General features: G+C 39.5%; 2 protein-coding genes across 4 annotated transcripts; one reads left to right on the forward strand and one right to left on the reverse strand.

Annotated features, from left to right (window-relative positions):
- Positions 1–10294: 10294 nt before the first annotated feature.
- Positions 10295–27136, reverse strand: LOC113167726 (LHFPL tetraspan subfamily member 4 protein-like). 2 transcript variants are annotated; one of them, XM_026368546.1, is made up of 5 exons: positions 25886–27136; positions 13011–13247; positions 11315–11331; positions 10498–10530; positions 10344–10397 (listed from the first exon to the last, which is right to left on the reverse strand). In XM_026368546.1, exons 1-5 carry the CDS (start codon positions 26292–26294, stop codon positions 10344–10346), a joined length of 750 nt encoding a protein of 249 aa, XP_026224331.1. In that variant the 5' UTR covers positions 26295–27136. The 2 variants fall into 2 exon arrangements, with proteins under 2 accessions (XP_026224330.1, XP_026224331.1); XM_026368545.1 differs by lacking the exon at positions 10498–10530 and having other exon boundaries at positions 10295–10397.
- A 9197-nt stretch (positions 27137–36333) lies between these two features.
- On the forward strand, positions 36334–97454 carry LOC113167819 (copine-9-like). Of its 2 annotated transcripts, XM_026368690.1 has the most exons (20): positions 36334–36722; positions 38334–38374; positions 51555–51601; positions 55353–55456; positions 56763–56802; positions 58129–58208; positions 73660–73723; positions 75691–75794; positions 76566–76670; positions 81396–81437; positions 81722–81797; positions 82975–83028; positions 83282–83343; positions 83818–83864; positions 84921–85102; positions 86116–86243; positions 88851–88953; positions 89387–89444; positions 92545–92618; positions 95262–97454. In XM_026368690.1, exons 1-20 carry the CDS (start codon positions 36643–36645, stop codon positions 95442–95444), a joined length of 1674 nt encoding a protein of 557 aa, XP_026224475.1. In that variant the 5' UTR covers positions 36334–36642; the 3' UTR covers positions 95445–97454. The 2 variants fall into 2 exon arrangements, with proteins under 2 accessions (XP_026224475.1, XP_026224476.1); XM_026368691.1 differs by lacking the exons at positions 36334–36722; positions 38334–38374; positions 51555–51601; positions 55353–55456; positions 56763–56802 and adding an exon at positions 57264–57270 and having other exon boundaries at positions 58132–58208.
- The last annotated feature ends 6412 nt before the right edge of the window (positions 97455–103866 follow it).

Here is a 103866-nt window from a genome sequence, read left to right on the forward strand (position 1 = left end):
GGATATTACTAGCTATAGTATCATTAGCAACAACACTAAGAGGAAGGTGTAACAGTATAAAACAGTCAAGTACAACACATTAAGATATCCACAAATGATGGCAAATGAATACAGCTGAAAAATGCATCAAGCATCAAATTCTGACTTGTCCTCATTAAAGGTTATTACAGTGAAATCTCCAATATTCTGTAAATAATTCAATACTGGAAAACCCGTCTCCCAGTCTGTCATCCTATCCAGCTGTAGGCCCGACACTTCACCAGTGGGTTTTCTTTATAAATGACCTTATAACTGCACTCAGTCCTGACCCGATGGCATTTCTTGGGCCACGATGTGGGTTTCATTGGCCTGAGAGGGGAGGAAAAATTCACCAGGCTATGAGAATCATCCACAGCTTTAAATAAGTGCCATTAATTAATATGATGTAACGTTGATCTACGTACGGAAAGCAGTAGAAACCAGAGTCATGACAGAAACACTTGTCACAGCCTCTCCAGAAAGAATCTCCTGGTTTGTAGTACTTGTCTTTGTATGAACAGATACCTGTGGGAGGAATGAGCACCATAGTAACATATCCATGCAACCATATTTTCAAGCTTTCCTCTTCAACCTACAGCTTTAACCGTACTGGGTGAAAAAGTCTTTTACAGGTTACAGCAAAACTTTGCAGAGGCTATAAATGTCTGTCCTTCCAGCAGAATACAGAAAGCCCTGCTTCAAGAGGTCAGGCACATTAGTGGCTAAATCTAGCATCCACATTGAGTTCTGCTCCCATTCCTGCAGGTGCTGGGAGCTGCCACATGGGGCACGTCTGTCACCTTGAGGAAGGGATCAATGGGAACACATTGATCTGGTGTGAAGAGCCCTGTGGGGCTGAATACGAGGTCAGGATATAGAGGACATAGTCTATATGGTTACTAGTTGGGGTTGGTTTAATGGCTAGAGGTACCATAAGTCACAGTACAAAAGTTAGTTTAAACTCTCAATGTCAAATTAGAAACCAAATTCTTATTACAAACTGAATTCTGCAGAGAACCAGAAGTATATCTTACCTTTTATGTGGTATATGGAGGCTTCTGAGCATCCACTGCGCAACAGAAGGACGAGGGACAAGCAGAAAGCAAACACCAGTGGCAGAGAGCATCCATGAAAGTTGCTTATCGAATGCAGCATTTTGAAAAATACAAAAAAAAAGAGAGACAGAGCAATTTATGAGCTCTTCCAACCTGTGCTCCAATCCTTGATAAACTTGACTACAGCTCCCAGTTTGAAATTTGTTGCTTTCCCTGAACTAAGTCTTATGTGACTGTCCAGTACAAACCGGTAAAGACCTTGCGATGTCCCAGTAGACAGTGGCAAACATTTATACTCTCACATCTCATCTGAGCAGAGCAGAAAAAAAGCGTGTCCACATGTTTAGTTCCCAGATTTCTTCATCATCCAACTTTTTTTTCGGCGTGAGGTGTGTTTGGACCTTGGCTGTGTACCCATGCATGCCTAAATATTACCTTTGGCCTTCACTTGCTGTGTGTGGGTGCTCTAACAGGACTGTTGATTGTTACAGCGACCAGAGGTTTTTTTTCCATCTTTAATCTGCTAGTTTGCCTTCTACCCTTATTTTAACACTTTCCTTTACTGACACTTCTTTCCTTCAACCGCTTTGCTTTAGGTGCTGACTATTGAACCTTAAACTTGTTTCTATGAGTGCTGACACCAACAAAATATATAATAACTCTTTGTGCTGACATTGTCCCTTGTGTGAAGGAAATTGGTTCAAGCCAAATAATCATAAAACTGCATTCCAAAACATCAAAAATGCATGAGAAACACTTCAACATAACCTTTGAAGATACAGGGATTTTCTAGTAGCTCGGTGTCTGTTTCCTTCCTGGTCTTTGCAATTCCATGTGATATTCAGTCAGAGCAAAGATATGATCAGAGGATTATGTTTTACATGACACAGTGCGTATTTTAACCTGGTTTACATTACACGTATATACCACATATAAGAAAATGGTAGTATGTTTGTCTCACTCTCACACACACAGGCTGATTTTACTCAATGTGTGACTGCCCGTAGGACATTTGTGGTCAGCTTCTTCCTTCCTGACAGCTTATGGCCAGTAACCGGTGGACACACCACGCTCTGACAAAAGAGAAAACAAACTGGGACTGGAAGGAACCTGTGGTGGCTAATGGCTTCAGCTAGAAACCACCACTGCCACGTTAACGCTGTAGTCACACTGGATCGCTTTTGGGGTGTTCAGTGGTCCGGTGTTTAGAGGTAGCTCACACAACAAGAGGCTCATGTGGTTTGAACTGAAGCAGTACTGCTGGACTCTTTATTGTGTGTGACTTGGTTCTCAGGTGGTCCAGTTTTCTCCCAGAGCGAACACACGCTAGACACTGAAATGTTGTGATTAATCTCCAACGGCAACCTTTGGTGCTTTTTTGTCATGGAGGATCGGACATGGTGTGGTTGATGGGCATGCTTATGTCCTGTCACAAACCTGCAATTAACGAAAACCTTTTGATTAACTTTAACCGCAATCCTTTCCTAGGCTTAACCAAGTGTTTTACTTCCTAACCCTAACCAATCTTCAACCATAATTTATCTGCCATAGCCACAATATTTCTGTAATCCCAAGACCAAAGGATAAATATTGTAGAAAAGAAGACTCTTAAAATATGTTGGTACTGTGCAGTGTCACAGTTCTGTCTTTTACTTTCAATTCAGTTCAGTTATCTCAGTAACAGTGTCAAAAAACTCACAGAAGTTCGTCATAAAATCAGACACAGTGTGTTTAAAAGTGAGGTGAGGCTTACTGACAAAAAGTTCTAAATAGCTGTGGACATCCTTCAAATACACATCTGGGCCCAAAGCCCCTCCTAAACACAGTTACATCTTTCTGTCACCATTATTCACAACCTATAGGCGCCATACTTATCTGACCCAAGGCACCGTCCAAGGAGCTGTCACCATCATTTTACAAGCTGTAGGTGTCGCACTGTATATGACCTGGGGCCCTGACACTATTATTTTTATGTCCTTTTAGGACCCGAACCTTATCTGGACAGTTTACACACTTCTGTAACATTTAATACACTTCTTATATCTTATATTCTTGTGTATCTATCTGCCATGGGACAGACTTGATTGAATATTCTTGGATTAAGGCACATTTTCCACTTTTTAATAACTGGATATTCAGGGTTTTGAATGGGATAAAATCATACATTAAAGGCTTGGGCAGCTTCACAAGTCAAGTTAGTTTTCTAGAACAGGATAGCCTCTGTCACAGCGTGGCTCAACACTTATCTCTTTTCCTACTTTTGGATCCATTTACTAACATCACAGCCTTGAGGTTCACAATGAAGTTTGATGTTTTAATATTGATGGTCTCGACCCCCCAGCTGCAATTTGTGTTTAGTGACTTTACTTCAACCTAAAATGTTAAAATTGTTAGCATTACTATATTGAACCAGAAGCGTAATGATACTAGCATTTAGACATTTAGCTATTAGCATTACATTATTTCTTATGATTTCTTCTTTAAATATGAGTTTAATTATTTAAACCATTATTATAAATCATACATAGCCTGATCATACAAATAAATCATACAATGACCTGACAGTATACCGCAATCCTTAGACATTTGATTCATATAGTCTTTTTTCTGAACCTGGGAGTCCAAAGAGTTCTAGCACCCAAAACTACTAGTACTAGTCTTACTACTACTATTACTACTACTACTACTACTACTACTACTACTGCTACTACTACTACTAATAATAATAATAATGATAATAATAATATTTAGCTAGATCTAGTTGATAATAGTAGCATCACATCATTACAGTACAGTTTTTTTTTTTTTTTTTTACAGCAGTGCATGAACCTATTTTTTGTAGTGATCTCTGAATGGCTTGTGAAATATAACAATAAGGGTATATTTTATATTTTTTGTTCCTAAATGTTATGATCAATGTGTGTACATTGTTAATTACCTTTCATGTGCTAAAACTTATCTTCCGCAGAGGACTTACAACAAACTCTTACATCTATATGCAGAGTGCATTAAAAGTTAGATGTCTTGATAAATGACAGACAATGTGGTAGGTCAGAGTCAACAGAATCCACATGAGTGAGGCCGTCTGCGGTAGGTTGGACATAAACACATGAAGGATATCCAGAGTGTGGTAACAGTGTGTGGCAGGTTACAGTAAGATCTCTGCAGAAAAGGACCACACATACACATAACATAATAAATCATCAAACTTTCTTTTTCTTGCTATAACCTATAGTAAACTTCCTTTGTTGTGCTGGAAACCTTTCGATGACGCCTCTATGATTGCATAACTCTAATCTGTGCTTTTTAACAAAAGTTTAACATGCTAAACCAAGGTGTTGAACACATAAACATGTTAGCATGTAAATAACTTACACAAACAAATGAGTGTGTTTTCTAGACAACTGCGATTAGTACCAGGCAGTGCAGTGTGTGTGTGTGTGTGTGTGTGTGTGTCTGTGTGTGTGTGTGTCTGAAACCAGTGACAAAATGCAATCAAATCATGCAAAATTAAAGTATTTGTTCAGATTAATGAAAGCATTTTAGGTGAAGCTACAGTAGCAACATTAGCAATGGCAGATCGCGTTTATGCCATGTCCCATTGCAAGCGTGCACAATACCAAGATTCTAGAAATCACTCACATGCATGAAAAACAACCATTACAAATGCTTTCTATTAGACCTATGCTTTTTCTGCTATCACATGTTCAAATATCTGCAGTAAAAAATGCTTTATTAGCTTGTTTCTTGCACTTCAATTGTGAAACAACAACATTATATCATTTGGAATCACATACATTATGTACAGCTCTGATTCTAACTGGTTTGTTCCCACTAAAGAGAATAACTTGCTTTAATATCAGCTCCAAATCCAAATGGCATTAAAACACTCTGGTTTTCTAAAAGTAGTACTTTGTACTGTGGTGGAGCCAGGCTTGTGGTGTCAAACAGTCTCATCCTGCTTCCACAAAAGGAAACAACACAGACCTCATTAAATAACTCTACTAGGTGACCGCTGTGCTAGTGCTGAACGCAGACCACACAGAGGACGAAGCCACTGATGAATTGCAGGCACTTAGTGTAATAAGCGGTGGATTCCGAGTCACAGGCGGGCTTTGGCGATGCCACCCTCTTAGTGCGCATCTGTGTGCAGTGGCCCTGTGTGATATTTTTGGCTGTGTGACTCACCCTCAACGCTACAGCAGAAATGGATGCTCTGGATTGGCTCTTAATTATATAAATAGTCGTGTTTCAACCCCAACTTTGTGCATAATGATGCTACATCAAGTCCTCTTTTATCAAAGAAAATAATATGGTGTGTGTAAATTATATATTCCAGGACAGTGTTTATTGCTTTTCTTTAAAGCCACAGTGTCATTGATTGAGTCAGGATAATGTTTTTGAATGTAAAATATCTTTATTCGATCTTCTCAAAATGTGTTTCAATAACAGAAATTGTCATCATGGTGAGTTGGAATACTATTCACAAATAGGAATTAATTAGACAGTATAATTTTCAAATCAAAATCAGCATGTCATCATAATTCATGAAAAGCTTCTCTCAGACTCTGTCCACTTGTCCACGATCAAGCAATTTTATAAATAGACTTTTATACATTTTTGGATGTTGAGATTTCAACGAGCAGTCATCCATTAGTGAATCAAAATTGAATCTGAGATGTGACAGAACAACAATCATCATACATCATACCAAAATACATAGAAAGTAATTCATAACAGAAAGGAAAGATTCTGCAGTTAACACATAAAACAAAGATCGCATCAGAAGTACTTGACAAATATCAGTATATCATTCTTTTGTTGTACCAAACAAAAACTGATTATTTCTCTTTTTTCATGTGAACACATGATGGTGGTATTTTGGCAACATCTGCATTTCAGGAGTTAACAGAAAGTCAACTATTATCATAACATAAGTCACTGGACATTATTCACCATTGCCCCCGACCCCTCCCACCCCCCAACATTATGTCTTTATACATGATATTGCATGATAAAAACTGTGATGAAATCATTGATTTTCTCAATGACATTTACATAGTCAACAAACATCTCGTTTGCTGCTAAAGATTGGAAATGACTTCTCATTGACTCTGTGTCCTTTCTGTAGCTTCTCATTCTTTTTCCACATCTTTACACGATCGAGGTGAATTCAGCTTGGAGTCCAATCACAAACTCAACCTAAAAGAAAGCAGCTGCTGTTTGCTTCTAAGTATCAAAAGATTTCCCCAAATCAGTTTAAAGAAATGACAAAAAAAAAAAAAACTGTTTATAAGTATAGTTTAGTTTTGGGGTTTGACTTTAAACTGAATTGACCTCAAATCTGCAGTAAAACCCATGTAGCTTCAGAGCTCAGTCAGAGTATGTAGTCTTTAGTAGAAAAAACTACAGTGTCACTACTTGTTTTGCTGGTTCTGCACCACATCTGAATTAAATCAAGAGTTCTTAGAGGCACCTGGAGTGGTACAAATATGTGCTCATCAGGGTTAAGGTATTGTCAGTTCCTTTTTAAGGTATTTTTCAGTTCATCGTCAAGTCCTCAGGAACAGAGTACCCGGAGAGGAGACCAGACCAGTGATCACACAGGTAATGATGATTGGAAGCCTGACATGACTGCTTAGGCCTCAGGGCTGTTTCCTCTGTTATTTTGTAGTAAAATATGTCCTGGGCCCATGAAAGAATTCCCAAATAAAAGATGCACGCTATAGGAGATGCCTAAAGCACAATATACACTGGATGAGAGACATTACCACCTGCGTTAGACATAAAAAAAAAAATCACCATGCTGATGTCTCAACAAGTGCATTGCTTTTCTCAAATAATCATGTATATATCAAAAGCAAAAACAAATGTCTTGCAATATCAAATGGACGAGGTCTGTAAATAAGGTTTTGTCACATTTTTTTCAAATTCTTGCACAGTTACTTTAAAGTGAAAGAAACCTTCTCTTGAATAAGGGCCAGACACTCAGTTTTTAAGACGGTTGAGTATTGATGTAGGCCGAGGTCTGTGCAGAGACTGCATGGACAGCTTCATTAGATTCAACATTAGGGCTGCTTTCATATTGTCTTAAAGGCCCAGCTTGGAACTTCTGAAACTTTACTATCAGGGGATGTTGTGATCGATGTGTTGTTTCAACAATGAGAACATCTTGTGTGTGTTTGTGCATAATTTCCATAATGAGCCTTTAATACAGTACTGTGTACACAGCTTCCTGAGAGTTAGCTAGCTACCATTCAAAAAACACACTCCACATCTAGCTATCTGCTCATTTTATGTATATAGTGTAGGGATGCACCAATAACCTGTCCAGGAAACATAATCGACCCAACATCAGGCAGATATTAGTCACCTTATATCAACCCACTGTTCATGTGCAACATATAAAATTGCCTCACTTTTTTTGTTTGGGTTTTTTTATATTCTAAAGTTGTAACAGCTAAGTTGTTTTGTGAAAGTCGAATATATTGAAGCAGTGAACGTGTTGTTAGTGCATCCCAAACAGAGTTTAACATGAATTAGTCAAATAAAATGCAGTGTAATTAATCCATCGCTGGACTTTTCTTTGTGATGTTACCTTTTAGACAAGCTGCTGTCTGTCGCCACCTCACAGAATATGCATCATTTTGTGTGGTTGAATAACTCAATGAAATGGCTTTGATTATTTCTTAAGGTTTACAGTAAGATCCTATTGTCTTCACAAATGAAGCAACTAACTGTGTGCTTTTATTACACAGTTAATTTTATTCCTGCAATTACCAAGGTTTGGTGCATTAGGAGGTTCAGTTACAGTCAGCCTGAAGTGCTGCTGTGAGAGGGATACGAGCCCCATGGTGCTCCAAATTACAGCAGCTTGTCGCATGTTTGTACTTCAGGCAATGCCGCTGATATCAATCAGTGTCACTGCAGACTTATCAAGAGACTACAGCCTACCGAGGTCATAGCTGTGCCCATGGGTTCAATGGTGAGTCACAGACTTCACACTGGCAGCGTCATTAATCTGAGTAGAGAATCCCCTTGCAGGTATCTTCATATATTTGAAGCAATTCAAAGTAACACACATTCATGTGATTAGCAACAGGATACTACAAGTTCCTGGTTATCACACAAGTTCTTAAAGTTACCCAAGTCGAGCCAATCACTTCTGGGTTGTCTTCTTTGCAAGTCCTGTAGAAATCACAACTGTTACGTTGCAGGTGTATCAATAATGACTGTCATTAGCAGAAATTCATGTCAGTGGTCATGTCGTAACAACCAGCGACATTTGTGGTCGTTGCCTTGAGTGCTACATTTAAGGTAAGATGCGGTCGGACCAACAAAAATCTGGGCGGTATTGGTGGCACGTCATAATTAGAATGCTACATAAATAAAAGTTTTGTTTTAGATTTGAGCCCAAGATCAGGATAGAAGCTACCACTGAGGACAGTGAGGTCACATCATCTGCATTTCCTCTGGGAGTTTGGAGGTTTTAGCAACCTGAGGGGTTAGACACAATTATTTATATAACTCTGGTGGGTTTCAGCACCACTACACTCAACGAGACTCATGCAAGCTTCATTGGTGCAGTGTGATTTAATTTGTTTTCTTATAGTATGCATGAAATTCACAAGACCTGCTGGGCCATGGATTGGTACCAGATTTGGGCCTTGGGAGGACCTGGACTCAGTGCTTTCAAAATCCAGGTTAGTCCATAATGAGGTGAAAAGGTTTGTATAATTAAATGGGGGGGGTACAAAGTCACAGTGTATTCTGCTGAATCAAGTTGTAGTGATAACATTTTGAGTACGCTTTAGTAGATTTTTGTCTTGATATTTTTTGGGGGGGTGGGTGTTATTTGCTGTGATCCCACTTATGATTCCTATGAATACTACAAGCAGAGAGAGGCATATAAGTGACATCACCTTAAGACAATGCAGCACTTGGGGCTTCCCTCTGAGAGAAGGCCGACTCATGCAGCCGTATTCACACAGTCTTAAGACATTTGTAGAGTAAACCGATCACTGTATGCTGGAACCATAAACTGGAGTAAACTGCACACTGGAGAGAGGGTATTACAAAGTAGTGAAATCAAAAAAAGCATTATTTCTAAGTCTGACTTAGGCAGCCACGTTTCAGTTAAGCTATTTAAAATGTTTCTTACATACTGTAGGGATGAAAAACTACAGTAAGGGGCTTGTTTTGAGGCCATGTTGATGCAGGGGAAATGTCTTTTTTTCTGTGTGAACAAGTTGTGATCATACACAATCACTTTAATTCACGGTGCTCTGCATTTCTGTGGAATATCCACTGAAGATATCCATTTTTATTCCCATCTGTCTAATTCCAACTAATCAGCAGTGAGGAGTCATATGAACACAATGGATTCGCACATTACTCCAATGCTCTTCCAGCACGAGGAACACTGAAACCAAGGGTAGAAATACTATATTCGAATGCACTAGAGTCAGATGAGGTTTTGTTGTCGGCTGTTTTTGTCAGCAGTAATGTTATTTACATAGTTCAGTATGTACAATAGAGAATCTCCCAGAGATGTTAGTTTCTGTAAAGCTGCAATGGGGTACTCCTTTAAATGTCTCATATTTTAAAGTCCTTAGATGAAGAGCCATACGAGTCCCTGTTGTGTGTTTTGAATGTTTAATAATGGACTTACTGCTGTATTGCAAGTCTTGACTCTATCACCGTTTGAGGAGAATCTGTAATCTGCTTTCTGAAGCTATGGATGTACACAACACACAAACTCAAAGTCAGTAAACAGTGAGATCTGTAAATAAATCATTGTAAAATACTTGATGGGCAATATGGTTCTTCATCTCAAGGATTGAATTTATAACACAAACCAAGACTTCAGATAGAGTAAATCTTTTTTTTTTCATCATAAAGGTATTCATTGAGAAAGTTGAGTGTTAAATGCACTGTACAACCTTGTATAATTTTTTTTTTCAAAATATAGTTTATCCCAGTGTGTTTTTTTTTTTTTGTTTGTTTGTTTTTTTATCTTACAGAATCCTGTACACTTGGTGTCTGCATTGACATTGGGTGATATCCTGATCATTGGGGAGAAAAATAGAAGAGGTTAGAGGGGAAGAAGGGAAGAAAGGAAAAAGAGGTGGATGGAAGAGAAGAGAAGAGAAGAGAAGAGAAGAGAAGAGAAGAGAAGAGAAGAGAAGAGAAGAGAAGAGAAGAGAAGAGAAGAGAAGAGAAGAGAAGAGAAGAGAAGAGAAGAGAAGTTGTCCAGTGCCATTGTTGCCCTCAGTGAAGACGTTGCACTCCATACCGTGGCTCTCTTCTGTCCCGAACCTCAATCTGAAGAAAACGACACATGAAGAGACATGAGTCATAGAAAATACACTCTATGAATAAACATTTAAGTAAGATTCAGTGGAGAAATCCACCAATTTTATGCTGAAAAAAGCTGTAAAGGGTTACCTATATGACTCTGGGCGACTTTATCAAATCCAATAAACTAACTGGAGAGTTTAGAAATGTCTGCATTCAATAGGCAGTGAAGGTCTAATGAAAAGCTGCTGTGGTGTTGCATTGTGGGACGTATACAAACTGACATACTAGATGCTAAAGGTCATCTCAGCCACTATTGCATCGCTGTTGACCTTTTTTTTCTGTGTTTCTTTCAATGTCCCCAAATGTATAGAAATAAGAAACTGCTTTAGTTGAGCAGTGGTTCCTAAAGCTGCACTGACTGCAGCACCCCACCACCAAGGAAGCCGTAAGATATGCAAATGCAAATGAAACTGAAAGTAATGGTCATACTGTACAAGCTGCTCTTACACATTCTGAGATAGCTACGGTAAACATCAGCCTAAAATAAAATGTAAAAATATCTAACGCTTGTCAGGAGGTGTTTGCTTTAAATGAAAAAAAAAAAAAGAAAGAAAAGAAAATAGTATATTAGCATATAATTTGCATGCTATACTTTATTAATTAATTAATATAGTTTACATTAAATACCTATTGTACAGCAACATAAAACAGATGACGTTTGGAACTGGTATTATGGGGGTGCTAAAACCTTAGGAACATTTGGGAACCATTGTGCTAAATGACTCCTTTCAGGTGTGGTTGTTCCTGTATTGCCTCTCTATATCACTGTAAGCTAATGAGGTAATGTAACTGAACCTAGTATTTCATTTTACAGTGTTACATGTGTTCTGTATTCCTGAAATATAATGCACAAGAAAGGTACAATGCAAAGGTCAACTTACCCTTGACACAGCAAAATCTGCAAGGACAGAACAGAACAAAAGTGTTGGCACATACACAGTGAGGGAAGAGCAGGGAAATTGTGCATATTTGTGCAAAACATGAATACGCTTATGTAAGTACTAGTTAAGCACTTCTGTTATCACTAACGGATGAAAAAACACATTTTCAACATAGTTTGTTGCCCATGTTCAGCTTATTCTCCTCATTTTTATTTCTATATTTTCACTTCTAATGTTTCAGGGCAGTAAAACTGGTTAAACTACAGTGTTTTTGTTGTTGTTGACCTAATAGTGATGCAGCATGTGCCCTTACAAAGTTTGGTTTGTTCACCTTACAAATGTTTCCAAGCAACAGTGCATAGGTTGATTTGCTCCATCATTAAAGACGCTTTGGCTACAGGGACATTTATTTCTATGACAGGAAATGTGAGTAAAAGAAAAGAAACTTCCCACAGCTGATGGAGAATTAGATGCATTAACTGTATAAAATCACTGAGACTGTCACGAAGGTTAATCAGATAAGAACAGAAAGACAAGCCCACGCTCTGGAATATCTCCAGTTACCATGGAAACCATCGTGGAGATAGACCGTCGGAGAACCGAGACATCTTATGTCACTGTTCTCCCTCTTTCGGTCTCTTCCTCTCACTACTCTTCTCTGTTTTACTCTATCTGTCTATGTATCGCTCACGCTCTCACTCGCCACTCTGTCTCGTGCTATAGCTCTCTCGTCTTTCTGCTTCGCCTTTTTTTTATTTCTGTGCTGCTGTTTATTGGGTTCACAGAGTCAAAACAAACACGTACTCTTCATGTAAAGAGACTTTCTATTGTTTAGCATTGTGTTTTCTAGTCGTGCCCCTCCATCGCCTCCTTTTGCTGTTCCTTTCCTCCTCTTCCTCTCTTTTTCATACAGCTGAAACAATGCGATTCAAGTGTCCTGATGCAACATCATGCAAACTGTCAGAAACCCTCTGGAGGACTCTCCCACTCTTGAATACAGCACTGAAAGCAATTTGGCTGGAGTTACTGAGGTAAGGTTGGAGAGTAGTCATGTAGTCACATTGAGAGGCACTGAATTATGGTGTTAAGCTGTTTTGTTGTTTGTTTGTTTGATTTTTAATATGGTAATGTTTATGGTAATGTGGTTTGAAAAGCTTAACATTTTTCATTTAGGTTGGATAAAATCGGCCAACTGTTATAGTGCAAAACTCATTATGTTTTAAGTGATCAGATTTTAATCTATTCTTTCAATTTCATCATACATTCATAAAAACAAACCGAAAAATCAATCCAAGTTAATTAAACTCATTTGCATGTTTAATCACGGCTTTGAAAGTGTAACTCGGCTCTGTCGAGCAGTCTGCACGGCTGTAGATTGAGTTAGGTCCTATTTAGCAGCCAGAGGCAGCGTTTTGCAATTGTTTTCAATGAGAGCAAAGCCTTTTGATTGTAGCTTTTGCTGAAATCCTCCCATTTATCTGCTCTATGCACCTGCAGAGTAGTAACAAAACATTAAGAGGATAAGATGGATCATCCAATCCGATAATCAGATGATCTTTTTCTCTTCTTGAGTAAAACGATAAATGTCTTTAGCCTTTAGCAGATTGAACCAGTGAACTTCTGGACACAATCCCACTTCTCCTCTGTGTTTGTTTAAACACAGAGGAGAATTGTATTTAATTTTTTCTTTATTTACCTTTATTGTCTGTCTGAAGATCATCAAGATAGAAATCTGTCTGTCGGTTGCCCAGGACGAAGGCCAGGAAGGAGAGGATGAGGGCATCTAGGATGCCCATGATGGCCAGCATATAGGCCCAGCGTACAGAGCAATCACCCAGGGAATACTTCCCCGTCTGCTCCCCGCACATGTCCCGAATCACCTCGGCGTCCCATCCGTCGGGAAATATCATGCAACCCAGCACCAGGCAGACTCCTGTAGGAGGACAAAAAGGATGACAGAAGCAGGGTTGTTGTGAGAATTGGGAAGGTCTGACAAAGAAAGCTCTAAAGATCTAAAACAACATGGGGAAGAGATGAGGAGGAAGAGAATGTCTTTTAATAGTGATGATGTAGTAAGATGTGTTTATCTGTGTCTCTTATTGGAAGGACTGAATGGAAACCATCTTCTGCTAGGCTAGTAAACCAAATCTCTAAACACACCATTCAGATGTAATAATACTAAACCATTTTAAAGTGAATATTACCAGTATTGTGCATCTACCATCTGTGGTTTTGTGTTTCAGTGCATATGCAATATGCATCTTTTACAGCCAGTTATTTAATCAGTCATGCTATGCACATCTGTGTGTGCCTGCACACATTCCACATGTGTGTTTTTTGTGTGTTTGAGCTTATGAACCTTGTGTGTCCAGTCTACTTCTCCTTTGTTTCTGGTCTAAATGATTTAAAGTGACTATTTCAGTTTACATAAGAGATTCTATTCCAGTTACTACAGTTCCACATGCTGTCCAACAAAATGCAGAAATGTAGAGATTGAGATTGATGTAATTGTAGTACAGTCAAATTAATGTTTGTTGTTGCAGTGTGTGATTTCCTTCATACAGAAAACACTGAGTCACGTTTCAAGCAGGCTTTACCTATTTTCCTTTAAAATACAAGCAACACTCACAAGACAACTCCTGGCTTCATCCATGAAAAATAGCAAAATGTTGTTTAGCCTCACATAGCCCCACTTTTTGATTAATGCTCCTACTTTCATTAATCAAAAAGTAGTTTTATATTTGCAGCTTTAAACCTTCATAATGTTAGCAAAGTTTAGACATCTGTAAACATTGTAGAAAGGAGCGCAGTATATGCATACATGCCGTGTGCACGTCCACACGGTGCAAAGTCCTGAAGAGAAATGCGCACATGCAATTTTGACAATTCAACAAACATGGAAATCTATACTTCACACCTCTGCCTGTCAAAGGGAGCATCACCAGGGAGCTGATTGTGCCATATTCCTTGCTCACCAGCACTGTTTAAATAGCACTCAGCTTGTGCCTGAGGGGCTGTAAGTAAAGCAGTGAGCTCCACGGGGAGATTGGGAACATACATGGCAGGCGTCACACTGAATCTTCATTCCAGACCAGACATGTCATTTCCACAGGCAACATCACTTGTGATAGACATGAAAAATCCCACAGATTAGGCCAAGTCTGGGATTATCATGCTTTAGTTCGATAAATGTTATAAATAACATCCAGAAATCAATTGGTGGGCAATTGTGAATATTGGTGCTGTGTGTGTCTCACTGGATGCTAGGGAGCATTCGAATACAGTAACTGCTGTGTGAGGCGCGCAGAAACAGAGGATAATAATGTTGACCTTTCAGAAAATTCTGCTGGGCTGCTGCTAAACGTATGAAGCCAAACCCTTCATCAAAGCCTCTAAGGTCAACAAGAACAGCAAATCTGGAATCTAAGTTGGTGAGCCTGTGTCTGTCATTATCTTTTATTATCCTTGCATTAAGTAAATCATGGGAGTTTGTATGGTTGAACAATCTTAGTGGGGATACACAGTCTGGTAACATACAATCCAAGTGGGTGGGAGAGGATGAAACCTTTTGTAAGCGTCATACTGTGAGGATGTGGCTATTTCCTGGAACCAGTACATACTGGTGCGGATTCTAACTACTGAACAAGAGAATGATTTTTAGTAATAAAAAGAAGTTATGTTTTTTTCTTTTGCCAGCACTAACAGGACAAGCCGTGTGTGGGTTTGAAGTCTGAGACTAATTTTGCCTTGTGCAGCCAGCTGCCGTGTGTGGTTAGTGAGCAGCTAATAATAAAATGATTATATCCAGTGTAATGTAATGCAATACTATATGCAAATGTAAGTGGAGCAATTTGACTGGCTGTAACATCTCTCTGTGATTATTAAAAAAAAAAAGTGCTTTAATTGGACAGGCTAAAGTAAAAAAAGACCCCGTGCTTCACCTACAGAACTAGGCATCCATCATGAGAAAATGGTGGGTGGTGAACTCATGGCAACAGATGAGGGAGGATATGAGATTAGTCATCTCCTCTCTGAGTAGAGCAGAACACCATGCAAATATGAGGAGTATTATTTCAAGCTGAGACGTGGAGCATTTGGAAATGTGACCGCTCTTCTGACAAAATGATTGCAGGCGTAATGAGAGAATGTAATGAGAAACAATATAATAATGATAATACAGTAAGTAATGAGAGAGTAAAGGAGCAGTGGAAGTCATCATCATGGGAAATCATCATGTTATTAGCTTCTTTTATTACTTTTGTACAAGATATTAACATAGAGAGAGATGATAAAATCATTAACGTAGTAATGATCGTCAGGTAACATGTTTTATGGATTTTCAATGAATGTTTCCCCATCTGGCATGAAACTCATCCAGAGTTATTGAGTGTGTGCTTTCTGAAAACACTGACGCAGAGCCACTCAAAGGATCCTGATGGGCCAAATACTTCAGCCTCATGGTGGCTCATTAACCAATAACTTTCCATTGCAATAAATGTTATAAAGTCTCTTTTATTTTTTTTTTTAACAAAATAAGAGTGTGGTAGAACAAACACCAATTTTGTTCACCACCTCAAAGTACATAAGTACTCTGGTGTGTTTTGCAATGAGCTATTAAAGTCACATTTTCTGAATTAAATCAAGATTCGGTTTGAAACGTAATCTTACTATGAAGCAAACTACAGTTAATTACAACTGAGGTTTCATTTCCGCAGCTCCTGTCATTGGTTTGGTGGGTTATTAGACTATAATACTCACAAAATGGCGCCACGTTGCTAAAAACGTGTTTGATGGGACAACAAGTAAGAAGTAATTGGCATTTAGAGGGGTGGTAGACCTGACGGAAGGTTAACAGTAGTTTTCCCTTAAGGCTGTAGAATCAGCTTTTCTGGATGTAAGTGAGCATGCACACCTTTTCACAACATGTCCACCTCCTGGCTGGATGGTGCTTTCATGAACGCGCGCACCTGAAGGCCTCTTGCTTCACCAGGTGCTAGACTGTACCATGTGGGGAAATGGGTGGGAGGAAACAATGGGTTTTCTTTATATAGTTTGTTTTCCTATCAGCTCTAGTAAATCGGAACTAGCTTAAACTACATGTTGTAGTTGTTGCACATTTTGTTTCATATAATTAGTCATATTAAATGTGACTAATATTTTCATTCCTTTTGATTGTCTGTTTGAGCTCACCTGTTGTATGCACTATAGTTTGTCCAGGCAGCATTCAAACCTTTGTGTTTGAATCATTTGGTCTTTGGTTTGAGTCCTGGGATCTTTTTGCTGGTGAGTTTCTTTAATTTTTATTTGTCCTTATAACATTTTGCTCTGTATGTTGAGTAGAAGAAACTGCAGAATGTGGAGCTCGGAAACAACATACTTAACTTTATGCTCAGTTTTAGTTCTTCAACCCCATAAAACTGCTTGTGCACATCCTGAACAAACCTGGCTGTGTAGTTTATAAGCAATCTACCAAATCTTAACATACATATGTTTATTTAGGAGGTTACCTCTTGACTGGAGGTTGATCCACAGGTCAGCTGTGCCTCGAGAATTTCTTTGCTAATTCAAATCATGTTGATTTCAAAGGTTAGCTTTCATTGTGTAGTTAGTTGACTTTGTTTCCTCTCTATTTGCCTCTCTGATCATTACATGGAGCTGTAAGTCGATGTACTGTACCCATAAGTGATGTTATTACTGTAATGGATTCAGTCTTCAGTTCAATATTAGGTTCAGTTGTTTATCTCAAACTACTACATTCAGTTCAGTATGAAACTGGGCCCAAAACGAGCACGAGTTAATGGCAACTTATAAAGCTACCACATGATTTTTGAACTCTTACTAAACTTTAACCAGGATGTAATCATGGGGTTTTTTTTTTTTTGGTTTGGTTTTTTAAACACTGTTAGCCATATGTACTTGTACTGTAAACCCCCACTTGGCCACTTTGACAGCTCTATGAAACCACATTTCTTCCAAATAGAGTATGATTAACATGTTTGTGTAATGCATAGCAGTATGACTGTAGCGCCGTCTGATGTGATCTCTGTGCCCTCGTTATCTATCTACTATCTGCCCTTCTTCATCTTAAACTCAAGTGTTTAAGTGAGTGCCAGTGGACTAAAAATAACCCCCACCTTCCTACAACCCAAGTAAAGCCCTTTGAAGTTGCTGGGGGTTTTTCCTCTTCCTTCCTTTTCCTCCCAATCGCTCTCTCGACACTGCATTTTGAACTCGGAGGGGTGGAACTTCAAAGGTGCCAAGCAGAGAGGTCAAACAGAGAGGGAAGATGGGAGGGAGAGAAGAGAGGTGGAAAACGAGTCGTATAAAGAAGAGAGGACGGCTACTGCTGCTCCACTCCATTATGTCATTTCTCTCATCTCGGTTCATCACTTCTTGTCATTTCTTTTCATCACAGCATTCACAGTTGGTCAGCTGTTAGAAACAAGGCATCAAAGCATATCAAACTAATGAAAACACTTGGAAATATGTTGGCAGGCCATGTTTGTGATCTAGCTAGTTAAAATAACTATGAACCAATTTATGGTGCCCTAAAGATATTTATAGACTGATTGCTCAACAGTTTTGTCAGACTTTCTTATCTACATGTCCACACAGATCCTTTTTTTTCCATTCCAGACAAACAGCCCAAAATGATTATATAAGAGCGCTAAAAATATCATCAGTGTGCTATATATAAGTGTTCGTGTGAAGTATTTTTGATGGGAGCAGCTTCAAGCTGCAGAGTATTCCTCATGAGCAGCTTTACTCTTTGCTGTGTACACAGCCATGACGCCATCAAACACAGTCAGGTGCTCCGAGTTACATTATGTAGCAGAGTCTTCACTTCAGATTTCTGCACACTAGTACATAGAAGCACATGCTTACTCCTAAACGCATCACTGTCTCTATCTAGGATGCAATATCATGCCTCTACACACAGTGGAATCTAATGCTGTCCTAGTGCTGTTTCTTAAAGATCCAAATCCTCTGTTGGCACCAGTAAGAAATGCTTTATACTATTCAACTGTAATAAAGTTAAGACCTGCATTACAAATGTTTTACAAGTGAAAAAACAAAACAAATTCAAAATCCAATAGTCAAACTAGACTCGGAGTGGAAAAGTGGGCTGTATTTAGAGTCGAACTATGGCCTTCCTATGAAACCAGCCTTGTGGAGCTGAACTTCTGCTATTTACAGCTCAGAGTGGAAAGGTGTGAACATGATTGCATTAACAGATCAGTGTTCACTGTGTAATGTAATAAAGGTCTGCCCTTCCCTCTGCTACTGTGTGTAAGCTTTGTGTGCTCCATCTATCTAATGGACAGCTGCCTTGCTGATATAGAGTTTGTATTTGCGTTGGGATCGAGCGTGAGCACTATATTTTGCAGACAGGACACTTTACAAGATGCTGCTTCCACCGGGGTTCACTGGCGCTCTTAGCATCGTCTTACCTTCTGCTTTACAGTACCTACTATAAATTGATTTTTGGAATATAAGCTTGAGGATCATACATTTTACAATCTTGCCTAAAATGTTTACTGTGGTATGTTTAGAAAACCATCTTTATTTCTCCATTTATCTTTTTTCACCCCACTCCTGTGTCTCGCATCAACTGAGATGAAAGTTACTGTCACTGAAACTACTCTTTAATAAATCTCCACATGCTAGAAATGCATTTTGAGACCACGGCACTGATTAAACAGAACGCTGCTTTACATGAGCACTGATAACAGCCTATAAACCCACTAAATGTAAAAATAAAAATAATTTAAATGACCTTATCAAAGCAGCTTAAATTAAGAAGTGAACAACTGACAGTTTTATCCAGCACATGCTTGAACTGATGAAACCCTATAAGCTTCAAATCGTCGGTGAAGCCTATAATTTAAAGCATGATGTACTAACAGAACGTTTCATTTTGAAAAGGGGCTATAGATGTTATTCAGTAAAGATTACGCGTCACACATTTTTCCTCTGACTTCTACAGCTTCTCAACAAGCTTTAGGGGCTTTCTCTCTCTCCCTTCTGCTGTCTTTCTCTCACACTGTGACAATGCTGAGAAGGGTCAAAGGAATCCATTATTCAGCTGTCAGGATATTTTTAGAAACACCCTGGTGACTTTGGAATTATTTATTAAGCGCCTGATAATTAAAACATGTACGTTTGGTTGGGGAAAGCCAGCCAGAAATCAGAGTGAGGGAGAGAGAGGCAGGGATATCCCTCGGGGAAACTCCTCTCTCTCTCTCTATACTTCTAAATTTAACTCAACCACTGCAGCATCTATTTAGCTCCTGCTGGAAATGCATGCACATGGGCACATTTATCTACATCTGTACAATGATGCTACCGTACAAATGAAGCTGTACACATGCGCGCCCGCACACAAGCACCTACACGCGGTCGCAGCACATTTACTTGTGCAGCAAAAGCCAGCGTGGCTCCGGAGAAGAGGGAGAGAGAAGCTTCTTGTTAATTCAACTCACATCACCAAGTACACATTCACATGCTCATGTGAACAAACACGTGTGTGTATGTATCTATACACACTTGGTCACAGGCTCACACATACTGTAGGAGCTGGAGATTATCACTGAAAACACATGCTCATTCATTTACTGTGTTTTCATTCAGTCTCCATCCAGCCTCTCCGTCCTGAAAGCGCACACCTCCTGTTGCTCTACAGATTCTACAGCATAGCTGCTTTACAACATATGTTTCACACTATGAACAACGATGGACGACATGTGAAATCACCACTTCTGTCTCTGTGTGGATGTTAAGGACGGAGAGCTGGAGCGCCCTCACCTCAGAGTGGTTAGAAAGCATGACACATAACTGCAACACCCCCAGTCTGGTTCTGGCTGGTGACCTTTATTGTATGTTGAACCCTCTCTCTTCCCATTTTTCCTGTTTGCTTGTCCTCATCTCACTGTTTAAAACAGATTCAGTGCAATTAAAAGAGTGGACAGCTAATTTTTTTTTAAGCTCGGAGAAAGATGCTGGATTTTATTACTGGGAAAACAGATGGAAGTTTAATTAAGTACATGTAGGACAGGCTCCTAAAATCCAAACTTAATAATTGAAGTTTCATTTAATAGTAAAAGGAAAGAGTTCAGGGTGCAACATTTTTAAACACTTTAGCTGAGCAAACATTTCTTACTGCATACGCAGTGTGGCTGTGTTGCTAATAATGGGTCACATGGGTGTGAATATTAATATTAAACATACTGTCAATTTGATAAGTATATTTTCTTTTATGTCTTCTGTTATTCACAAACTAACTGTAATATTGTTGTATTTCTAGTGAAATGTGCTTCTGCTCTTCCTCGGTTGGACAAGATGATGATGATGATGATGATATGCTTGAGGGGACACCAAATTGGTGAGTAATGCTAAGTAATAATGCAATGATCACAACAGCTCAGTATGATACACACTTTACTTGAGGGAATACTAAATAGTAACTACCATGTACATAATAGGGGGATTACTATGTGTCATTTAGCAGGTGATTCACAGATATTTAGGAAGGTGTTGCTATGCAGACATGCAGCTACTAATCATTAAATATTTCATTGACACAATGTATAGTAGGTGTCAGCTCATTTTCTGCTAAACTGATTTTACTCATGGTTAATCTGGGACTTTTTTTTATCAGTTAATCATTAATTAGCAATTAGCTTTGTTCACCTGTTTTAAATTTTGACCCTTTAAATTGTGAAGCCATTTATAGAAACAATTATAAAAAACAAAGACTATTTGGTAAAATTCACAAAAATGCTGGTATCAGCAATAATAACTGCACATCAATTCCATCGTTTGAATGCTCTAGTCCTCTAATTGCACCTTTGTCTTTTTCTTCTTTTGAGCTATTACGCCATCATATACTAATACTGAACAGTCGCTGACAGGTTGCTCCTCCCAGTACAGCTCGTCCCCTGAGCCAGGGTCCATGTTCTGTTTAGTTCTGGTTAATATTGAAACAGACAGGGTCAGACGTGACGAAAGGATGGAGGCATGAGCTGATGGAGGAAAGAATTGAGAGAGGGAGGGAGTCATTGAGCTGAAATGGCCAGTGGCCTACTGAGCTTTCCTATGGTAACTCATTTTTGCTCCAGGGATCGAAGAAAATGAGAAGAACTGAAGAAAGAGGAGATACAGTAAAAGATGGGGGAAGGGGAGCAACATGAAGAAACGAATCAGGCTAGTCAGTCGCTGTAGGAAGGAAAAAAAATCAAATCTTGCCCGAATTTCCTCGACACTCTGTGCATTAAATGAATCTTTGTTCACAAAAGGTGAATTAAAACTAACCCCCCCCCTGGTTTTCCCAGGAGCACTTTCCACTGAATTAATTTAAAGCCAAGCAAAGGTGTGAACAGTGCAGCTCTTCACGGACCTTTTGGGAAATCTAGCCCTCCTCTTGTTCTTTTCATGTGAGGAAAATGCCGCTTAGTTTAGATTCTAAGTGTAAAATGACCCCATTATTCACTTTCCCATTGAGGTGTGATATAACTGGGGGATGATGGGAGGAAAGTCACCTACTGGCAGGCAGCTGTTAATAGTCCAGACCTAACCCACTTTTAGCCTGGTTTTGTTTACTCTGCTGCCCTTATTATTTAAATATTTCTGAACATCATTTCACATTTTCTACTTTACACCTGTTTATGGTACTGTTGACCTACTCAGTATTACACAACATTGCTGCTTTATCCCTTTACTATACTACTACTACTATATCTAGTATCTTCATGCTGTTAAAGATGCTAGCTATGTCCCATAATGGATGTTGTGTCCATAACATAACATAACTGTACATAACTATTATAAAGTCTAATGTAAATAATTTATTGAAAATGTATTGTTCATTATGCAGTCGTGCTTCTTAATACATGTTTCTGCTTTGGTACTACATGGCTTTGTAATCAATATAGAAACTAGAGGTACATTTTGGTGGCACTTTCTAGTTCTAGTTGCAGACCATTTCTTGGCTTGTTTGTTTCCCTGATATCACACACTTTTGTCAGCAGCTCTAGCTGCTAAACCTTTACCCAGGTCATTATTGTTACATTTTGGTCTATTGGTAAATACAGTCAGTCTTTGTTGGCAGGAGTTACGAGTGGCACCTTATAGTCCTTTTGAAGTGCATTAACCTTCAGTCAGTTCAGTATACATAGAAGCCAACTTTGGCCCATTTTCAGCCAATAGATGCCAAGACACACTGTGGCACTCTGCGCTGCCAAGAGGCCTGTATCCCACTGTTTTGGCCTACGTACTTTTTTCTTTCCTTGCATCTTTTATTCAACCCTAATACTTCCCATGACTTTATTACAGTCATTATTTTTGATGATGAAGCATGATTGTTGCAGTATCTCCTCATTTGCAATACCCACTTACCCAGAATTACATGGAAGATTGCCGTCCTGTGAGGAAATTAAAATTTTGCCATATTTTCAGCTGACATTAGGGCGAGTAGGTGATAACACAGTTGTGATTTGGTGCACATTTTTCTTTTACTGTGTTCCTGTGACACACACTAGTTGACCATTGTGATCAGGGCCCAAACCGTTCCCTAATTGACACTTTTCATCCATTTGGGCTAAATCTAGGCCACCAGCAGTTCAAATTGGCCCTTACTGTATTTACTGTGGTACACTCTGTCACTGTGCAGTGCCAGGAGACCTGCTGTTACACCCAGCATTGCAGAGTGTATGATCAAATGATTATCTCCAAGGTGGCGAACGCCATTAGGCTGTCTGCCAAGCCTATTAGACAAAGTACCTCTGCCACAAATCATACTCAACCACTGCAAGGACAGTAAAACCTTCTGATGTTTTACAAACTTTGACGTATACAAATAAGAGGGAACACAGGTTTATATTTAGTTTGAATAAGAAGTGATTTCTATATATAGTTTTTACATTTACCACTGAGCAAATATGGCACTCCAAAAATATCCAGCAGATGAATAAATGCTGAAATTTTACTTGCAAACAAAACACATTAATTGTTCTACTTTTAAACTCCCATTGCTGCAAATTACATTTGCTCAAGTGCTATACTTAAGTACGTTTTAAGAACTTGTACTTAAGTATTTCCACCCTCTTATTTACTAAATTCCGCACTTAACAAATTCAGAAGTATTTAATGTAACCCCGTTCTAACTCCTCTGCTCACTTCTGCCAGTTACTTTAAAAGTTTGCATAAAACGTGTCATAAAAATAAATTTGTGAAGAGTAAACCAGTACTTTCTATCCTATTTGGCAATGATTTTTACTTTAGATGCTACTTTACATTTGATACTGTACACTTACTAATTTCAAATTGAGCTCAGTGTTTTGTTTTCTTTGTCTCCTAATATATTCTACCATCAACTAAATATGGTATCTTTGGGTTTTTCACTGTTGGTTGAAGGTTGAAGACAGTTTAGCATCACTTCTGTTGAATAAACTGTATTTTTGCTAAAAATGCACTACTACAATGGAGCATAGTATTTGAAGGTGATTTCTTTGTTAATAATAATTAATGAAATTAATCCTTAATTAAATATAACATTTATGATCCCAGCAATTCCTCGGTCCTTTTGAACTAATTGCTTACAAGATCCCATTTCTAATAGGCAAGGTAAGTCTGAACACACCTTTCCTAATGTTTCACTGGATGAATGGTTTTATAAATGTAAATTCCATTTAGTCATGAAGATTTGGAAGTAAAAATCTGTTCCTCTGCTCTTCTGTCTGATTCATGCTGATGGTGGAGCACCAAACCTTTTCAACACACTCGACAGAACAGGACAGAGTGGGCAGATGAGGATGAGGAAAAGAACAATACAGAAGGAAAAAAGTGCTGATCGCTCTCTCTTTCCGCTGCTGTCTCTCTTCCTTCCTCCCTCCCTCTCATTCAGTATGCTGACTGTTTCTGTACAGAAAACTGACTCCCACGCTATTCTGCTTGGCCTATTTATCACATTGATCAGCTTATAAAGAAGTCGGATATACACAGGAGGCTCGCTAGAAATGTGCGCATGAGAGATCGTGATTCTTTGCTCTTTCTGAGAGATGCTCAGGTTAGGACTCTCTGATGTGGTCATTTCACTCAGCTGGCCTTGTGACAGCTAATAATATATTAAACTGATATTTTAACCCCTTTCCTGCACCACAGTATTATTTTCTTGCATATCAGCAAAAAATTGAAGGTAGCAGAATAAACACAATGATGCTGTTCGGTGGATTATTCAGAAGACATTTTAAAATGTCAGCACTTGATGATGCCTTTTACTTCTCACAGAAAATAATGTCCAAATCAGTCACTAATCACAATAAATCTTAGTTTCACCCTGCAGGGGAACATCATGTTTGAAGATGGTGTTTAATCAGATGCAGCCTGCTGATACTATTCAAATGCTTGTGTTAATTACAAGCCACAATTGTACAGTTGGTGCAGTTACTGTGTCACAAAATGTCATATTTCCAGTACCCTATCATCTAAATGGTCTTATCTCTGGCACCTGCTTAAATGTAAACCCCACCATTTGTACAGTACATGTTAGAGGCCACCCTATCACCAGTACTGAAGCCATTCAGTCTGTGTCCGTGAAGGTAGCACTACTGCTGTGTTTATGGAGAAGCCACCATTTGTCCCCAGTCACTTGTACAAACTGTAATCTACCCACAAGAGCATGAGACAAAACGTCACGTTCCTGAAAACTGTAATCTAATCAACCTGGAATCATCCCTCAAAATAACAATATAGTCCTCAGTGGCAGGAATTCGTAATCTCCGCTGCACCGTACATCACATCACACTGCATCTTACACTATAAGCTGAAATGGATGAATGAATGACATTTGCATCTGATCAGCATAAATCTGTGCTGCTTTCTTCACCGATGCAGTGGCGTATCTGGAGAATATCAATGTTAGCAGGGGAGCTCCGGCTCTGTTATTGCTTTCAGTGCATTTCAGCAGCGTGAATAGTCTCTAAAAGGTACTGCCTCAGTCCGGATGTTGCAGGAATGGGGGAATATGTACATCACTCCTAGTTAACTGTAATACATGGACTACATTAGACTACAGTATATTGATTTCAGTGGGTTAAGACAATGAAACTGCTGCGTACATGCTTTTCACCTTATTTTTATTCCCATGATTCTGATTCTGATCATATTTCTGTAAGAGCGTGAGCCAGTGAACTGTACTGGCCTCAGAAATTCGTGGGAATTTACAGTTGTACAGGTTTATATGGACAGAATGGCATTGTTATTTAAGATAGGATGTATTGTCTTTGCTCACAGATGATATTTAGGGTTAGGTGCAGTTAAATGTAAAGGTGTGTACATTGCATGAATGCAATCATTACAAGGCTTGATCAAAACAAAAAATGCATTCATTAGGATGCGATTCTTAGCATATAATGGTTATACAGCAACACCAACACTGATGCCTGTGTAAATACAACTGGTCAATAGAGTGTTGGGGTGAGTTATACCTAATTACCAACGGATGTTTGATGAATTTCTACCACCAAATGGACAGAATATGTCCTAAGCTATAGATGACATTTTAATGATGCCTACCGCACAGCAGCTGCATCCAGGCGCAGGTCTTGTAAACGGTGGACGTGTTGCAGAAGAAGAAGAGCGCCATGCAGGCGATGCAGCTGAGGATCAGCACCATGGACAGCAGCACGAACACCGAGGCCGCCTTGAAGGCTCCGGACGGGATGGAGCTGAAGTCGGAGAAGCTGCCCACGCAGGTGAGCTCCCGGCTGGACGACGGCCCGGTGCCCACGCAGTAGTGGAAGAGGCCGAAGTAGCCGGCCTGCGGCGTGTTGACGCTGTCGCCGATCCAGTAGGGCTGGATAAACACCACCACGTTGACGATGGCGAAGCAGATGGTGAAGATGGCCCACAGCACCCCGATGGCCCGGGAGTTGCGCATATAATTGTCATGGTAGATCTTGGAGGCTTCTTGGGAAGGCAACATGTTTGGTCGTGTTTTTTTATTTATTTTTTCCTTATATCTTTCTTTCCACCCACGTCCTGTTCCTCTTTATAGTACTACAAGAAAAAACTGTAATCTTTAAAAATTCCCAGGCAGCTCAACACCCTCACTTATTTCTCTGAATCAACCCTCTCTTGCGCTGATGTTCTCCCGGCTTTGGCTGTTTCTTATGTGGCGTTTAAAGGCTATTAAATGGGCCTACATAACCACTCGATAAAAATGTAACCTGCAGATGTGTGTGTGATCTTACGAGGCTGAACATCGCAAACAATAAATGATGGACAAATGCTACATTGAAGCAATACAAAATCATGACCTAGCTATACCACTAATGAATAATTTACCAAGCCCAGTGATTCAACATTGCTGTCTAAGTCTCGTTTCCTTGGGGCTACACCATGAATGATGAAAAAAAATCCGTCAAAATGGGATTTTCTTTATTTCACAGTCGTCGGGTGGAGGGGGGTTAAAGCTGTTTTCCATCCTCATCCATCAGTACACTGTTATCTGCTGGATGTCCTTTATTACCATCCGCGAGATGAGATGCGTCTTGTTTGCCAGTAGCGCCAGCAGTGGACCCCCCCAATTTTACCTTCCGAGGCATCCGGGGGTGCTCCCCTTCCTCTTCTCGCCTTCAGTGTCCACGCAGCATGAAGAAATCAAACGGTGAAATACAAAAAAAACATCGAGAACGGGTTTCAACACTTGCCCACTGTCAAATTTCAACAGTCCTCTCTCGTAAATCCGACATCCTCCACCGCCTCGACTCCATTATCATCATGGTTTTGTCGTAGCCTTCATCCAGTGTCTCTGCTCCCTCACTCACTCACTCCAGCTCGCTCTCCTCCCGTTTCCCTGCGCGCCCCCCGGAAGATGCTGATGTTGTGCTGATGACAGCGATGGAGCGCGTTCACGCACACGGGCGCAGCCAGCAGCAGTAGTGTAGTAAAAAATACAGCATAGTAGAGAAGTATAGCAGCAGTAGTAGTAGAGTAGAATAGAAGTAGTATCACAGTGCCAGTATAGTAGTAGTAGAAAGTAGTCAGTAGTAGAAGAGTATCAGCGTAGTAGAAGTAGTCAGCAGTAGTAGTAGAGAGTAGAAGTACAGTGTAGTAGAAGTATCAGCGTAGAGTAGAAGTATCAGCAGTAGTAGAAGTATCAGCAGTAGTAGTAAAGTAGAGTAACAGGTTATCAGCAGTAGTAGTAGAAGTAGTAGTAAAGTAATTCAACGTATAAACTAGCAGTAGTAGAAGTATCAGCAGTAGTAGTAGAAGTAGAAGTAGTAGTAGTAGAAGTAGCAGCAGTAGTAGAAGTATCAGCAGTAGTAGAAGTATCAGCAGTAGTAGTAGTAGTAGAAGTAGAAGTATCAGTAGTAGTAGTAGAAGTAGTAGTAGAAGTATCAGCAGTAGTAGAAGTATCAGCAGTAGTAGAAGTATCAGCAGTAGTAGTAGAAGTAGAAGTATCAGTAGTAGTAGTAGAAGTAGCAGCAGTAGTAGTAGAAGTATCAGCAGTAGTAGTAGAAGTAGCAGCAGTAGTAGTAGAAGTAGCAGCAGTAGTAGAAGTATCAGCAGTAGTAGTAGAAGTAGCAGCAGTAGTAGTAGAAGTAGCAGCAGTAGTAGTAGTATCAGCAGTAGTAGTAGAAGTAGCAGTAGTATCAACAGTAGTATCAGCAGTAGTAGTAGAAGTATCAGCAGTAGTAGTAGTATCAGCAGTAGTAGTAGAAGTAGCAGTAGTATCAACAGTAGTAGTAGAAGTAGAAGTAGAAGTAGAAGTAGCAGTAGCAGTAGAAGTAGAAGTAGAAGTAGTATCAACAGTAGCAGTAGTATCAGCAGTAGTAGTAGAAGTAGTAGTAGCAGCAGTAGTAGTAGAAGTAGCAGTAGTATCAGCAGTAGTAGTAGAAGTAGCAGTAGTAGTAGTAGCAGCAGTAGCAGTAGTAGTAGTAGCAGCAGTAGTAGTAGAAGTAGCAGTAGTATCAGCAGTAGTAGTAGAAGTAGCAGTAGTATCAGTAGTAGTAGAAGTAGCAGTAGTATCAGCAGTAGTAGTAGAAGTAGTATCAGCAGTAGTATCAGCAGTAGTAGTAGAAGTAGCAGTAGTATCAGCAGCAGTAGAAGTAGCAGTAGTATCACCGCGCAGCAGCAGCAGCAGTAGTAGTAGTATCAGCAGTAGCAGTAGTAGTAGAAGTAGCAGTAGTATCAGCAGCAGTAGTAGAAGTAGTATTAGCAGCAGCAGCAGCAGTAGTAGTAGTATCAGCAGTAGTCTCAGCAGTAGCGGTAGTAGTAGAAGTAGCAGTAGTATCAGCAGTAGCAGTATTAGCATTAGTATTAGTATTAGTAGTAGTGGGGCAAATCTCCACCTCTGTTGACTTTGAATGTGAAATTATACCAACAAATATCTCCTCAAATATATATATTTCTATGTCGACAGGCAAATGTTCAATAACCACACATCTGAACATTAGTAGAAGACATATTGAAATATTTAGTGAACGGTACAATGAAACCACCTACACTGTTTCATCAGCATCCTTCTAATTAAAGAAGAATATTCTAGATCAGTGTTGTATTACATTATAATATTGTAATATTACTTATGCAGTAATTTGTATGGAGTATTTACGTGTTACAGTTGTTGGGGACGAAGCTACTACAGTAATGTTACACTGTCTTTAAGATACAGCATTGTAGTTTTATCTTAAATGTAATTTTAAGAATCATTAGGTAGCATAAAACTGTAGCACTCGGGTTAGGTACCCAAATGAAAACAACAGTAAATGTACTTCTATTCCACTATTGATTCTGTGAACCACATCAAAAGCAGTAATATTTTCTATTTGGTACCATTTTTGACCGTACTGTCCTACTGAAAGTCCAGAGCCATGTTAATATCAACATGCTAGCTCATGATGAAAATGCTAACATGGCTCGTATCATGCAGTTCTAGACATTGTTTTTTCTTTTAGAGTGTTAGCATGCTAATGTTTGCTATTCAGCATCACCTGTGCTAATAAACACATAGCTGATGGGAATATCATCACCAACTAGAGCTCCGTCCTTCAAGAACCATAGAGTCAGTGGTTCGATTCTCGGCTCCTCCTCACCACATGTCAAAGACACTGAACCTCAAGTTGCTCCTGTATAAGTTGTTTTAGCTGAAACTGCCTGCAAAACACAAGTAATGCACCTTTAATAGTTTAGTATTTAGACATAACTCAAAGATTCAAGTATTTTGATCCACTCAGTGCAATAGAGAAAAAAGTTATACTTATATGTAAGTTAACAAAAGTTATTAGAATTCATTCTGAAGGTGATATAAATCACTATCTATTCAATAGTTGAGACATTTCACCACATATTTCATCCCATGGTGTCTGGAGCAGATGTCAAGGAATCAAGCCGTTAGGATTTTGTTGTAGACGTTGATTTTCCACTACCACTTGTCATGTTAGATGAAGTCTTAGATTCACCAAATTAATTTGAATTTATCATTTTGAGAAATGCATTAAACAGTTACTGAAATATATTGTGGACCAGAATCATGGCCTAACAAACCCTCGCAACGATCACTGACATCTGTAGAGTCGAGCTGCTAGCATGGCAGAAGCTAATCAATTCTTCTCCTTTTAGCTTTGAACATGCAGACTGTAGTGATCATTATGCAAGATGTAATAGTTGAACACTTAACACAATATCTCCACATAAAAAGCATAAAATTACTGCTCTACAGCAGAGTGCATTACAGCACTCACTTCCTGTGTGTTCTCTATTCAAGACTCTTGTTTTCTTCAGGGCCAGATGTTGCCTTAACTATTGAAGCCTTCATTGTCTATCCATTAAAAGCTCTGTTACTCACTCTGGGGAGAAGAGCATCTGCCCTCAAGCTAGCATATTCATGGAAAACTAGGCCAAGACTGTGGTCTGTGAGAGAGTGTATGTTTTAGTGGAGGAAAAGACAGAAAAGACTGTTGCATATGATGATCACTAGACCTGAATTAGGTCTTCAAGAAGGATGGATTTGAGTTTGACTATAAAAATGGGCACCAGATGAACAAAAGTGCATTCTTCAATGTTTCCAGATGCTTCATAATTCATAAATACATCAGATTATTAATGCCCTCTGTTCAGTCTTTCCGTCATATGCTCTGGCTGTGCACTGTATGCACAAAACACACATAGCACATCTGGATGCTGTCTAAACAAACGTGTATTTTTGCCCTCTGCCTCCACAGTACTCAGACTTTCTTTCTTCATCCCAAGGCCTCCTGTCATCTGTTAGCAGCAGCAGGGGAGTTGAAAAGCTGCATCTGTGTGTGTGTGTGTGTGTGTGTGTATTTCATATGTGCATGTGTGTGGGGATTTGTATGTGCCAGTGTTGCGTCTGACAATGTGTGTATGTGCGCTAAAATTGGCAGAGTGAGAGCAGAAGGTGCAGTGGAGCTGCTGAAGTGAGGACATGTCAGTGGGAGAAAATAGACTTGTACACAGCGAGTGGACGCCTCTTAAGGGAATGAGAGGTGTTTTCAGAGAGACAGACAGAGAGAGAGAGAGAGAGAAAGATGGAGGTTTTCTGAATATGGTGTGTAAATGTCTGCATGACTGCATGCATGTGTGCATGTGTGTTGAAATAGTCAGAGGCAGGAAGTGCTCGCTGATTTGGGAATAGCATGAACTCAGTCTTGAGTGTGTCATGTGATATTTGTGTCACATTTTACATTTACATATTGAACATTTTAGACCTTGTAGTACATGTGCTGAACACAGTATTTGGAGGCTTGTTTGCGCCTCAGGAGACAGATGTTATCGTGCACTTGTCTGAGGGTTCCATCTGTTGGAAAAAGAGTGAACTGCAATTGTCTCATGTGAACTTTTCATGTTGTTGAGTCTGTAATGAAAATCGCACATAACTGTCTCTCATCTCTAAATACCTTCTAGCTCTCTCTTAACTGTGATTCTTTATGAAGACATACATCCTTTCGAATTTTCGAAAACACCAGAATTATGCAAATGGGATTGAGTTTTAAACTATCAGTTTATTTAAGAAGTGTAAATTTTTGTGGATGTATTTGAATTAAGTTAAGTTTTAAATATTTTCAAGCTAATTCAATTCAGTTCAATAATTAACATTAGTTGTTCTGACTTGACATCATAATTCATTTAACTCATAATTTAACCAAAAATGAGTTTTAATTTCAATTAAATTATATGCTAATTAATTAATAATTAGCATATTAGTAGACTACCCAACATGCATTTGTCAAGTTAATGCTCTCAAAATATTGTTCTTTTTAGTTCTTTAAAGAAAATTCTAAGGCAGCCTTTGTTTTTTTTAATTTTACAGTGTGGTAATGAAGGAACACTGTAACTTACTGATCTGTTTTAAAGTTTGGGAACAACATAGCCATATTTATTCAATACACAGAAAATATTTGTCAGAAAAACTGACTGATGGCTTTTGATATTTATGGGATTTGTTGAAAGCAGGTATAATAATTAAAATAACACCAGACTTTAGTGTCTTAATGTCCACTGTCCATGATGCTGCAAAAGATGATTAAATGTATCTTAAAGGAACTTGAACCATGTTGGTAAATGTCCTAAAAAACAAAACACAAATGAAACAAGCAATTTAGGGAATCACTTTTCTAATGCTTGTGTTAAAGAAAATGACGTGCTTGGAAAATAAAAGCCTGAAATAAATATTATCATAGTTTTATTTGCATTTGCACGGCAACTTTAGTAAATAGAAAATACAAGTTTTAAATAAAACTATTATTTTGAAGCAGTTGCTGTAATATCAACCAGGCTTGTGGGGAAAGTATTCATTCCTTAGTTATTACATTCAGAAATCTACCACACTGAAGGCTTACAAAGCTATTTCTACGATATATGGGACTCCATAGATCCACAGTGAGACATTGTCTACAAAGGTAAAAGACTTGGAACAAAGTCAATCCTCCTGGAAGCAGAGGACATTCCAGAAAGAGTCTAAGAGCATGGCGACAGGTCATCTAGGCACTAAAGATTCAAGGAAAACATTCATGGAACTGCAAAAATCTTAGTTTGAAAATTTTAAACAGTTAAGGTGCACGTGAATAATCTAAATATTATGATAAAATATGAGTTCAAACTGGTTTTTATACAGAACAAAGTTGCAGTGTTGCAGACTGAACACTAGAGGAGGGCATTTCATCAGACCTGGTACAGCTGTGGTAAAGACTGTCCTTCATTTCAGAGAACTTTCCACTGGTGTCCTCGCCATACAGTTAAGATTTTGTAAAGTTGTATGGGCACAATGTTCACAACCCTGTCTGACTTAAAAGAAAAAATCTGAATTTGGTAATTCTGCTCCAAAGCACATTTTCTATAAGGTTTGTGAGAGTGTGTGGATGTTTTGATTCTGTTTCGTGTCTGAATGAAGAATGGTATCATCATTAGAAACTGAGTCAGTCGTGAATAAATTACCTCATGCATAGATGCACTGAGATGGCTGTCCCACAGCTTTAAGATTTCTCTGTTTATACTTCAGATGTTTTTTGGATGTCCAGTGTGTGTCTTATAGTTGTCTCTTCTGTATCACAGGCTGTATGTCAGCTTGTGCTGACTATGGGGCATTAAGACACCACAAGCCCTGCAAATCAAATATGCTGTCACATCATCAAAAGCCTTTCAAAGTGTGATTTGAGCTGCAAATTGGAAATAGTCATATTTGCCAAGACGAGCAAACAAATACAAAATCAAAGTAGAGGCCAACTCATTAATTTACTCTTAGATATAATTCTTTTTTTCCTGTTACATTTTAGAGCCACTAGCTCTTCACAGACATACATATACTGTAAGACGGGTTCTTTCATGGCTATAATCAGCCTGTGTTCGTATGTCATCATATCCTAATCAGAAAGAACCCAACAGAAATCAAGCAAGCTGCTTTTTTCAGGAGCTCTGTATGCAGATAGATGCAGTCTGCTATAAAGAATTGAAATTAAAATATCTCAGAAGCTACATGTCAGGATTTTAAATCGATTCACTATAAAGATATGTTGTCAAAATAGTTGGCTAATATGTGCTCTACTTGGCTATATGTGCTCTGTTTACAGTAGTGCAGCTCTTTCCTCACATGACTGACATAGTAATCACTTTCCTGTAAAGCTTTTTGCAGACTGAAGCTACAGGTGCATGTGTGCAGCATGTGTGACACAAACTTCAGGCTGATGGTTTAAATAATAATATGTACATTTCATAAAATAATATGAAATGTACTGAGTAACAGCACTGAATCGTTTCTTCACAGCTCTCACAATGCTTCTGTCATTAGCTTTTGTTACCATCAATGGCTGCTCCTTCTCTGTATGTTGCTCAGCATACTAGTGGGTTCTGCCTTTTGTCATGACATCCCCTAATTGTTATATTGGCTGTGCCCAATATGTATGCAATAAATCTATTTTTTCCCCTCATTCCTCAGATTCAAAAAAAAAAGTTTTTGCCTTAGACAGGCCCCATCTTTTCTTATTACTCATAGACATTACTCATTACTTCTGTCTGAGAACCGTTTCAGAGCACAGTGACCCCAGATTGGTCGGTCAAGGTAATAAAGGATGGAAATGCAGGAGGAAAAAATACCCACGAAGACAAGATTTTGCTGTTGACATTCAAGCTTGAGGCTTTCACTGTTTGTCAACTTCTTTGCTCTGCAGTGAAATGGAAACTAAGCAAGATTTCTCCTCCTCGGATAATTGGCTGCCACTCCACATGCACAAACGCTACGAAGCACTGTGCACTTCATCATCCAATCACATGTGCTCCTAATAGAAATCAACCAACAGATGAGACACTAGAAACTGGGTAAATAATTTCTCTTTCTCTTACATTTCTCTTTCATTTTGCCTTTTCTTTCCCCTCGTCTCACGTTTTCTTCATCTTTGCCGTCCTTTGTTTCTGCCTCACTACCCATTTCTCTTGCTGCTGTTTTCTTTATCCCATAAATTTCAATTTCTGCCTGATCAGCTGCAAAATTGAGTGGATCTGCCCACAGACACACACACACTCACACACAGGCACATAGCTACCAACGGCATCTATTTGTCATTACTGGTGTGCGAGAAGACCGAAGGAGAACTCATACAGTCACACTCACTGTTCATTACCGCTGAACCATAGATGGGTCTTTTTTGTTTCAACCTGTATGTACTATGCGTAGGTCGCCATGGTCGCTTCAGTTTATTCCTCTCAAACCTTTTTTTTACCAGTTTCCTTCAATCCCCTTTAATCTCAGATAAAACATGAACGCTTCCTTTGTTTGTACGACTTGTCCTTGCCACATATTTCCGCACTCCTCTTTCATTTGTCATATTTCTGAAAACCTTTTTTAGTATTGTTTTCCAAAAATACAACATTTCAAAAGCAGCTATTTTTTGCAGAAGCTCTGAAATGTTATTCGGGTCATGAGGTCCCAGTGGGAGGCTTTAAAGATTGTGTCATGATGCTCTCGGGAGAGCTGATTAATAGAAAATTACTGAGTAGTCCTTCCAGATTTAGAAGCGCAGACATCTCATTAGAAGATGACAGCTTGTTTCTCCTGTTAGGCTAATTGACCGTGGGTGTGCCAGCCCGACTGTTTGATTACCTGCTCCAGTGAATATATGCAGTATATGATGTAACCGTCCCTTTTATTCAAGGTGAGCAATAACGAGAGTCTGGGCTTGAGTGTAAGGAGCAGGAAGAGGAGGCGGATGGGGGAGGGGAAGCCCAAGTTAAGATGGGATACTGTTCCTTGCTCAGGGTTTCCACAGGTGAACAGTCTCTGAGAGGCTTTAAGTGTTTTTGTTTCCACATGTGCAATAAGTCAGATTGTTGTTCTCAGGTTCACATGTTAATTACAACTGGAAACTTGGTGCCCCGTGGTTCATTGCCATGGCTGGATTAAAGCAGCACAGGGCCCGCAGGTAAAAAAATAATAATAAGTGGAAAAAAAAACACTGTTAGGCCTCTATTGACCCTCAGCACCACCTTCCATCCTTTATTTATTGGATATGTCACTTTCAAGTTCTCATAGTGTACAGTGCACACAGCAGATTATACTCTACATTGCTGCTTCATTGTGTGTCGAGAGACCAGCCAGCGTTGAAATCATCAAGCCAACAAACTGCCAGACAATAAAACTGAATTGGGTCAATTCAGAAAACCTGGTTGTTATGCCATGAGAATACGGTGACCTATGACACGTTAAATCAGTGTTTTCTACACTTTAGTGCGAGGGGATGGTAGCTGTGTTGAGGTTGAGAAATCGTGATGCATGTTGTTCACTGTTCTGTTAACCTTAATGTCTTTCTATGCACTCCTGTACACACAGCAGCAGAATAATAATAATAATATTAATAATAACAATAATACAACACTACGTGTAGATGGTTGCATCTGATCCACAGGTTGATGAGAATAATCCCTCACGTTACCTTCTATTATAAGCCTCACATTTATTTTTGTTATGTCATTACTTGGTGACTTCTTGCTGTTCTAGTTTGAGCACTACATGTATAATAAAATTCCCTCTGCGTTTCCTATAATATAGACCTCATATCTGCTTCTCTTTAGAAAAAAAAAGGAGGATATGTAATAAGGAAAAGCAGAGGGAAATCTAATAACATTTGTATTTAGTCCTCAAACTAAAACCATATGAGGGAAGTTGGAAATTGGTTTTTATGTTCATTTCCTTCAGGCTTTTTATTCAATTGGGTTTTAAGTGGCACCAGTGTATATATGTAATAAAGTCGTTGCACAACATTTAAATGCATATTTTTTTGATTAACGACTTGATTTAATCTTCTTTGGTGCAGCAGAGGAGGAAAATCCACCTACATTCTGACAAAGACCGAGAAACTTTACCTCGGGGGATGGGAGAGTTTGGAACCACTGTTTTCTAATGTGTTAATAGTAACAGGAGACCACATGTAAGTGAATAAAGGACACGCAGACAGGCGGGGAGAGGGAGGGAGACACCGACACAGCACCGTGTTGTTGCCGGTGCCTCCGGTTGGCTGCGCTCTCCTCCTCCGCGGCGCCGGACAGACATGGGGAGCGCACCGTGAACGCGTGAAGGATGGATGAACTTTAAATCTGCCTCCCAACTTTCACCGCCTGGCACTCTGTCTCTGGGTCTGTCTCTCCCCTTCTCTGTCTCCTTCCACCCTCCGCTGCTCTCTGCTCCCCAAACGAAGAACCAGAGGAAGATTTCGATTATGGATTTACTGCCATCACGATCCTGTCTCGAATGATCTGTAGGTTTTGTTTTGTTTTTATTCTTCTTTCTTTGCGGATTTTCATCAGCATCTTGAGTCGAGATGATGGCATCAATAGGGGAATTCGATCCTCTCAACACAAGAGTCCCTGCAACTAAAATTGAAGTTACCGTGTCGTGCAGGTAAGGTCTAACTCTCAGATCACGGAGATACTGGCTATTCCACTTGGAAGCCAAATAAAAAGTCCTGTAACCTGCGTCATGTCAAATATTTCAGACTGACAAGCAAATAAAATCAAATTCATTACGTTGATTTGTGGGGCAAATGTGAATTTTGGTATTTTTAAGTAGCAATCTAATGCATTTATCTAGTTATCTTTCCATCTATGACACACACATGCAGGCAAGAAGGCGAATTAGGTGCAGGTGCTACAGTATCAGCAGACCCCTCAATGTGTTTCCCTCAATGTGTCTGACCTTTTACATTCTCATGCCCTTTGCTCTCAGTTAATGGTTAATGGTTAATATCATCAGCTTGCATCACACAGGGATCAGCTAGAATATTATTCCTGATACTCAGGCGCGGTGGTTGACTGTCGATGTGCACCAGGTTGTGCTGTGTGCAGCTGCATTACTGTTACACACATGACATTTAAGCACTGCCAGAATAATCCTCTGATATGCAGTAAATCATTTAAATGAAAAAATAGTAACTAAAATAAAACAGCACTTTGTGCACATTCTTATACTGAAAGGTTGGCAGCTCTGCTTCCTGACTGACTAAACAGCAAAACTCAGTCAGACTGTCAGCCTGCCTTTCTGGTGGTGTGCTGACTGTCTTTCCAATCCACTCCTGAATAATGAATGGCTGTTGCTCATGTACAGTCCCTCCTGAGATCAGACAGACTTGAGGTGACGAGACGTCCGACTTAGACAGGCCAGGAAGTAGAAGAAAACTAATATTTAAAGTGGATTGTATTATTGGATGGTTTCCAGTCTTTGTGTGAAGCAAAGCTAACTGGCCTCTCTGTAGCTTTAAGTATAGTGATATTCAACATCTGATCTAACTCTCAGTATTCACATAAATTGGTTTCCCAATGTACAGTATGTCAGAAGCATGGATCTTTCAACGTTTGTTCACATGCTGATGTTTAAAACCAGGAAAATGAGCAAACACCTTTCAGCACCCTTTAGCAGAAGAATGAGAAAATTATCTTACTGATAAACCATGCACACATTGGAAGAGACAATGTACTGGATATAAACATAACGAAAAATATATCTTTGAGTGGACGTGGTTTTTAAGAGAGCTGAATATGTCTCTCCCACTCTTTCTTTGAATCTTTGAATTTCTCACCTCCATAGACCTCCATTTAAAAAGAGATATTTATAAAACTGCTGACAGGACACCTCAGACTTCAAACAAAGTTAGCTAGCACCCTTTCCATTGAATTATTATTAAATTAGTTGATTTATTAATTTTTCATCCACAGGATTATTCGATGGCTCTTAAATTATCGTTTCATAGAAAAGAAAAACATGGTACAGACATATAGGCTAATGTTAAGTCCTGGATTCACAAAATTATCAAAAACTGCTGACGCCAACAGAAGTATAGAAAAGAATCAGCTTTATCCTTTAACAAACTTATTCAATCAATATTTCATCATAACACATTACCCCCACCACTGCTAATCAACTACAGTACCATACAGGATTTATTGTCTTATCACAGCATTGCCAAAAATGACTATTACATGATCGCCTTATTTTTTGTTGTTGTTGTTTCCACAGGAGTCTATTGGATGTGGATACATTCTCCAAGTCAGATCCTGGTATGTTTGTTGTCTCTGAATATGCAGTGAAATGCTGGTAATAATAAAACTTTGTTTGTCATATTTAAGCTTATTTCAACATTTCACCGTGGATCAGCTACATTGATTTTATTTTATTTTGCAATGCTTTATGATGGTGAATACATTCTGTTGCTTTGTTCTTTATTTGTGCATTTTCTAAAATATATCAGTATTAGTATTGTGCTTTCTCACACCAACAAAAGCAGTAAGTAAAGGTGTTCTACTCTCCTCTAGCCTTTGCACTGGTAAATAATCCTGAAGAAGGTCAGAGCTATCAATGGTTCACTACTCAGCTGATAAAATACAAGAGTGGAAAGGGAGACTGAAGAACAAGGATGAGACAAAGGCTAGGAAAGTCAAGGTTGAAGAAAGGTCAGGGTGTGAGACTGGCTGGGTTTCATTATGGGCTGTAGAAAAATGACAGGGGATAGAATTAAAGGGGAAGGAAGATGTCAGAGCTGAAAGACAATGGTAGGGTTTAAAAAAAAAAGTTTGTCTGGTGTATAAGAAATTAGTGCTGTGTATAATACTAAATGGAATGCAGTAATCAAATAATAAAATGTCCATATTTAGCCTAAAACGTAAAACGTTAAATGAAGATGTCTTCTCTCGTTGAATACTTCTGCCTTCTCATCATCCAATCTAATCTTGGAGTTTATTATTCCGCTAATATCAAGACCACTTTTCATAAAATGCCGCCTCAATCAAATAAAATCAAATTGTTCATTGGTATCTAAAGCATAAAACATAGAACACAATTATAAAAAGTTAAAGTGCACAAATTTCAGTAAGTAATGGGTGAAAAGTGTTCACTCCCCCCCCCCAAGTAGCTCAGAGAGCAGATTTAGTCATTAGCTCCAGTGATTCTGTCAGAGCCTGGGTATTAGACAGTGTAATGTACTGGAAGGTGCTGGATAGCTCGGTGCAGACATTTTAAAGGAAGACGGCTTAAACTGTTTCTGGTTATATGGCTGTTAAATGAACATTTGTTAACATTTATCAGGCTCAGTAATCGGTGGTTTGGTGATCAGTTTGAAAGGCTTTTTTTTTTCGTAGGAAATCCTGTGTTGACATAGTTTGTTATAAGTGATGCTTTGTCCTGATACACTGGAGGTCTTTAGGGGCCCACTTGGTTCGGAGTTCGGCTAGTTGTCAGCTTCTGAGGATGTGGTGTGTTCCCACTGTTGGGCTGTAACATTGCTGTTTTCCATCCTGGCTGCTTGTTAATTAATTGTTAGCATGACAGTGCTAGTGGTGTTGTTCCAACCGGGTCGACTGTTGGATCGGATTTCAATATATTTAAGTCTATTCGGGTTGGGTCTGACTGTTCTGAGGTCCTTGTTGGTCTCTAGTTTTAAAAATTGAATTTATTCTTGTTGGTTTTGTATGATATAAAATATACACAGAATTCATGCTTGTGTTAGTGTGTCTCCTTTTATTCTGTGTTGCAATTTCAGGGTTTGGGACTCTTGATGTTAAATTCTCACTACCTGCAGAGCTAACAGTGTTAGTGTTATCATTGTCACTAGCTGTTGGTTCCCAGTGAGAATTTGTTGTGCAATGTTAGCTGGCTAGAGCAGACATGCTATGACAGCACTGTCTCCTAATAATTATTATATTTATATAAAACTAAACTGCTGTGGCAAATATATTTAATGTAGAAAACATATTTGCAACTAGATTATGTTTTATATCATCATAATGAGGATTTGGTGTCAATTTACATTAATGCCAATGACATTGGGACTGCACATATTAGTAAAATGTTTAAACACATGTTTTTCTATGTGGTCTTTGATAAATGCAGCACTCAATTAATTCAAAAAATGTGTTCCCTTAGAATATAATCTAAAAATAATTAACTAGTTGCAGCTAGTTATTAAGGACGGAGTACACAAATTTAACATTAAACAGTGTTTTGAGTAGTTTTCAAGCGAGAGTGGTTTCATTAAGTGTTCATAGTTAAGCTGTCACAACAATTAGGCTACAGGAATTAGTCTATTTCTAAATATCATTGTTAAAGTTATATTTTGAAAGCTTAACTCTTGCATAGTGAAAAAGTTTTGAATTAGTGAAAAACAAAACATGCAGGGCAAAAGGATGTTAGTTATATAATGTTCTAGTTAAGCGAAACATTGACATGTTAGGAAAAATAGATGGGAAATAAACATAGTGCAGGCTATAGCCCGTAGATGTTAACTAAACCTATTTAACTACAGCTACGTTTAAATTGTTAATAACATAAAAATAAGTTTTAGCTTCACTGATGTTTAGAAGTGCTGTCACATAACACAGCCGTCAGAGCAAGAAGCGTTTCAGACAAGCCAGTACAAAAATGCCAAAACTTGTTTTAGTTGGAAACGTGACAAGACTGAACACATTTGTCTTTTTAAAAAGACTGGAGAAAGGCAAAGATCTGTGTAGAGATATTTTAAGGAGGGACATCTTCTCTGCACCTGGTAATCCAAGATGCTTGTTTCAAAGTTTTAGGCGATTATCTCTTTTGCCCTCTTGACACTAAAGCTTTCTGCCATTCCCAATACGTGCAGTAGCTTCTAAATGAAGAAGCAATGTGGTACTTTTGAGAGCTTTCTCAGACAAATGTTATCCCAAATCTACCAGATGGTCTGGCTTTAAATGAGTTACACAAATCACAGCTGCAGAGCACAGCTGTCTAACTCCCCACCCAGGCTGATCTTGAGGCTCTGGTGTGACTGGTCGCAGATGCCAGGGCAGCCTGAGGAATTACTGGGCTCCAACCAGTAGAGACAGAGGGAGACGTGGTGCATTAGTTTTTCCTTCAATCCAAGAGACATAAACAGATGAACAGTGCTCTGTGCTGTTTGTTGGTATGTGCAGTAGAGCTGAAAGATGCCATTAGGAGAGACACTATTAGCAATTCAAGTTATGAAATGCAGATTACATATAGAACAGGAAAAGTGGAGAGTCATCATTTGATGTGGATCTGTATCTGAAGAGTGGAACAACGGTACATCTTAATGTGCAGTAGCACTGATTGGGTGTGCAATATTAAAATGATATTAACCTGTGTCCATTCTTATATCATTATTATTATTCTAAACCCTCTTGGTGACCTCCTGACAATTATGCTTTTATGCTCTGATCTCTGATACTCTACACAATTTTATAAAATGTGTGCTTTTGCACCCCTTTGTGAACTGCTACCATCTGACCTGAGTGGCTCCAATAAATGCTTAATAACTTTATATAACACAGCCTACTAGACCTTAAATCAAAAACTGAAATGTATTTAATGCATTATAAGAAGGAGCAGGAGGTATATACTTTTTGTTCCCATCACCCACAATAGCTTCTTCAAAATTGGAAGTAGAACAAACCATTGTGCAGCATTTTCACATCCAACTCATCGATCTGCATGGCATTTTATCATCTGACTGATCTGAAACAACATGCCCCCCACCAGCATTAGTCCTTTCTTCTGTCATCGCTAACTCCCACTAATCCAACCATCTATCATGTATTAAAAATAAAGATGTAACCATCTAATCATCTATTATGTTCAAAAATATCCCCTGCATGCCAATCAAATCTACCTGGGGCAAATCACTGTCACAGTATCGTAAGCTGGAATGACTGACAGACTTAACAACCTCTTATCTAGAAAAAAAGTGTGTTTGCCATTGTACATGTTCTGGAAATTGCAGCAATTAAACTCCATCAAATGCCTAACATCTTTATCTGATCTAGCATTTCTAAACACAGCAGCAGTGTCACTTAAATCGATAACTTTCATATTTGTAACAGTAGAAAAGAATACATCGCTCATCAAAGTGTGTTTGGTGTAGGTATCTTAAAATACCACGACCTCTTAAACCATCACTTGACTGATATTGTTTACACTCAGCTACTTCCTGATGGGAGCGTCCAGCCTTTCTGACTATCAAGTCTCAGTGGTGTATGATAGGAAGGAAGTAATTAACCGTGTGGGTGCCATACAAGAGAGAGGGGATTGACCCACTCAATCAATCAACAGTCTTTTTCCACTCATGTAAATTATTTAATCAAATTATACACACTTAATCAGAGCTGCGTGTAGGCCAGGACCGTTGATTGTGTCAATGCTGAATATAGTAAGTTTCCAGGACACAGAAAGCTAAAATACACAATATACTGTCAGGGGGAAGAGAGTTAATTTGATTCATCAAGACCATTACGTTTTAATCACTTTAAAATCATTTGGAACTGATACTGTGGGTATGATTAAGATTATTAGAATTTCATGTCCTTATAGTTTGTAAAGGGGGAAAAGGTAGGATAATGGAAAGGCTGAGTAAATGAGTAATAGCAGGACATGCAGCATCAAAACATGTTAAAATAACTTCAAAAAGAACTTTTGAAGTCAGAGACAACCATTGGTAGATCAAGAGAGGACAAGCAAAAATTAATCATAAAATTATAATTGAATACAACTGATTTCACAACTGAGCAACATAAAAAACTAAAAGCTGCTTCTTTGTGCTTGGTTCTGATTTTGGGAACACTAAGTAGGCGTGGCACAGATAACTTCAGGGATGTGGCTGTGGCTTTATGACCTGTTAAAGGTATTCTGCCCTGCTCTGCTTGCGATTTTCCTGTTATTGTTCTGCCTGTGATGTCATTGTAGATCATGCTTTATCAGTGAAAGTAAAAACAGGTATGTGTCATAAGTAATGTACCAGGTGTTTCTGCTTCACTTACTTTTGCTTCTTTCCTCCTTTTCGACTGAGGGTGTAAGAAAATCTGGAGACGTCACTTTCGGTCTTTTTTGAAATAAGTTTCTTTGTACTAATGAAACCAAGATTAACTTATACCAGAATGATGGGAAGAGAAAGCTCTGGAGAAGAAAAGAATCGGCTCATGATCCACAGCCTACCACATCATCTGTCAAACATAGTGGAGGCAGTTTTATAGCACGGGCATGCATGGCTGCCAGTGGAATGGGTTTGCTGGTGTTTACTGATGACCTGACGGCTGATAAAAGGATGATGAGGATCAGAATGAATTCTGAAGTGTCTGAAGTGCTCTGCTCAGATTCAGCCAAATGCTGCAAAACCAATAAGATGCTGCTTCCTACTGCAGATGGATAATGACCCAAAACATATAAAGCTACCCAAGAGTTTTTCAAAGCAAATAAGTGGGATATTCTTCACTGGCCAAACTCAGACAGCTGATCCCAACTAAAGTAGAGCAGCTTTTCACTTACTATAGAAAAGACTGAAGGCAGAAAGACCCACAAACAAGTAGCAGCTGAAGGCAGCTGCAATAATGGCCTGGCAAAGCATCTTGTCAGCATTTGGTCATCAAAGCTTGATCATTGACAAATCTATACAGTGACCATGTCCTTCTTCCACATGGGACACTCAGAGTCTTGGTCTTATGTTCTCCTCTTTACAGGGTTCTCAGTCTTTGCCTACAGTTTTGAGTGTGTGTGCTTCTGCTGCCTGTGTTTGTATCACAGCTTTGTACAGTACAAGTAGAAGTATTTGCCAAGATACCAAAGCAATACCCTTATGCACTTCTCCTTATCTAATTTATTGATGACTCAGAGTTTGTCCTTGAGGATGTTGTATCATGCTGACTGGTGATTGTGTAAATTCAATTTCAGTTTCTCTTACTTTACCATCAAATTACCTGATGGCTCTCCGTATCCGCCCACACATAGGTGATGTGTTTTCATGTGAAGTGAAGAACTGGGAAGCCGGCTTGCAAAGGGTGATTTATTATTTAGACTGCAGCTTTAATGTTTTGGCTCACTCTTACTGTTTTCATTATTTCCATTTGCAAGAGACAGCAAACTGAACTCCTTTGTTCACTTTATGAAAATGTAGAGAAGATGAAACAGTATGTGTAGCTGCTCAACAACAAATAAGTGGAAATAATCATGCATAAACAAGGGTCCCATTTACTTGCATGGCACACTTGCAGTCCACCTGGACCCTCATGGACTTGTGCATGTGCTTAAATTTACATCCCTTATAACTTTGCAGACACATATAATGGCAAATGCTGAGTATTTGTTGTTTGACTGAGCAAAATGAGAACTGAAAAGCTAAAACACTCTCAAGATTGTCAATATAAAGAGAACATACCTTCACCTTCACCAGGTGCTAGTTGTCAAACACACACTCAGCGCTTTCAGTGCCTGATGTGTTGTCTCTTTCATTGTCCTCTATGTCATTTCTGTCTGATGGTGTTGAATAAATGATCAGTTGGGCTGATTAAGAGCAGGATTGGTGCTTTCTCCAGTGGTAGACATCACCTTGCAGCTAATTTCTTGAGCCCCAGCTGAATTTCTCTCTTGCCTCTGGAAAGTTTTTGAAGGTCTTGGTTTGCTGTGAGTGATTCCTGTATTTCTGTGCACTCACAACATATATTACAGAGTAAGCAACAGCAGGTGATATGAGGACTTTTTTATTTGCCGTGGGTAATGCTTCTCATGCAACATAGATCCGCCTTACCAACTCATATGCTGCCTGAAAGACTGAAGCTTTGATTTAAAGCTGAAAGAAAGGCTTTCAGCTCTTTGAATATTGCTAGATTGACTGGGCACATTTACTTTAGTGTTTTTTATCAAAGGACCTCAGAATTATTACCATGTCTGATTAGTAGACAGACAAAGTTACGCGTTAACATAGTGGAAAATCTAGCAACCACAGAGGCAGATGTCCAGTCTTAACAGGAGCTGAGGAAAACATTACCACAGCTAAAAAGAAGGTAAATAGCAATTTTACATTTCCCAGGTGGAGAGAAACACAGCTCTAATTACTGCATCTATAAACAGGGTAACTGAAATAAAAAAGGTACCAGTGCACCATTGATTATACTGTAATGTGTCCTTTAGTACATTGAATTTTCAATATTCAGTGGTCAGTGTTTTGTTTTTCCATCACATACCTTGGCAGAGAGCCTGTTTCTACATATTCTTGAATCGATCTTGGGAACGCTGTTGGACTTGTTTCAACTTGACTATCAGAAGCCCTGACATCAACATGTAGTACTTTAATCGACTGAATCAATCAATCATAGTTAATTTTACACTGATATTTTGTTTTACAAGGACTGAAGTTATGTAAGCTCCTCTGGAAAGTATTCATGCATGCTGTGTACCAATTTGTGCTGTCAGTCAGTGTTTTGGAGTAGGTGTCACTGTTTTTTAAAATGATGGATGTTTTATTTTGAAAAAAAAAAAAAAACCTTTAAAACATGATGCAGTGCATTACTATTAGTCCAAGCTTGTGCTGAGCCTGTGCACAGTCTGATTCTGTCCTGTCTTGAATAGATGTTAAAAAATAGAATATGTTAAAATGTGACCTCAACCACATCAGCGTTGCCCTTGGAGAGACGCAAACGGCTCTCATGCATTTCCCCGAGCTGGTAAAATTCCTCTTCATTTGAACTGCAGCAGCTAGGAAGAAATTACATCCCTGAAGACATTATGGGCTGGAAGAACAAAAAGGGAAAGATCATTTGGTGAAAGACAAACATCTGTACGATACATTATTTTGGCTTGAGATAAAAATAATGGAATTCATGAGATATTTTTCCTCTTTCCCAAAAGCTATGACAGTGCTGCTTTCTTTTTTTTGGCACAGAATTTTTGCCACTGAAGTGACCCTTCCGCTCTTCAAAAAGTGTAATTTCCAACTCCAATCGCTATTGAAATTGGATATTAAATTGATATGATTTTTGTTCTGAAGTACTAACCAAACGACTGATAACACTGGATCATTAAAAACTTTTAAGAGAGGCCCCTATAACATTAGATGCAATTTTTTATTTTCTTCATGTTTTTGCTGTTCAGCTCCTGAAGCTACACATAACATTTATCTGGCCCTTTTATTCCTATCCACCACCATCTAAACTGCTATCAGGCTCCCATATGAAACATCCCACTTCTCTTATGTAACATCATTTGCTGTTGGAGTACTGTCAGTTTTCATCCACATGCATGGGTGTTTCACTCCTTTAAAAGCTGTAGGCGAGACGGCCTCCCTGCTCCCTCTAGTCCTGGAGCATTTAAAAGTAAATACAATTGTGTATTGAATCAATTAGGATTATTCTTTGCAGTCTCTCATTGCGAAGTAAGTGAGTCATGTTTATTAAATTATTCACTATGCGATGCTTCCTGTGCATTCATTTTGTTATCTTGCTTGAGGATTCTGACTCATCAGCAGGTAGGAGTTAATGTTTTGTTATTGCACAGCAGGTGTGATTTTGAGAGTTTGTTCCTTGACCTGTTTAAAAATCTGTTTTCATGTCTGCTGTGGTTCTGAAATGACTCATCTGGAAGATGACACTGATAAACGGTAGGATTAAGGTTGTTTTTTGTTTTTTTTATTACACAGAATCAAGAGTGTATGATGATAGATTTAGTGACCGTAGGAATATGTAAAGCAGAATTAAAGTTCCACTTCCATAGATAGGTCAGTTATAAATAAATATAGACTCAGTGGTGAAGCAATAAAAAGCAAGGCCTGAATTCTACCATATAGATAAAGGTCACTGGTCTCTAATTACCCATGGGGATTCCTAGTGAGATCTGAGGTGAGCGTGTTCAGGCAGTTCAGACATTAACAGCCCATCCCACACCCACTGCACTTTATAATCACATTCACTAAAAAAAACATTTATAAAAAAAAAAGCTAAACTTTAAGGTAAACTGTGACGTGATGGTAAAATGTTGCAGTTACAGCTTCATTTTTAGTTTCTATTATGAGCATGAATGTGCAGGTTTTAAGTAAAGTTGCATCGAGGAGACTGAAACATGATTCCATGTGAGCACAGTACTAGTTGTATAATCTATCTTTAAGATTAAATTTACTGTGCTCGTGGGAAATTCCAGTGACAGAGAGATGAAGTTCGTAGTTTGACAGACAAAATTGAAATGAATGCCCAAATCAGTGCCACTTTTCATGTGGGCTTTGTATGATTAGTCATGAGCATATGTAAAAGAACATGACACGATTATTAAACACTTCAGGAACATTTTTTATCATTTCTATTTCTGTAGACATTTCAATGTTTTTGAAAGACAGTTGTAATGTGACTCCATTGCATGAAATTATCCTCATTACCTCTATACATTGATGACTCCAACAGCCCTGGAAACCAGCAATTTGCATAAACGCAGCTTGTTTTTGGTTGATTTCATACTGCGTGACTTGAATGGATCTGCATATTATCAGAGGTGCAGTAAGAATGAAAGTTAGATTTATTATTGCCCCAAATTGTAGGTTGTGACAGATCCAAATCATTGCTGTTGCAAAGTTTCATCTTCCCTATTAATAAAAAGCGTGAAGTTGTCATGACCTTGGTTTCTGTGGAGGCAGCACGCATTCTTCTTGTTGATGGAGCTATTGCTTCCCACACAGACAATAATCCATTTTGGTCTAAACAGTATCTTTTAATGAGCTCAGTGTCATTAAGTGTTAGAAACTTCTCTTCTCCCACAGAATCACGATCTCCTGCCAATTCCTAACCAGCTAGGACACCTAGAGCCCTCCTACATTTAGCTATAGATGGGAATGACTTCCTTAATTAGGAATGATGGTAACTAACTCTACTAGTCATGATTTCCTACTCTGAGATAGAACTCAATCTTAGGAAACTCAGAATCTACAGAACAACATGTCTGTTGGTGACTGGGTGCACTTTACTATTGTAGCGTACCTTTCTGACTGAATTTTTACAGAAACCCTGCCTACTGCTGCGGAGCTTCTTATATCGGCTGCCAGCTGTGCCGCCTTGACATAACTACTCCACTGAGGTTCAAGAATGTGTCTCCCGGGGTTCTGGGCTCTCTTGTCTTATCCTTCTCTTGTCTGCAGATCGATAGATTAGTGGGGATGTGTGCCGGCCCGGCTTCACCTAAATTGCTGTGTAAGAGGTGTATTTGAGAGATTTCTTACAGCCAAGCCCTTTAAACCTTCTCCAGATGAAATCTGTCACTGCATCACTCAGATTTTTATATTGCTTCTGTTTGCCAAAGTATCACTTATCCATCGAATCTCCTAACCGCCCCTCTCTTTTTTATCTTTTTACCAATTCCATTGTTCTTCATCCACCTTTTCTCTCTGTTTGTTCTCTTTAATGCTACCTCCAGCTCTGTCAGTACTCTCTTTTGATCTAACCCCCACATCTGCCTGCCTCATGTTTCTGCCACCAGACCACCTCTCTGTTTCACCTCACAGTGAGCACTTTGAGTCCTGAGCCTGTGAGTAAGCCCGTGGTATCCTGTCTGTCTGCCTACTTATGTTTTTCTGCAGTTCAAATTCAGGAGGGAGGCAGCAAGAAATCCCCATTTGAAAAAAAAACCCTTCACACAGGTGACTGATGCTGTCAACCCACTCTGAATAAACTGGATGAGTCTGAAAGTGCACGCTGCCATTTTCAGTTATGTTCAATAAACTCGTGGGACAGAAATTTACAAACTAAAAGAATTTAATTGGGTCTTTGTGAGCATGCATGTGTCAGTCTGACATTGAATGTTTAATTAACATTAATTAACGGCGTGTTAAAATCTTGATCTTGCTGTGATCTGCATTCATGGAGAAGGCCGACACTGGAAAAACTGGAGCTTGTACTAAAGTTTATCTGAAATGTTTCACTCCTTTCTGTCAAAGTTGGAGCTTTATTAACTGTCCAGTGTACGTGAACTTCAATGTTTGATATTTGTCTGGAAGTAAGTTAGCTGTTGATACACTACTATGATCTGGACACAACAATGACCGTTTCATCTTCAAAGAAATGACAGCTACAGGAGAAAGAGCTGAGAAGGGCCACAGAGGGTAATAGTTCTTCAGAAACCTGGTTTCAAAGCAGCAGACAAGACTGTTACATATATTTATTTCCATTTTAGTACGTGTCCGTATCTTTGGAGTTGGAAGTATATTATTTTAAACCCATATCAATTTGTGGACAACAGGTGCACGTTTAACATAAACTGAACATTATTCTTCCATATATATACGGCACAGTCTTCACCACAGTCTAACACCACAAACCTGAGTTCGACCTTCAGAGTTTTTGTGTTTAGGCAAAAAAATTACTTTGAAGTTTATAAAAAAGATCATGGTTAATTGTATGTTATAGTGTTAATGGTTTCTCAGTTATACTTTAGAAAGATGTTGTCTATAGACATTTGTGCATGTGGGCAAAAAAATATTTATCCTATTGTTGGGTGTACCAACAATGGCTTTGGGACCTTTTTTACTGAGTTACTGTTCTTCAAAATGTCTGTGTATTGTCTATACTTTTCTGCTGGAAGCCACCCTTTAGCTGTTCCACTGCAGCACTCTCTTCACTGTATATTGCTAAGCTGCGGATTCGTGTGAAAACGTAATGTGATTTATGTTCAATTCTGATTCATTCATGTTCAGAGTCACCTGGGTACTCATGCTGCAGCCAGTCTATGGCCAGGAGTAGGGTTCACAGTGACAATGAATTGCCTTGTGATTTGGTAGCGCTGCGGGTGACCAGATGGGCTCTTCCTTTCTCAGTCACTTTCCATAAAGCAGGCAATCAGTCAGGTTCTTCGGACATGGCCGACACTGATATAACCTCGATGTGGATTAGACTAAGCCCACTGTCGAGCTGAGGTACTTGCACTCTGCAGCCTTGCAGAAGCAACAAGGTCCTGTGCAGTCTCTCTCTTGAAGATCATTATTTTAGTTGTTGAAGCAGAGCATCGGTGTATGACTTTGATTAAAACTGATTTCATTCCTTGTGTGTATTTGCTGTATTTCCTGTTTTCTTAATGGAATTTAACTGGAGTCTAACATGGTCACAGACTGATAAACTGGTAACAATAAGACTGACAAAACCCATCTATAAAACACTGTTTCATTTCTGTATGATCAGCAATCTAGCAAAGAAATGATTGTTCTTAGCTAAACACAGTAAAAGGGTGTGAATGTAAGTGTAAAAGGGCTCTGCCTGCTGTCCGTTCTCTGTTATCGCCTCTCTGTTAATTTCTCATTAGAAGTGAAAATGTGGTTTTTATTGTCTGCCGGTCCAGACGTTCTGAAGTTCATTAGAGCTAATGTCCAAACTTCAAGAGGCAAACAGGGGCTGATGGTACCCAGCCAATTAACACAGCCCAAAAGAACATTTACTGAGGGTTGTTTGTTTATGCATGCAGGTATGTATTTCTGATCCTAGCACGATATATTTGTGGCTTATAGTTTGTTGAAACCTAAAACTTAACTGAACTTCAAGCAAGATTTCTGATCCGAAGACAAATGTAATGTTTGGTGAACAACACAGTCGTATTATCTAAACTGTCTAAACTGAAAATTAGGCATAATGACCTACTCACTAAGACTACGTTCAGCTGTTAACCGCTTTATAAAAGCTGTTACTGCTTATTATCAAGAGAATCTGACAGCACATATGAAAATGTTGACCTGCAGGTGGAGCTAGATGTCATTCTCATGACACTGAGTGGCTGTCCCACATTTGATGACAACCCATCCAGTAGTTGTTGAGCCAAACATGTCAACATCGGAGCATCACCATGATTCACTCTCGTGGGACCATGACTGTTCAGAATTCCACCAATTTGAGACATTTCAGTCTGGATCAAAGCAGTGGTCCAGCTGACAGACTGACAGTACAGTTCATAACCTTATGCTGCATGCCTGACCAAATAACAAGTACTCCATGTTGTTTTCTGGAGCACTTTGCTGAAACAAATTCTTCTGCTGGTTTTCTCGGGGGGACAGTTAACCATGAGGACCAGACAGATAGAGTACACAGCAATTCAGCATTTTTGTAATTATAAAAAATGACTGTTAGTTCTGCAGGCATATGTTATATAGGCACCTTTAGCTGTACTTGTGTTTAGATGAATGGTTTAATTATCATGTTCATTATTTTCAATATGCCAAAAATTCCTAAATCTTTTAATCTGATATTGTTTTTGTAAATGTTTCTGTTTTTGTTGAGGGATTATTGAAATTGCCTCTAGCTGAGCCAGATCTTCTGAAAAAAGGGATGTAGGTCACACTGATTTTCTTGAGTGTTTTATTATCAATCTGCTGCTGCAGGTGCTGAGACATAAAAACCACCAGGCTAATAAAAAAATAATATCTTGCTTTTTTTTTTTCCATGCTTCCCGTTTGGCTTCTTCTCCTTCCAGTGGTCGTGTTGTATATTCAAGCTGTGGGAACCAAAGAGTGGAGGGAGGTGAGTTAAGAAACTTTTCATTCTCCAGTAAAAATATCCAATATTTCAGTCTACTCACTACAGAAGAATGCTATATGGTGAGTATTAACTTTAAGATACCTTTCCTTGAGGGCTAAGAGAGGAGGCTATTAAGATGAAGTCCAGAGGCAACTCGGTGCAAACCCCTGAGAACGTTGTTGTAGAAAATTGAAAGTGTCAACCTCTTCACTTGCTCACACAAGTGTAACCAATGTCTAAAATTGACTATGATTGGAGAAAATAACTCAATTTAACTGGCACCAGGTGATGAATTAACAATAGAGGTTAAAGAATAAATGCATAAAAAGGATCTCATTATAACAGATTTCTTTGGTTAGATAAAGGGAATTCACATCAGGACTCAGTGCCTGGAGAAAAAGAAGGTGTTCAGTTTGATTAAATATTCCATTCATTACTGCTCCTTTGAATTCCTTCCCTTTTTCTTTTTTCAGCAGGTCTCACATTTTCCTTCATCTAATTTCCATATGCCATTCTGTCTTTAGTTAGTCTATTTACCCTTTTGGAAAATTCAAAGTCAACACTGATGTGTCAGTGAGAGCTTTGCCCGTCGCTGATCACCTCACTTCAAGACACCTCACACCTTTTTGTGCCATGTGACAAAGCTTAATCAAAAAACGCGGCATGAATAGCGCTGCAATCAGCAGAGTAAACATCTTGCTGTCAGCCGCGCACATATCGACACCATGAGCTGATAATTGCGCATGAATGGAAACCTGACAAATCCTTTGTTTGCTGTTGATATCATGTTTTTCATTATGACAATACTTGATATGTAATTTGTAAGGGCAATCAGTCTGTGCAAGGAGAATTTGTTATATCATATCATCATAACCTCCAGGTTCTTTGTGATGTGGAAACCAGATGTTCCCCTCTAGTCCATATTTCATCTTCCATTTCTTTTTTAGTAGTTTACATAACGTCAGTGTTATCTGCTTCTTGTTTTCCCATTTATTGTTCTGTCTGCAGCAGGCTGTGCACCAAATTGTTTTCTGATCAGAAGTCATTCCATTTTTCCCGGCCAATATCATCCTCCACTTACTGTCTGCCACAAATCATCTGTGGTGACCCGTGGAGCACTACACACAACTCTGTCTATGCTCTGAAAGCAGAGTAAAGACCGGGTCACAGCAGCGTTTGTGGTGACATCGATTTATTTTATTGCACTTGGTGTAATGAGAGCATTTGCTTGTAGAACTTTTGTGAACTCAATTACAATAGCATCAGTCTAAACAACCAGCAGGAGCAAACCATCTTAACAGTGCTGACCCCTCTCCCCACACCTTGATCTGACAGCGGCGCTGATCAGATCATTTCCAGGTCATCCTGTTTGCATTAAAGGACGTAATTTCTTAACCAGCTTCCTATTCTGAATAAGAGGGGTATACACAAACACATGATTTTCTACTAGGGTTAAGGCATTATCAAAGGAAAAACAAGTTTCACCACTGTTGGTGCTTTGCGATGACTCTTTGTGAACATCCAGGGTGAGTCTCACAAAGCAGGAGTGGGTTGAAAGCTCGGCTGACCTTTAGTGGGCACAGCCAATAAGTTTCAGAGTCATACATATTTATGTAAGTACTCTGCTGACCCGTTTGGAATATGCTGTGTGAAACCCCTGTTTAAGGCGCATTCACACCTATACATACAGTAGTAGCTAATAGTAGCTGGCTTTGGTGAATCTGTAATTCTGGGGGTGTATTGTGTTGAGTGTGTAATTTATAGACTCTTCTCCATCTGAGCCATTATTTTTATATTGTATGTGCACCAACAATGTCTCCAAATTGTTTCACTGTTTTTTTCCAGTTTCAAACTTATAACTTATGTTACGTAATTCATGTTTATTGGATGAATTAAAACTTGACAGTCAGCTTTTCTTTAAGTTTGTTTAAAATCCCTTCCCGTAGCACACTAAATATCTTTGATCTCCACTGGCCTTGATGTGACTCAGCTATAGTTCACACTACAACAGAGGATGTTTGCATAAAGTTGGGCATCGAGCATTGTAGCTGGGTTCTTCTTGAGTCTGTCAAGCTACCTGTACGTGGGGGCAACATGACTACAAACCCAGATCTCACTGACGATGACTGGCAGATGTTGCTGGTCCAGCTTTTTTAATCCATATGTGTGAACATCCTGTTACAACTATCAGGTGAATACATCTGTAGAAGAGTTTTGATTATTGAGTTCTTCTCGCTGATCTGAAGTGAGCAGGGTGCACTGGATGGAAAAATGTCATTAAGATTAAATAAATTAAAATACATGTATATTGACATTCATGCAGTCATGATAAAGCCGATTAACTTTTACACTCCTATAACCTTTACATTTACATGTTTCTAGAAAAAAAAAAAGTTTTCTCTGCCTTTGGGCTATATTCAAATTGGAATTATTTGTGCCATTAGTTATCAGCTGCTTGAATTATTCTAAGCATGTATACATATTAATCTGGGAGTCCACTACCAAGGTCACAGAATGCTACTTCAGGGTCTGTTTACTCCTTTTCTGTGCTCTGGGAAAAACACAGCTATCCCATTAAATCGCTATTAAAGAAGTCAACACACACCTAGGCAACAATTCTCTGCAAAACCTTTACAATAGTACACATACTACAAATCTAATAATTGTACAGTATCTGTATAATTTACCCAAACTCTATTAAATCAGTCCCAACAGACGATAGCACAGTGCACACACACAGGAAACTGGAAGCACACATCTTTTGTTAACCACTGTTATTATTCAACTGTCACTTTGAGCGGCTTCTTCGGCGACCCACTGCATTTCTGAATAAATAAATGTTCCTTCTCAAAGGTTTACTGAAGAACAGTAGCTGAAGGAGAAGCATGTGAGATAGTTGGAAGACATAAATTATATCTGTAATGTGACTGTTTTATGGCACAAAAGGAAGCTGTGCTGTACATGTTTGAAATGAATAACTGTCCTTCCAGATACTCTCGGATTATTTAACATAGGCTACCAAAAAAATCCCCAGAAACAAAGCAATTCCATAAGCTTCTGCTACAATGCCCCAGCACCAATTAGCCAATAACGTGTGAGTGAACCAAAGACCTCCAACCCTGGAAATAGAAACACTACAGGGAAATCTCAAGGGATTTTCCCTTATGGTTGATACGACAGGTAGGTACTGAGGTCCGATACACTCCCCTGCGAGGCTTTGGTAATGGATAGGCTGGGGACACTGTTGATAGCGTGGATTATGTGCGCTGGGCACTAAAGACACGAGTCGAGGTATTGCGGCTGCAGTGAGGCAGCGCCAAGATCAATAGCTCATTACACGGAGCTGTTGGCCCAGGCCACGAAGGCGAGGCTGGCAGTCCACCGGGGGATTACTGGTGTGATTGTCAGGGAGATGGAGAGACAGCATGGCCCAGGAGGGAGGCTGGGACTGGGACCTAGTGGGTTTGCAAGGAGGTGTGCTGGCTCTAATGTAGCAGTCTGATTTCTCTAGGGACAAAGGATTTAGCACATAACACAATGAAGCTTAGTGTGACACAGTGTGGTCTTATTATTGAAAGAGGTTTTGTATTTAGGAATTCCAAACCTGTGTCAAATGTTAGAGTAATGGGTTCCCTCACATTCACATTAATTTTATCCACTCCTTTCTCATGTGTACTTTCTCAATTAGAGCTTAATAACAAATCTTGACACTTAGATAAATGCTACCGATTATCACCCTTTTCTATTTTTCTAGTTTGGCAGGACGGAGGTGATCGATAACACTCGGAATCCAGATTTCGTCAGGAAGTTTGTCCTGGATTTCTTTTTTGAAGAGAAACAAAATCTAAGGTTTGATGTGTAAGTAGCCAACCAAACATAATGCCTTTTATTACACTGAAATAATTTATTTTTCTGTAGAACTGAGATCGGTGAAGTTTTTTCTTTTTTTCATCAGAGTAAGAAGCCAGTCATTGGTAGAATTAGATGATGGGATGTCCAATCATGGACACATATTTTCTTTTTAAAAAGGACCATTTATGAAGCCCACTTGTTAACCCCACTAATTTAAAGCTGCATCCTAGTACCTACTCAGCTATCCTGTGCCTCCGTGGCTAAGTTTGTGCATATTTCCAGCCTCAATTCCTCTCTCCTCCACTGCAAGGCCACTTTATGTTTTCATTTCCCAGAAAGGAACCTTTTTGTAAAGCAACCCAGACAAATTAACAGCACGTTCCAGTCGCCTTTGTTTCTTTTGTCGTCTTTACTTCTCTTTATTTCTGTCCTATTTCTGTCTCATCAACCTTTCTATGAGACACAGTGTATCAGTCCTCGATGCTTTCTGACTTGTCATCTCATACACAGGATCCTTCTCCACCCTAATGTGACAGTCCTTTCTTTTCCTGTATTTCCTTGTTCATCTGTTCCTTTCGAGTCCTCACCATTATACTTTGACCATTTCAACTGTAGCCTTGCCAGTGTCTAGCTAGCTAAATACCAGCATATAAATAGGAAAAGAGAAGTGGTTACCTCCCACCACCTTCAGCTCTTGAGTCAAGCTAATGCATCCTGGACCAGGATGTGAGAATGTCTGTACGTCAGCTGAAACTCTGTATATGTTGGGTGATGCTACAGGACAATAATATATATATGTATATATATATATATGTATTATATATATATATATGATATATATATTATATATATATATATATATAGATATATATATATATATATATATATATAGATATATAATATATATATATATAATGTATATATATATATTTAATATATGTATATATAGATATATCTATATTATATATAGATATATGTATATATGTATATATAGATACTGTATGTATAGGTAAATATATATCTGTATATGTATATTATAGATGTATGTATATCTATTAACTATATATCGTAAATATATTCTCTCTATCTCTTGTAGTTCTCTGTCCTCTGTATCTATATCTCTATATCTCTATGTCTCTCTCTCTCTGTCTTCGCTCGCTATCTATTCTCTATCTCTATTATATCTCTGTATCTCTGTCTGTGTGTGTGTGTGTGTGTGTGTGTGTGTGTCTGTGTGTTTGGTGTGTGTGAACTGGACAAAAGTGCTTCACTGCAATCTTGTAGGTTCTTCCAATCTTATTGTTTCTTTCAGGTATAATGTTGACTCCCGGAGCTGTAATATTTCCAAACACGTAAGTACAGAACCCAGAGATGATTATTAACAGCCTTCCAATCTATTACATTATATTCAGAATTACCCGTAACAGCTTAGAGCAGATGAGTGCAGTCTCTGATTAGGATTCAGCATGAATAAAGTCATTTTAGTATACTGTTAATGTGTCTTTTTTTTGGTCTTCCCAACCAAATTTATCACATGGGAGAGCAGAAGGTGAGTGTTTACACACAGATTGTGTTGTCCTCCTGAGTCCTGGTATTACAATATGCTTCATTCATTTCACTTTTTAGTTTCCAGTATATTTCAGTGTCTCCCAGAAGAGTCTTTTGTGTTGCTTATGTTTCATTTGCTTTAATGTGATTGTATCTTTCTCCCATTCTTCTTATGCCATTTCATCAAGGACAAACACTAGAGCTCCTTCCTGGAAAGCTTCCCCTGTTGTGTTGTTCCTCATTTGTCACTCTGCATTTTATCACTCGCTCAGGTAAAGCAACTTTCAGAACTCCACTTCAAAGGAAAACGCAGCTGTTGTTGTTTGAGACGATTCACTACAGCAGATTGTGCATGTCAGGACATTCACATTAGCTACACACATCTTCAGTTTGGGAGACTCGCACCTACACCTGCTCACGCCCACCCACGACGTTAATCAACATGTGGGGCTCTGCCCTTGATACCAGGAAAGAATTTTGTTGTGTTTTTGCTTTTATTTAAGTCACCATATGTTTTTTGTGTAGTGTGTGCGTTGTTTGTCTGCTGTTCACTGAAAATGCTGATTGAAGGAAATCATTGCACAGTGGACCTGAATAATACAGCCCACTAGGGCTAACTGAGTTTGACCTAGTCAGGTTAATGCATTCTTATATGAAAGGTGAAATTAACCCCTAAATCTAATACTTAATTTAAAATGCTGTTTCAATAAAATGAAATTAAACTTTAATGGAATTCTAATATGTGCAGTTTCTATGTTGCTGTCCTTAATGATATTTAGAGGGGTTTGTAATTGCAATGCAGCCCGTTATATTTGGAGTTACCACTGTTTATTAGAGCACAGGAGGTCTTGATATGTGTAGATTAATTACTTATTGATGATGTATTTTAATGGGTTGGCCTTCCCTGCTAACTTATAAACTCGTGTGAAATCAAATAAATGGTAATTTGTCACCACTGAGCACACTCTGGTGGCTTGGAAATTCATAAAATTGAGAATTGCACCATGCCTGCATCAAGCAAGTCATTGTTATTGCATCTGCAGGTTGTATTTATGGTACTTTTCTGTTAGTTATAGTGTGTATCTTGATCCTCTCATGCAATTAATTTTCTCTGTTCTATTTCCCCCCCAAAGGATTTTCTGGGACAGACCTTCTGTACCCTTGGAGAAATTATCGGCTCCAGAGGAGGACGACTAGAGAAGACCCTCTCGTAAGTCTTAGCATCTTTTCTAGTGTATCAGTGAGAAATGGCTGATTTTCTTTGCACAGGTGTTGAATTATATTCTTAATAGAAGTGATGCACATAAATAATGTCTGAATGAGTCCCGCTAGGTCTCTTATTCCATATTTATTCAAGGCTGCTGTGGAAAACAACTTCACATGAGCCATCTCTCACTAATGCAATGTGTATAGACTCAGTTTAAATAGCATCATCTATTATGTTGTTTGATCAGCGTGTTAGAGGCCAGATCAGTCTGTGGCATCACTGCATACTGAGTTTTTGTGGCTGAAGTGGTATTGAGTTTTTGTTATATTACACCAAAGCAACTGGAGCCTGCAACTGCATTTTGTTGTGAAAGAAATCTAAAATTGGATATTCATAGGTAGAATCATGATCTGCTGCTTTGTATATGGACAATGGAAATCAATGGGGGGGGGGGGGGGGGGGGGGGGGGGGGGGGTTCAAACAAGATTGGACAATAAGGGGCAATCTTTGCAAGCACAAAGCCCTATTTTTATTCCATATTTGCAGAGTCGGATAACAAATTTTGAGGGAATGCTGGGAGAGAGAGCGATGTAGGGTCAGAGAGATCATCAGCCAGATTTGAACCCATTTTATTTCAAGGGCAAGGCATGCTCCTTCGTCTGCCTATACACCGTAGAGCTCATCATAAAGGGTCCAGGCAACATATCTAAATAACTCTAAACAGTAAGACAGTGAAGACAGTTCTTCATAGTAACTTGTCCTTGTCGGCATTTATCAGACACTGTTAACTGAACAAGAGTAACTCCAGCATAGAAGCACTTTAGCGTACATGAGAAAAAGCTCAACATGATTTGTGTGGTGGCTTTTCTCTTTATTTTGTACCTACGTTAGTGTAGCAAATGGAAGCAAATGGAAATGTGAAATCATTGCTGACCCTTGTTCTGAACTTTTTTACTAAAGTGAAAATGTAAACTGATTTGTATGTGATTAAATTCTCTGAACACTGACGCTTTTCCAGGTGGTGGTGAGACAAACGCCACCACGTGGTCAACATCATCTCTAATCTATCTGAATAACCACTTAAGCGGAACTGAATATAGTACTTTGTGTCCTGTTCTCTGCTGCAAATAACCAATATTTTCATACTCATTCATGTTTTGTTCCTTTTCCTGATTACTGAGCAAAATGTCTACCAGTTCCCCTGAACCAGAAATTCAATTTACATTTAAATAAAACAGAGTAGATATATTCTGCAGCTGATTGGGAAAAACTGTTCAGCTAACTGACTCAAGATGGTTTATTTTTTATCACAATAGTTACCAGACAATTCACTAAACCCCAGTGGCTAAATAGTTTTGGCACATACCAAATAATTTACAGTCCATTCCCAGATGAGACTTTTCAGAGTGGTCGATGTTCAAATACCTCATTTAATTGCCGTTTTTGCTAAAATCCAGAAGAGTTGTGATAAATGTCAACCTGCTGGTGGTGCTAGAGGAAAAGTCTAAGGATTGCTGTTGCTGTTATTTCAATTCGAACTAAAATTGCGTTATTACTATGTTATCACATGGTTGAGCCAGAATTGAAAACCATCTTCTTAATAACCAACCAATCAAGCTGCCACAAGATGCAACATGGGGATGAATCAAAACCATGGCATCACAAGTTAACAATAAAACTCAAATTACCTGTAATACATCATTTATTTATGTTTCCACCACAATTTCCAAATGATGTTGATTCTTATTCATACTCCAAAATGTTTTGTTGGCATTGCTCATTTGAACTAAAGAGACTAAACTGCTCTGCATGTTAACAAATACTAGTATAAGTAAAGTCCAGTCTGTCAATAGCAAGTATATGAATCACTGACTTCAGTAGAACTTGGTGATGATCCCAGTCAGCTAGGGGCCAGTTTATGGCCCCTGCAGCTGTCCCCTGCCAGAAGCAGTATTGACATGTTTTAGAAAGCTTATCATTCTCAGACAGGCCAAACAATCGGCCAGCTACGGTCCACTTTCATCCCAAATGCCACTGTGCTGGGCAACAAAGGGACCGAGCAGACACAGAAAGGAAAATGGAGAGACAGAGGCTATAAAGTGTTTTCTATTTTGTCAGCTGATGTAAAGTGAATGCGATGCCACACACACATACACAAAAACCCAAAAATAGACATTGTGTGACATAAAAACTGGTTCATTTGGAGGGACTTTAAAGCCATAATTGCTGAACATCTCAGTTTCTTTTTTAAGACTGTAGTATGTTTTTATCTCTGCAAACTCACTCACAGTGAGGTGAAATGTATTTAGTGGTGGTACCATTAAAGACATTTGCTGATCTGTGGTTCCCACATTTTTTTTGTTTTGTTTTTTGTTTTTTAAATTAAATGGGTTTTTAAAGACATGGGCAATTACTCACAGTCATCACAAACCTGTCATAGGTTCCATGTGATAAATCATCTCTTTACTCCATCCATTAATGGAATTCACCTTGAGGAGAGTAAATGAGAAAAGTGACATAAGTGAAAGGTTACATACAATAAGGGGAGATTTTTGTAATGACTCATTCTGTGATTAATGGAGGACAATGGAGCTGAAACACATTGGCAAGGTGGATTCTGCAGTGCTGTTCACACAAATTCGCACAATCTATCCATCAAATGAAGGTATGACTGTAGGAAAACACTTCATTCATGTTGGAATTTCTTGTCAATAATTTGAATTGGAAAATATCTAACAGGATATGCAAACTTAAAAATAAATTCACCAGTGCAGAAAAAGTTCTTTTGGCTTAACTGTGACTTGCAGATTTGCACAAGGAGCTGACATTAAATATTACTGATTGCACATTCCCTATTCACTCTTGTTGTTGTGTGTCACCATTTGTCTGGACATTGTGCTGTATGTGTTGTTGCAATCCTCATGTACTGACATAAGGATCGTACCAGAACCAAGACATACTTGTTGATAGATATTTAATGATTGCTGAGCCAGAGGTGACAGAGGTATTAGACAAAAGTGAACATAGAGGGGTTTGAGTGCTCATTCATTGCTTGTGGTTGTTATCAAGTTTCTTACCCTGACTTCTTCATAACAATCTACAATAACTTTAAAGAAAATGGGTATTTATAGTGCAGCTATTGGCTGTCACGACAGTCAAGTGCAGCCAGACACATAATTATATCTGAGTAGTCTCAGCGCAGTCATCATTCAGGGTTATCTGGCCCTAATTTGTGGATTTTTTTCTACAAGTCTGCTTTCACCATCTAGATGACTGCAACTACAGTCATCTGGATGGTGCAATCAGAAATAGGTTTATGTTGGGAATGTAATTACATTTTCTGTTAACATAATAAGATAAGATAAACCTTTATTTGTCCCTCAGTGGGGACATTTGCAGTGTTACAGCAGCAGAAAAGATGACATTACTCATAAATAGGACAATGCAAAAGAACTATATCCATACAGTTATGTGCATTAACCTAAACCCTAAGAAAAAAACAGGCCGGAAACAAAAAGTATTAATAGACTGTTCACCATCAGACAATCAAGTTGTACTATTTTCCAATGATATTGCATCATTTACAGTAATAGTAATAGTGACAATGTGTACTGTGATATAAAGCTTAACAGCAACAGGAAGAAAAGACCTGCGATATCTGTCCTTCAGACATTTAGGTTGGATCAGTCTGTCACTGAAGGAGCTACTCAGAGATGTCACTGTGCAATAGAGGAGGTGAGACCGGTTCTCCAGCAAGGATGATAGCTTGGCTCCCATCCTTTTTTCTCCCACCTCCTGCACTGTGTCCAAGGGCATTCCCAGCACTGAGCTGGCCTTCCCAGATCAGCTTGTTCAGTCTCTTCCTATCTGGAGTAGAGATGCTCCTGCACCACCAGCTCTTTGGTTTTCCCTGCATTGATCTGGAGGCGGTTTTCTGTACTCTCTGTCATTGTCATCTGTGATCAGGCCGACAATGGCAGAGTCATCAGAGCTCCCTGAGCGGCTCCTGTGTCGCAGATCACCATGTCAGACTCTCACATCATGGTCAGAATTATGGTTAGAGTTGGACCGCTGCGCAAAGTTTTCTCCAGCACATCCCAAAGTTTCTGAATGGGGTTAAGGTCTGGACTCTGTGGTGGCCAATCCATGTGTGAAAATGATGTGTCATGCTCCCTGAACCACTCTTTTACAGTACAATTGAATCCTAGCATTGTGATCTTGGAATATGCCTGGGCCATCAGAGAAGAAAAATCCATTGATGGAATAACCTGGTCATTCAGTATATTCAGGTTAGCTGACCTCAGTCTCTCAAATGATTTTAACCAAAACATTATCTTTCTCTAACACTAACGTAAAACTAGCCTCATACAGGAGTCTGAACTCAAACTCAGGTCTACAGTCCTGTACACCCATCCACCCCAACCACCCCCTTGCAACTTGCTTCCATTAGTAAATATAGCACTTTATTCATTCAACAAATACCTAACATCACAATATAGTTATGTTCACTACAAAAACTTAATCGTGGTTGCACCTTAGTTGCATAGGAACAGAATCTTTTAGGGTTCTCAGTAGACAGAGGAGGCCAGCCTGTTCAGTTTACCGACATAAATATGCTCACTTTAGCACACATTTGTCAGACAAGTGGCCATGATACGTCCACTTAATAGTGTATTGAGTGACAATTCCCACGCCACAGAGCCACAAATACCACAGCAGACAGTATCACATTTTCACTGCAGTGCAGTCAACAACATGGCGGCCAAAACTAAGTATTTTCTGACTTAATAATGTTGGTGAAAAACCTGTAACTGTCGAGACAAGTAAAAATATAGTCATGTAATCACTTTCTATGAACTCATCACTGTATGGAACATGTTATTTGGTAATTGTTTAAAGTGCAACTTTAAAACTAGACCTCCACTTAGACTAAACAAAGAAACCCTAATAATGTGACATGTAAACAAAATGTTTTTCTATCATCTTTTTGTCTCAGTTTTATCTCTGCCATGCATACAGAAATCCTAAAATACCTGAGACGAAAATACCTGGTGGCCTCATTTCCGTTTTAAAGACAACTGTTTTCGATATAAAAAAAAAAAAATAACAGCCCAAACAAACAAAGCAATACAGCAGAGATGTGTAACTGTCATTTTATTCCCCGATGGTTCTTAGATAGACCTCGTGTCCAAGGCTTTGTCACGAAAAATACCTACTTTCCCTTTACCCATCCTCTCCAGCACATCCTGAGCAGTTTGGCTCTTGACAGCCTGCAAGATTGAGCAAGAAACAAAATGAAAGGGACCAAAAGGAACAACTATAAGAGCAGTGTTACGGGAAAAGGATGAAAATGAAAAGGAGAATGAAACAATAAGAGACCAACAGAGCGCAATCAATATTCCTTCCATATGGTCAGTGTCTCTCTCATGGCTGCCCACAGGGAATAGACAGCTGTCTGGAGCTTCTGATATATCAGACAGAACAAAGCCCAAGGGGAGAAACAAGGGAGGATGAGGGGAATGAAGGGAGAGTGGGAGGTAAAAGTGAAGATGGAGAGTTAGTGTGTATGTGAAAGGTGACAGACAAGTCAGCAGACTTTAGTGGGACTTGGTGATCCCAGTCAGGGGGGGAAATTTGGTTAAAAGATTTGGTGCAATAGACGACAAAAATGCATACAGGGAACTTTGCTGAGAAAAATAGGGAGAAACAGAAAGAGATTTGTGTTTACTTCCCAAAGTGTAGACTCCTCTCCTCTGTGTCACACACACAGAACATAAAAAAGCATAAAAAGACAAACATAGATCCTGTATATATTTAAAAAAAACTTCTACATGGGTTATTGATTAGTTTTTCCTGCATTTGCTGTCATCAAACACACACACACACACACACACACACACTCAAAGAGTCTAAACATATATGGTTCTGGTAGCCTCCTCTTCTTGGTGGGTGTACGTTTTTATAGGTCAACAGTTTTAGTAACAGGCTTCATGCTGCGTGGCGAACTAAACACTCCTTTCCACTTACCTGTGAGTTGCTATGGTAACTGAGGGAGGCTATTAGCCGAGGCGGTAAAAGTATAACAATGATCCAAAATACACCCTTTTGAAAAAATAAATGGGGAACTCAACGGGATGAATTATATGGACACCCATAAAGTACCACCACATACCAGAGGTAATTATAAAGTGGAATTGATTTTTGTCTTGAGAAATTTAACTCCTATTACACACACACACACACGTCTAAAGTATGTATTTATGCAGTACTGAGAAACTTCAAAACATTAGCACATCATTACCACTTACTGTTGACAAGTGAGGAAAAAACAGACAAATCACCCATTTGTAAAAATAATCTGAAAAACCGAGGCAGATCTATTAAAAGTCCCACACACTGCCAGTTGCTCCGATGTAGATTGATGAGGTGGATAGTGGACTAAATAAGCTGTCTGCAGGGGTGGTCGTGTTGCTGGGTTTATGATGACATACCGCCCTGTGTCACGAAATTATACCCGTCTGGATTTTGCACCAAGATATTGGTCAGTCTGTCAGAGCACGGTGTCAGAGGGCAGGGTGTATAATTGGGGGCAGTTGGTGGGATACCTTCTACTGTGTGGCTGATGTCACAAAAAGCCACTACACACATACAGTAGCACAAACTTTTGACAAAATATAAATTGTCAGCTACACAAAATAACATATTTTCTGCTCCATGAGAGGTTGCAAACAGTGGCAGATTGCAGGTAGTATTATGTTACTGTTGCTGAGCTGCTGGTGGTAGAGGAGGCATCTGCAGATGTTGTCTTATTCTGTTGCAACACAGACGGGCAGGAACACAGTGTTAGAAAGTGACTGCTGTAATTAGTCATGATTTCCTAGATTGTCTTTGGTTACTCAAAAGAATTTACCGATGCAATTATCAACGTTTGAGCAATGTGGTGACATATTTCCTTAAATATGTCTAGGTGTGTCAGGCTATTGTGGAGAATATGTTGCAAATAATTGACAGTTTTGGATTTGGCTAGTGGCATAACATAGATATAGCAGTGTGCCAGTAGGTTGGTCCACAACTTTAATACAGACTCAAATATTTTAGCAAGTGTTGGATGAAATGTTCCTCGTGCAGAAACCATAATGACTTTAGTGACCTTTTTTTTTACTTTTCCTGCACTACTAGCCTCTAGTCACTATACTAGTCACTATTTTGCTTTTGCTTTTAATATTGTAGACACATAAGATACATGATCCCCTCAGATTAGCCCCCTAACTTTTCATCCAGCACCCACATCAGGTAAAATCTTTTAATTGGAAAACCTTCCTTTAGGCCTGGAGGCTTTCCTGCCTCCAAGGAAATGAGTCACGCTGCTGAGGAACCACATGATTAGGTATACTCCAACCAGTGGAAACGTGTAAAACACCTCTCCAATGTATTAATTAATAACCATGGCTGTATTTTTTCATGCTGTCTGAAACTCCAGATGAATGCAGTTTGAGGCTGACCAGTAAATTAAGAATACTACTCTGTTGTCATCATATTTTACTGACACAGGCTGCAGAGGATGCCCACACCTTGTGGTCATCATCACTCATGTCTTAGACAACAGCTGGTCTTCAGTCTGACCAAATCCCCAAATCAGTAATTAACCATTCACTTTGTTTTTATACATATTTGGACAAAATATATAACACATCATAAGAATGTGTTTTGTTTTGTGCATACCCTAGCTTTAAGTGTTTAAGGGCTGGTGTCAAATTAATGAATGGAGAGTTACAGTATTGTGTGCAGGTGTTTTTTTTGCAGAAAATCAATCCCCAGAGACACCAAACACAGTTTCAAGCACTTCTCCACACTTTAGTATCCTGGTGGTGTCTATGGATATCACAAACAAGAGTGGAGACCCGGGACCCCACCTGTCAAAACCTCCACTAAATGCTTAAATTAATGCATAGAACGTGAAAACTGGATTGTTTTTAATGGCAACCTCTGCACTCACACTCTTAAAGCACTTCTTGGAGAATACCTTAGGGAACAGAGTGGCACAGTTTTCCACATCCATCAACCACATGTGGAAGCGAAGTAGCAAATTCCATCAAGTTCCCTTGATTATCTGTGAGAGGCTAATACGCTTGTCCAAGGGAGGAAGCTAATGAGCTTGGGAGATTCAAAAGCGCTCAGCTACACTACAGGGGAAAGTTGAAAAAGGCTCAACTGTATCTTCTGACATGCAAGCGACAGCTAGGTGAGAGCCAATCGACATCTTGATTGCAGCAGAAACCAAAGCACTGAGTTATTTACTGCTACATTCAACTGCACAAACAAAACCGAACAGAAACCTGACAGATGCAGTCTGTGGTTTTTCAAAGGGTTACCTGGACATAAAAATGAAGAATGATATAGAGTATAAAAAAAAAATTCCACTGTTCTTGAACTGTCCAGTCTGTCCACAAGATACAACCCAAGAACTACATATTGATTAAATGTTTAATCTTTGTTACAGTGGTAAATGACAGAAGGACACTTTTCCCAGTGAACACAAGCCCCATCACAGTTATCCTGATCAATACGACCCTTGATAACTAGGGTTATGTGTCAAAATCAACAATCACAATCAGACCTATACTTTACAGTGCTAGGGGAAAAACCAGTGAAAGACTTGAAAGCTTTCACTACACCCGGTGACATTTGACTTTTTAATAACACATCTTTTTAACCTAGTAAATTACAGCTCTCTATTTACTGAACAATTACGTAGCAATTGTTTGTTGAAACTAAAAAAACAGTATTTAGTGTAAAACAATTTTTGAAAATGTAATATAAATATCAGGTCATTTGCCCCAAATTGAAGTTATATTACAAACATTTAGTACGAAAACAGTTTGACATTTGAATGAAATCACCATAAGGTATTATGATATATTTCCAAACTAAAATTCCAGTCTGAAAAATAGGACCCCAACAGTTCATTCCTCTGTTTTATGATGTATCTGTCTCTCCCTCACATAAACACACATACACACACATCAGTGTTGCCGTTGTCTGTAGTCTGTGTCCTGCAGAGCCGTCACCTACCATCTGGTGTGGCGGTTCAGTGTCTCATCTGGCCTGCTCTGTTATGACAGGCATGAAGACAAAATACTTGTGCTGCTGCTGGTTTCCTTCTGTGAGGAGTATGAACCAAAAATGTAATATGTGACATTTAATCTTGCCCCTGTTGCAAATGCTGAAAAAGTGTCATTGTCTTAGTTCAAATCAAATTGCTGAACGTCCATGGTGCATTTTTTAACTTGACCACCCTGAACCAGTGATTATTGCTGTATATTTAAATCTGTAAAGAATAAGCAACACTTTCTTTGTATTGATTTCCCATTGGGTTATAGCAAATGAATTGGCACACATTCACAACTGTGTATCCTCTAACAAAAATGTGTCTTTATCTTGTAAACCAAAGTTATGTTTGCAACTGGCTCTATTTGAGCAAATGGAAATGAGCTGCAAGCTAGTTTCTGTGACAGATGCAGGCAACACCACTTGTTGAAACAAGATGATTTGCAGATAATATGCAAAATACTCAAAATGCAACATCCTTTAAGCATCTTTTTTTGGAAAGTGAAACTCCAAGTACTTCACCAGAACTTAAAAGTTACACTCGGATAAACTTTTAGTGCTGACTACGTCTAATTGACACACTATAAAATCACTTACAGATACTTTCTAGAACATAAACAAGCAAATGGTATTATTCCCTGTTGGTCACAGGAAAACAAAACTCAGCTGTTGTCAATCTATAATTGCACAGTCAGTCCCTCGATATCACATGAAACCATGTTTTTTAAAAAGATATCATTTTCAGACCAATACATTAATCTAATTATACAGTGTGTGACATTTAGTGTGCATGTGGCAAATACTGTAAATTAAACCTGCAGTAATTAAGGCCCCACATCTACGTCTCCTGTGTGGAGCTGTTGGGGGCGGTGTCCAACAGGCCCTTTGTCCAACCATTGGCTTTGTCTAGTAATTTCTGTACCTTTCAGAAAGCATTACTCTGATATTCATACTGACCTCACATGATGCCTGGCCAACTGTGCAGAGGTGACAGAGGAGGTAAGACTTGTGCCTCCCCCACCAACTCTCTTTTTTCTTCCTTCTTGTAACACAATAATAATTTTAGGCACTTTAATTGTGAGCAGCCAAGTGCAGCACTTTTACCTGCAGAGATTGGATATATTAGCTTTTATTACTATTTTATATAATATACTTTCTCTGTCCTCTTTATCGCAGCTGGCTTTAGACCTAGTCCTGAAACCATTAACCAAGGCCAACAGGCCTTCTTATAACTGTTGTTTATCTCTTCCTAAAGAAAATAACTCCAACTATATTTAGTTTCTAACTCTGTCAGTTGTTTGTTGCTGTCTTGGAAGAGTACATTAAGTTTTTAGAACTAACTTTCGACATAAACGACGAGCTGAAACTTGCTAGAAAGCCCAATAAAGCTGCAGGTTTAGATTATATACCATCTGTGTTCATGACTATAAAAGAACTTTTCACTTTAGCATAAAGTAGGAACTGAAGTATGAAGTAACCTTATCACATGACAGTTTAGATTCATACAAATGTCCATTGGAACTTAACAAGCTTTAGCGTGTGTGGTCCATCAGTTAATTTTAAAAAGCTTCTGACAGGGTGTAAATCACAGCATCATAAATGTCTTCCATAGATGCAGTGAAGACGTTTGTCTCAGCAGATATATTGTGACAGGCAGAGGGTAACACGGTGTTTGTAATGTATTGGTGATGTCACATTTAGCTTAATTTGATGTTTTCCCCTTTGGCTTTTCTGTCATATTTCATTCAGTTTTCTAGTGTATGGTCATGTTCAAACATGTTACACAGCTCTGATTATTGAATAGAGAGCCATGTGCAACAGCAACAGTGTGCTGACAGTCACTGAAGACGTTGTTAACATTAAAGGATATGAATTAATTATCTTAGCACTTGTTTTATGAGGAAGGACAAACTGGAAGGTTGATGGGTTAGTAACACTGAATGTAAACATGTATGCTCCATTGGGAACTTTTAAGGTCTTGGACTCTGTTGGGATATGGTGTTTATACGTTCTCACAGGCGGTTTAATTTGTTGAGTGCCCTTGATACAGCTATCAACAAACAATTAGCCCATGTAACCTGATTTGGGAGTAACCACAGAGAAAAAGAATATTGCACTGACTGAATAAAAAACACTAGAAATTAGTTTAGTGGTTAAAGGATAAGCAGAGGAGGATCATGAAGTAAACACATTAAAAGAAGAAGCTAAAGATGTGCATTAGTAAAACTGGCAGCAGCAGGATTAATTAAAGGTGTATTCCTTAAAGCTGCAATAACCAGACATATTGTGTCTCTGTTTTTTTTACTGTACCTAGCATACAGTGAATATGTTTTACTCTATACTGAACTGAAGGGACAAGGAGCATATTTGTGACAATAGTCTAGAAATTTGTTTTGTAGTATAATACAAATAGTAGCAGCAGGTGAAGTTTACAATAGATTGCTGTGGTTCAGGAAAACATTTCTATAAATAAACTCCAACTGGTGGAGAATGCTGGTGCCCAAATAAGTGACACCAAGAGATATGAACACAGCCATGTGCTAACCAATTAACATAATTGATTTTGATATTTGTCTGATTAATTAAGAAGCACCAAATGGCGTCGCTTCAAAATATAAAGGATCATTGATTTACTAACTCAATTTGTGACTGTGTGTCACTAATGTACAGTGGATGGAGTGCTGCTGTTTATTCCAAAGTGTGACCAGGCCTTTCAACTCTTGAATGACTTTGGAACACTCTGCCTGCAGAGAGAGAGCAGATTAATTCATGCTGAATTCCTTATTAACAAAACGAAAGCTTATAATGATGCAAAGTGTGTGACTTCCCATCCTAATTACCAAACTGGCATTTTCAAATTTACATTTAATTATTTGGCGGCTTTCATCCAAAGCAACTTACAAGTGAACAAGGTACAAGGTAAAAGCAGGGTAAGTGTAAAGAGTCCTTCGAACCCCCGTTTCCCACACTGCGATGTTTGTTTGATGTTTGATAATGTACCTATTTCATATCTATTTCATAAATAATTTATAAACCATTGGGGAGATTCACATAAAGAAAAAAGAAAGAGGAATTAGAAAAAAGGCCAATACACCCACACATGGCATTGTGTGAACTTTTGAAATGACAGCTATGACCTCAAGGTTAACCAGTGATCTGTCAAGAGACGGCACTTTATGTCATTTCATTAATAGCAGATGGCAGCTGATGAAATATAGCTCACAGCTGCCTCACCTTCAGTAGGCACTGTGTAAGACTTTTACAGAATTGCAAACCGATACTTATATAATATAAGGTGGCTATTGTTTCTTGGGTTTCATATTCAATTCAAGCTTACAGCAAAAGAAACACCGAGCTATAACAAGTCTCTGTGGCCTCAAATGCATCTCATGATGAGAAACAGAACATGGTAAATAAGTCTAATCACTAGCCGAGAAACAGCATGTCATTATCATTCTGTAATCGGTGAGCAGTCGAGGCTCGGACAGATACTCCAGAGGCAGTGTATCCGGTGGTCTAGCTGGAGGGTGTGCAGTTGGACACACTGTGTAGATAAATTCATAAATAATTTTCTAACTTTAGCTGCCTGTTACAGCTGGCAGGCAGTGTGAGCAAAAGTAGCCAGCGACTTTAAAAGTATGTCATAGAAGGCTGTGGATTTATCAGATGAGGCGAGAGTGGCTTACACAAGCTCTCATTGGATTTTACTTTATTTTCATCATTCTTTCATTCCTCTCGGCCTCCTCTCTCCTCTGTGTACTAAGCTCAGTTTTCATTACATGGTCACTTTGTTTTGCCTTATTTCTCATATTCTGTCAGTTGTCTCGCTCCTTCTTCTCCTTTTTCTTCTTCTATATAATATGAAAGCTAAATAAGTCTATGTCAGCGGCCTCTGATGGGGCAATTATTTTTCATCATGACACTGAACTGGGATGTAGCTGAAATATTCAGGGTCAGTGGACAGCTGCTCTGCCTCCTGGCTTTGCCTTAGGCCCCTTGTTTCCCAAACGTTGGATTTGGAGAGCACTGAAGCACAAGTACAGCAGATGAAAATGTAAAATAAATAAATAAATAAATAAAACACTCCCCCAAAAGTCACACAAATGGAAGATGTAAAAGAGAATAATTAGGTTTCAATGAAAATTGTACAATATGAGAATTTATTTAATTGAGATTTATAAAAGTATTGAAACGGAGATGTGAGGCCAGTTCCTTTATTTTTGCTGTAGATCAAAAACATTTGGGTTTTCATCAACGGGGTTGCCCGTTCACACTGCATTTATAGTTAAGAGGTGTAACCAACACGAAAGGAGCTGCCAGGCAGGAGGGCAAGAGGACGGCCAAGGAGGAGATACATGGATGTGTTAACAGAGGACATGAGGTTGGCTGGTGTGAGGGTAGAAGATGCCCATGATAGAGTTAGGTGGAAAAGGATGATTCGCTGTGGCCACACCTGATGGGAAAAACCGAAAGAGAAGATGAAGGTGTAATCAACATGAAAACCAGAGAGCTGTCTATGGCTGTAAAACCACAAAGGAGTTCATTAGGTGCAAGAATTGGAAGGTATTAGACTGGACAAGTCTCCAACTTTAAATAGATAGAAAATAATAGAGCATTTTAACTGCTAAAGAGGAGACTGGAGGGAGTAACCACCCAAAACCAACAACAATTGAAAGAGGCTGCAGTGAAAGTCAGAAGAAGTTGTGTATCAGATCCAGATGTAAACATGTGGATAAAAGCTGAAATGTTGATTTTTTTTGTCTCATATTCAACACAGCAAAAGTAACTGGCTTGAGACAAAAGTGCTTGACTGAACGTTTTGCTGCTGTGCTAGTGGTTTGAGTTCACAAGAAGAGTGTCACAGATGTTGAAATAAACCTTCAGTGGCAAGAAGAAGTTTTTTTGCAATAATTTGTCATAAAATGTGATTTAATCTAAGTCAAGAGTATTAACAAATATAATGTGCCTAAAATAACAAAAAAGTATTTTTATGTCTTTATTGAGAACAACCATAAAAACCTCATATTGCTAGCTGACGCAGAAAGTATTAAGATTTCTTTCAATTTAATTAATTGTTTGTTTACTAATTTAGGTGGTGGGTCGTTCTCTCTCTACTCTATTGGTTGTTTTCTGATTGGTGTTTTAATGTTCTAATGGAGATCCATCGGATAAATTATTGTGACATGTCAAGTTTAATCAAAATGTCTTTGACGATTGTATACAAGCCAACATCACTCATGTATCAGACTGTCTTTACCTAGATGACTTTGTCTCGTCTTCTTTTTTCATCATTATGTGTCATTTCTTCTTTTTCTCTTTCAACCCCCTCCTCCTCCTTCATCTTTTCTAACCACATCTTGTGATTCAGGGAAGTATAATGACACAGCAGTCAAGCTAAGCCCTTTTGTGCCCTGACTAGCTCCAAGTTACCTCCTATTTTTCGTCTCTCACTGCCAATCTTTTTCTTTTCTGTGACTGTCTTCTGTGGACACTCACTTTATAATTATTTTTTTCATTTTCTCCCTCTTTTGTCATCCATTCGTCTTTCAGTACAATCAGTTTAAATGACACAGAAACAAAGTGAAGAAAAATCAAGCTTTACAAGCTGTGACCTTGAATACTTGGTAGAAAAGACTGGAGGTGTGTTGGAAGGGATGCACCCAGCTGACTTAAGTCTGTGACAACACAGCTGAATAAATTTTAAATGTAAAACTACATTCCTGCTAACGGTTTAGTGCTTGTCATTCAGAACATATAGATCATAACTAATCACATTTCCAACAAGATTGGACATGTGTGCTTGCACAGTTTAGTTACAACTGGAACGATAGAGGACGTCTGAAGTTAAAAGAGAAATGAAATTGTATGAAATCTGATCACGCTATGGTCAGTATGTGTTCTTACCCAGGTAAAGGTGAGTGAATTTATAAAATAGATATTGATCTGGTGGTTTTGTTAAAACAGAAGGATGCACTGAAAACTTTATAAACACAGTGAGGTGCAGTGTGTCCTAAATGGGCTTTAAATCCAAAGGAATGTGTTGCTTCATTCAGATGCATGTGATTTTGTTTCCTTAAGTCAAATGGAAAATGAATGCTGAGAATAAGATGCACACTGTTAAACTCAAGAGGAACTCATTTTGTGAAATTACATGCACGTTAGAAAGTCAGTGCAGGTGTCTTACTCTTGTAAATATGACAACATCTGCATTGTGGCTGCTTCCTGTCACAGTAACTGCTTACAGCCACAAATCGCATCTGCTTGGAAACTGTATTATTTATGTTATGCTGCAATTACAATTTCTCAATCTTTCTCTATGTCTTTTTCTTTCTCCATTCGTTCCCAGTGGGATTCCAGGGAAAAAGTGTGGGATCATTATCTTAACTGCAGAGGAGCTGAGTAACTGCAGGGTCAGTACACACACACACACACACACACACACACACACACACACACACTAACCTGAGGGTTGTTGGAATATCATCCTATTGTTTGCATTTGCATTAATACTGGTGATGTGGCAATATTTCAAAAACTGATCATGATGTGTAACAAATACAGACATGGACAAAATTGTTGGTACTTTTCCATAAAAAGGAAAATCCGCAAAGGTCACTGAAATGACTTGAAACTGTCACAAGTAATAATTAAGAAAAAGATACCAAGAAATGAACTCATAGAAATTAGACATTGCTTTTGAGTTGAAAATAAACTAACTACTGAAACTGGCATGGACAAAAATAATAGTACCCCTAGAAAAGACCATAGGAACATGTTAAACTAAAGTGTGTCCTGTAATTAGCATCATAGATGTCTTCAAACTTGTAATCAGTCAGGCTGTCTATTTAAAAGTTGAAAAGTGGTCACTGTGCTTTTTATTATCATGGTTTGTACCACACTGAACATGGACCACAGAAAACTAAAGAGAGAGTTGTCTCAGTAGATTAGAAATAAAACATATAGACAAGTATGTTAAAGGGAAAGGCTGTAGGACCAACTTCAAGCAACCTGATGTTCCTACAGCTGCACATATTATTCAGACAGAGGAGGACTCCACTGTTGAAAACAAATAATAAAAAACACGAAAGAACAATCAATTAATATTGATAAGCCACAATGTTTCTGGGAGGAGAAGATGAGACATTACTGGAACTTTTTGGAAGGTCACATCAGCTGTCTTTACATTTAGTCATTTGGCAGATGCTTTTATCCAAAGCGACTTACAAGTGAGATGCAAGGTACAAGCGTAAGAAGGTCTTGCTTAACGACTTCTACTCAAGGTAGGGTCACTATCCAGCTCTATGCTTACAGATCCAAAAATGAAGCACAGGTCAACAGGTGGAGAGTTACAGACATTGCATGATTGCAGTAATTACTTTAACAGAACCATCGTTTTTGTCCAGACCAGTTTGTTTTTTTAAAACAACTGTTGAACCACAACTTAACGGAGGGGTACCTTCAATGTTGTCCATGTCTGTACAAGAGTCCAATCACTTAATCAGTTCTCACCGCTGATAAACACTTGATGTTGTCTTACTCAGAAATTAACTGTCACACGGTCTCCAGCTATGAACTATGAGCTGTAAAGTGATTTTTTTATTTTGCCATTCCCCTGACACAATAATATATTAATATCAACCAGGCAGTCAGATACTAACTGAGTTTTCTTCCGTGTGAGTGTGTGTCTGTGTGTGTGTGTGCGCGCTCTAGAGACCATTATGTGAACAGGCTTATCTTTGTTGTGTTTACCATCATTACTCTGGGAGGTTTCGCTCCCGACAAGATTCAAATGCTCTTCAAAAATTTTGATAAGAGTGTGAGTGTGTGAGTGAGTCTGTCGACGACAAACTTTTCCATGGTTTCCCATGCGGCCTTCCTGAGGCAAAAGGCCTCATTATCTATGTACAGTATCTATCTGTCTATCCGTCTATCTAGGCCCATGTATCTCAGTATGGTAGTGGAATAACACAACTCCTCATTAACTGCTGTAACCACACATACATATGTATGAAGCCATTCCCTCTGCTTCTCGGACTACATTACAGACATCCCATAATAAAATCAGTTTCTCCCACTAGTAAAGTGTGTAATTGAAATGAAACGGTGGATTGCAATCACAGCAATGTATGCATCCGTTATTAAACCATTCTGACTGCTGGTATTTGGGGTTACAATCCACATTTGCATCACCATTATGCATTCATTTTTACCCTGCAAATCACTCTACATTCACACTCAGTCTCTTTTTCAAATTTGTTGTGCCCATGTCCCACAAAGACCTGCGAGAAATTAGTTCCTGAAGAAAAACAAGTAGCTTCAGAACAATTAAATTGATATGGGACTCAAACTCTACTTCTTCTCTCGTCTTCTCTCTCAGGATATTGCTACCATGCAGTTATGTGCCAACAAACTGGATAAGAAAGACTTTTTCGGCAAGTCCGACCCCTTCCTGGTTTTCTACCGGAGTAACGAGGATGGAACGTGAGCATTCAGGAGGGGCTTAGTGTCACATTTTGTTATAATATTACTGTACATTTGTCAGTATATAAAGTGTTAATATCAGCTACACCTTTACTAGCTGCTGTTTGTGTTCCCCACCAAGTCACTATATTACCAGAAATCTGTGTTTTTACTCAAGTAATTTAAATATTTCCTGTGCAGAGAATCTTTTCCTTATTCTCAGAGTCCTGAATGCTGTTTAGTAAACAGGAGGACTCCTGTAATGTTCTCAACAGATCCTAAAGAATATTAAAGCAACCAGGATGCACATGAGCACAGAGTTGCAAATATATGTTTTGTTCTCATTCAATTTTAAACACATAAAATCAAATCAGCACAATAATGTAATCAGAATTTAAGGGGTATGAATGCCTTGCAAAGCATATTATCCATATATATTAATGCAAATAACACATCTTTTAGCTGCATCTGGTTCTAACATGTTTCCTATTTAAACCCATTTTTTTATATTTTTTCAAATTGAAGCTAATCTGAATTTTTTAAATGATTGCTTCCTTCCACCGCGCTGCCTCGGAGAGATGTTTATAGCAGTAAACTTCTATCTGCAATTCTGTTACTGTATGTCCCCCCCAGATGTACTTGAGGCAAATATAAAAAAAGACACAACAACCTGCAGAACAGTTTGTTGAAATGCAGATGAAGCTGCAGAGAATTCCCAAGTCATGTGGACTTATCATCACAAGTACAATGTGAGCAGTAGGAATGTGCTTATGTCTTTTATTTTGCTGGCAGGTTTACCATCTGCCATAAGACCGAGGTAATTAAGAACACCCTGAACCCAGTATGGCAGCCATTCACCATCCCTGTTAGAGCTCTCTGCAATGGGGACTATGACAGGTGAGGAAACATTCTGCACAAATCAGTTTGTATTCCAATGGAGACTGAATAAAATATCATCCAGAGCTATTTAATTGCTATTTACATCGTGACCAAACCCATAGGCGAAACAGTAAAAACAGAATCAATGTCAGGGCAGCTGATTTGCATAAGCACTTAATTTGAGTCACAAGCAGACACGTATGATGTCATCTGTTGCTGGGGCAGTCAGAATAATGCCAGCAGTCGGTCTTGGTGTCCCAGGGACCAGCACTGGTGTTATTGAGACTGAATCAGTTTTTACACAGCGCTAATACATTTAACGTTAGGTTGAATTATACTGAAGGGCTGTCATAGTCACTTGCTGGTGGGAACTTAGTTCATACAGTACGGCATGAAGAAGTGTTTTTGTGATGTTTCATATACTCCTATTTTATATATTCACATTATTTTTGAATCCTTCTTAGTTTAGGCGTTTTGAGATATGGGCCTGTTCACCTTCTTGTGGAAATTTAAATAAGAAGATTAATACTATTCTTGTATGATAAATGTGGAACAGCCACAAGCGTAGCTTTATGCTAAGCTTGTTACGATTCCTCCCTCTGCCCCTGTCTGTTATGTTTGGTTCTGTGTCTCACCCTCCTGCCACACCATATATGGACTTCCTCTTCCCCCACTCTCCAGTCTGGACTAATTATTGACTCATTTCACCTGTGCATCCCTTTGTTTTAAAAGCACCCCTCAGTTCTCTGCTCATTGCTGGTTTGTCGCACATTGACTTTCATGCTCTCACACTACTCCTCCAAGAATCTGGTTAGTCTGTCTGTTTGTTCGTCCGTCAGGAACCTCCATTTTGTTTGTACGTTTGAGTTGTTTGGTCTGCGCTCATGCAGTGTTTTTCAGTTGATACTTTGTCCTGTTAGTTTTGTATGTTTTGTTCTCGTTTTCCTGCCCTCTGCAGTGATTTTGGTTTGTTACTTTGTACATCTGCTTTGTCCGTTGGTTTGGTCCACATTAGTGTGTAGTTTCAGTTGTTACTTTGTATATTGGGTTATGGTTTTGTTTGTATGTTGTTCCAGCGTTTTTGGGTGTTTTATTTGATACTTTGTTAGTGTTTGTTAGTTCCCTGTGTCCCCTGCCCTTTTTGTCAATAAATGTATCTTTTTGTTCATACCCGTTTGGTCCCGTTAGTCAGTTCGTAACAGAACAAACCAGCCAGCTTGCGACCATGGAATCGTTACGTTCCGCCACTGGTCGCTACACCCTTCCTCCCTGTCCTAGTTTTTTTTGTTATGGGGGCCTGGCAGAGATACTAGAGGAGGAGTATTTGGATTTACTCTGCAGCGCAGAGCATTTGGTAGCGTGGCTAGACTCCATTGAGACCGTGGAGGGTTTTGAGGCCATTTTTTCTGTTGCCATCAAGACCTTGGTCAAAAAAGGCTACCTGATGACATATACTGAGTTTCAGGACCTCAAGGACGCAGTGATGGCCGCTCTAAGGTCCTGTAAGAAGAAGTTTTTTGTAGCTTCTTCACCCTGTCAGCCCCCCTTGCTCTCCTCCTCCAGTACTCCCCGGTCCCCAGCGCCTGTTAGTCCTGCAGCCAGTGCTGCTTTTGTTGGTTCTGCAGCCAGTGCTGCTTTTGTTGGTTCTCCAGCCAGTGCTGCTTTAGTTGGTTCTGCAGCTAATGCTGCTTTCGTTGGTCCCGCAGCCCCCGATGCTGCTTTAGTTAGTCCCGCAGCCCCCGATGCTGCTTTAGTTAGTCCCGCAGCCCCTGCTGCTTTAGTTAGTCCGGCAGCCGATGCCGTGTTTGTTAGTCCGGCAGCCGATGCCGTGTTTGTTAGTCCGGCAGCCGATGCCGTGTTTGTTAGTCCGGCAGCCGATGCCGTGTTTGTTAGTCCGGCAGCCGATGCCGTGTTTGTTAGTCCGGCAGCCGATGCCGTGTTTGTTAGTCCGGCAGCCGATGCCGTGTTTGTTAGTCCGGCAGCCGATGCCGTGTTTGTTAGTCCGGCAGCAGATGCCGTGTTTGTTAGTCCGGCAGCAGATGCCGTGTTTGTTAGTCCGGCAGCTCCCGCTGCTTTTGTTGGTCCTGCAGCCCAGGCTGCTTTGGTCTCGGCTCCTGTTCCTGTCACGGATCTGGCTCCTGTTCCTGTCACGGATCTGGCTTCTGTTCCTGGTCCTTCAGCTGTCGCCGCAGTTGCAGCCACCTTGATTGCTGCGGTCACCGCTGCTATGGTGTCAGCTGCTGCTCCGGTCCCTGCAGCCGCCAGGTTCCCAGGCGGGTCGACGCAGAGGTCGCCGTCGTCGCCGTCTCTTCAGTCTCCGGACGGGTCGACGCAGAGGTCGCCGTCGTCGCCGTCTCTTCAGTCTTCGGACGGGTCGACGCAGAGGTCGTCGCCGTCTCTTGACTTTGAACTTTGTTTGTCACCCCAGGAGATGTGGTGGGATGACAATGAGGACACCACCACCCTGCTCCTGTCTCCTTGGGGGGCCCCTGAGAACTGTGCTCCTGTCCTGGCCCCTCAGCTCCAGCTGGCTCAAAGTTCGTCGCCGCCGGGCAGTCCGCCCGGGGCTCCCCAGCCTTGTTCGTCGCCGCCGGGCAGTCCGCCCGGGGCTCCCCAGCCTTGTTCGTCGCCGCCGGGCAGTCCGCCCGGGGCTCCCCAGCCTTGTTCGTCGCCGCCGGGCAGTCCGCCCGGGAGTCCTCAGCCGTCTTGCTGTTCCCCGGCTCACTGCTCGCCATCCGGCAGTCCGCCTAGGGGTCTCCTGCCTCATGGGTCGTGTGCTGGCCCCCGGCCTGGGGGTCCTCGACCTGCTTTCTGGCTGGCTTTCCGGTCCCCGGTTCTCCAGCCGGCTCAAGGGTCTCCTGGTTCGTCGCCTCCCGGCCGTCCGCCCGAGGCTCTGTCTTCTGGTTCGTCGCCTCCCGGCCGTCCGCCCGAGGCTCTGTCTTCTGGTTCGTCGCCTCCCGGCCGTCCGCCCGAGGCTCTGTCTTCTGGTTCGTCGTCTCTTCAGTCCTGTTTGCCGCCTCCTGGCCGTCCGCCGGAGGCACTCCTGGTCCGTTTGCCGCCTCCTGGCCGTCCGCCGGAGGCACTGCTGGTCCGTTTGCCGCCTCCTGGCCGTCCGCCGGAGGCACTGCTGGTCCGTTTGCCGCCTCCTGGCCGTCCGCCGGAGGCACTGCTGGTCCGTTTGCCGCCTCCTGGCCGTCCGCCGGAGGCACTCCTGGTCTGCTGCGCCCGGTCCCTCCTCCGGGCCTCCCTCCGCCCGCCCGGTCTGGTGTTTCGGGCCCTCCTCCGGGCCTCCCTCCCCCCGCCCGTCCTAGTTTGTTTGGGGCTGTCTGGGATCCGCCCCTTGCCGGGGGGGTTCTGTTACGATTCCTCCCTCTGCCCCTGTCTGTTATGTTTGGTTCTGTGTCTCACCCTCCTGCCACACCATATATGGACTTCCTCTTCCCCCACTCTCCAGTCTGGACTAATTATTGACTCATTTCACCTGTGCATCCCTTTGTTTTAAAAGCACCCCTCAGTTCTCTGCTCATTGCTGGTTTGTCGCACATTGACTTTCATGCTCTCACACTACTCCTCCAAGAATCTGGTTAGTCTGTCTGTTTGTTCGTCCGTCAGGAACCTCCATTTTGTTTGTACGTTTGAGTTGTTTGGTCTGCGCTCATGCAGTGTTTTTCAGTTGATACTTTGTCCTGTTAGTTTTGTATGTTTTGTTCTCGTTTTCCTGCCCTCTGCAGTGATTTTGGTTTGTTACTTTGTACATCTGCTTTGTCCGTTGGTTTGGTCCACATTAGTGTGTAGTTTCAGTTGTTACTTTGTATATTGGGTTATGGTTTTGTTTGTATGTTGTTCCAGCGTTTTTGGGTGTTTTATTTGATACTTTGTTAGTGTTTGTTAGTTCCCTGTGTCCCCTGCCCTTTTTGTCAATAAATGTATCTTTTTGTTCATACCCGTTTGGTCCCGTTAGTCAGTTCGTAACAAAGCTAGTCTAACCCTCTTCTTGCTATCAGCTGTTGTAAATAATAAAGAACTGCATCATAAAGATATGGCCACCATTTTACTATGAACCATAGAGTTTTCTAAAAGATCGTGGTGCTGTAGCTTTTTAACAAAACACATCTCATCTCCAGATTAATGCACGTTTGGTTCACTTGTGAGTAGCCTATGTGATGGAACTTGCTTTTGTTGATGTGTTTTTTAAACAGGCAAAAAAATAATAATAAGGTGGAATTAAATTTTTGTTGTAATTAGTAAGAGCAGAAGTGCAGTTACTAGTGAAGAATGGGAAACATTTGGAAAACTACAGAAGTAGAGTTTGTGATGAGTTCTGAAATGGATCAGTCACCAACTAAACACATTTAAAGTCAGAACATGCTTTGCTGACTGGCTTGCAGCTAATGTCTGTGTGAACACTTGTTTACACTGAACACACACTGGAGGCTAAATCTTCTTAGTGGTCACTCACAAGCCAGCAAGTAGCAGCTGTCTAAAGGAGCAATGCAGCCATTCAGCAATTAGTTTTTCTCTTCATGGTTTACAGTTTGTATAGACTTCAACTCATCCAGCTTATATAAACCTTGTAATATTCTTCATGCACAAACACTGTTGAATCACTGAATGTGTACTTTAGTCTCAAGTAGAACTTTGAAGAACTTTAAGTAGAAACTTCTTATTGCATATGATGGGAGAGTAGGGGATGATCTGGAAGAGAGCAGATCTGCCATAACTAATATTTTCTTTCTCTTTCAGGACTGTGAAGGTAGACGTCTATGACTGGGATCGAGATGGAAGGTAAAAGCATCTGTGGATAACTTCTCATCACAGCTTCTTGATTCACACTGATGTCTCTCAAATGTCAGAAGGAAATTGAATGCTTTGTGTTTATTCTGTGGGTGAAAATCTGAAGACTTTAGCGAACTGATTATGCAGCAAGGAGAGCGATCATGCAGATCGACTGGAAGATTGACGGGAGCAAAGGCGGAGATGCGAATACAGACAAAGACATGACAATTTGGCTCAGATGATAAAATGTGTGTTCATGCTTGCTTGTCTGTGTGGGTGTTGTTCGTCTGCAGCCATGACTTCATTGGCGAGTTCACCACCAGCTACAGAGAGCTTTCTCGGGGGCAGAATCAGTTCAATGTCTATGAGGTAAGACACGAAAGCAAGGGGGTGGTGTGTTGTTTTTCAGTGCACTCGTCATACGAAGACCTTGTAACTGCAATTTAGGTATTTTTGAACTTCACTCGCTTGACCCCATCGAAGAAAAAAACTCTGCAAAGGCTTATACAACCTATTCATGACTGAAGTGGTGATGAGTGATGTTATAGGTAGGTTTCGTAGGTAAAATCTTTTCCCCTCAAACAAAATAAATACAATAAGAAACAAATACTGCAGTTTTCTGAGGCACTAGAGACAATACTGGGGCAGTCCTGGTCCAAGGTTTCCTGAAGCTCTGGGGGATGGACTTAGGCCCTGGACAGTGTACTGAGGCATCAGGATGCCAGGGGCTTTGGAAATCCTCGGGCCACATCTGGGGTCCCCTGGCAGACTGATGCTTTCCCAAGCAGACCCTGGGGAGGAGGCTAAGGACTTCTTAGACTTTGTGAGGACCTATACTAGGGTTGTGGTCTCAGCTGGTTCACATGCTAGGAATCTCTAACTTATGCTATATCACCCCCAACCTATCTCTTCTAATACTGTCCCACCTATCGGGGGCAAGGGGGAATTACAGGACCGTAATCCAGCCTCGCTGCTACTCCCGGGTAACACATTTCTGCAGCCTTAACATTACGTAGAAACCTGTTAGTGATTTAAACCATCTGTCTCTTAACTCTCTTTTTTATACTGTACACTCAATTGTGGCAAAAATGCTTTTATTTTGAATTGGCCTTCAGAGGGGATGCAATAAGAACCAACTCTAGTTGTGATTTTAGAGATGGGTTGAGAGTCTTTAAGAGCACAACAAGCAAAATCACTGATTTAAAAAAAACCCTTCAAGGTTAGTAAGTAATATTACTGCAGCATAATGAGCAAAGAAGTCTGAGAAGTCTTTAATTAACGTGTGGTTTGAACAAGCAGAGAGTTTACCAATTAGACTTGTAATGATGAATGGGTGGATAGTTTAATCTCTTCACCTCTCACAGTTCCTGTTTATGTTGTCTACGCTCTCTATAGAAACAGCTGAATAAAATATTGGTTTCAATTCAGTGCTGCCTGTATTACACGTTGAATTATTCATGTTCATTATTAAACATCATTTCAGGGTATGAAGTGGTTTTACAAGTACCATCTAGATCACTAACTCTCGTTTCCTCTTCATCGGCAGGTTTTAAATCCCAAGAAGAAAGGCAAAAAGAAGAAATATATCAATTCAGGAACAGTGAGTGACATTTCCTTGTGTATTTTTTATATATATTTAAATAGGTATCATCACCTCTTGCATCTGCTTCTGTCTTCCTCGCTCTTTCACTGTCTGGCCACCTGTTTGTCATTTTGCCTTCCTGTCTACCTGGCCCCGGTCCCTTCTCCACCATCTTTTTCTGTTTATCATTCTGTGTGTGTGTGTGTGTGTGTGTGTGTGTGTGTGTGTGTGTGTGTGTGTGTGTGTGTGTGTGTGTGTTCGTGTTCACTAGGTAACTCTGCTGTCCTTCAAAGTGGAGTCCGAGTATACCTTCGTGGATTTCATTCGAGGAGGGTGAGTGGAATAATAATTAGTCTCCTCTCACAGTGAGTGTCAGTAGCCACTGTTTGGGTTGTATGTGTGTGTGTGTGTGTGTGTGTGTGTGTGTGTGTGTGTGTGTGTGTGTGGTTTTCTGAAGATACCAGATTGGATTTCCCAAAAGCTCTTTTGTGAACATCATACTGAATTCATATTGCCTCTGAAGTGGTGGAGATTTGGAGAAGTTTGCATTGCCAGAGCTCGTTTGTAAATATCTAATTTATCCAGTTAGTTAATTACTGGTTCCACTTGTTTTGCCTAATTAGACCTTCAAGATGGTGGAGGAAATATTGTCCCACAATACCAATTAGCAAGCGAACCAGTAAGCTGATTGGACTGTAGTTCATTGTGTCAGCGTGTATGTGTGAGGAAAAACAGAATACAGAAGTGTGATGCTCTTTTTTTTGCTCTGTCTTTTACCCTCATTGTTTTATATTTTGTTTGCAATAGAACCCAGCTGAACTTCACTGTGGCTATAGATTTCACAGCATCCAATGGTAAGCCACTGGCTAAGGTCATTTCTATTTTCACATATGCCTAATTATCTGTGTGTGGAAAGAAAGTTAGTTAGGGAATTAGTACTGAATAATTCTCTGGTAAACATACTTCTTTCCAAAATCTAGGACACCAGAGAAATAAAAATAAAAAATACTACCAGCTGAAACACCTTGAAAATGGTAATTTAGTTAAGACATTTAACACCTGAATTGTGAATGTGCAAATGAGGTGCATGTAACAAAATGATTGTGTAGCACTATTGACTCTTGCCAGGAAAATGATTAGTTCTCAGAATGATAACGCAGAATTTAGCAATGTATTGAATATTATTTCTAAGGGTTAAAGTCATACATTAATAGACATAGTCAAGAGATAAGAATATCTAAATAGTGTGATCATACAACTTCCTGTAGTCTCACTAATAAATCAGCACTGCTTTAGTCTTTTTGTTTTCACATACAGTATTGCAGATGGGAATTAGTTTTAGCATGACATTTTCTTTCCCCTGTAATGTCCTATGACCTTTCTTAGTTTATTTTTTATATTTAAAACAGTAATGCACAAGCTTGTGATGATAACAGCTCTGCTATCTTGAATAGATGTTAGACCTCTTTTTTCACATTGTGGAAAGTGCTGTGAACTCTGCAAGATGCACAAGGCTTGGTGAATGTGTTTGGTATTTTCATGGCCAGAGGTATAGAGCACACCTGCCGCACAGTTACATGGGGTTACCAGGAATACATTGTTGACAGGCATCTATCGTGGCTAATGAAATCAACTTCTTTCAACCTCTAAAAGCAGGGCACTGTATTCATAATGGTAGAGAAAATCCAGCTCGTTCTCAGGGAAGAATAGGGTTGGCTGTGTTTTCATATTGCACCTTTTCATGTGAGTTGTGAGACATGATTCCATAAACTGATAACATCCATAATAATTCTTTAATGTCTGGAAATATAAAACTGGGAAACCTATCTGAAAGATGAAGCATATGCTGTTTTTCACAGTTGATTTATTGTCGTCCACTTCATTGTGTAGCGTGTTCATCTTCTGTTAAGGTAACCCATCCCAGCCCACCTCCCTCCACTATATGAGCCCCTACCAGATGAATGCATATGCAATGGCTCTGAAAGCAGTGGGAGAGATTATCCAGGACTACGACAGCGACAAGCTCTTTCCTGCCTATGGCTTTGGAGCTAAACTACCCCCTGATGGCAAAATCTCCCACGCCTTCCCGCTGGTAAAACACACACACACACACACACACACACACACAAGAATGCAGATTGCACACACCCACAGGAGGTGTGGTTTGGACCAGAAGTTGTTGCTGTGACAACAACTGGTCGCACAAGTTGAGTGGCCCATCTGGCTACCAGCAGGAATCTCCCAGCATCTCCTTCACTTTGCCCTTGCAGTCTCACGAGGGCTGAGATTCCCCAGTTAGAAATGAGTAGAGGCCAAGTTGACCTGAATCTCCTTTTGTGTTACTGTAGTTAATTAGTTAACTGGATTTACTGACAAGTCTGGTGACAAAAGCAAACACATGAAATGTTAAAGCTGCACTGTGGAGATTTCATGACTGTTCGTCATCAGCTGAATTTTTGTGCTATATTTAGTTTATTAATCAAATCGTTTTAGAATTGTCTATTGATAATCACAACAAATACGTTAACAAATTAATGACTGAGCGTGTGTGTGTAGACATGGGCATTCAGCCAGGTATCTGTATCATTATTAAATAGCACTAACAAGCTGCATTATGTGAACTGTAGAGGCTTCTCTCATGATAGAGAACTTAAAGCTAAAATCACTGTAGTCTCAAATCCCTCTCTCCCCTTTTTGGTTTCTCTACCTGACTCATCCATCAAGTCCTTACTTCTTGTATTTCCCTGAACTTGTCAAATGGAGAAGAGTTACTGATCATGTCCTCTGTAGAGCCCAGTGCACCTACAAGTGGAGTTAAAAATATACCCAGTAGATTTAATAACATATTGTTTCTACCACAGAACAGACAAGAGGGACATTATATGGGATCTAATAAGTATAGTCCTTTTTTAACAAATTAAAGGAACTGTAATCACAGCTAACAACATCAACAATAATACATTCTAATTTATCATAGTAGTGTGTTTGTCATCTGAAATGTCATCTTTTAAAATCTCACTATCATACTGCCAGTTAACTGAGAATAATGAGCCTGTATGTGTTTATCCAGTGTACTTCATACATGCTGTGTGCTGTGTGTTGCAGAACGGTGACAGTGATAATTCAAACTGTGTTGGAATAGAAGGAGTCCTGGAGGCTTATTTCCAGAGCCTGCGGACGGTGCAGCTCTATGGACCCACCAATTTTGCACCTGTTATTAACAAAGTGGCAAAGTAAGTTTTATTATGTGTATATTCTACACACAATTACACCCTTTCACATTAAAGGCATGGTTTACTGTATACCAGCACTGCTTTCTTTTATTCATTTATTTTCTATTCATTCTTGTATTTATACAGTAGACATGAGTCAAAGTAACATGATTACAGATAATCAGGTCGTTTCTTCCTTGTGGTACTGCACCAGAACAAAACATCAGCAGAGAAAGATGGTTTGGATTAAATGAGTACTCTCTGAAGTCACAAACAGCTGGCTCCCATTTCAAAGTCCTGTGTTTTGCAACCTCCTTCTTACACGGACTTTGTTGGGCCGTATGCAACAGTGACTGCTGCTCTTGCCATAATTACTATGCCTGCTATTCACTGTAGGTCGCCTAATTATAACATCATGATGTGCACCTCCGGCCTGCTCAAAGGTGCAGTTAACCCCCACTGAAGCATAATTAGAAATCTTAGAAATTTTAAAAACTTTAGGAGGTTGATGATATTCAAATTGACTGAAATTTACTTTTGTGCATCTGCTAAACTACAGAGAGAGTTTTAGAAGAAAGGTGTCAGGAGAGACCAAAAGAGTATTTAACATGGTGACAAACATTTTTCTCATATACAGCATCACAATCACAGGCAGATACTGTTGATTGATACTAATCAGTTAATTTAATCTACCTAATATGACTATTTTATTGGTTGTGTAGAGTTTAGCACGTACATTGTCTTAGACAGACTTCCTCACTAAGTGAATAGATAGTGTTATTTTCACTGTGTCACAAATAGATGCAAAAATACCATCTCAGATAAAATTACAGTGCAAAGATGTTTGCAAACAGTGAAATGGTCTGAGTAAAACTGTGGGAATCCAAACCCCCTCTGCCCACACCATGATCAGACTTTATAAAATAGTACTCTGGGTGTCTCCTTATGGATTATACACTTTGTGATTGATAGGAAGCAGCAGGTGAGACTGGGGGAGACCTGGTCCAAACTCCTTTTGCTTTCAAAACAAGCAGAAACCTTATGTGTTACGTTAGAGAAGAGCTGTGTAAAATAAATTAAATCATAACTCACTCGTACTCTTCATCCTCCTCTGTTAGTCTATGGGCATACAGCATGAACTGATTCATCTGTTTGTCTTTTTTTTTTTGCACCTAAAAGCTTTTATGACAATATGGCAGGATGTTTTAACAACAAAAAAACCAAACTTGCCTCAGGTAATCTTATGTTTTTCTGTTTTTTATCCGTGTTTGACACCGTGTCAAGCAGCAAGAGGCGTAGAGGCAGCCCAGAGATCAACCACTGAAACAAACACACAAGACGTTAGAGGATAAAACACACACAGTCTTCCTGTAGCATTAGGCTAGAATCCCATACACATATACATACTGTAGATACCCATACAACACATATCACAACATCGCAGATCAATGCTGTGTTGAGCAGCTAAGCCAGTGGTATTAAAGTCTGCCTCTAATACTGTAACTACACCAACAGCAGGTGAAGGACACACAGAGGGACAAACAAACACCTACATGTCGAAACAATCCTCCAAACTCATCTGGCATCATATCAAGGGCCGATATTGTTCATTTGTTTTTCTCAGCAAACCCAGTGTTGAGTAGAGAAAAAGCAGGGTCACATGATGTTTTTTTCTCATGCTGTGTTTTTGCTGCTTGTTATTTTTGAAGGGTCACTCAGTTGCTCTCAAGGTTGCGGTTTTAGGTGGTAAATAACTCGGTGCTCTGGTGTGGAAACTATAACAAAGGTGTTGCCATGACATGTAGGAGGGGATCAAATCCATTTCTCCTTTTTGTTTTTTATTACTTTCACATCAAAGCTCTTTCAGTCTTAACAGTTGGATCTCTATTAAAAAGTAAGAATATGTTTTATGCATGTTATTCTTTGGTGAGGCATTTTCATTTAGATTCACTGGAGTTTCAGTGGAAGAAGGTGTAACAAACAATGACTGTAATAAACAGTAACACTGAGTTATGACTATATATACTGCAGTAAACCTGTTAGCTAGGCTTATGTAGCTTACTCTAAGGCAGAAAACACATTTCAATCCATTCATCACACTTTGTTAGTTATTCCCTTTTTTTACTTTTTTTATTTAAGCAAATATTGTTGCAGTAATTCAGCATGTGCTAAAATCTTAAGCATGGCAGACCTGACTAAAATATGCTAAGCTAGGATTGGACCATGACTGTTCAAGGAAGAGGTTTGCCGAAGGGTCAATCATGGTCAGAGACATCATAATAACTGAGCTTAGCTAGAAAACAGTATACTGTAGTTTGGATGAGTGGAGTTTCCAACATTCGTTTTTGCAAGACAATGCAATGTTGATTTCATCCCCCCCTTGATTACAATATAACAAAGTTTAATTATACACTGCCCTTCCAAAAACCAGTCACACACTTATACTTAGTTGGACCGCCTTTAGCTTTGATTACAGCACGCATTCACGTGGCATCCTTTTGATAGGCTTCTGTAATGTTTATTCCTGTGCAGAGTTGCATTTATTTTTCTACTGAGGTGCATAAGCAGAAAGCTATTCCTAACCTGGGTATTTGTGCATGTGTGTGTGTGTGTGTGCACATTCCCCAGCTGTGCAGCAGAGATTACAGATGGCTCTCAGTATTTTGTCCTGTTGATGATCACAGATGGAGTGATATCTGACATGGTCCAGACCAAAGAGGCAGTGGTCAACGTGAGTAATCACACACACACATGCACATGCATTTCTAAACAAATACACACAGGAACTGAAGGATAGCAACACTATTTCTCCCTCAGTTACTTCTCCTATCGATGTTTATCAGCAGTGTGTGAACAGTAAAACCTCAGGGGAAAAATACAAATAACACACCTCAAATTTCCTCATCAAGATTCAAGTCAGGGATGAGAAAAGACAGTTTCTTCCACTGTGCAGTTCCTTTCAGTTGTTTCCAGTTACCTGTCATTAATGTTTGACAAGTGTCTAATACAATCAGCTTGGATCTGATGGATTACTCCATCCAAAATCCAAAATACTTTAACTCTCTTAAAAGTGCTGGGATATACCTAAATATTATTCATTCCCTAATGCACCTTAAACATTTAATGAATACACAGAAACGTGTTTTCTTTTGTCTCCTGTGCAGGCAGCATCCCTTCCCATGTCCATAATCATCGTAGGTGTTGGGCCTGCTGAGTTTGATGGTGAGTGCTGCATGATTTTTTTTTTTATTTCAACATTAGTAAACCTGACAGACTAGAGGAAGGTCGCACTCAATGACAAGGAATCACTTTAGTTACTAAGCGCTTTCACTTATCCAGCCTTCATCAGCATAACAATCACGTACTGTAGATGCCTCTGAAATAGATGTGATCTACTTTATGGTAACTGCCTTCCATCTGGCATAGCATTCAGCTACATAACAACAAATAAGCATCCAGCATTGGAACAAGGTGTAAAGTTGACATTTTTTTCACATATGAAATGTTAATATGCATTTTAATCATAAACAGATCACACATCAGTTTATCACACTGTTTATCACACACATAAATTATGATGTAGCACTATGTATTGTAGTGGTTATGGGTCAGCAGGGAAAAATGTAAACTGACTATGATGGACGGGTGTCAGAACACACAGTGCATCGCAGCTAGCAGCATATGGGGCTGAGTACCGGGCAGAGTGTCCATTCAGACTCCTGTCCACCACAACATTAAAACCACCAGGTGGATTTCATGTTGTGACTGCTGTGTAATGTCTTCAACAGTGTAAAAAGGATTCTTTAAGCAACCTGGCTACAGGCAGCACAAGTGTTCAAGGTTCAGTGTCTTGTCCCGGGAGACTTTGACATGTGGCCAGGTGGAGACCACCGACCCCAGAGTTGATGAGTGACCACTTTACCAACGAATCCACTTCCACCCTAGATGTATATGAGATGAGAGTTATAGAAAATACAGCATCGAATGTAAGATGTTTTGTATCAGATCACACAAATTCTACGTGAACAAAAGCATTAAAGTAACTACAAAACCCTCATCAGTGGAAAACCAGGTTGGAAAAAGTCACAGAAGTTCTGGAGCAAAGTTTAATGGACTGATGAGTCCAAGGGTAGAAGAAGAAGTAAGGATTTGCTCATGATACAGACTATACAAGCTCATATTTCAAGTACAAGTGGAGGTATTGTAGTCTCATGGTTTGGGCCTGCATGGCTGCATCAGGAACAAGCTCACTAATCTCTATTGATGACATAAATCATCATGATAGCAGCAGAATAAATTCAGAGTACAGTGCACAGAAACTTTTTTGTCTGCAAATTTACAGAGAAGTGCATCAAAATTAATTGGAGGGGAGCTTCACTGTGCAGCAAGACAATGATCCAAAACGCACTACAAACTCAACATAAAATCTGAAGAAGGCTGCAGTAAAAGCCTGGAAAAGCATATCAAAGGAAAAAAATGACAATATGGTGACGTCAGTGAGTCCAGGCTTGGTGTAGATCTTACAAACTAGGAATTTGCCATCAAACATTAAAGCCACAGTATGTAACTTAAGCTGGTAGTAGCATGAGAGTCAAAATCAACTTAACTTGCTTTACCCAGCCCTCCCTTCCATTATTCTGCTATTCACTCCTCTTGTCTGCTATGCTCTCCCATGCTCTGCACTCTTCAGCTTAGCAAGTTACAACCTACAGTATCATGTTTTAAGAGTATATACACATCCAAAATCATTTTCTTTCAACTGTTCTAATTTTATTTATATCCCGAAACCACAAATTTGCCTCAGGGTGGACAATCTTACAATCTGTAAAACATCCCTTCTGGTCCCTTCGTCTTTGTTCCAGTGCTGTGTTCATTTGTTGTGATGTAGTTGATTGCTTTGCCAGATTGAATGCCAATTACCAAAAAGTGGATCATCTGCGTGTTTATAAGTCATCTCTTTAATGCTGAGCAGATTTTGACATGCCATCAAAGAGCGTGCACTGAAAGCATTTGAAATCTAATCGGTTTTAATTGAATTCAATAACCTTGAAATAGCGAAGGCACAAATATGTCTTGTAAAAGGGAGCATTTGACTTAGACCTTGACTTTGACCTGAAGGGAGTCAACAACAGCTACTAAGAAAACAAGAACACTATAGCAGCTGTGTCGTAATTGCCTCTTCATACACACCAGTATGCTGTTCCCCTTCCTGGGAGAATTGCTACAGAAAGTCAATAGACTCGAGTGTGTAGCCATCTTACAGCTCACAGATCAATGAATTACTTTTCATTGGGGATTCTGTGTGTGTGTGTGTGTGTGTGTGTGTGTGTGTGTGTGTGTGTGTGTGTGTGTGTGTGTAGGCTGTTACTGCTCAACAGTGTGTGACGACTTAACACATCGTGATTGTGTTTGATGGCCCATCGTTTTCTACTCGTTTAAGCAATCAAATGGTTGGACTGTAGTAATACATGTCACAAGATGAAATTAGATTAATGTTACCTCATGATTTGTGTACGCGTCCATATCTTTGGTTGTCAATATCATTGTTAAAAAGACATTTTGTCATTGGGACAAGATGTTCTCTTGACCTCAAAAGACAGTTTGACTGAACTGAATTAGATTTTAAAGACTACGGCCTGAATTTAGGGTTAAAGGTTAGCTTACTTTTTGGTTAAGGTTAGGAGTTTAATTGTAATGTTAAGGTTTAATGAAGCGACTGGGGAATATTTCAAAGTGACTGGCTCTTACAGCTGTAGAAATACAGTGTACAACATATTGCCTCTGTTGCTTTGTGTTTTCATGAAGTCACTTTCAGTATTGCGCTTTTCATTCCATTTTCTATTAGCTCTGTGTGAATCTGTTTGCTTGTTAGACCTCACCTCTTTGACTTTTCTGCACATCCTGCAGATGCTGAATATACAGTGTTTTGCAGGTTCTGTGTTTAAGACCTCTCAGAATACCATCTCCATCGGAGCGCATCTTTGGAGCGAGCACCTTCTCCTACATTTGGCCATTGTTGAAACGGCTGTGTGAAAGTGCTCATGTAGCTAAACTCCTAAGCTATTGAGCTTTTCCCATGAGTGGTCAAAGTAATTTAAATATTCTGACCTATAATGTAATTGTGCATCATTTTAGCTCAAAATATTACATTTTTTGCTTCGTGAAGTGTTCCTACCATTCTGCTCTGAACACCTGTTCTTACCCGCATACTGTGTTTCCACTTCAGCAATTACATTATGAAAATATAAAAGAACATCCTGTACCAGCTCCCTCAGTGGTTTCAGTATTGAGTCATATTCTCTCTGTCACCTTCTCTTTTTAGCTATGGAGGAGCTGGATGGTGATGAGGTGAGAGTATCCTCCAGAGGACGTCTTGCAGAGAGAGACATTGTACAGGTACTCATCATAATTCTATTTAACTTTGCAGGTTAGGCGTGAGCATGTTTCTGTCAACAGCAGCAGTCGGGGGGTAGTTATCCCAGGAGGAGGAGAGCTAACATTCATAACACACATTCAAATACACGATGGTGATAGGTCACTTTGCTTCAATATTAAATTGCCCTCCACAGCGTGGTACCACTCAACCACTCCAGCGTCCACCTGTTTAAAATAAGCAATGTCAAAAGGTCAGTGGTAACTCATTCAGTTCTGCACCTTTCTCTCATGTACAGTGAAGTATGGCCCTAAGGCATTAGGTTGTTTTGTTTAAAGTAATAAAAAGTAATAATTATGAAGAAGTCAGAGTGAGGCACATTCATCAGCCACATGCAGACTTCTCTATGTTCACGCATATCCCTAATACATCAACGTCTTCTCTGGCTCTAAATACCCATCCATAGGAATGTCTTCTTCGTCGAGCGACCCCTGTGCTGCAAAACAGTAAATTAGTGACATGTCCAATATGGCAAATAAGGACGTGTAACGGATCTTCAGGTGATTTATACTATGAAGTCTCTGTGTACCAGTTAGAATCAAGTCACCAACAACTAAGTAGACTAATAATTCAGAGGACTTTATATATATAACTTTATCCTCACTTAAAACCAGGGTCACAAATGGATTATTTGTGATACATACAGTCAATATGTGTTTACAAACTCTTACAAAGTGAATGTATATCCTCAATAATACAAAACTGGAAGAAGTGCCTGAATAAAGCAGAAATAATTGCTTACTGGATCAACAACCCATTTTTCCTTTATCGTTTCTAAGTTCAACATGAAAGAGCTGCTCTTCCTTTAAATTATTGTTGTGCTGAGTTTTACAAAGAGCGAATGGCAACTCCAACAGGGTCTGATAAAGCCAGATCTGGCAAGAGTAAATAGTAATTTTCGAGAACCATTTAGAGATATGAGAACACAAATAGGAACGACGTACAATGGCCTCAGATAACAATGTGCTATTGAATTTTGTATAGTAGTGTAGGAGACTGGTCAGTCAGCGGACGCGGCGTCCAATGATAAATGAGCGCTTACAATGATAAATGGATAATGGCTAGACATCGAGACGAGGGATGTGAGTATAGAAGACTGCAGTGTGAAAGAGGCAGTGGCTGTCTAGAAACAAACACCTCACACTGAGAAATTAGTTACTCACTAATAGTAGTCTGTACTTTATGTAGCTTGACCGTCCACCCTGTTAATAGCAGGGTAATGTACGCCTTAATGCTGAAGCTGTATTGATATTGCTGTTGTTTTCACAGTCCTGTTCCTCCACTTTGTTTCACTAACAGCAGTAATCACATTTGCATGCACACAGTAATCGTCTGATTGCCTTTAACTGTATAATGACAATAATTTAATCAGCATGTTTACACTTGTAGCAGGGGATAAAAAAACAAAGTTCATCCACTTTACAATGCCAAGCCTATACTTGTTGTTACTGAGTCGATATAATGCGTAACTGCCTTCACTGCAGCAACATTTATTATTTTCCTCATGATAAATAAATGAACCCATAAACTAACACACCTAAAGTATTATTTTGACTTATATTCTGATGCAATCGGACAAGTCCCAGTTAGGAAGTGTTGATTGCTCACTAATGTACACTTGTATGTGTGATTGCAATTGCAGCTTGCGGCTAACGGCTTGAATATGTTGCACAAATATTAGCTAGGTGGCAGGTTTCAATTGGGTATTTTCATACTATGTCACCCCTTTAACCATGTAAACCATTGCACACATGTAGGTTTTGTGTCTAAATGTCAGTGTCTTAAATATGAACAGGCTCCATAATTTAATGATGTGACCAATTATTTGACTACAACTTGTCTGTTTCAAGTTTTTCATGAATACAACGTTAAATACACAGGAAGACATTAAATGCATCACTTAATTTTTAATGCACAGCTGCAAAAACACTATAAAATAGATCTTGTAAAAATGATGTCTTAGTAAGAATTTTTAAAGCACATCTACAGCACATCAGTGAATGAAAATATCTGTGGTTTAGTTTCATTGTGTGTAATTTAGGTGCCAGAAATACAGAAGAGGAATGTGTGGAATAAAAAATAGAATACACTATGATACCAGGAGTGTGTGTGAATGATAGGGAGCCAAGTGGAACGGTGAGGTTACAGGGAGCAGAGGTGAAGAAGCTGCTGGACTTAGGGTCAGCGGTTCAGAGCAACGGGGAGTGTGAAAAAGAGGTGAAGAGGCGTGTGCAAGCAGGATGGAACGGGTGGAGGAAAGTATCAGGAGTGTTATGTGATAAAAGAGGATCAGAAAGAATCAAATGAGTCCATCAGAGGGACAGCCCATGTCAGATTTTTGGAGATAAAGTCAGAGGAGAGATTGTGAACATATCGGTAAACAGATGCTGAGGTTCCAGCTGCCAGACAGGAGGTGTAGAGGAAGTAGTGAGAGAGGACATGAAGTTAGTTGGTGTGAGAGAAGAGGATGCAGAGGAGAGGGTTAAATGGAGGCAGATAAGTTTTAAAACCTGTCAGTGATGTTATCTGTGAGAACATTTTATCTTCTGTTTGAAATGCTTCTAGCTCGATATCATCAGCCTTCACTGATTTACATTTTTTTCCAGTTTGTTCCATTTAGAGATTACATCGACAGATCTGGCAACCAGGTCCTCAGCATGGCCCGGCTGGCCAAAGACGTCCTAGCTGAGATCCCTGACCAGGTGGTGTCATTTATGAAAAGCAGAGGAATTGAACCGCGACCGGCACTCTCCTCCTCCCCGTTAGCGGAGGTACACCAGCATATGTGACACCGACAGCCACGGCCGCTCGTCTCAGCCACTCCACTCTGACTCACTCTCTTTCTTTCTTCCCCCATGTGCTTATCTATGCTCACCTCTTGTACAATAATGTGTCACTTAAAAGAAGCAGAAGGTTTGACCAGTAACTCTTGACCAGCCCTCTTCCTCCCTTATCACCCGTGAAGATAAACGGCGCATCACACCAGTGCACCGGCAAGTCATCCCTGACTCACCTGCTGCTGATCATAACTTGTTCCTCTCTTACTCCCCTTGTTATATGACAACTCCTTTTTCATTTGGTGTACTAAAGAACAGTGTGACTGATCCATGACGGTTTCTCTCCTCTCCACTGAGTTTGACATGTGTCCTTGTCCCCAGCAGCATTGACACTTCTCAAATTTGGCTCAAGTCCCAGAAGTGCAGGACACTAAAACTAATAAAAACTAATTTAAGATGGTCCCTAAATCAAAGCAGATCCATTTGTTAGCAAGGCATGCCAGCTTGGATCAGGTGGGTTTTTTTGGCCACAGTTTGACTGTAATTCATTTGGGTAATTCTTCACCATGAGGACAGGTGTTTGTGATTTATACTGTACTGCCATCATTACCATTGAGCACTACCTAACCTCTGGAAACTGAAATAGAGGATGGCAAGCAATTACTTTAACCCAGATAGATCATTTGGAGGATTTAGACACAAGAAGAAAGGGAAACCCTGTGTTTCCACGTGGGTAGACAGAGGGTAGCAGACAGTCGCACACAAACACTTACCCCTGTCTGCCATGCCACACCCACCCCACCTTTGCCCAGCGTGGGCTGAGGATGGGTGCAGATTTCCCCCTCCACCCCCTGCTGTTAGAGAAATGCCAGTCTCTCCAGCTGCCCTGCAGAGAGGTGGAGGGAGAGGGAGGGAGAGAGGAAGAAAAGTGTGGGGGGGTGGGAGCGACAGGGAAGAGATATGAAGGTGTAAGAGAGTGAGGGAGAAATAGAAAGAAACAAATTAAGGCCCAGTTTAAAAGAGAAGAGAGAGGCGGGGAGATAGGAGCAGGCAAGAAGGCATCCAGAGATTTGTTTGATGCCAGAAGGTAAAGAAAAATGGGAGAAACAGATGGTGGCAGATGAGATTTTACGGTGGCAACAAAAGGCAATGCAGCCAAGTGCTGTCTGTAGTTTAGTTTAATGTGTCTTTGTATGCATATTTATTGGGAAAGAAAGCTCAATGAAAGATAAATGCACATTCTCCATGAAGCAATATACCTGACTCCCAGTGTAATGTTTGCCCTATGCATGTCCCTCCCTCTCCCCTGCCATGACTTGACATTTTTTGCCCCTGCAGACTGAAGAGGTGTACAAAGTGGACAAAGTCTGCAACCTAGTGTTCATCGTGTGTATAGCAGGGTGATTTTATTATGCATGACTACTGTACAGACCTATACTAACTCCCAGTGCAGACGCATGCCCTGATGCAACTGACGTTATCATAATACAAGACAGTTATAGTACAAATTCCTGCATCCCAACCACTCAGAGAGAACTCTGTTGATCAAACTACAATCTACAATCTATGTGAAATGTGTCACATGGCGTTGTGCGTTAATATCTATGTGATGGTGGTGGCTTAGAGGGATGTTTATCCTGTTTTATGTGTTGTGTAAGTATATTCAATTTTTATAAAATTAGTTTACTTGTCAGGTTTTTGCATGTTGGGGAATACGTGCATTACAGTGTTCACTTAGCTGTTGTCATTGCAACTAAACAAGAGAAATATATCTCAAAGTGATATGCATTTTTCCTGCATCGCTGTACATTTTTATTTGTAGATTTCTGAGCTAACCTATGTGTATGTGCAGTGTCTTGCAAAAAACTGGTATATTCCATTATTTAAGCTTGTGAATTTCCCCATTGAGAGACATGTATTTTTGATATTTTGCAATGATGTGGCCTGTTCCCAAGGTCAAAAGCAACTGATATGTAAGGTCTTTGCAAGACTCCAGCGGTTTCAAAAAGTACTCTGAGGGCAGACCAACGTGTTGTGTGATTTTTGTACAACAAGAGCATTTTCATCTGTCTTTTACCTTTAACATATGACTGTATGAATGTCCATATTCAGCCTACTGAATATACGTAAAAAAAAAAGATGATTTTTTTTGTATATACAACATATGATGAAATGTTCCCCAGTTGTTCGCTTACAGTAGAGCTATAAAAACCTTTTTCATTAGCATCCCTAACAATAAATATTGTATGTAGACGTTTTTATGAATGTCCAGGTAATAAGAATGTACAAGTTTAAATTAGACACTAGTAACTGTTTTATTAACGTGTCTTTGTTTAGCATAAAGCAACACAACCCACTGTAGAGTATGTTGTTTGTTCCCAGAAAGGTGATTTAAGGTGACATGTTTGTGATATTACAATATTAACGATATCATTCTCTTACAGTCTAATATAATACTGAGCCTCCTGCTATCGAAACGCCTTGAAATGGTTCAGTAAACAGATTTAAACACTTTAATACACGTGACTATACACAACGGTGGCATGTTGGCATCATAACTGCTTGAAAGCGCTCATGTACACACTCACTGGTATCTGTTCCTATTTTGTGTTGAAAATAAATACAGTATGTGAGAGAGCAGATAGCTATGACACAGTTAACACAAGTGTTAAATTGTACAGCTGAAAGACACCCAAACATCACGTCCGTGTGTGATTGATGAACATTTAATTTCAAAGCCATGAACATTAATCTGCTGCTATAATGGCCTCCACTGATATGAGAAGGCAGACTGATGGTGGGTGATAAGACCTGGCTAGCAGCCAGTTCATCCAAAAGGTGTTGAATGGGTTCAAGATCAGGACTGTGTGTGTGGACCAATGAAACAGGAAAGAACCGTGGAGGTGCACCATTTACCAATTTACAGCAGACATTTTAGCTTGTAATAGCCCTGAATTACAGGTGAACTAGTTCCACGGTCATGGTGGTGAATACTGGTGCATCAGGACACTTGGTGATTGCAGTGGAAAATTTGTAAAAGCTGTCTACAAGCTTACACATAAACACACGACTAGAATCGTTGCAGCTGGGAGGGTGTGAAAATCTATTTTTCTCCATGAGCAGGTAAGATGCTGTTCTCCCCAACATAAAATAAAACACCTGTGATGTAGTTTGTTTGTGTGTGCAGCTTAGAATGACCCATTTATTTTATTGGTAATAAATAAATCATCAGCTTGCATCTCTAAAACTGAACTGAAATAGGTAAGACACCAAAAAGCTGGACTGCCCCTGGTTACTGTTAATTTTCAGGATGCACAGTATGTTACCTTTAACCTAAATCCAGTAAATATGCACTAAAGACATCAGCTAAAGTTGCTAATAAACCTGACTTAAAAGTGAAATATGGCTCAAATGGATGAGACTTTATTACAATTCATCCTCAGGGGACCATGAATGTGGGTCCTAAATTTCATAACAGTCTCTTCAGTATTTGTTGCAACATTTTAGTTTGGCCCGAGATGTGTTCCTAGAAAATATAAAATAAGTATAATAACATTAATTAGACAGGTTGTTTATTATTGTTTAAGTGTGCCGTTACTGTCTGTAGACACCAGCAACGTGGAGAAACCGTGACTAAACTGATCACTGCAGTTGCACAGAGGAAAGCTTGGAGCCAGACATCCTGTGACGCTCTATTAAACATAATGGCTTAAGGAGGCAGAGGAGTAGCTTTGCCTGGATGTAAACATGCTACTAAAAGAGGTGTTTTGAAGCAAGCAGGCATCGGGGAGAGACACGAGGAGGGTTTATTCAGAGACACAGAGAAGCAGCTGAGGAAGCGAAGGAGCACGTTGTAGAAACTTTAAACACTTTTAAACTAAGCACTTTTCATTAACCACTCTGCTTCAGCTCTGGACAACAAGCAGATCCTAATGTCATTACATTTTTTTTTTCTCTTTGGTCCTAAACATATTTTTTATGAGTATGTGGAAAGAAACAAGGAACAACATCTGGCAAAAACGTGTGTTTTTTTTTTTTTTTTTTTTTTAAATGTACTTGAACAAACCCGGTTTTGTGGGACTTTGGGTAATAGGTCAGAGAGGCTTAGCTCAGGGAAACTTTGGGCAAATATAAATGAAGCCTTTAAGATTGGAAAAAAGAGGAAGAGAAATGAGGCACACTTAAAGTAGGCAGAAAGCTGCTTGAGGGCTACTAGAGTTGGACAAACTACTGTAAGATTGTGTGTAACACTTTTCAACAAAATTGCTCTAACTACTGGTCTCGACCAAAGGCCATTTAGGGTTTTGTGCATGTTCCAAAGCGGCTTCCTCAAACACTAACTGGAACCCAGTAGAAATACAGATATTTGATCTATCTGACATATGAAAGTGGAGAATGACTGTGTTTCGTTTAATTCAAAGTGACAGATTCTGCTGTACATGCTGCGAATTAATGCTGAGTAAATAATCAAAGAGGCCTAATCATGTCAGCCTTTTAACAGGCTCAATAAAGGTACCAGTAGTATTACCAATAACAACAATCTAGCCTTTCTGTTTTTCCACTTACCTCACCACCAAGCTGCTTTATAAAACAGCTTTTTGTTGTTGTTATGCTGTCACAGCTGAGAGCTGCCGTGGATGGAGTTATAGACCAAAGAGAGACATGGCCAAAGTCGGCACAGTCACACGCTCTGTAAATCCAAGTAATGTCTCTCTTGAGGGGCTAAGTCAGATCCTTTTAATGGAATAGTTTGACATTTTGAGTAATATGCTTATTCACTGTCTTACTAAGAGTTTGATGAGAAGATTGATCCCATACTCGTGCTTGTACACCGAGCTCTAGAGGAAGAAGCCAGTTAGCTCATTAACTTGTCTCACTCTGTCCAAGAGTAAACATTAATGTTGTCTGGCGCATTCATTTAACCTGTACAAAGAAGTAGTAGCTCAGCACATCTCCTGCTGTATTTTTGTACAGACTGTTAATTAGTAATTCAAAGCGAGATGATTTTCTCACCTTCAGACAGACCCAGCCTGGCTGCCTCCCTTTATATTCCTGTCTTCACACTAAGTTAGATGTTTTGTGATTCTAGCTTTATAATTAACTCACAGACATAGATGCTATGTGTATTATCTATGTATGGATTATGAGAATATGGGCCCCTGGACACAGACAGGGAAAGAGTTCCACCTATACAGTTTCTTTGTGGTCAGTTTGCATGGTGATTCTTGGTGGTAGGTTTGCACTTGTTTTGCATCACTCTTTTAAATGTATTGTGCCTGGTTTTGGACATTTTCAGTCTGTTTCTAGTCATTTTAAAGCTTGTTTATGGTATATTTCTTTATGCATTATTTTGGATATTTGTCATTTCAATATTTGTGACTTGATAAGAAACGGCAGCATAGTCACCTTTAACAGAGGATCCATTCAGTAACAGAGCATTTCCCAAAATGTGGGACTATTATTTTAATCATAGAACAGACAAACATAAGTTATTTAACACTAAAGAAGGTGGTTAACCGTTTGACAGAAGACGACAGATTCAGCTTCTTTCTAAACATGCATACTCACAGTAATGTGAGCTGGTATTTTGGTTAAAATGAACAGGGTGTTCTGCCATCAGTGCAACTGCAATTATGTTAACAGCATACTTGGATGACATTGCAGCTTATATATTGTATTTTTCTCATTTTAGCAAATTCACTTAAATCCATCTCATTATGAGTATGCAGCACCGTCCAGAAGTGATACTTCTCTTCCTCATTACATAATCTCTCTGTCTCTTGGCGTCACTGGAATCTATGAATAGACCGAGACATAACTTAAAGCCATTAAAGCAAGAGTTTGGTCAGCACGGCGCGCATACTGATGCAAACCATTTTTAGATCAGAATAGACAGAGGAGGAATGGGATACATAATACCCCTGTTTTGGAGTTTGAATAAAGGCAATGCTTTGTTCTCTGTGTCTGTAAATGGTTTGGATTAGTACTACAGATCCAGGACTTGGAGGCAGAATATTCTCTGTGGAGCATGGCAGTAGCTATGACAGCAGCACAACACTGCAGCCTGTGTCCTGGAATGAGTAATAAATGGATGTGAAGGGTTTTGGAAAACAATGACGATGATGAATATATTACATTCCTCGGTAGCAGATTAAAGCAGATAAAGGTTACGTCTTTAATGGTACGATAAAAATTCAACACGAAGCGATACTTGGATAAATAAATGAATAACTATGAATTCTGAGTTTTTGTGGGCTGCAGATGTAATTTTGACATGTCTAAATGTGACATTGTCAGCGATAATCGTATTAATTTCTGTGCTTCTGACCAGATGATGAATTTAAGCTCAACATTCACTATTTTCTCTGTTTGGTCTCGGTCGGCTACTTTAGCTGCTATCTGCTAATCTTGGCCTATTTAATTACGGTCTAATGCTGAGCAGGGACAGAGGGTTTTCAGAGCTGCAAAACAGCAAAATATGCTTGTTTATTTTCATAGTGAGAGTTTTATTTCACAAGGCTGCTAAATATGAAGCTTTAGCTGCAGCAACATGTTGGCTTAGCCGGCCCGGTTTGTTTGGAAGGTAACAAAATCTGCCCACCAGCACCTCACTAAGGATCACTAGTAACATATCATATCGTGTTTGTTTAACCCATACAAAATTTATAAAGTATAAAATAGAGTTTTTGGTTTTACAAGACTATTTCTTGCCTTATGCTGCCCTTTTAACGTGCACATCTGTATTTGATCTGTTGTTAATATAAAATAACTGAGTAAAGCTGCTTTTAATTAAACATTTCAATTATATTTGATATTAAATGCAATATTTTACACAGAAAGTAAGACATTTCCTTAACTACTTTCTACCTATAGTCATTTACCCCACTTCAGGTAATAAACCTTAGAGTGAGAAATACAGTCAAACGAAAGAAAGCAGGAGCATCATTTATGCACCTTATCCAATTGGCCAACAGCCAGTACAGAGCATTAGCAGAGACAACAAAGCAGGGACATTAATCTCATGGAAGGCATTATAGGGATTTTGCATATTTTGGTGCAATCCATGGTGAAACTGCATTTCCTCCACATTAGCATCAGGTATTTATCAAACACCCACTCGCAGAAAGAGATGACACTGCTCCATTAATTCCTTTAAATGGAATATTTGATTTCAGACATCAGGCTGAATAGTGACTGACCCATTTACACAGCACACATTTAGCCTTATGTTGTCAATTATTCTCCTTAAATCGTTTTTTTTAGACAACTGCCTCCCACAAACAAGTGTGTGTGTAGGCATTCATGTACGTAGGCAAGTATATCATGGTTAAACAAATAAAAAGCAAAGAACAAAACAGGTACAGGATGTATGGTCTCTGGGTGATTCAGGTCAGCTTGTCTTTTCTTTCTCAGTCACATAAACACAGAGAAACAGACCACATGCAGCTACAACCCAAAATACATATGAAGCTGGCGTCTAAGTGAACGTGATGTGGAAAAGTGAACTCTGTTACATATCATGTGCGTCACTGTGTCTGAGGTCATAGTTCATTAACCTGTCTCTCTTGTGTTTTCTCCCACTTTGTAACCTTGAAACGTACCTGGCCTCACTCAGCGTCATGTGTTGCTTCACTCGACATCCACAGCCATCTAGCACCGAGAGCCACAAGTTACTCTTAACAGTCCCAAAACTAGGGGTGGAAAACATTAGCATGCTGAGGCTTTTACCCATATCTCCCTACATTACCTCTGATTCGAAGGAACATATCACTCGTTAACTACCTTTACATCATTTTGAAACATGGAACATGTGTCAGTCACAGTCACTGCATGAGAACCATCACTAGATGGTCCTGAAATATGTGCTAGCCTTATTGAATTTGTGTAGGCAAGTAGAAAGTGTTAGGTTTGGTGAACTCAATTAGCTCTTATTATGAAAAGCCTTCTGTGTAACAAATAGTAAAACATGCAGTTGAAATAATAAAATAAAGCATAATAATAACCTCTGTACTCTTTGTGTGCATGAACGTCAATACGTTGTGCATCTCTCTCTATCTTCTCCTCCCAGTCCCTGTTTTGACTCAGACTTACTGTGCTGGACCTCACTCTCTCCTGGTTGTCTGTGCCTTTTTCCCAATGGTTTGAATCTGAACCGTTTTCTTTCACGTCTCTGTCTCTTATTTCCCCAGTGAAGTCGGTGAAGTGTGAATGATGTACTTGGATTTTTTCCCTCAGTTCAGTGTAGACCTGGAAGCTGCATCACAGCCTCTCAGGTCATATTCTTCATCTACTGTATGTTTATAATCTGTAATGTTTTGTAGTGTCATGCTGATTTTTTGGACACCTATTGCAAGTCCATCCATCCTCGACAAAGGATCCTGTCTCAGTTGTTCTTCCTGAGATTATTTTTCTCCAATAAAATTGATATTGGGCT

Source organism: Anabas testudineus, chromosome 7 (assembly GCF_900324465.2).
Source record: "Anabas testudineus chromosome 7, fAnaTes1.2, whole genome shotgun sequence".
NCBI lineage: Eukaryota > Metazoa > Chordata > Actinopteri > Anabantiformes > Anabantidae > Anabas > Anabas testudineus.

Excerpts from the sequence above, each read along its gene's own strand:
- LOC113167726 (XM_026368546.1), bottom strand. The coding sequence starts at position 26,294 with ATGTTGCCTTCCCAAGAAGCCTCCAAGATCTACCATGACAATTATATG. Across the intron at positions 13,248-25,885 it reads CTGGATGCAGCTGCTGTGCG|GAGTCTGCCTGGTGCTGGGT; the intron begins GTAGGCATCATT and ends GTCCTCCTACAG. Across the intron at positions 10,398-10,497 it reads ACCCTTTACAGCTTTTTTCA|ATTGAGGTTCGGGACAGAAG; the intron begins GCATAAAATTGG and ends CGTTTTCTTCAG.
- LOC113167819 (XM_026368690.1), top strand. The coding sequence starts at position 36,643 with ATGATGGCATCAATAGGGGAATTCGATCCTCTCAACACAAGAGTCCCT. Across the intron at positions 56,803-58,128 it reads GCTGTAATATTTCCAAACAC|AAGGATTTTCTGGGACAGAC; the intron begins GTAAGTACAGAA and ends ATTTCCCCCCCA. Across the intron at positions 92,619-95,261 it reads CAGAGAGAGACATTGTACAG|TTTGTTCCATTTAGAGATTA; the intron begins GTACTCATCATA and ends ATTTTTTTCCAG.